This window comes from Salvelinus sp. IW2-2015, linkage group LG20, assembly GCF_002910315.2.
Source record: "Salvelinus sp. IW2-2015 linkage group LG20, ASM291031v2, whole genome shotgun sequence".
NCBI lineage: Eukaryota > Metazoa > Chordata > Actinopteri > Salmoniformes > Salmonidae > Salvelinus > Salvelinus sp. IW2-2015.
In genome coordinates, this window is record NC_036860.1 from 22,141,753 (window position 1) to 22,285,931 (window position 144,179).

Sequence of the window (144,179 nt, forward strand, 5' to 3'; positions counted from 1 at the left end):
ACTAGATAGAGTTAAATATTGTAATGGGTGGTGTGTTTTTTAAGAGAGAGGGCAATTTTCCTTTTTTTATTAGTTATTATTGTATCAAAGAATATAATGTAGGTAGGCTTTGAATGGTCTCACACACCAGTACAGTAGGTGGCACTGTACGCACCTAAAAAAATTGGATGCGATCCGCCAATCAAATCTCAAAGACGAAGATATCAAGTATTTTTTTTCTTCCTAGGCCACAACACATCTGACCCACATAGTTTGTGCCTGCCCTCTACTGGACAAAAAAAGTAATAACACCGGTAGTTGCGTTTGATGAGCGGATGCTGCGACGTCACGGTTTTGGTCAGCGCGGCAAGTCTAGTAAGAACTTTCGCTGCTAAAAAAATAAGGTAATTTTTTCGACATGCTTTATTGTCTCAAGATGCCTTCGTACACTCTTCTCATTGCAAGTGTTGGTCTTTCTTTAAATAGTGAAAAGTAATTCGCTGTTGGTCTCTAAGCTAACGTTATCTTTCGAAGTTTGCTTGCTAGCTAGCTACCAGTAACGTTAGCTCGTCAGACATTATCTGGTCATTGCTGTTGATAAATCACACATGTCCAAATCGATACTGTGCGTTTGCAATGTTTCCAAATGAATAGCTAGCTTCTAGGTTGCAATATACAGTGTACAAAACATTAAGAACACCTCCCTAGTATTGAGTTTGCCCTCACAGAAAAGCCTCAATTTGTTGGGGCGTGGACTCTACAAGGTGTCGAAAGCGTTCCACAGGGATGTTGGCCTATGTTGACTCCAATGCTTCCCACGGTTGTGTCAAGTTGGCTGCATGTCCTTTGGGTGTTGGACCATTCTTAATACACACTGAAAACTGTTGAGCGTGAGAAACCCAGCAGCGTTGCATTTCTTGACACAAGCCGGAGTGCATGGCAGCTACTACCATAAGCCATTCAAAGGTACTTAGATATTTTGTCTTGCCCGTTCAACAAATGAAACACATGCGCAATCCATGTCTCAATTGTATCAAGGTTTAAKTTTTTGGCCAACCCGACCAAATTCATATAGAAATGTGAGTTCTAGATGTGTTGTTTTTTATTCAAGGTAAGTCTAAGAAACGGTAGGTGTGTTCTGTTAGCTATTTCCGTTCTTCCCGTTAAGTTTCGTTTCAGTTTTGTACACCAACCTTTAACAGCAGAAAATACAATAATTTAGGTTATGGAAAATATATTTCACAGCTGTTTGGATTGTACAATGATAATCTACACCTATACAAAACAAGTTGTATTTGTRACATACAACCATACAGTGAAATGCTTACTTACAAGACATTAACCAACAATGCAGTTAACATTTATTTTTCTTAAGTGAAAAATAGTGCCTTTGGAAAGTATTCAGACCCCTTGACTTTTTCCACATTGTTAGGTTACAGCCTTATTTTAAAATTGATTCAATTGTTTTTTTCATCAATCTACACACAATKCCCTGTAATGGGTAATGGATATACATTTTTACAAATGTATAAAAATTATTCAGGCCCTTTACTCAGTAATTTGTTGAAGCACCTTTGGCAGTGATTACAGCCTTGAGTGTTCTTGGGTAGGACACTACAAGCTTGGCACACTTGTATTTGGGGAGTTTCTTGCATTCTCTGCAGATCCTCTCAAGCTCTGTCAGGTTGGATGGGGAACGTGGCTGCACAGCAATTTTCAGTTCTCTCCAAAGAGATGCTCGATCGGGTTCAAGTCCGGGCTCTGGCTGGGCCACTCAAGGACATTCAGAGACTTGTTCTGAAGCCACTCCTGTGTTGTCTTGGCTGTATGCTTAGGGTCGTTGTCCTGTTGGAAGGTGAACCTTCACCCCAGTCTGAGGTCCTAAGCGCTCTGGAGCAAGTTTTCATRAAGGATCTCTCTGTACTTTGCTCCGTTCATCTTTGCCTCGATCCTGACTAGTCTCCCAGTCACTGCCGTGAAAAACATCCCCACAGCATGATGCTGCCACCACCATGTGTCACCATAGGGATTGTGCTAGGTTTCCTCCAGACATGACGGTTGGCATTCAGGCCAAAGATGATCACGTTTCTCATGGTCTGAGCGTCTTTAGGTGCCTTTTGGCAAACTCCAAGTGGGCTGTCATGTCCCTTTTACTGAGGAGTGTCTTCCGTTGGGCCACTCTACTATAAAGGCTTGATTGGTGGAGCGCTGTAGAGATGGTTGTCCTTCTGGAAGGTTCTCTCATCTCCACAGAGGAGCTCTGTCAGTGACCATCGGGTTCTTGGTCACCTCCCTGACCAAGGCCCTTCTCCCCCGATTGCTCAGTTTGGCTGGGCGGCCAGCTCTAGAAAGTGTCTTGGGGGTTCCAAACTTCAACCATTTAAGAATGGAGGCCACTGTGTTCTTGGGGACCTTCAATGCTGCAGACATTTTTTTTGGTACCCTTCCCCAGATCTGTGCCTCGACACAATCCTGTCTCGGAGCGCTACGGACAAGTCCTTCAACCTCATGGCATTGTTTTTGCTCTGACATGCACTGTAAACTGTGGGCCCTTATACAGACAGGTGTGTGCCTTTCCAAATCAGGTCCAATCTTTTGACTTTACCATAATTGGACTCCAATGAAGGATGATCAATGGAAACACCATGCACCTGAGCTCAATTTTGTCTCATAGCAAAGGGTCTGAATACTTCTGTAAATAAGGTATTTATGTTTTTTTTWATACATTTTCAACAATGTCTGAACCTGTTTTTACTCTGTCATTATGGGGTATTGTGTGTAGATTGCTGAGTATTTTTTAATTTCATCACTTTTTTATAAGTTATTTTTTCATCCAAGCACTGTACATGCTTGTTTTGTCACATTGAAATTAGACACTAGAATTTTAGGAAATGGCGGAGCGATTTCTGCATAGCGCAGCTTTCACCTGTCTCCTCTCCTTCATCTACACCGATTTGAAGTGGACATCAATAAGGGGTCATAGCTTTCTCCTGGTCAGTCTGTCATGGAAAGAGCAAGTGTTCTTAYTGTTTTGTACACTGTGTAGAGCTAAACGCATTACATCACAGGATAGGTTAGATAGCGAACGTTAAACAAAGATCTGACCCAAACTGTCAGTGGGGTCACACGAGACTAGGGGGTGTTTTCACGAGCCAGTTACATGCATGTTTGCCCATTCAGTAATTACATTACTTTTGCTATTAGAAGTTGGCATCTGCTGAGAATGCTAATTTAAGCTTTTGTTCCCCAGCTGAACCCAATAAAGGTGCAAAGATGTCTAGAATTGAGAAGATGAGCATCCTCGGTGTGAGGAGCTTTGGAGTGGAAGACAAAGACAAACAAGTCATATCATTCTTTAATCCCTTGACTGTGTTAGTGGGACCCAATGGTGCTGGTAAAACGGTAGGTTGCATGATATTTATACCACTTGTATGCTGCCCTGCAAAAAAATGTTTTTGTATCACATCACATTCATTGACATTACCATAGAAAGGGATCATGAGGCGATAAATGCAAACCGTTATCACACTTCTTGATGGGACAGTGGGTGCGAGATGCACAGTATTGCATGATTTTGACCTAGCCTGCTTCCATTGGTCGGTGTGCATTGCAGACAGTTAGCTATGCTGGTACATTCAAGGACTTATTTTAATCCACTTTTTTCCCTCCTCTGGCCGCAGACTATCATTGAGTGTCTGAAGTATGTAACAGCTGGTGAATTTCCCCCAGGAAGCAAAGGGAATACATTTGTTCATGATCCTAAGGTGAGAACCTCTGTCTGTCTTGGTTGGCTTTGCAAGTGAGTTTGTTCATACATCAATGCAAAGCAGAGAAATATGAATGTTTGTCAACATTATTCATAACAAAAAGGCCTGGAGTTTTTTTCTCGTCAGCGAAAACCCAGGACTCGTTTTCATAGCATCCTCCTTGACATACACAGTTCCTAGGCCCTGGTTGTCATGCATAAGAGGTACCTAATATTGTCTTTGGTGTGTTAGGATGCTCATGAGACTGACGTGCGAGCTCAGATCCGACTGCAGTTCACCGATCTAAATGGAGAGAAGGTGGCAGTTCAAAGGTCCATGCAGTCAACACAGAAGGGCAAGAAGACTGAGTTCAGAAGTCTGGAGGGGGTCATCACCAGGATCAAGTGAGTTTAAGTGTCACTCTACCTTAACCACAGAATATGTTCAAGGGAAGTGGCAGGCACTATATTGTACACAGGACCGGCCCACCCATTAGGTAGGTGCCTAGGGTGGAAAGTTGACGAGGGGGACGTTTTCCGAGCTAAGCTGATCGACACACCTCCAACAACACAACGCGTCACATAATTCTCTACGAAAACATATACACATTATATGGACTAGGGATATACATTTCGGTCAATTTTGCCGCCGACTAAACAAACGGTAAAAAAAAACAGAACATACTATCAGAGATCTGTATATAATGACGAGATGCTTATATTTCCGCCCTAGCAATGTAAGTCGTCCCAAGGCGTTAAGGCAGGCGACAAGCTTAGGCCCAAAATAAACCCATAGAAACGCATTGGGCTTATTTCGGACTCTTGCTTCGCCGCCGCCTCTGATACTATGCATGCATACAAGGACCGGACATTTTTTGTTAAGAGCTTAATGGAAACATGCAACAATAGCAAGCCTTTCGTCTTACAGTCAAAAGGCTATAGCATATTATTGAACATGCAACTACAGTAATGAAGCAGCTACTAAAATGCAATTAGTGGAGAACACAGTTCTAAACAGCGTACCTAATGTGAGCAGTTCCATATGTGACAGAGATGAACATCTCTGTTAGAAACTTAGTGGGGTAATCCAATAGCAACAACTATGATGGATTTCTAATATGACTAGGATTGTGCTTTTGGCTTCTAGACAACGGAATAAAGTTGATTTGAAAACCAATAGAACAGGAGAGAATTGCTGGTTAATGGGATGCGGAAGTCTTTCTAAAATAATTTCCTCGTTTCTATGGATGGATTTGGCAAGGCTACCTTAAGACAAGGTAAGACACTCGTCATTATTTGAAGTAAAGTAAAACGTTCAGGTTTCAAACAATTCTAGTGCCTCAAGCTCCCGTTGCAAAGTGGTGGGGGACGTGCTGATTGTCAGCGGTAGACAGGCTTGCCTATGCACCCGAATGGGTGGCATGCTTTAATTACGAGTTAAGATATAGAAATAGCTCCTTTTTAATCGTAGCCAGCAAAGTTAACACGCGATTGCATTTAGAATTGTTATGTGTTGCGCAATAACTGGGCTTACAAAAGCAGGTTTCATTCCAGTACATGCTTTTTGAGGAGCTACTGTCGCACTGTCTGACAGGTGATAGGATATTCCGCTCCTCAAACTAGGCTCTGTGTGCTGTGCGCGTGTGATAAATAAGATGCATGACAACAAATACACACGCCTCAAATAAATGCAGCACAATTATGCCAATTAACCTATAGACCGATAAGCATGACCGGTCAAATGTATTTTCGGTATTAACATCCCTATTATGGGCTATTTAGGTGAGCTTCTTTGCCGCCCCATGATAAGCTGTGCCCGCTGAAGTCAGGGTCTCATATTTTATAGTGTCCATGCCCAGAGCGCCTCTCCAGTGTGCTGTTGGAGAGTCCTCTAACGTAAATCTTTATTTAAAAATTTTTTTTTTTTTTTTTTTTGGCATTTAGTAGATGCTCTTATCCAGAGCGACTTAGAGGAGCAATTAGGGTTAAGTGCCTTTCTCAAGGGCACATCAACATATATTTCACCTAGTCGGTCGGCTCAGGTATTCGAATCGGCAACCCTTAGGTTATTGGCCCAACACTCTTAACCGCTAGGGTACCTTCCGCACCTAAACTATGCTTGTTCTCTATTTTTACATTTACATTTGTGTCATTTAGCAGACGCTCTTATCCAGAGTGACTTACACTAGTGAGTTCATACATTTTCTTACTTTTTTCGTACTGGTCCCCCATAGGAATCGAGCCCACAACCCTGGCATTGCAAGAGCCATGCTTTACCAACTGAGACACACAGGACTCTATGTCTAAAATCATGTAGCCTACAGGCTACTACTCTTTACTATGTGGTTTTTCTGTAGCCTACAGACTGGAGACCGTATTTATGACAATGTTATGAGACAGACATTTATTTTTGTATTTTCTTTACATCACGCATATTAGGGATGTAATGATTCACCGCTACGCATCAGTCCCGGTTCAGATGTGTAAGCTAGGAGTGCATTGGTCCGCGGGACCCCAAACCGATCCAAATGATGCAATCCAAATGCAACATGCATTGGTCAAATGTTACGAATCGCCCATTCACCAATTTTTATTGGGGCTCAAATTAATTWATTTCTTCCTTCCGAAAATACAGCTGTCCTCTCCATCAGTGTTGAACTTATCACATTATTATGTTGACAGTCATTGATCTACAAGTCATTTTTCATGCTGAAAATCCCAGGCAATATTAGTAGCCTAGTCAAACAGCTGCGAACAGCGCGCTTCGATTGGTGACCATCGAGAGCGTCACCTTCGGCATTGAAATGTTTGTAAAATGGCTTGCGCAAATTTAGGTTTTATTAGTTGAGCGTGACAACCAATATATAGTTGAAGTCGGAAGTTTAGATACACACTTAGGTTGGAGTCATTAAAACTCGTTTTTCAACCACTCCACAAATTTCTTGTGAACAAACTATAGTTTTGGCAAGTCAGTTAGGACATCTACTTTGTGCATGACACAAGTAATTTTTCCAACAATTGTTTACAGACACATTATTTCACTTATAATTCACTGTATCACAATTCCAGTGGGTCAGAAGTTTACATACACTAAGTTGATTGTGCCTTTTAAACAGCTTGGATAATTCCAGAAAATGATGTCATGGCTTTAGAAGCTTCTGATAGGCTTGTTGACATCATTGGAGTCATTTGGAGGTGTACCTGTGGATGTATTTCAAGGCCTACCTTCAAAATCAGTGCCTCTTTGCTTGACATCATGGGAAAATCAAAAGAAATCAGCCAAGACCTCAGAATAAAAGATTGTAGACCTCCACAAGTCTGGTTCATCCTTTGGAGCAATTTCCAAACGCCTGAAGGTACCACGTTCATCTGTACAAACAATAGTATGCAAGTATAAACACCATTGGACCAGGCAGCTGTCATACTGCTCAGGAAGGAGACTCGTTCTGTCTCCTACACCATCCCAACTGTGAAGCACAGTGGTGGCACCATCATGTTGTGGGGGTACTTTGCTGCAGGAGGGACTGGTGCACTTCACAAAATAGATGGCATCATGAGGAAAGAAAATGATGTGGATATATTGAAGCAACATCTCAAGACATCAGTCGGGAAGTTAAAGCTTGGTCGCAAATGTGTCTTCCAAATGGACAATGAGCATACCCAAGCATACTTCCAAATGGCTAAAGGACAACAAAGTCAAGGTATTGGAGTGGCCATCACAAAGCCCTGACCTCAATCCTATAGAAAATGTGTGGGCAGAACTGAAAAAGTGTGTGCGAGCAAGGAGGCCTAAAAACCTGACTCAGTTACACTAGCTCTGTCAGGAGGAATGGGCCAAAATTCACCCAACTTATTGTGGGAAGCTTGTGGAAGGCTACCCAAAACATTTGAACCAATTAAACAATTAAAGCAATGCTACCAAATACTAGTTGAGTATATGTTAACTTCTGACCCACTGGGAATGTGATGAAAGAAATAAAAGCTGAAATAAATGATTCTCTCTACTATTATTCTGACATTTCACATTCTTAAAATAAAGTGGTGATCCTAACAGACCTAAAACAGGGAATTTTTACTGGGATTAAATATAAGGAATTGTGAAAAACTGAGTTTAAATGTGTTTGGCTAAGGTGTATGTAAACTTCCGACTTCAACTGTATGTCTGCTGCATGAAGCAAAGTAGAATATTTAATGTAGCCAAAGATTATAAGGTCCTGACCAACACTTTGGTTTCTACCCTTGTCACAATAACGCCTCTGTAGTGATCCTATTAGTATTCTAATTCTATGAACACCTCTTGGCTTTATAATTCGTTGTCATGTCAAACAAAACTGTATTCAAAGTGCCCACGATTTACATTCTAGCTATATAGTTAGAATAATCATTATTTCCATTATTCCAACAATTTCCCCCAAGTGTTTTGATCAATATCACAAGTCAAATCACAATTGCAATATATATATWTTTTMMMMGGGGCTCGTATCATGCAGCCCTACATGTTGATGTCAGGGCTCTGTCAAGTTCTTCCACACCGATCTCAAACCATTTCTGTATGAACCTTGCTTTGTGCACGGGGGCATCGTCATGCTGAAACAGGAAAGGGCATTTCCCAAACTGTTGCCACAGAGTAGGAAGCACAGAATTATCTAGAATGTCATTGTATGCTGTAGTGTTAAGATTTCCGTTCACTGGAACTAAGGGGCCTAGCTCGAACCATGAAAAACAGCCTCAGACCATTATACTTCCTCCACCCAAATTTACAGTTGGCACTATGCATTCGGGCAGGTCGTGTTCCCCTGGCATCCGCCAAATCCAGATTTGTCCGTCGGACTGCCAGATGGTGAATTGTTCATCACTCCAGAGAGCGTGTTTCCACTGCTCCTATGGTGGCGAGCTTTACACCACTCCAGCCGACACTTAGCATTGTGCATGGGGATTTTCATGCTTGTTTGCAGCTGCTCGGCCATGGAAACCCATTAAAAAAATATCTAAAGATACTGAAGCAGCAAACTTTGTGGAAATTAATATTTGTCGTTCTCAACTTTTTTACAGGCCACGACTGTACATGATTTCATAGTTTTGATGTCTTCACTATTATTCTACAATATAAAGATAAACCCTTGAATGAGTAGGTGTGTCCAAACTTTTGACTGGTGCTGTATAGTGATGCACCGATATGACATTTTTGGTCGATGCCGTTATCCGATATTTTCCTTGCAAAATAAAACCAATACCGATATTTACAATGTTGCCTTTTTAAGCATTCTAGAACAGTTAAATAGTTAAAACACACATGGACGCAGCGGTCTAAGGCACTGCGTCTGTGCAAAAGGTGTCACTACAGTCCCTAGTTTGAATCCAGGCTGTATCACATCCGGCTGTGATTGGGAGTCCCATAGTGCGGCGCACAATTGACCCAGCYTTGTCCAGGCCGTCATTGTAAATATGAATTTGATCTTAACTGACTTGCCTAGTTAAATAAAGGTTACACAAACACCACACTGACCAAAACGTTATTTTGTTGGCATTGACGTATGTCCCCATTACCAGAAACATAATCAAAACCTATTTATTTCACTTACTTGCTGTGCTGTTCATTTGTTCAGTCGTTTCTATCTCAACCAGGATTTCTATGGAATGCCGTTTGGGTCGTTGTGTGTCAAAAAAGCAACACTTGTTTCAGTAGCTATAGTTAGCTAGCTAACTATATCGCTAGTTGTCATCTAAAATAACCCTAATTTATAAGACAGTTATTTGAWTAATGGTAGTCGGACCATCTATGTAAAGCTAGCCACAATAAGGACTAGCCACAATAGTGGACTTTGTGGTTAGCCTTCAAAATAGAGGTATGGCATAATTCTACTTTTTGTATTCATTTGCATTACTGTCAATGACACACTTTTATTTTGAAGGCAAACTGCAAATTCCACTATTGTGCCTAATCCTTATTGTGGCTAGCTGCACAACTCAACCTGGTGCGGTCAAGCCTCACTAGCCAGATGAAGCTAGCTGGCTGCTTATAACGTTAGCTCAATTTCAATAGGCGAACAACAAGTGGCAAACTAGCTAATACTTAATCACAAGGATTCCTAAATCATTGCTAAGAATAATGAAAATGACTGCAGTTTCTACTGGTCATTGTTTTCAGGCTGTTTGTATTGGTGCTAGCTAGGTACCAAGCTAAAGCAAGCTACCCCAGAAGTTGCGGTCGAACAAATTATGCTTTACTACCAACGCTGTATTGTAAACGCATCGTTCGTGGCCGGTGTTTGCTTGTTTGCAGACTTTTCTGTAGAGCTTTGACAGTGCTACTGTATCTTTTTTGACACGCAAAGACCCAAATGGCGTTCCATAGCATGTATGTCAGTATGCACGTCAGCGTTGAAATCGGTTTTGCACATCGGGGCGTTATACTAGACTAGATTCTGATATGTTCACTGATATATCGTGCATCCCTGGTACTGTATATACACTACTGTTCAAAAGTTTGGGGTCACTTAGAAATGTCCTTGTTTTTGAAAGAAAAGCACACTGATGTACTTGTCTTTTGCTCAGTTGTGCACTGGGGCCTCCCACTCCTCTTTCTATTCTGGTTAGAGCCAGTTTGCGCTGTTCTGTGAAGGGAGTAGTACACAGCGTTGTACGAGATCWTCCGTTTCTTGGCAATTTCTCACATGGAAGAGCCTTAACTTCACAGAACAAGAATAGACTGACGAAGTTTCAGAAGAAAGTACTTTGTTTCTGGACATTTTGAGCCAGTAATCGAACCCACAAATGCTGATGCACCAGATACTCAACTAGTCTAAAGAAGGCCAGTTTTATTACTTCTTTAAATCAGCACAACAGTTTTCAGCTAAGCTAACCAAATTGCGAAAGGGTTTTCTAATGATCAATTAGCCTTTTTAAAATGATAAACTTGGATTAGCTAAAACAATGTGCCATTGGAACACAGGAGTGATGGTTGCTGATAATGGGCCTCTGTACGCGTATGTAGATATCCCGTTAAAATCAGCCGTTTCCAGCTACAATCGTCATTTACAACATTAACAATCTCTACACTGTATTTCTGATCAATATGATGTTATTTTAATGGACKAAAAAAATTGCTTTTCTTTTAAAAACAAGGACATTTCTAAGTGACCCCAAACTTTTGAACGTGTGTGTGTTTTTGACTGCACTGGATATTTTTTCAACTTTGATGCTTTCCCAGGCATGGAGAGAAGGTGAGCCTGAGCTCCAAATGTGCAGAGCTGGACAGAGAGATGATCTCAGCGCTGGGTGTGTCCAAAGCTGTCCTCGACCATGTCATCTTTTGTCACCAAGAGGAGTCCAACTGGCCCCTGGGAGAAGGGAAGCCCCTCAAGAACAAATTTGATGCTATCTTCTCAGCCACAAGGTACTCTTAGAGTAGTGTTGTTCAGAGTTACACTTCTGCCCCTTTTATTGGAACTTAGCTGTCTTTTCTGTGGTTAGTAATGCTTTACTCACAACAGCATGTTGTGTTAGCTACTGCTACTCTCTGTTCATCATATATGCATAGCCACTTTAACCATATGTACATACTATCTCAATCAGCCTGACTAACCGGTGTCTGTATGTAGCCTCGCTACATTTTATAGCCTCGCTACTGTATATAGCCTGTCTTTTTACTGTTTTATTTCTTTACTTACCTATTGTTCATCTAATACCTTTTTTGCARTATTGGTTAAGTAAGCATTTCACTGTAAGGTCTACCTACACCTGTTGTTATTCGGTGCACGTGACAAACTTTGTTTTTATTTCACAAGGGAATTTAATTTGAAATTCTTATTCAATTCTTGAATTGGAATTAGACAGTTGAATTMATTTGTAAAAATATGAATATTTGTAAATGAATTGAATTCGAATTCAATATTATAAAAAATTTACTCCACGGTTTGTTTCCACTTGTACGTCTATATTTCCAGTATAGCAAAGCTGTTTGAAGCGTGACATGATCAGCCTGAAAGCCTAAGGGAATTATATTGGAACTAGTGGAATTATTGGGGATCATATTGAATTGGGAATGTCATTTATGGAATTGAGAGGAATTTGAATTAATTGGAATTTATAGCGAGAGGTAATTTAATTAGATTAGAATTTGTGGAATTGATCCCAACCCTGATGGATATAAAGGGTTTAGCTATGAACCAACAATTTTCCCTCCCTCCCCTTGTCAGGTACATCAAGGTGCTGGAGACGCTGAGGCAGCTGAGGCTCAAGCAGTCTAACGAGGTGAGAGAGTGCCAGGTGGAGCTGAAGTTCCTGAAGCTGAACAAGGAGAAAGCCCTCGAGATCAGGGAGCTGCTTGCCAGCAAGGAGACCCAGATGGCCTCCTCCAAAGATGCCGTACAGAAGATAGAGGGCCAGATCGAACCCCTGGAGGTGTGACCTCATTCCATAGAGAATTAGTTCTAGACAAGATGATTGGTTTACATCTGCTTATGTTAGTGTTTTATAGTGTTATTTAGAAGCCAATTTAGATGCTAAACAAATTGTTTTTGTCCTGTCTAAAAAATAGCCTACTTAGAGTAACTCAATTTAAATGTAGGCATGCAATGGAAAAAGTCTAGATTTATACCGCTTATTATGCATTTCTACCTGGTTTATTTCAGAACCGACTGGTTGACATTGATGAGAATCTGGGAAAAGTGATGAAGCTCGACAARGACATCAAGGCTTTAGACAGCCGGAAGAAGCAGATGGAGGAAGACAACCAGGAACTGGAGGAGAAAATGGAGCAGGTGTGAGACGCATTTCACCAGAACATAGTGTAGAGCACTATTCCATTCTCATCAATGGAGAACACCGTTATAAGTGTGTTTGTGAGCCCAACACCTGCTAACAAAGAACCAATAGTCCATTCTGAGAAGAGCTTAATTAGCATATAGGAAATGCACTATAATCTCAGCGCTATTAGATAACGAATTGGACTCTGCAGCTTTACATTTACAGATGACAAGTCAGTACAGTACAGATCTTTATTCAGACAATATCTTGGAACATTTTGGAATTATCTCACTTTCATGCATCCATCTTTCCTTCATCCTTAATGGTTGTGTCCCTGTCATGTCCAAGACCTGTTCCAATCCATCTGTGTGGCCTGTGTAACTAAAGCCCTGTTGTGTGGCTGCGTGGCCGAACTCAGGTGTTCCAGGGCTCAGATGAGCAGCTGCAGGAGATGTACCAAAATCACCAGAGGACAGTGAAGGAGAAGGAGAGGAGGTTCACAGAGTGCCAGAGGGAGATGGAACGAGCCGGGAGAGAGTGCCAGAGACTCAACCGCCTCCAGTCCGACCTTCTAGTTGAACAAGGTGTGACATTGGAGTGACTACACTATATAACCATGAAGAGTTCTATGTTGGGTGCATATAAGTCATGTTATATTTCAGTTTCAGTGTTTATTTGCTTTATCGATGCGCTAGACCAGGGGTCTCCAACCTTTTCTAGTATGTGAGCTATTTAAAAAAAGAAAAAAATACTTATTGRGAGCTTTCAAATCGGCACATTCTTCTTTTCTTTKCCCTGCAACTCTTTCCCGGGTCCTTGGTGTATAAGACATGTATTTGTTTCTGTTGTATTCTCAATATTACAATTATTCATAGAGAAACAACAAAAATGGAAGGTGGAAGAGTCCATTTCAATGCTTAAAGAGAAATTCCACCCTAAAATGCATCATACCAGCTGTATTTTGAAAGGTATACATCTTGAACTTGATTTCTGACATGCAAAACATTTTTGATATGACACGATTTTTGGGGGAAGTCTGCCACCCACAAGATGGAAAGGAAGACCCAGAGTTACCTATGCTGCAGAGGATACGTTTGTTAGAGTTAACTTCACCTCAGATTGCAGCCCAAATAAATGCTTCACAGAGTTCAAGAAACAGATACATCTCAACATCAACTGTTCAGAGGAGACTGCGTGAATCGAATGCATGGTTGAATTGCTGCAAAGAAACCACTACTAAAGGACACCAATAAGAAGAGACTTGCTTGGGCCAAGAAACAGGAGCAATGGACATTAGATCAGTGGAAATCTATCCTTTGGTCTGGGGTCCAAATTGGAGATTTTTGGTTCCAACCGCRGTGTCTTTGTGAGATGCAGAGTAGGTGAACGGATCTCCGCWWGTGTAGTTCCCACTGTGAACCATGGAGGATGAAGTGTTATGGTGTGTGGATGGTGACACTAGCAATGATTTATTTAGAATTCAAAGCACACTTAATCAGCATGGCTACCGCAGCATTCTGCAGCGATACGGCATCCCATCTGGTTTGTGCTTAGTGGGACTATCATTTGTTATTCAACAGGACAATGACCCAAAACACACCTCCAGGCTGTGTAAGGGCTATTTGACCAAGGAGAGTGATGGAGTGCTGCATCAGATGATCTGGCCTCCATGATCATCCGACCTCAACCCAATTGAGATGGTTTAGGATGAGTTGGACCGCAGAGTGAAGGAAAAAGCAGCCAACAAGTTCTCAGCATATGTGGGAACTGTTGAAAAGCATTCCTCATGAAAAACGCCAAGTGTGTAAAGCTGTTAAGGCAAAGGGTGGCTGCTTTGAAGCGCAAATATATTTGGATTTGTTTAACACATTTGGTTACTACATGATTTCATATGTGTTATTTCATTGTTTTAGTGTGTGTGTGAGAGAGGCGCGAGCACCAAACAGGCAGACAGATGGGCAATATTGCTGGAAATTAATTGGCAGATATTGATACATGGTGGCTAACCAGGGGTAGAATAATGTCCATGTGGCTTTGATTGGATAGTACATTTTACATTACATTTAGTAATTTAGCAGACGCTCTTATCCAGAGCACCTTACWGTTGTGAGAGCGTACATTTCATACTGGTCCCCCTTGGGAATCGAACCCACAACCCTGGTGTTGCAAGCGCCATGCTCTACCAAGTGAGCCACACGGGACGGCAYTTGCCAGAAGCTTTGTTTATCACAGTTTGCATGCAACACGTGAAAAAATGCATGTACTTTCAGAATGMATTGGCAAGCAACTCATAGGTGGGCTGCGATCTACCTGTTGGAGACCCCTGCACTAAACCTGGTTTTCCCAAACTCTGACCTGGGGCCTCTCCTGGGTGCATGTTTTTGCCCTCGCACTACACAGCTTTTTCGAATAACCGACTCATCAAGCTTTGGTTATTTGAATCAGCTGTGCAGTGCTAGTGCAAAAACCAAAATGTGRAGCCAYGGGGGCCCCCCAAGACCCGAGTTTGGGAAACCCTGCACGAGACGGATGTGTATTGGTTGGTCTACACACACAACCAATAAACCTAACAGATCATGTTGAATATCATTAGTGGTGCTACTCTGATATTGATCATGTTGTGTTTCTCTCCTCCGTTAAGGTCGTCTCCAGCTGGAGGCTGATCGCCATGCCAAGAACATGAATGCTCGTGACTCCCAGGTGAGAGTCCTGGCAGCCTATCTGGAGATGGAAGGCTACGACCGGTCCCCCTTCAATGACAGACAGCTGCAGAGCTTCAACCGCCAGGTCAAAGAGAGACTCGACCAGGAGACTGAGGCCGCCAACCAGGTCATGGTAAGAGAAAGTCCCGTCCCCACAAAGTTTGGAAAGATGCAGCTTTGTTCCATTGATCATGTTTTAACGGTCAGGAAACGGGACCCTAAACTGACTCCTGGCCCTATTCATGTTGTGTAACTTTGTTCTTCCAAACCATTCATCTGTATTCCAAACTGTGTTCCAGAGGGATATACAAGAGAAGGAGGCCATGAAGCAGCAGAGCATCGATGAGATACGAGACAAAAAGACTGGTCTGGAGAGGACCATGGAGCTGAAGAAAGACCTGCAGGTTAAGAAGCAGCAGGAGCTGAGGAACGTCAAGTCTGACCTGCATAGACTGGAGGGCTCCTCCTCCCGGCTGCAGGAACTGGAGACCGAGCTCACCAAAGCGGTAGGCGCACAACACATTGTRTGCGATTTTATCTGTGAATGTGTTGTTTATCCCGGAGTGTTCACTAGATGTGGTTTACGCCTGGGTTTAAATTAGTGTCCCCGTAGATTGTTTTCTTAGACAACCGAAGGAACATCCAGAGCTGCAAACAACTACATGTTGAATAGTAGTCCTGCCTCTAAGTAGTAGTTGGGGAAACTGAAGTGCATGATATTCCTGTGTGTATATCTGTGGTGTCTCTCTGCAGGAGCGTGAGCTGGAGAGCGCGGTGCAGAGCTCCAATGTGGATGGGCTGAAGGCCGAGGTGCTGGAGCTCCAGAAGGACAAAACTGAGCTGGACAGCACACAGCGCCGGCTGGACCGTGAAATGGAGACCCTTAACACACACACCACCACACGCACACAGATGGACATGCTCAAGAAGGATAAGGTAGTGTCAGCTCAGAACAAGAATTAAAGATACCGGCATATGCTAAATGACATTGACAATCTTTTAAGCTGTATAATCTACACAATTGAGATGTGAGAAATGTGGTGAGCCCTGTGCAGGTCTGCATTGTTGATTTTAACTGCAGGTTAAAATATATATATATATATATATATATATTCAGTATAAACACAACTACCTGAGTATACAAGATGTACGCTTCGTTGTTTAATTTGTGGCCCAAATTTGACCCATGACAAGGAACAAGAGGTCACTCTCAACCTGGCCAATGGTAACATGAGCCTGTGGGACTCTCTTCTTCCCTCAGACAGATAAAGAAGATCAGGTGAGGAAGATCAAGTCAAGGCACAATGAGGATCTGGTGTCCCTGCTGGGTCACTTCCCTAAGAAGAGGGAGCTGGAGGACTGGATCCACGCCAAGTCCAAAGAGATCAACTCCACCAGGGAGAAACTGGCCAAGCTCAAGTGAGTGCTTCTGTCAAACACGGCCAAATGAATACAGCATCTGCTCTGTGTTCGTGTTGTTACAGTAAGAAGTTGCTGAGGTCTATGTGATTCTGTGCTGGCAGTAAGGAGCTGGCGTCGGGGGAGCAGAATAAGAGCCACATCACAGTAGAGATCAGGAGGAAGGAGCAGCAGCTGGCCAGCTATGAGGAGAAGATGTTCAACGTGTGTGGCAGTCAGGACTTCCAGCAGGACTTGGGCAAGCTGCAGGACGAGCTGGAGAAGACCTCCAAGCAGAGAGGTAACTAACAGGCCCACGAGTTGGATATGAGGTTTCATTTATACCAGGGGTATTGTAGCTTTTTGTGATTAAATGTATCKCCGTACTGTGAGGTGTTTGTTGCCGGCCATGGATATATATACACAGTACCAGTCAAAAGTTTGTGTACACCTACTCATTCAAAGATTTTTCTTTGTTTTCTATTTTCTACATTGTAGAATAATAGTGAAGACATCAAAACMATGAAATAAAACATGGAATCATGTAGTAACCAAGAAAGTTAAACAAATCAAAATATATTTTATTTTAGTAGCCACCTTTTGCCTTGATGACAGATTTGCACACTCTTGGCATTCTCTCAACCAGCTTCATGAGGAATGCTTTTACAACAGTTTTGAAGGAGTTCCCACATATGCTGTGCACTTATTGGCTGCTTTTCCTTTACTCCGCGATCCAACTCATCCCAAACCATCACAATTGGGTTGAGGTCGGGGGATTGTGGAGGCCAGGTCATCTGATGCAGCACTCCATCACTCTCCTTGGTCAAATAGTGCTTACACAGCCTGGAGGTGTATTTTGGGTCATTGTCCTGTTGAATAACAATTGATAGTTCCACTAAGCGCAAACCAGATGGGATGGCATATCGCTGCAGAATGCTGTGGTAGCCATGCTGGTTAAGTGTGCCTTGAATTCTAAATAAATCACTGACAGCGTCACAAGCAAAGCACCCCCACGCCACCACACCACCTCCTCCATGCTTCACGGTGGGAACCACACAAGGAGATCATCTGTTCACCTACTCTGCGTCTGAAAAACACAGCGTTTGGAACCAAAAATCTCCAATTTGTACTCATCAGACGAAAAGACAGATTTGCATCGGTCTGATGTCCATTGCTCATGTTTCTTGGCCAAAGCAAGTCTCTTCTTATTATTGGTGTCCTTTAGTAGTGGTTTCTTTGCAGCAATTTGACCATGAAGAATTGATTCACGCAGTCTCCTCTGAACAGTTGATATTGAGATGTCTGTTACTTGAACTCTGTGACGCATTTATTTGGYCTGCAATGTGAGGTGTAGTGAACTCTAACTTATCCTCTGCAGCAGAGGTAACTCGATCTTCTTTTCCTGTGGTGGTCCTCATGAGTCAGTTTCATCATAGTGCTTGATGGTTTTTGAGACTACACTTGAAGAGACTCTCAGAGTTCCTCAAATTTTCCACATTGACTGACCTTCATGTCTTAAAGTAATGGACTGTCATTTCTCTTTGCTTTTTGAGCTGTTCTTGCCATAATAGGGACTTGATKTTTTACCAAAGAAGGCTATCTTCTGTATACCACCCCTACCTTGTCACAACACAACTGATTGGCTCAAATGAAGGAAAGAAATTCCACAATTTAACTTTTAACAAGGCACACCTGTTAATTGAAATGCATTACAGGTGCACCTCATGAAGCTGGTTGAGAGAATGCCAAGAGTGCAAAGCTGTAATCAAGGCAAAGAGTGGCTACTTTGAAGAATCTCAAATGTTAAATCAAAATATATTTTATAATTTTTTGGGGTTACTACATGGTTCCATTTGTTATTTCCTAGTTTTGAGGTCTTCACTATTATTCTACAATGTAGAAAATAGTTTATTTTTAAATAAGAAAAACCCTGGAATGAGTAGGTGTGTTCAAACTTTTGCCTGGTACTGTATATTTTCTGATCTGTTTTAAATAATGTCATATATTATGAACCATGTGTGTGTGTGCGCTCAGCCATGCTGGCGGGAGCCACAGCCGTGTACACTCAGTTCATCAGTCAGCTGACAGAGGAGGGCGAGCCCTGTTGCCCCGTGTGCCAGCGCATCTTCCCCTCGGAGGCTGAGCTCCAGGACGTCATCAACGACATGCAGTCCAAGCTGCGCCTGGTCCCTGACAAGCTGAAGAACACCGAGCAGGACCTGAAGAGGAAGGAGAGGAGGAAGGACGACATGATGGCTCTCAAACCTGTCAGGTTAGAATGAATCGGGGAGTACTAGCTGCTTGTGCATTTTCATTGTAGACGATAGGCTTTTGGATTAGGTTGCAATTCTTCCACTAGATGGTAGTGGATGCCCGTACAATGCAGAGGCACACATCTTGATCAGGCAGCTGCTGCACATAACCTGTGAGAGAGGATCATGTTCTGGTACTTCATAATAGATGGATGTGAAGGTAAAAAACATATGTCATTTTGTATGGCTTGCTGCTGTTTGACTGGGCCAGAAAAAATATCACTCAAAACTGTTGTAAATGTCCCATTATCTTAACCCTTTCTCCACCTAAGCCATATGCTACTCTTGTCTCAGTTGATCCACATGTGTAGCTGACCCAGGCCCTGTTCTGTGCTGTGGTAACCACCAGGCAGTCTATTGCTGAGCTGCAGGAGAAGGAGCTTCCTGAGCTGAGGAACCGGCTGCAGAACGTGAACCGGGACATTGAGAGGCTGAAGGGGGATGTGGAGGAGCAGGAGACCCTGCTGTCCACTCTGATGTCAGAGGAGGACACAGCCAAGGCCTGCCTGCAGGACATCTCCCTCATGGACAGATACCAGGTCAGACCACATAACGATTAACATAACACGGCCTGTGTGGTCTTCATTCTTAATGTGAAAGTCACCATATAGAGATGTCAATGTTTTTCTCTGTTTCTTTTAGGGATGGGCTAGGTTATTCGAATATCCAAACGGTCGTAGTATTCGATTTCTTGCGAGTATTCTTTAAAAAAAAAAAAAAAAAAAATGATATGCAGTGCATTCGGAAAGTATTCAGAAGCCTTTACTTTTTCCACATTTTGTTACGTTACATCCTTATTCTATAATGGAATAAATACAAAAATGTTTTGTCAAAGCGAAAAGTTTTTTTTTTGTATAAAAAAAAATAGAGATACCTTGTTTTTGTTTTTCCAGACCCTTTGCTATGAGACTCGAAATTGAACTCAGGCGCATCCTGTTTCTATTGATCATACTTGAGATGTTTCTACAACTTGATTGGAGTCCACTGGTGGTAAATTCAATTGATTTGGACATGATTTGTAAAGGCACACACCTGCCTATATAAGGTCACACAGTTGTCAGAGCAAAAAACCAAGCCATGAGGTTGAAGGAATTGTCCGTAGAGCTCCGAGACAGGATTGTGTTGAGGCACTGATCTGGGGAAGGGTACCAAAACATTTCTGCAGCATTGAAGGTCCRRAAGAACACAGTGGCCTRCYTCWTMCTTAAATGGAAYAWGTTTGGAACCACCAAGACTCTTCCTAGAGCTGGCCGCCCGGCCAAACTGAGCAATCAGGGGAGAAGGGCCTTGGTCAGGGAGGTGACCAAGAACCTGATGGTCACTCTGACAGAGCTCCAGAGTTCCTCTGTGGAGATGGGAAAACCTTCCAGAAGGACAACCATCTCTGCCGCACTCCACTGATCAGGCCTTTATGGTAGAATGGCCAGACAGAAGCCACTCCTCAGTAAAAGACACATGACAGGCCGCTTGGAGTTTGCACCTAAAGGACTCTCAGACCATGAGAAACAAGATTCTCTCGTCAGATGAAACCAAGATTGAACTCTTTGGCCTGAAAGCCAAGTGTCATGTCTGGAGGAAACCTGGCACCATCCCTACAGTGAAGCATGGTGGCAGCATCATGCTGTGTGGATGGATCGAGGGAAAGATGAACGGAGCAAAGTACAGAGAGCTATTGATGAAAACCTGGTCAGGACCTCAGACTGGGGTGAAGGTTCACCTTCCAACAGGACAACGACCCTAAGCACACAGCCAAGACAACACAGGAGTGGCTTCAGGACAATTCTCTGAATGTCCTTGAGTGGCCCAGCCAGAGTCCGTACTTGAACCCGATCGAACATCTCTGGAGAGACCTGAAAATAGCTGTGCAGCGAGGCTCCCCATCCATCCTGACTGAGCTTGAGAGGTCTGCAGAGAAGAATGGGAAAAACTCCCCAAATACAGGTGTGCCAAGATTGTAGCGTCATACCAAAGAAGACTCGAGGATGTAATTGCTGTCAAAGGTGCTTCAACAACAGTACTGAGTAAAGGGTCTGAATGCTTATGTAAATGGAATATGGTAATAGGTGGTCAGTTTGAGTGTGTCAAGAACTGCAACGCTGCTGGGTTTTTCCACACAATTGTCCCGTGTGTATCAGTAATGGTCCACCACCCAGTCATCTTGACACAACTGTGGGCCGCCAACCCTGTGGAAGGCTTTCGACACATAGTCCATGCCCCGACAAATTGAGGCTGTTCAGAGGTTCATAGGGGGTGCAACTCAATATTAGGATATATTATTTTTGTACACTTAGTGTATACATTGCCTAATTTTCAGTTTGACAACAAAGCAAATTATATAAGAATTTTAGTTTTAAAAAATTGTGCTTATAAAATCCACTAACTGACCAACGTTGGTTAAATTATTTGGAATTCCATTTATGATTTTTTTATTTTTTTTTGTGAGCCCAACGTGCTGTTTCTTTACAGAGAAATCAAATAATTCACGAGATTAATCAACTCAAGAACTATGTGAGACTCTGGGCTGAAAGGAGTTGTAGTTTTTATTAAGCAAATATTCAACCTAGTTCAGAGCAGAAATGTGGTAATTGACTGCAATGCCGGAATCTGTTACGCCTGTTTTTTCCGGCTCAGTTGGAGATAGTTCATGAAAGTATGCCTTATCATCTTTGATGAACTAGGAAAAGGATTTCGTTAGACAGCTCTGCAGCTAGCCTAGTGAAATAGAATGACTAAAGACAGAACAGTGTGGGAAGTAGAGGGACGTTATCTGGCTGCTACTGCTTGAGCATAGATGAGATGATGACTTAATAAGTAATATACAAAATTTAAGAGAAAAAAAATTCATAGTAATTTCCTATTTTTCTATTGATGTCTACCCATGTGGGCCTGACAGAGACGAAGGAATATTTTCAATGTTTTGGCAACTGAATGTAGGGCTGGGTGATATGGCCAAAATATGATATCACAGTATTTCAAGGGGTCTCTCTCTATTCTGATTGGTTGACATTTATTTGAAAGGTATAAAACAAAATTCTGCCTTCATCAATTTCTGCATTTCCTGCACTCATTTGAGATCATTTCCACACTGCCTCGTAGGGCTGAACTATATGGGGAAAGAATCTAGGCCTTATTTTTAACCGAATGTTGCAATTGCCATTTAGATCTAAACACTTGGGTGAACTGTTGGAATTATGGAAAAATAATGATTATTCTAATTCTATAGTTAGAAGATAACAGTGGTTCGGCCTCTCAAGTGGCGCAGGGGACTAAGGCACTGTATCGCAGTGCTAGAGGCGTCACTACAGACCCGGATTTGATCCCAGGCGGTGTCGCAGCCTGCCACGACSGGGAGAACCATTAGGATGCGCACAATTGGACCAGCGTCGTCCGGGTTAGGGTAGGGTTTGCCCGGCCAGGATGTCCTTGTCCCATCGCACTCTAGCAACTCCTTGTGGCGGGCCAGGCGCATGCACGCTGACTTCGGTCAGGAGGTGTACGGTGTTTCCTCCGACATATTGGTGCGGCCGGCTTCCGGGTTAAGCGAGCAGTGTGTCAAGAAGCAGTGCGGCTTGGCAGGGTTGTGTTTTGGAGGACGCATGGCTCTCGACCTTCGCCTCTCCCAAATCCGTACAGGAGTTGCAGTGATGGAACAAGACTTTAACTACCAATTGGATACCACGAAATTGGGGAGAAAAGGGCCCAAAAAAAAATGTATATCACAGTGGGCACTTTGAATACAATGTTTGACATTACAACGAATGAAAATGCCAGGGAGAATTTGTTGTGACAGGGTAGGAACCAAAGTGTTGGTCAGAGTTTCCTAGGGGATCCTATAATCTTTGGCTATGTAAAAAAAATTGAAAATAATCTTAGCTACTTCATGTAGCTAACATATTCAGGCTTCGACTGGCTTCCAGGGCTCCCGAGTGGCGCAGCGGTCTAAGGCACTGGATCTCAGTGCAAGAGGCATCACCACAGTCCCTGGTTCGAATCCAGGCTGAATCACATCCGGCCATGATTGGGAGTCCCACACAATTGACCAAGTGTCGTCGTGGTTTGGCCGGGGGAGGCCATCATTGTAAATAAGAATTTGTTCTTAACTGGCTTGCCTAGTTATATTTTTTATTTTTACAATTCCTTTTTGATATTGATATTGTTGCACAAACATGCTGATTTAGGCCTACACAATCATTGTATCAGGCTGCATAGCTAGCTATGTTTAGTCTGACTCAGTACATTTATTAGCTTGCTAGCTAGTTAGCCAGCTTGCTAGCTACACTTGTGGATTTATATTAAGAAGCAAAGTGGAAACCGCATTGTAGTCATCAACATTGTTGCATGTGGTGCATTGACCACGCAGACTGAAAGCAAGCGTCTCGTGGTCGAGCAACAACAAATGCGCTCCTTGAGTGCCAGGGGGCGGGGCTTAGTTTGTTTGGAAATCGGCGTGGAGAGAGATGACTCAAGTAGTGGAGTAAGCTATAAAAATAGARGTTACACAGCGTATCACATTAAACAAACCAAACATTCGAATATCGTTATAGAAGGTAAAGCAAAAACCCAAACCTGTCKGCGCATCAATACCGTTATATAGTAAAATACAGTATACTACCTAGTCCTTATTGGATGTTCACTATTTTTGGCTTTGGAATTATCATTTAAAAAGCTCTAAGATAATTGTCATTATTTCATAATACATTTCATGTAAAACAAAAAATGTAACTTCAATCGAAAACCATGTATTGTTTTTATAACTGAAACCGAACCGCCCTAGAAAAGCACTAATTGCTCAGCACTACTGCATATTGCACCTTTAACAATGAAAAGGCTTTGTATAAAATAAAAAAATTGGTGACATTGCTATATAGCCTACAAGGATAGACCCATTTACATTTGACATTTTAATCAAATAACAGTTTTATGACCATTTTTATGAGTGCGTCCCATTTAAAAAAAAAAAAAAAAATGAAAGACGTACTGCTAACTTAGCTGGCTACTGTAGCTAGCTAGCTTCTTTACATCAATCTGATGTGGTCAAGACAAGGCACTACCAGATGGTATGATACATAACCTATGGCAGCAACAACTTGTTCTAACTAGCGCTAGTCGGTTTGGCTACTTCATCTTCTTCTGTCTGCATCCATTCAACACACATACCTGCTCCTCTCCCGCCGCTCCCCCACCCTTCTGCTGAAACAAGCAGCGCACCGGATCTCTCCCGAGTCGCGCAAGCAAGTCCCCATTTTAAGTTTCCAAAAAAAGTTATAATACATCTTTGAAACGCATGTATTTCGACTATCTGGATATCTGGGGGGGGGGCGGCGTGGATTCAAATAGTGAAATAATTTCAAATTGCCATCCCTAGTTTCTTTCTATGCATCTCTCTTTACCCTCCTTCATTCCATCCTTGACTGTTGTGGTAACCTCCTCTGTCTGTGTGTGTCCTTGGTCTCCAGCTGGACCTGAAGGATGTGGAGAGGAAGATAGCCCAGCAAGCTGCCAAGCTGCAGGGAGTGGACCTGAGCCGCACCATTCAGCAGGTCAACCAGGAGAAACAGGAGACCCAGCACCGCCTGGACACAAGTACGACCTGCCTGGGGCTAATGTTACACTGGGGCCTCCTCAGCAAGACCTGTTGAGCAACTGTAAAATGCCAGACTGAAAGTTGGATTTGCTTATAGTTAATCAACTTTAGCTGTTAGTGAAGGGAATTGTTGTTCCTTCATGTACATATTACATCTATGATGACATTCCATAGCCTATAGATCAATTCAGTGTAGGTGAAGCGGACATCAGTCGGTCATGGTCACGTGATGAAGTAGCCCCTCGTGCAATCTTCAAAACCAGTGTTTGCCCTCGGCCCAAGAGGGAATTTCTTCTTGGTCTAAGACTTCGGCAATGGTGGAACAAGTACGAAATTGTCATACTTGGGTAAACGTAAAGATACCTTTTAATAGAAAATGACTCAAGTGAAAGGCGCCCAGTAAAATACTATTTGAGTTATAAAAGTATTTGGTTTTAAATATATGTCAAAAGTAAATATAATTGCTAAAATATACTTAAGTTTAAAAAGTAAAAGTATAAATCATTTCAAATTTCTTATATTAAGCAAACCAGACTCCACCATTTTCTTAATTTTTTTAATTTACCGATAGCCAAGGGCACACTCCAACACTCAGACACAATTTTCAAATTAAGCATGTGTGTTTAGTGAGTCCACCAGATTAGAGGCAGTAGGGATGACCAGGGATGTTCTCTTGAAGTGTTTGAAATGAACCATTTTCCTGTCCTGCTAAGCATAAAAAATGTAAGGAGTGCTTTTGGGTGTCAGGGAAATGTATGGATTAAAAAGTACATGATTTTCTTTAGGAATGTAGTGAAGTAAAAGTATAAGTTGTAAAAATATATATATAAATAGTAAAGTACAGATACCCCCAAAAAACTACTTAAGCAGTACTTTCAAGTATTTTTACTTAAGTATTTTACACCACTGAACTTTGGTTGTTCCCGCAGGAGACCAGGGTTCATATCCCGCGTGTTACATTGGCGCCCAATGTGGGGTGGTCTGTCGTGGGGAAGAAGTTCAAATGGGGGTGAATGTAGCTGTCGTGAGTCGCCTGTTAACTTCAAAGCCTCTTGGTCTAAGACGTTGGCTGCTCACGTGGGAGACCCGGGTTCATATCCTGTGTGTTACATATTATGATATACCTATCTATTCCACCCTTATACTGTATTACTATGAATTCCAATGTTATTTGATTCCTTGCAGCGTCCAGCAAGATGGAGCTGAAGCGTAAACTGATCCAGGACCAGCAGGAGCAGATCCAGAGCCTGAAGAGCAGCATGAACGAGACCCGGGCGGAGAAACTGCAGATCTCCAGTAACATGCAGAAGCAGCAGCAGCTGGAGGAGCAGTGTGTGGAGTTCACCACTGAGATTCAGGCTCTGCACAGAGAGATCAAGGTAAAACTCCACTCAGTTTCCTCAGACAGGTCACTGCTCTATCTGGAATCCTACTAAAACCTCAGTGTTGGTAGAACTGTTTAGCAGCAGGTGGTTTGACGGTTATAACATGTTTTCTTCTGTATTGGCTGTGATGTTTTGTAGTCTTGGTAATAAGAGAAGGTCATGGTGTATAGCTTTATCAGTGTATCAAGGTTGTCTCCTCCCTGTGTTGTGTTCAGGAAGCTAAGGAGCAGGTCTCCCCTCTGGCCACCACCTTGGAGAAGCTGCAGCAGGAGAGGCTGGATTTGATGGAGCGCAGGAAGCAGAGGCAGGAGGAGGGACAGGAGAAGGTACCACCACCTCTTCCTCTTTTGTATTATTTAACAGTCCAACATTTCTTGCTAATACTTTCAAAGTGCTAATGGAGGACTGCATATTAAGTCTGAAAACAGTGTTCCTCCAGTCACTAGAGGACTTCATGTCTATCGCCTACTAACCTCGTACCCAGGCTATTGCGCATATAAGCCTGGTACATCAACGATTCAAAGTTGGCCATAGTGAGTGTGACCATAGTGAACAAAGTATGTCATTTAATTTGAGTGAAATCGCACAGCTGCGAGGCATGCCGCTGTACTTGTGGTGTGTTCGCGTATGGGGAGGGTTAGGGGGGAGGTGTTGTGGGAGACGATTGGTTGGTAGATTAAACCAATGCCTATGTGGCAGGAATTTTTCCCGGTATTTCTCTATTGGCTAACAAAGGCCAAGTTTGACGTGTTGGTCCACCAGACTCTTCGCACACTTGTGCGGAAGTGTCTGGGAACAGGTTTAATTGCATACCATGTCTCAATCATGCCAAGATTGTTATTATTTATTTCAAAATAGCACTTCTAACCACCTGTTAATTCCCTCCATCCCAGATAAATAGCATCAAAGACAAAGTTAAAAGCATGGCTGCCTTTGAAAGAGAGATTACCAGATACACAGAAGAGGGCAAGGATGATTACAAAGAGGTAAACATTGGTTCTGCTCTGTTCCTCATCCTGTCATAAGCATTGTCGCAATCTCTTTTGACACATTTGTCATGTGTTGTTTCTATTGAAGCAAAAGGAGGGGGAGCTCCAAGAGACCAACACTCAGGTCCATGAGGCAGAGAAGCAACGGGAGAAGATTAACAAAGACAGTGGAAACATCAGGCAGGACATAGACACTCAGAAGGTGAGCTCAGGTGGCATATCTATTTTCCCTAATTATGTCTCTCTCCTTTTGCTCCCTCATTCAGTAAGTTACCAGTGTGCTTTTATGAAGGAACAAAGAAAAGTGGTAATGTTGYGTGAAATCTGTGAACATGAGATCTGGGTGACCGTGTGATATCATTGAAGGTCCAAGAGCGTTGGCTGCAGGACAACCTGACGTTGAGGAAGCGCATCGAGGAGCTGAAGGACGTTACCAAGAAACGAGAGGCTGTGGCGAAGGATATGGGGAACATGCAGGTCCTGCAGCTACGCAAGTAAGAACGCCTCCTTGACCATGCTCATCTGGGAGTGGTCCCAAAACGCATGTTTAAACCCACCTATGCTTCTGATGCTAATCAGTGCCTCCCAGGTTCCATAAGATCATATGGAATTTATTGTATTATACCTGCCTGAATTTTGAACTAATAATCAGATGCTGGAATTTGGAATATTTCTTAAAGATTACATGTTGGTGGTGTCGGTTCATATGACCTTCTCCTTCTGGGTGGAGATGCAACCCTTGTAGGACTCCTGTTACAAAGTGACCCATCTGAAATACCTCCAGAATATACCCTAGGCCAACAAAAGGCTGTAAGTGTGCCTTCTTCCCTGGTTACTAGTGAGCATAGGGAGTCAGAGAGGTGGTGGTGTCAGCTCATACAACCTTTTAACACAGTATCTCTTTGGGGACACCAGTCCCTTTTTAGAGGTTGACCGATGAATCGGAATGGCCGGTTAATTAAGGCCGATTGCAAGTTTTCATAACAATCGGTGATCAGCATTTTTGGACACCAATTATGGCCGTTTACATTGCACTCCACGAGGAGACTGCGTGTCAGGCTTGACTATCTGTTACACGAGTGCAGCAAGGAGCCACGGTAAGTTGCTAGCTAGCATTAAACTTATCTTATAAAAAAACTATGAATCTTAACATAATCACTAGTTAACTACACATGGTTGATGATATTACTAGTTTATCTAGCTTGTCCTGCGTTGCATATAATCAATGCGGTTCCTGTTAATTTATCATCGAATCACAGCCTACTTCGCCGAACGAGTGATGATTTAACAAGCGCATTCACGAAAAAAGCACTGTCGTTGCACCAATGTGTACCTAACCATAAACATCAATGTCTTTCGTAAAATCAATACAAAAGTGTATATTTTTAAACCTGCATATTTAGTTAATGTTGCCTACTAACATGAATTTCTTTTAACTAYGGAAATTGTGTCACTTCTCTTGCGTTCTGTGCAAGCAGAGTCAGGGTATATGCAGCAGTTTGGGCTGGGTGGCTCGTTTCGAACTGTGTGAAGACCATTTATTCCTAACAAAGACCATAATTTATTTGCCAGAATTGTACATAATTATGACATAACATTGAATGTTGTGCAATGTAACAGCACTATTTAGACTTATGAATGCCACCCGTTAGGTAAAATATGGAACGGTTCCGTATTTCACTGAAAGAATAAACGTTTTGTTTTCAAAATGATTGTTTCCAGATTTGACCATATTAATGACCTAAGGCTCGTATTTCTGTGTGTTATTATAATTAAGTCTATGATTTGGTATTTGATAGAGCGGTCTGACTGAGCGGTGGTAGGCAGCAGCATGCTCGTAAGCATTCATTCAAACAGCACTTTCATGCATTTGCCAGCAGCTCTTCACTGTGTTTCAAGCATTGCGCTGTTTATGACTTCAAGCCATTCAACTCCCGAGATTAGGCTGGCAATACTATAGTGGCTATAAGAACATCCAATAGTCAAAGGTATATGAAATACAAATGGTATAGAGAGAAATAGTCCTATAATTCCTAGAATAACTACAACCTAAAACTTCTTACCTGGGAATATTGAAGACTCATGTTAAAAGGAACCACCAGCTTTCATATGTTCTCATGTTCTGAGCATGGAACTTAAACGTTTGCTTTTTTACATGGCAAATATTGCACTTTTACTTTCTTGTCCAACACTTTGTTTTTGCATTATTTAATCCAAATTGAACATTTCATTATTTATTTGACACTAATTTGATTTTATTGATGTATTACATTAAGTTAAAATTTGTCGTTATCGCAAATATATAAAAKATTGGCCTATTAATCGGTATCGGCTTTTTTGGTCCTCCAATAATCGGTATCGTATCGGCGTTGAAAAATCATCATCGGTCGACCTCCAGTCCCTTTTATCACTGTAACATGAAATGTGTGAGTAGTATCTCTCTCTGAGTCCTCTGTCCCTCTCCCCTGGTTCTCAGTGAGCGCAGGGAGTCTGAGCAGCGCGTGGACGACCTGAAGAAGAACCGCAGCGTAGCACTGGGTCGACAGAAGGGCTTCGAGGAGGAGATCATCCGCTTCCGCAAGGAGCTCCGCGAGGACCAGTACGGCAAGGCTGACGAACGCTTCCGGGACAGGATGATCGTCATGAGGACTACAGAGCTGGCCAACAAGGACCTTGACATCTACTACAAGGCCCTGGACCAGTGAGTTGTTGACGGGGAGGAGGGTGGTTCGGTGGTGGTGATAGGTCCATTTCCATTAAGACTCATGGTTGTAGACGCAGTCATGTGTGTTTGACTTACAGGGTGTGTAACCATACCAGTTCCTCAACAAGACAAAGGATTAGCCATTTAGTCTGATCATATACAGTACCAGTTAAAAGTTTGGACACACCTACTACATTGTAGAATAATAGTGAAGACCTCAAAACTATGAAATAACATATATGGAATCACGTTGTAACCAAAAAAGTGTTAAACAAATGAAAATATAGTTTAGATTCTTCAAAGTAGCCACCCTTTGTCTTGATAACAGCTTTGCACACTCTTGGCATTCTCTCAACCAACTTCACCTGGAATGCTTTTCCAACAATCTTGAAGTTTCCACATATACTGAGCACTTGTTGGCTGCTTTTCCTTCACTCTGCGGTCCAACTCATCCCAAACCTTCGCAATTGGGTTGAGGTAGGGTACTTGTGGATGCCAGGTCATCTGATTCAGCACTCCATCACTCTCCTTAGTCAAATAGCCCTTACACAGCCTGGAGATGTGTTGGGTTATTGTCCTGTTGAAAAACAAATTATAGTCCCACTAAGCGCAAACCAGATGGGATGGCGTATCGCTGCAGAATGCTGTGGTAGCCATGCAGGTTAAGTGTGTCTTGAATTCTAAATAAATCACAGACCGTGTCACAATCAAGCACACCCACACATCACACCACCTCCTCCATGCTTCACAGTGGGAACTACACATGCGGAGATCCGTTCACCTACTCTGCATCTCACAAAGGACAGATTTCCATCGGTCTAATGTCCATTGCTTGTGTTTCTTGGCCCAAGGAAGTCTCTTCTTATTATTGGTGTCCTTTAGTAGTGGTTTCTTTGCAACAATTCGACCATTCACTTTCCTCTGAACAGTTGATGTTGAGATGTCTGTTACTTGAACTTTGACTATTTATTTGGGCTGCAATCTGATGTGCAGTTAACTCTACATATTGGCTGCAGCAGAGGTAACTCAGGGTCTTTCTTTCCTGTGGCGGTCCTCATAAGAGCCAGTTTTATCATAGCGCTTGATAGTTTGAGACTTTCAAAGTTCTTGAAATTTTTCAGATTGACTGAGCTTAATGTCTTGAAGTAATGATGGACTATCGTTTCTCTTTGCTTATTTGAGCTGTTCTTGCAATAATATGGACTTGGTCAGTTTACAAATAGGGCTATCTTCTGTATACCACCCCTACCTTGTCACAACACAACTGATTGGCTCAAACGCATTAACTTCTTATGGCTGCAATCCCGTTAACGGGATGATATGACAACAGCCAATGAAAGTGCAGGGCGCCAAATTCAAAAACCAGAAATCTCATAAATAAAATTCCTCAGACATACATGTGTCTTATACCATTTTAAAGGTAATCTTGTTGTTAATCCCACCAAAGTGTCCGGTTTTAAATATGCTTTTCAGCGAAAGCACTACAAACGATTGTTTGGTCACACCAAACCACAATAAGCACAGCCATTTTTCCAGCGAAAGATAGCAGTCACAAAAAGCACAAATGGAGATACAATGAATCACTAACCTTTGATCTTCATCAGATGACACTCATAGGACTTCATGTTACACAATACATGTATGTATTGTTTGATAAAGTTCATATTTATATTAAAAAAATCTGAGTTTACATTGGCGCGTTACATTCACTAGTTCCAAAAACATCCAGTGATTTTGCATAGCCACATCGTTTCAACAGAAATACTCATCATAAATGTAGATGATAATACAAGTTATACTCATGGAATTATAGATATACCTCTACTTAATGCAACCGCTGTGTCAGATTTCAAAAAAACTTTACGGAAAAAGCAAACCATGCAATAATCTGAGACGGAACCCAGAACAATAGTCAAATTAGCCGCCATGTTGGAGTCAACAGAAACCAGAAATTACATGATAAATATTACCTTTGATGATCTTCATCAGAATGCACTCCTAGGAATCCTAGGTCCACAATAAATGCTTGATTTGTTCGATAATGTCCGTTATTTATGTCCAATTAGCTACTTTGGTTAGCGCATTTGGTAAACAATTCCAAAGTCACGAAGCTCGTTCACTAAAACCTGACGAAATGTCCAAAAGTTCCGTAACAGTCAGTAGAAACATGTCAAACGATGTATTGAATCAATCTTTAGAATGTTGTTAACATACATCTTGAATAACGTTCCAACCGGAGAATTACATTGACTTCAGATGAGCGATGGAACGGAGCTCCCTCTCATGTGAACGCGTGTGGTCAAAGAATGGTCACCTCATGGCAGTGGTGACAAATTCTCCTCTCATTCGGCTCCCCTTCAGAGTAGAGTCATCAAAGTTCTACAGACTGTTGACATCTAGTGGAAGCCGTAGGAAGTGAATACTCATTCATATCTCGCTGTGATTTCAATGGGATCTTGGTTGAAACTCGACCAGCCTCAGAATTTCCACTTCCTGTTTGGATTTTTTCTCAMGTTTTTGCCTGCCATATGAGTTCTGTTATACTCACAGACATAATTCAAACAGTTTTAGAAACTTCAGAGTGTTTTCTATCCAATAATAATATGCATATATTAGTAACTGGGACTGAGGAGCAGGCCGTTTACTCTGGGCACCTTTCATCCAAGCTACTCAATACTGCCCCTGCAGCCATAAGAAGTTAAGAAGGAAAGAAATTCCACAAATTAACAAGGCACACCTGTTAATTGAAATSCATTCCAGGTGACTACCTCATGAAGCTGGTTTAGAGAATGCCAAGAGTGTGCAAAACTGTAGAAAAGGCAAAGGGTTGCTACTTTGAAGAATCACAAATATAATTTCATTTGTTTAACACTTCTTTTTTGGTTACTACATGATTCGATATGTGTACAATGTAGAAAATAGTTTTTAAAAATATATATATATATATATATAGAAAAATCCTGGAATGAGTAGGGTGTGTCCAACACTTGGTGACCACTCTTAAAATCCGATAAAGGAAAAGAAAGGGGAACTGCTGTGCATAATGCTCCTGTTATCAATAGTTTAGGTGTCGATACCAGGATGTGTGACACTAATCAGGACTCACTAGTCATGCTTATGTGGGCGAATTATCCTACCACAAAATGTACAGAATATTTTTTGATGTGAAGTGAGTCATTACATGAAACTGTTTCTCTGCCCTTCGCTTCAAGATAATACTTGAGTTTACAAGTTTTCACTCTTGGATTGTGCAACTGCAACAATACATAGCAACGGGTAATTAGCCTAGAGGAAAMTCTTTGTCCTCAGGCCTGGAGAAGCCAAAGTAATTCCGCTACCCAATGGTGGTAAAGCAGCCTTTACTGGTTCTAACAGCAGACCTATAAGCTTGCTGCCAGCTCTTAGCAAGKTGTTTGAAAAACTTGTTTCACCAAATACAATGATATTTCTCTGTAAACAAATTAACAACATATTTTCAGCATGCTTATAGAGGGCACTCAACACTGACACAAGTGACTGATGATTGGTTGAAAGAAATTGATAATAAGATTGTGGGAGCTGTARTGTTAGATTTCAGTGCGGCCTTTGATGTTATTGACCATAACCTGTTGTTGAAAAAACTATGTGCTATGGCTGTTCAACCTCTGCCATATTGTGGATTCAGAGCTATCTATCTAATAGAACTCAAAGGGTTTTCTTTAATGGAAGCGTCTCTACATGTTTGACATTAAAGTGTGGTGTACTYCAGGGCAGCGCTCTAGGCCCTATACTCTTTTCTATTTTTACAAATGACCTGCCACTGGCATTAAACAAAGCATGTGTGTCCATGTATGCTGATGATTCAACCAAATACGCATCAGCTGCCACAGCTAATGAAGTCACTGAAACCCTTAAAGAGTTCCTGTCTGTTTTGGAATGGGTGGCCAGTAATAAACTGGTCCTGAACATCTCTAAAACTAAGAGCATTGTATTTGGTATAAATCATTCCTTAAGTGCTAGACCTCAGATTAATCTGGTAATGAATGGTGTGGCTGTTGAACAAGTTGAGACTAAATTAATTGGCGTTACCTTAGATTGACAGTTTACAATGTCAAATCATATAGATTCAATGGTTGCAAAGATGGGGAGAGGTCTAGCCGTAATAAAGAGATTCTCTGCTTTTTTTTACGCCACGCTCCAAAAAGCAAGTTCTGCAGGCTCRAGTTTTGTATAATCTTGATTATTGTCCAGTGCTGCAAGGAAAGACCTAGTTAAGCTGCAGCTGGCCCAGAACAGAGCGGCACGTTTTGCTCTTAATTGTAATCAAAGGGCTGATATAAATACTATGCATGCCGGTCTCTCTTGGCGAGACCGGCATGCGAGAGACCAACTGCATCACTTATTTTTATAAGAAACGTGAATGTGTTTAGAATCCAATTGTTTGCATAGTCAACTTACACACAGCTCTGACACACACTTATCCCACCAGACTTGTCACCAGGGGTCTTTTCATAGTCCCCAAATCCAGAACAAATTCAAGGAAACGTACAGTATTATTTAGAGCCCTTATTGCATGGAACTTCCATCTCATTGCTCAAATAAACAGCTAACCTGGTTTCAGAAAACAGATGAAGCAACGCCTCTCCCCTGTTTGACCTAGATAGTTCGTATATGCATTGATATGTAGGCTGTGTGCCTTTAAAAAAAATGTATGTAGTTTTGTACTTGAGCTGTTCTTGTCTAATGATGTTCTGTATTATGTCATTCTGTGTTGTGTTTTGTGTGGACCCCAGGAAGAGTAGCTGCTGCTTTTGCAACAGCTAATTGGGATCTTAATAAAATACCAAATACATATCTGCACAATGACAGTAATACGGTGCATTTGGAAAGTATTCAGACCCCTTGACTTTATCCACATTTTGTTACGTTACAGCCGTCTTCTAAAATGGATTAAATTGTTTTTTCCTCCCTAATCAATCTACACACAATACCTCAGACTGACATAGCAAAAATCGTTTTTTAGGAATTGTTGCACATTTATATAAAAAGAAAAAAGGATGTCACATTTACACAAGTGTTCAGACCCTTTACTCAGTACTTTGTTGACGCACCATTTGGAAGCGATTACAGCCTCAAGTTTTTTGTGGGTATGACGCTACAAGCTTGGCAAATCTGTATTTGGGGAGTTTCTCCCATTCTTCTCTGCGGATCCGCTCAAGCTCTGTCAGGTTGGATGGGGAGTCACTGCACAGCTATTTTCAGGTCTCTGGAGATGTTCGATCGGGTTCAAGTCCAAGCTCTGGCTGGGCCACTCAAGAACATTCAGAGACTCGAAGCCACTACTGTGTTGTCTTGGCTGTGTGCTTATTGGTGGTGAATCTTCGCCCCAGTCTGAGGTGCTGAGTGCTCTGGAGCAGGTTTTCATCAAGGATCTCTCTGTACTTTGCTTCGTTCATCTTTCCCTCGATCCTGACTAGTCTCCCAGTCCCTGCCGCTGAAAAACATCCCCACAGCATGATGCTGCCACCACCATGCTTCACCATATGGATGGTGCCAGGTTTCCTCTAGACATGACTCTTTGCATTCAGGCCAAAGAGTTCAATCTTGGTTTTATCAGACCAGAGAATCTTGTATTTCATTGTCTGAGAGTCTTTTAGGTGCCTTTTGGCGAACTCCAAGCGGGCTGTCATGTGCTTTTTACTGAGTGGCTTCTTCCTGGCCACTCTACCATAAAGGCCTGATTGGTAGAGTGCTGCAGAGATGGTTGTCCTTTTGGAAGGTTTTCCCATCTCTGCAGAGGAACTTTGGAGCTCTGTCACAGTGACCATCGGGTTCTTGGTTACCTTGTTCAATCATTTCAAGGATGGTCAGTGGAAACAGGATGCACCTGAGCTCAATTTCGAGTCTCATAACAAAGGGTCTGAATACTTCTGTAAATAAGGTATTTCTGTTCTTTTTTTTGTAAATGTGCAAAAAAAATGAAAACTGTTTTTGCTTTGTCATTATGGGGTATTGTGTGTGTGGATGGGGGGGGGTGTATTTAATACATTTTCGAATAAAGGTTGTAACGTAACAAAATTTGGAAAAGGGGATGGCAACTGAAAACTTTCCCGAATACACAGTACAAGTACCTTGCATATATTAACATTCTATTGCCGTATCGATGGTAGACAGAATGAGTCTTGAGAGGAAGTGACAGCTCAACTCTCTCACTGAGATATCATCTTTGTTGGCTTAGTGCCATCAACAGGCAGGCCAGCAGCGCAGCGGTGGTAGGGATGATCAGCTCTCTGGTTCTTATCATGTATCCCATGCAGAGCATACAGTAGAACCCATGCAATCAGTGTGAGTCAACCCTGTGAGTTTGCATTTAGTTGGAAGTGAATGAATGCCATTGTCTTTTGTCCATGATACCATTTAAAAATATATACACACTACCGTTCAAAGGTTTGGGGTCACTTAGACATTTCATTGTTTTTGAAAGAAATCCAATTTTTGTCCATAAAAATAACATCAAATTGAGCAGAAATACAGTGTAGACATTGTTAATGTTGTAAATGACTATTGTAGCTTGAAACGGCTGATTGTTAATTTTATGGAATATCTACAGAGGCCCATTATCAGCAACTATCACTCCTGTGTTCCAATGGCACGTTGTGTTAGCTAATCCAAGTTTATCATTTTAAAATGCTACTTGATCATTAGAAAACCCTTTTGCAATTATGTTAGCACAGCTGAAAACTGTTGTCCTGATTTAAAGAAGCAATAAAACTGGCCTTTAGACTAGTTGAGTATCTGGAGCATCAGCAGTTAAGGATTTTCCATGCGAGAAATTTCCAAGAAACTGAAGATCTCGTACAACGTTGTGCACTACTCCCTTCACAGAACAGCGCAAACTGGCTCTAACCAGAATGGAAAGAGGAGTGGGAGACCCCGGTGCACAACTGAGCAAGAGTACAAGTCTAGTTTGAGAAACCGATGCCTCAACTGGCAGCTTCATTAAATAGTACCCGCAAAACACCAGTCTCAACGTCAACAGTGAAGAGGCGACTCCGGGAAGCTGGCCTAGGCAGAGTTCCTCTGTCCAGTGTCTGTGTTCTTTTGCCCATCTTTTCTTTTTATTGGCCAGTCTGAGATATGGCTTTTTATTTGTAACTCTYCCTAGAAGGCCAGTATCCCAGAGGCGCCTCTTCACTGTTGACGTTGAGACTGGAGAAGTCATTGACTAACCTTAGTGGGCCATTTTCTTGTTTGGCCAATTGAACATGAAAAGTAATAGATTGATATGAAGGAGCTCTTGTCCCATTATGTTACCTAAACCAAACCCAATGATCTCATGGTGATGGTAATCACAGCTTTCTAAGAAACTCATAACTTACAGATATGGTCACATCCTGTAGATTTAATTTAGTAAGCAGAATAATAGTGTCTTTCTGGCCATACCAAATGTCGAAGGGAATTCAAGAGAAACAATAAAGCCTGGTAATCTTTTTTTTATTTGCACCCACCTAGAACTGGGTGATACGGACAATAATCCATATCTTTATAAATTGACTGAATTGTCACAAACTATAAATAGAACGATACGTTTAAAATMTATATTCACAACAGTTACTATTTTATAATGGCTTTAAATCTACTACCACTTTGACATTTGTAGCTTTAAATGTCCTGTTGGCAGTCACCCATATTGGCAGACTTATTTCATTTCAAACTTCAAATTGTTCTAGTATAGGCTACTCATCGTAAATAACTGTCAGTGAAATGTCCTCTAAGTGGTCGGTGTCTATGATTTACGGTTCATTTGCCCAGCTCTACACCCACCCAGTCTTAAAATCTTTATCCCTCTCTTAATCTTTATTTGAAGTTTTTCTATCACTTACTGGTAGGCCTATGTCTAATCCTGTTGAAAGGCATCAATGCCAATGGCATTTTATCCAGAGTTTTGCCCATTTTCAGTTGTACCCACTGTCTTCTTCTACAGAACCATAATGAAGTTTCACAGTATGAAGATGGAGGAGATCAACAAAATCATCCGGGACCTCTGGCGCAGCACATACCGAGGACAAGGTCTCTGAGCGAGTGTGATTTTAGTTTAAGTGCTCAACTGAAATCATGTGCCTGCGTGGAATATATATTTCATAATGTTATAACTTCAATAAAAGTATCAAATTTATCTCCAACCCCCATCCATCTTGTTTCACTTTAGCAGGATGTAGCAGTATGCTGTTTAACAGGACTGCCCAATAGCAATTGTAACTAACCTGATTGAGTTTGTTAACCAACTAGTTTTTATAATCAGGTGTGCTAGATTAGGAGTGAAAACCTAAAGAGCGGTAGCTCTCCGGGAACGGTTGGGCAGCCCTGCTGCATAATGACCACGCTTTGCGGCTGTGTTGTCACCCCATACTGTATCAATTAGTCATGTGATTTATCGATTTAAGTCTAAATGTTCTTCCTCCCTTGCTCTTCTCCAGACATTGAGTATGTGGAGATCCGCTCTGATGTGGATGAGAATTCTTCAGGGGCGGGAGTGAAGAGGAGGACCTATAACTACCGTGTGGTGATGGTGAAGGGAGACACGGCGCTGGACATGAGGGGTCGCTGCAGTGCCGGCCAGAAGGTGCAGTGCTGGATGCTTTACCTGCTTCCTGTAGCTCATCAGATAAGAAAGGGCATTATTTCCTTATGGATATAGGAGTGGCAGTGTGTTGGTAAATTTGATGACGTGTCAGTGTGCATGTATGTTTAGGTCCTGGCCTCCCTCATCATCCGTCTGGCTCTGGCTGAGACCTTCTGTCTGAACTGTGGCATCCTGGCCCTGGACGAGCCCACAACCAACCTAGACAGGGAGAACATCGAGTCCCTCGCACACGCCCTCGTGGAGTGAGTCCATTTGTCCAATAGCCTGCTACATCTGAATGGCAACATTTCCCTTGCTTGGAGCAAAGTTATGCACTCCAAGGAAAGGTCCACTACAGTGAGCTCAAAGTATTGGGACAGTGACACGTTGATTTGATTTGGCTCTATACTCCAGCACTTTGGATTTAAATTATATAATGACTGCGGTTACAGTACGGACTGTCAGGCTTCATTTGAGGATATTTTCATTCATATCGGGTGAACGGTTTAGAAATTACAGCAACTTTTTGTACATAGTCCCCCCCCCCCCCATTTTAGGGAATGAAGGTATTAGGACAATTCACTTCCATATTCCTAGCACACAATGTGACTCTACAAACTTGTTGGATGCATTTGCTGTTTATGTTTCAGGTTATTTTGTACCCAATAGAAATGAATGGTAAAATAAAACATTGTCGTTTTGGGGTCACTTTTTAAAATTTTTAATTAAACTTTATTTAACTAGGCAAGTCAGTTAACTGGGTTAACTGCCTTGTTCAGGGGCAGAARGACCGATTTTCACCTTGTCAGCTCGGGGATTCGATCTTGCAACCTTTCGGTTACTAGTCCAACGCTCTAACCACTAGGCTACCTGCTGCCCCAGGTAGCCTTATTGTGAATAAGAATAGAATATGTTCTAAACACTTCTACTTTMAATGTGGATGCTACCATGATTATGGATAGTCCAGAATGAGTCATGAATAATGATGAGTGAGAAAGTTAGCTTCACAAATATCATATGCCTAGGACATGCTGACCTCTCACCATTACAATAAGGGGGAGGTTAGCATTTTTTTTGGGGGGGGGGGTATGATATTTATGCCTCCAACTTTCTCACTCCTCATTATTCACTGTTCATTCAGGATTGTCTGTAATCATGGTAGCATCCACATGAATGTAGAAGCATTTAGAAACATATTCTCTTATTTACAATTAAAGTGACTCCAAAATGACACATTATTTACCATTAATTTCTATTGGGCACAAAATAGTCTCAAACACAACCAAAACAAGCAGAAAATGCATCCAAGCTTGATGTAGTCATTGCGCGCTATGATTATGGGACTTAACTTTTGACTACTTTAATACACATGTAAGTGAATGTGGCCCAATACTTTTGGTCCCCTTTCTAATTTCCCATTTCTAAATGGTTTACCCGATAAGGATGAAAATACCCTCAAATTAAATCTGACAGTCTGCACTTTAACTTACGTCATTATATAATTTCAAAACAAAATATTTGTCACTGTCCCAATACTTTTAGAGCTCACTGTATCTTCATGTTGAAACATTATGGGATTCTTTCAAAATGCCAGATTTCAGCTGTATAGTTCAGCATAGGACATGCACATGAATTCTAGTTGTCATCTAATTTTGCTGGGCCAAGTCCTTTGCAATCTGGAAACGTATCACCCCAGCAATTTTTTTTATCATCTCATCTACCGCTCTCCCAAACCTAACCCAGGGTTTCTAACTGAACTGTCTGATCCAAACCTAACCCAGGGTTTCTAACTGAACTGTCTGATCCAAACCTAACCCGGGGTTTCTAACTGAACTGTCTGTCCCAAACCTAACCCAGGGTTTCTAACTGAACTGTCTGTCCCAAACCTAACCCAGAGTTTCTAACTGAACTCATCACCACTGTGCTCCTCCTTGGTGCTGTTGGGGGAATTCAATGACAGTTTTGCCACTGAATTCCTTGTTATGCTTGACTCCCATGGCTTTACCCAGCTTATTGACTTTGCACACATAATCGTGGTCACACACTAGACCTGGTATAGCCCATCGGTATTACCATAGACAACCTGACTGGTTCAGACATTGGGCTCTCTGACCACAAAAGTAATATCTATTGATGTATCTAATATCTATTCCCTCCCCCTCTCTGCAGTTAGCGTACTGTCTTTTCATCATCTCAAATCCAGTCTAGTCTTTGGGGCTCTACCAGCCCTTATATCCAGCCCGCTGGAAGATGCAGTGTGTCTGTATAATGACTCTTGCTACACCTCTCAATGACTTGGCCCTCCTAAAGACCAGAGTAGTTTCATTCTAGCGCTCGGCCCCCTCGTACACTGAACTGCGCTCCATGAAAATGGCTGGGCTGCACCTTGAGCGGCAATCCAGGGTGTCTCTGCTAACTATCCATGCCCAAAATGTATGACCACAGCGGAGTACAAAAAAAAACAGATTCCAGTTGCATACTTCAATATAGGACACGCACATGAGTTCTAATATTTTTGGTTAGAAACCATCCAGTGTTCAGCTCATTTACCTGAACACAGGCGATCATAAAAATGTTCATCCACCCCAGTATAAATACATTTGAAGGCAAGTACATGTTAGTTAAGCAGATTCCTTTTTAGGGTGGTTACGGCTGAGAGGATGAAGGATTTCTTTAGGCTGTTTTTGCTTGCCAGTGGCACCTTTTAGTCTTCTACCTGACGGCAGAATTTGGAAGGATTCGTGCAGTGGGTGTTGTCATTGAAGAAAAGTAAGTTAATAATATAGGAATACTATTGTACAAATATTTTGACACGACTTTTCTCTGCTCAGAATCATCAAGAGCCGCTCGCGCCAGCGCAACTTCCAGCTGCTCATCATCACCCACGACGAGGACTTTGTGGAGCTCCTGGGCCGCTCCAACTACGTGGAACACTTCTACCGTATCAGGAAGAACATGGACCAGTGCTCTGAGATCACCAAGTGCAGCGTCTCCTCCCTCACCTCCTACCTGCACTGAGTGTCACAGACACCATCCAAAGACTTGATTGATACTAGTCTGTCAAGGCCATAATTGTTATAATAGGCACATGGCACTACAAATGTTATTTTTAAAAAATTATAAAATGCCTTAGTTGACTCGAGGGAAAAAAACTGCACTACAGTACTGTATTCCAGTTGGCGTTGGGATCTGTGCCTAAAGAAGACCCTAGTAGTTTCTGTTCACTTCCTTTGATTTAGGAGGGGTTTCTGTTGTTTGACAGGATGAAGTTAATTGGTAGATAAGACCTTGAGGCCCCGTCGTTGATTACCACTTTTATCCGGTATTCGGCGAAACGCCTCTGGTCTTGGTGACGCTTGCTAATCAACCACATCTCAATCAAGATATTCATAATGTGTCTCAAACTGTATATTTGAGTCTGCGTCAGCTGACACTGCAATAAAATGTGTGGGGGGGAAATATCCTGGGTCCTGTGTATAAATAATCTGTTCACTGAGTAGTCCTCACATTTGGCTTTAAATTGTTACCTGCTGGCACTTCAACTTCTCTGAAGTACAAGGACTTCTTTAGTACTACTTAGCTTTGGCAAATCAACCCAACCAAAGATGAAGACGGCGATCCTTCTCCTCTCTGTTGCGATGGTGCTATTTGACTCTGGAACTCTGCCTGCCAACGCTGCAGCGCACCGGCAGCATAGAAGTCACGATTCCAATTTAGAGACAATTATTAGCATGGCGGGACAATACACACACACTCTGTCAGAGGTAAGAACTGATCAAAAAGCTACAACTGAAACTTTGGGTTAGCTTGTTGACAATGGCAAAGAGTGCTTATATTCTATAGGATTCCTCTGCCTTACTGTTTTGTCATTTTAAAAGTGTGCAACAAACATCTCACAATTGTCTTACTTTTACTCTAGGAACTTCTGGAAACATTACTCCTAGATGTTACACATTTGACTGAGACCACCACAAAATGCAAGGTGATGTGATTAAATGTTCTGCCCCCTTAGACATGTTGGTGATAAGATCATATGTATAATTGAATAATATTTACAGTTGATGTAAAATAAAATGTTTTTAATTACGATATGTTGATATGAATGGCGCTTGAATATGTGGAAACTTTAGTTAACGAAACACATTGTTATTTTACAGGAGTTCTTCTGCGAAGCTGAGACAATCTTGGCCTCCGTGAAAAATGACACGTTTGGTGATGAGGGAAAGATTGTCCGACGTCTGAGGGTTTACAATAAACGTGTAAGTTACTAAAGTGTTCTATTAATAAAGCAGCTCATTGGCCTGCAGTGGTTTCTCCCTCTTAAGAAGACGTGACCAAATGAAGGCACATGCGCTGAGTGAGAGTGTCTTTGGTGTTGACGTCTGATGATGCTCTCTTATTACAGCAAAACTGCGCCGCTGTGAAGAGCCAATACAACCAGGCGGAGGGCAACCAGGTGGAGCTGAGGAGACTTCTCCACGACCTAAAAGAATGTGGCCAAAAAATCAACTCCAAACCATGAGATCTACACCAACTCAACACAATGCTAATCTGCTTATTTATTATTTGTTGACAGTTTTATTTAAGTAAGTTAAAGTGGCGTTAAATGACTTTACCAAGGGCAGTATTTTAATTCTATAATGTTAATCTTTCTCCTTTTTTTTTTTACCCGAGTTGCATATTGATGATCTAATGCACACCTGMTAACAATGCATAATTTTATATGACAATATTTGTACCGAAATAAAGGTTTTTCATAATTAAAGTTTAAAGTCTTGTTTTTAACTTACACATTTTCCAGGATTTCCATGAATTGTCAATGGACAGGTTAGACTGGTCATTAATTTCCACTGAAATGGCAGAGCTGGTGTGAAACAGTAGCTGAAATCTATATGGGAGACCATTAACTGCTAAACTTACTAACATCTTACTCAACTGTATTCTCATGGCCCTTGAAATCGCTATTTGTGTTTGCTAGCCATGATTTGATGTGAGATGCTCTACATCTATCTGGTGGGACATACTGTAAATGCTGCGACTGAAGAGCTTTTGAAGTGAATGCACTTTGCCACTCCCTTCCTTCCCTGGACAATGATCACTGTGAATTAATGCAAAGTGAGCTCTGAAGGGAGGCCATACAGTAGAGGCAGCAGGAGCTCTACTACTGGCATGCAACCATTCATGTGTTATCTCATTACTACACTGAACAAAAATATAAATGCCACATGTAAAGTGTTGGTCCCATGTTTCATGAGCTGAAATAAAAGATCCCTGAAATGTTCCATACGCTCAAAAGTTTTTCTCGCAAATGTGAACAAATTWGTTTACTTCCCTATTAGTGAGCATTTCTCCTTTGCCAAGATAGTCCATCCACCTGACAGGTGTGGCATATCAAGAAGCTGATTAAACCTAATCATTACACAGGTGCACCTTGTGCTGTGGACAATAATATGCCACTCAAATGTGCTGTTTTGTCACACAACAAAATGCCACAGATGTCTCAAGTTTTGAGGGAGCATGCAATTGGCAGAAATGTCCACCAGAGTTGTTGCCAGGGAATTGAGTGTTAATTTCTCTACCGTAAGCTGCCTCCAATGTCGTTTTAGAGAATTTGGCAGTGCATCCAACCGGCCTCACAACCGCGGACCACGTGTGCGAGCGGTTTGCTGATGTCAACGTTGTGAACAGTGTGCCCCATGGTGGCGGTGGGGTTATGGTATGGGCAGGCATAAGCTACAGACAACGAACACAATTGCACTTTATCAATGGCACTTTGAATGCACAGAGATACCGTGACAGATCCTGAGGCCCATTGTCGTGCCATTCATCCGCCGCCATCACCTCATGTTTCAGCATGATCTGTACACAATTCCTGGAAGCTGAAAATGTCCCAGTTCGTCCATGGCCTGCATACTCACCAGACATGTCACCCGTTGAGCGTGTGTGGGATGCTCTGGATCGTCATGTACGACAGCGTGTTCCAGTTTCCGCCAATATCCAGCAACTTCGCACGGCCATTGAAGAGGAGTGGGACAACATTCCACAGACCACAATCAACAGCCTGATCAACTATGCAAAGGATATGTGTCGTGCTGCATGAGGCAAATGGTGGTCACACTAGATACTAACTGGTTTTCTGCTCCGCAACTACATTTTTTAAAAGGTATTTGTGACCAACAGATGCATATCTGTATTCCCAGTCATGTAAAATCCATAGATTGGGGCCTAATGAATTTAAATTGACTGATTTCCTCATATGAGCTGTAACTCAGTGAAATCTTTGAAATTGTTATATGTTGCGTTTAATATTTTTGTTCAGTATAAATAAAACCAACAGCTCCCTCCTTCTGTTGTCACCGCCACTTTTTACAGTCCAACACTGCGGCCTGCTGGTGGTGCTTCTTCTCACAGATCTATGAACTCATTGAGGCAGAGAGAATATGACTATTCACGGAGATACTGAATTATTCAGCGTTGCTTAATTTTTCATGATTTATTAAAGGTAAACATGGGTGAGCTACATTTATTTGTATATCTCAAGGAATCCTCTTTGGCTTAGCTGTGGAGGTCACACTTTATTTGGATAGTCTGGATAGTACATCTGTAAATGCTCTACAGATGGTCACACTATCAACAAACTGTCTGTTGACAAGCAACTGCTTGCTAGGGTTAGGTTTAGAATAAGGGTAAGCGTTAAGGTTATGGTTAGTAGATAGTTGAAATGTTACTGATAGTCTGTAGAGCAGTGTTCCCTAACTGCCGGCCCATGGGCCGAATTAACCCGCAGGTGATTTTATTTGGCCCCCAAAATATTCTGAGCAAGAAAACAAAGCTTATTTTAAAATATATTTATTGTTGGACATAATTGGAAATCTGTTAAAGTATTCCCACATATAATAGAGAGAGATGTGATCTAATACAAATGTAAGCAAGGTTTAAAATTATGTTTTAGTCCAATGTTATCTGATTGGGCTTCTTGCGGTCAATTTGCAGTCTAGAAATTATTTGTAATTATGTTCCGGCCRCCTGACCATCCGCTCAAGAAAAAATTGGCCCGCAGCTGAATGTAGTTGATCTATGCTTTAGAACATCTACACATGGACTATCCAAATAAGGTGTTAACCGAATATGAAGGAACGTTTCCCTCTCCCTATCTATCTTTCTATAGTACAGTTAGGATCACAATCCCACAGGGAATCCCTAATAAAACAGTAATGAGCTGGTGCCCAGAGGCTATGGAATCTGCCCTTCAGTTCAATTTGATCACACAGGCTTCCCAGATCGAATCTGATCTGTGCAGGTAGAACCACATATAAAAGCCCCTCATAATTGAGCTCAGGAATACTAGCTATTTGTACGCCTCACCCTGATTCATTGGCAGGGTTTTTCATCTTGTGATTTGGGGAGTTTAGCCCCAGGGCAGCCTTCAGGCCTGGGGAGCAGGGGACCAATGACTGCATCTGCTGTAGGATAACCCGGGGCCCCTCTATGGACTTGCACTGTTTTCATGTCTCTTCAAAAGTCAGTCCATGGAGAGTGACAGCATGAACTCCTGACAATAATGTGCCTGCAGCCCACTCTAGTGCTTTGGTTTGGATGCTTTCGAAGGGCGCCTGTTGTCACAAGACCTTAATGTCAAACTCCACAGGTCACAAAGTGAACCCATCTGATGTGATCGACTTGGAAAAGTAGAGACGTAACAAGATGGCCGTGCTATTTTGAAAGCTTCTTTCCTTTCTCCCTCTCTCGGTTCACTTTTTTGGATAAGATTTCTACAGACTGTGAAGAGATGTGTTCATCTTGCTTCTGCTTTCGTGAGCTCTTTCAAGTGCTTTTCTGAGGAAATCACGCCAGTGTGAGTTATTTCTGAGTGGGTTAATCTCATTTCTCAGGGCACTTTTATAATGGAGCGCTGTTAAATTATGCATGCGGTGTATAATACTGTTATTGGGGGCGGTGAATTAAGCAGGTGGCATCCCAGGCTGTATGTCCTACCAGAAGCCCCCTCTCCTCTGACTGTTTAAATTGGGTGGCACAGTGAAAGAGGACATTCGAGCATTGTTTCATACGCTTGACTGTAAAACAAAAATACAAAATAGAGAAAGAAAATATACTTATGCTCTTGGCTTTGCACATATTTATGTTTCATGTGAGCTATAAAAACAGATTTAAATGTATATCTTCAGTACTGTGTTTTCTCTAGTAACAAATTGTATCCAAACGGTGACGGTAACTACAGATAGCGAACTGCACACATGCAGCAGCATACATTTGCATACAGTCAAATTGTACAATTTAGGTGTTCGGTCCAAGGGTAACCATAGATTTCAGTCTGGACTGTTGTGAGTCTCTGTTGTGCTGGTGCTGAAATGAAGAGCAGAGTATCCGTGGAGTATCCATCCGTGTGGGAGGTCAGGGGACAAATTGCCTGATATAACCACTGCACCATGCATAATGTAGAGGCCGTTCAAGAGCCTATGGAGAGAGACGATTCTAGGCAGCTAGCTGTATTGTTTAGTATTAAGAGATAGGAAGAGGTTCCATGTAGCCCAGTTAATATTTCAGTGTGCTTAAAAAAAAGACATATCATATGATGCAAAATGCATCATACTGTGACACTTTCTGTATTTTGAAAGTTCTATATCTTGAAAACTTGATTGCTGACATGCAAAACAGTGGACTAATGAAACAAACCCAAATATAGATTGAACGGAATTTTATTTTTTTATTTTTTTCCCAGTAGAACAAAGTTTGAAATATTTATGTAACAAGATTCCTCACATGTAGAGAGTCTAAAAGTGACAAAAACAATCCCCACCTGGGTGTCGTATGTACTCTATGCAACTGGTTAGTACTGTACAATATGTAGGAATGTACACGGATATGATGGTAGCCAAGGTTGGAAAGATTGTTTTTGATAATGTTGGTAACTTATACAGTGGCCATGYCAAGCATCCACGGTCATACATACACACCTTTGTCACCTTTGTTGAAACATCTCAATTAAATGCATTCACCAGAGAGAAAGGTTCATGAAAAACCCAGGCTCAGAGAAAAGGCAAGTAAAAGAAAATTGGGGGGTAGAGAGAGGGAGGACATGGAAGGAACAGAGGACGCACGAAGTTCACATTTGAAGGGCAGCCTCATGTTTCCTAGTAACAGAATCCCTCTGGATGACTCGATGACATGCTTGGGAAGAGCTGTGGGCTGAGGCCTGGAATGGCTTGGTATGTGATAATAATAGGAGAAGACTAATAAAATGCACAGAGGTAGCTGTCTGCCTCCACATTAGTCACATTCTCATTTGTTGCTTCTGGCACTTTATGAATAATTGAGATGGCGGTGTCTTGGTTCTGCCATCGCCCCTACCTACCCCACTCGCTCTCCTCACAGGGACCGCCGAAGATTTAACCAACTAGGCTAAGAGGGAGAGGAGGGGTGTGCAGTGCAAAACACCGTCCGGGAGTCAGTCTGCCGCAATTAAACAGTGCTCTCATCCCCATTCTGTCGAGCACTGTCTCTCTCCAGTCCATGAAAACATTCCAAGCAAACTTAACTCTCTCTCTCCCAGTCTCTCTTTCTCTCAAACACTCACTCACACCCACAAATGCAGACATAACAAGCCCACCACCCACCACATAAAAATGTAATATTTGATGATTAAATCGATGTGGTCCAAATATATATTTATAGGTCAACTTATGAAGTTCTAAAGTTATCTAAGTTAATTATGCAATAGGAATGTTTAATAAATAAATGTACAGGGGTAATGCAGCTCAATTATTGCATGAGAAATTGCAATACCTTCCAACTGGGAATTAATAATAGAACGGGCCTCACTCGCCACATGCTCCCTGTCTTTGCTAACCTTCAGCTCAACTTACCTCATAGCAAGAGGTTTATGATATCAATAGGGGTATTACAGCGATCAATAATTTACACACGCTTCCTGGCCAAAAAAGATTTAACCTTCCTCTCCAAGTCATTTCTTTAACATTAATATGGTAAAACTCCCGACAGTGGAAGAACAAATATATTCTGAAATTCTCTAAAGTTTGTAAAAATAAAACAGAAACACATGAAAACAATTAGAACAAAAACAATTAGATTGAACAATATAAGCACTTCACTTTTTGGTGAAGCTTATTTATCCTGATTTAAAACAGTCTACAGCCACATATCACATGTTCCCAAGACACAGAACAAGGGAGAAAATGTCCATTAGGTTATCGTCATGAGCAAGTAGACGATCTATTATGTTGCTTTGCCCCTCTTTCAAATGATTCTTTATTAAAATAAATTACGCATATTGCCTAAGCAATTAATCAAATCTTAAGATCAAAGAGAATATTACAAATCCACTGATTTTATTTTCAAATGCAAAATATTGATCCTCTGGCTAAAATATCCAGAGAGCCTATTACACTTGGGAGAATAGCGCGTGGCCTGTAACTTCAGTTTATAGTGAATAACATACAGTATATTTAACAATACGTTATTTRTGTTTTTACTTCAAATTAATATATACATTGAATTTACACGAATTGAATCAAATAATGATTTTATTTAAAGTCTTAGACCTGCTGTTCCACTTTCACAGAAAAAGTATCCAATACTAAATGACTCATACAACTGCACTTATTCATCAGGAAGAGAATAAGACAAATATAATGAAGTGAGTTGGTATTATTACAAGTTCAAACAATAATAGTAGTTTCACATACTATTTCAAACTCCTATTGTATTGTTATTAGTATAATAATATATTTAACTTGAGTACAACAACTCAGAATATAAAGGGGCAAGGGGAACTACACACAGATAAAAACGGTGGAAAATGATCTTGATTTTCGTACTGGTTTAAAAGATAAATTGAAATCTTCAAATCCTTACCTGACATTGTGAGAGTCCCCTCTATCCCTCGAGTCACGAGCTCCCATACACTCTCAACCCTCCGCACAGCTCCAAGCTTCGTTTTATACCAATATATAATTAATATTGCATCATCATTACTTAATAATTTCAAACCCCACGATATAACCCAGTGACACAAGGGCATTAATTATTAACCAATCTAATTAGGACCAAGGTCCTGGTAACAGTGCGTCAATGAAAGGAAAACATAAATTATATGTGCATATAATTGTTGCATTGTGTTTGACTTTGGTTTATCATTCAGCAATGAAATGTGTACTTTTTTCAATCATATTTATGTGCTATATGATTCGTTTTTAATTGCAGCAGAGAATTGGGAAGTCATACATGAAACAAGTCATGTTCTCTGTGAAACTCATGGTTTTACAATGATTTTATCACCTGTATCTTGAGGCAGGATTTATTCAGACCAGGAACAAACCCTGAGTTAATACTCCCTTACTCCAACCCGAGAAACAAAATAGATAGTTAAATACAATACTATCATAACCTCACACAAATGGCAAAATTACTTTAAGCTCAACCTAAATGTTTTTAAATTGGTAATAGCCTGTTGTAATAGTGGTAATAGCCTGTTGTAATAGTGGTAATAGCCTGTTGTAATAGTGGTAATAGCCTGTTGTAATAGTGGTAATAGCCTGCATATGTCTAATTCTCTACAATTGACTAAAACACAAAATAATCATACAAAATTGTATCGAAATAATAAATTGCTGATTCAATGGAATTTGAGAAAATATTCAATGATTTTTTAATGAAGTTTGAACTTCACACATTTTGTCGAGTGAAGAAAAATACTCATAGTATTTCAGTGATACTCCAAACTGTTTTACATTTTTTCACATCAAAATAGTCCATGACAAAATATAACAGCCTTCAAATGCCGGTTTGACATGCCTTATTTAAAATTAGCCTATTAAAGAAAATCAACTCGTGTTGTGTCATAAATATTGTGAATAGTATTTGCCTCGTTTACACACAACGGTGAATAAAGTTCAGCTAGTTCACAAAGAGGGCACATTTATTAGCATTTGTTGAGTGGTTGTGTTACCCCTATGCAGTGAACACGCATTCATTCCATCTTAAATATGAATCCTAAACGTGAAAATGGTTAGTGTAATTGATTAAATTGTCCAAACAACTAACAGGTTTTATGAGCATTCAACAGGACATATCAAACGAGAGAGAAGTCATTTTCTCCCTCTATTTGTTAGGCCCTATAGTTTAGTTCTGTGATTGAAGAGTTGTCATAGGCAGTCATAAAATCAACAACGAAAATGTCCTCCAAGAGACCTTTAGCACGATACGTTTAATTCCAAACTAAACAACAGGACAAAAAAAGTGAACGAAATCATTTAAATAATTTAAATTTAAATACATCCTATAGAGTCTCAGTAGTAAATTCCAGTCGGGCATGAGATGTTGATAGATCCCCGTTATCTCTTCAAAATGGCGTATTTGAGGCATTATGTGACCTAATGCACAGCAGAATATTTCATCCTTTTCTGTTTTTGCCGTTGGTTGCAAAACCACACACGAACCACGTTCTTTTTAAGGTCCAGTTTTTCAGCAATTGCAGCAATTTTTTCCGAAGAGGGACGGGGCTGGATAGCAAAATATGCCTCCAAAGATCGTTTCTCAGGTGCGGCTATCGACGTGCGTTTTCGTTTGCGTTCGTTGCCATTGAAAAGGTCTGGCTTGCTGTTTTTCTCCCGGTAAGCAGCCTCAGCCTCCTCGAGCCAGGCTTGGAGGACAGGTTTTAGCGCAATCATATTATTGTGAGAGAGGGTGAGGGACTCGAACCTGCAGATAGTACTCTGGCTGAGAGAGCCCACCCCAGGTATCTTTAGGTTGGCGAGAGCTGAGCCAACGTCCGCCTGGGTCACCCCGAGCTTTATCCTCCTTTGTTTGAACCGCTCAGCGAAGGCTTCCAGCTCCCTAGGATCCGACTCCACGTCGTTGACACACGACATTCCGTTGTGCACAGACAAGGAGTGCGGATGACCCATGGCCATAGCTTGGTGAAGGTGACCCATGGTCTGGAGGTGGTGCTGGTGGGCTTGAGTGGCCATCATAGAGGAATCCGGAGCCCCCATCCCGCTCACAGAGAGACTGGACGAGATGTGATCCAGGAGATCCCCCTCCAAGCTCTGGTTGAGGTGGTGGTGGTGGTGGTGGTGGTGAGGGGTCAGGGTGGAGGAGTGGGTGATGGGCACCGTAGAGGAGTTGGAGGTGCAGGGGACACTACTCATGGTATGGTAAGTCACGTCAGGCTTGAAAGGGTGACTCTTGCCGTGAGAGACAATGTCAGCAGCCGCCAGAGCTTCCGCGCGTGCCAGTGGACTCTCATCAAAGCAACCGAATATATTGCCCTGAAGCTGCAAGCAAGAGTGCGCATATTGAAGTCAGTGGGGAATTCTGTCAACTCAGGATTAAAAAACATTTCAAGAACAGGGAGAACCCTCTTCAAAGCACAGGTCATAAAAATTAATATGAAAGTAGCAGCTTTGCTTAAATAGACATGTGGATGAGAGAGAGGGGGGGGGGGTTGTGAGGGAGAGAGAAAGAACAAGGACGGGAGTGGATAATAAAGTCCTTTCTGATCCACTTATTAAAACGTTTTAAATGTCTATTTTTTTTATTATTATACATTTGTGCCTCAAATAAATGACTAACATACCTGCGGGGCAGGCAGACACACCCTGCGCATGCCTTCCGAACTTGCGTGCAGGCCAGAGTATTTGGGCTCCTGCAGCACCGGGTGCATAGAGAAATGCTGCTTGCTGTTCATGGTCATCATCTTCGTTGCGCACCTTGCAGGTAAGTGGCCCTGACATAAAGGCAGGCTCGGTTCTCTGGCTCGCTGCTGTTAGTGAGCTATTTCAATTGGCAGAACCTCCCGGTCTGTCTCTCTCTCCCCCACCCCCACCCCCACCTGCCCCTTTARTCAACTTACAAGTTACAAATCATGGGAATGGCCTAGGTCCTGTGCGCAAGCGTGATGCACGCTTGAAAGTGAACGCAATTAAATGGCCCATGAAACAAAACGTTTGGGCCTATTAGGCCTATCCCACTGGGCGCAGACGTCAATTCAATAATCTTAATACCTTACTTCATCTAGGCCTCTGTATGTCTACATTAACTTGTGGTTCCAGGCTTAATGTAATAAACACAGAGAATATGGGCAGTCTATTTTTCTTAATTTTGTCATGTTTCTTCTCTCTTTGCGTCAAGGATAAAACAGGAGAGTGGTTAGCTTCAGCACCAGTCTTGGCGTCTCGTGATCCCCACATTTATACGAGGGAACATATAATAACCTGGGCGTTCACATATTCCACACGCGTACATAGTAAATTATTTTTTGTTGTTGTTGCATATCCCCCTCCCCTTGAGAGTGAGGTCACGGACAGGGCTCAACAATTGTTGACCGCGACCATGGAGCAATTAGAGTTAGAGTTAAGTTCCTTGCTCATGGGCACATCGACATATGTTTCATCTAGTGGGTTCGGGGATTCGAACCAGTGACCTTTCAGTTACTAGCCCAACGCTCTTCAACGCTAGGCTACCTGCCCCAACCACTCTTCAACAATCAGACGGTGAGGCAAATTAATACCACACAAATTGTGTAACATAAATGCCATTTTGAAATGTGTAGATGAAATAGCCAACACAAATAGACTAACAATTCCCTTACCCAATCAATTTATGCTGAGAATCTGAAACTGTGCAAAATGCAATTTATGTACTAAACCTTTTTCAAAACATTAAAAGAAATAGAAATACATCAAAACATTGTCAAACTTTTCTTCATTGATCAAACTTTCTAATTATAGATGAAGAACAATTGTACTTCACACTACATACTTTTTCAAAAACGAAAGAGCAATCTATTTCGCTTGGAAATATGATTTGGTTTAAGTATAAATCCCATGGCTATCTCTCAAGCAACAGCTGGGAAATTGAAGTCAAGGACATTAATTGGATATGAGTTAACAGAATATAAAGTTTGATTTTCACCGGCCAGTTACTTTAACAATGATTTTGAAACTACAGCCCTCTCCTATTTGCTCATACAGGTAACTGCCAAAAGTAAAAGAAACACCAACATAAAGTGTGGTAATAGGGCGTTGGGCCACCACGACCCACCAGAACAGGTTCAGTGCGCCTTGGCATAGCTTTTACAAGTGTCTGGAACTCTATTAGAGGGATGTAACATCATTCTTCCATGAGAAATACCATCATTTGGTGTTTGTTGGTGGAAAATAATCTCCCATAAGTCTTCAATTAGGTTGAGATCTGGTGAGACACACACACACTTTGAACCCCTTATGCTCCTTTGGCTGAGTTTCCAAAGGCGGCCCAATTCGAATATTTTTTCCCACTAATTGATCTTTTGACCAGTCACGTTAGATCTTTTTACCTCAGTGCTTTTTCAGAGCTGATCTGATTGGTCAAAAGACCAACGAGTGAAAAAAAATATCAGAATTATGCTGTTAAATGTTCATGTTAATTGCTTAAAGGGATACTTTGGTATTTAGGCAAAGAGGCTCTTTATGTACTTCCCTGCAGTCAGATGAACTCGTGGATTCCATTTTTATGTCTCTGTGTGGGGTTTGAAGGAAGTTGCTAACTAGTGCTAGTGCAATGATAACTAGCGTTAGCGCAATGACTGGAAGTCTATGGTTATCTGCATGCTAGCATGATTATCTACATTGGCTAAATCTGATTACTGGATCTTGTAGATACATAAGGCACCTACACACAACAGCAATGTTGGCTGGGCAGTACCTTGCTCTGCTCTCTATCCCCCATCCAGGTGAACACCTGTTCTCAGTGCATTATATCTCATGTGGCAGGCTGACTGTCTCTCCCAGCAGTAGAAAGAAGAGCCAGGCAGGCCAGTGACACAGTGCTTCCATCTGATCCGAGCCACCTTTCCTCCGGTTCCCCAGACAGTGAATAATTCAGCGGCACAGTGGCAGGCATCCATTACCACATTGGCATGTTCTTATTCATTATAGAGATTAAAACAGGCGAGGTCTTTTCTCACAAGGACCTGTTGCGAGAGAGAGAGCACCTTGGCAGGGTACATAGTCTTTTTGTATACAGTAGGCCTACTTTAAGGGAAGTCAGACTCCTCGAACTCCCCTTTATACTTGTATCATTGTCAAGCTGAGGTGCAAAGATGTTCAGAGATGAGTTCTGAATACACAGGACATTGTGTTATAAATCCATTGTGTCAATAGAGCGCTATCCTAAAACTTGCTTGATGTTGTTGAGACGGGGATGTGGATAGGGAGGATATTTCATTGGGGTTCAACAGTGAATTCTGGCGTCCCAGAACCACCCCCCTTCTATACCTACCCAGTCTCCTTCCCGCTCACTTTGGGGCCCAGCTGGGGTATTTTCTCTTCAGCCAGAGCCACTGGCTATCCCTTTCAGCGTCAGATAGCCACTGGCTATCCCTTTCACGTCAACGTCCCCCTCTGACGTTGACGTGATGGTTTGGCGTAAGGCTTGGCCGTGGAAACCAAGGTCCTTCAGCAACCTGGTGGTAGATGTTGCCACAAATCTACAACACACAACCTCCACTGGGCAAAGCCTCACTTTCCAGTCTAGTCTGCCTGTTCTGCATCTGCTGCAAGCTTAGCATACTGCAGCCTCTTCCTCTCATATACCTCGTCCACATTATCCTCCCAAGGCACTGTTAACTCCACTAAGTAGACAGTGTGCAGAGAGTTGGACCATAGTACCAGGTCTGGTCTTAGGTTGGTAGCAGTTACAGTGGCAGGAAAAAGTATGTGAACCCTTTGGAATTACCTGGATTTATGCATAAATGTGTCATAAAATTTGATCGATCTGATCTTCATCAAAGTCACTACAATAGACAAACACAATGTGCTTAAACTGATAACACACAAACAATTATACATTTTCATGTCTTTATTTAACACACCGTGTAAACAATCACATTGCTGGGTGGAAAAAGTAAGTGAACCCTTGGATTTAATAACTGGTTGACCCTCCTTTGGCAGCAATAACCTCAACCAAACGTTTTCTGTAGTTGTGGAACAGACCTGCACAACGGTCAGGAGGAATTTTAGACCATTCCTCTTTACAACACTGTTTCAATATTTTTGGGATGTCTGGTGTGAACCGCTCTCTTGAGATCATGTCACAGTATCTCAATCAGGTTGAGGTCAGGACTCTGACTGGGCCACTCCAGAAGGCATATTTTCCTCTGTTGAAACCATTCTGTTGTTGATTTACTTCTGTGTTTTGGGTCGTTGTCCTGTTGCATCACCCAACTTCTGTTGAGCTTCAATAGGTGGAATAGGTAGCCTAACATTCTCCTGCAAAATGTCTTGATAAACTTGAGAATTCATTTTTCTGTCGATGATACTAAGCTGTCCAGGCCCTGAGGCAGCAAAGCAGCCCCAAACCATGATGCTCCCTCCATCACACTTTACAGTTGGGATGAGGTTTTGATGTTGGTGTGCAGTGCCTTTTTTTCTCCACACATAGTGTTGTGTGTTCCTTCCAAACAACTTAACTTTAGTTTCATCTGTCCATAGAATATTTTACCAGTAGTGCTGTGGAACATCCGGGTGCTCTTTTGCGAACTTCAGACGTTCAGCAATATATTTTTTGGACAGCAGTGGCTTCTTCCGTGGTGTCCTCCCATGAACGCAATTCTTGTTTAGTGTTTTACATATCGTAGACTTGTCAACAGAGATGTTAGCATGTTCCAGAGATTTCTGTAAGTCTTTAGCTGACACTCCAGGATTCTTCTTAACCTCATTGAGCCTTCTGCACTGTGTTCTTGCACTCATCTTTGCAGGACAGCCACTCCTAGGGAGAATAGCAACAGTGCTGAACTTTCTCCATTTATAGACAATTTGTCTTAATGTGGACTGATGAACATCAAGGCCTTTAGAGATACCTTTTTAACCCTTTCCAGCTTTATACAAGTCTACAATTCTTCATATTAGGTCTTCTGAGGTCTCTTTTGTTCGAGGCACGGTTCACAACAGGACATGCTTCTTGTGAATAGCAAACTCAAATTTTGTGTTTTTTTTATACGCAGGGCAGCTCTAACCAACATCTCCAATCTCGTCTCATTGATCGGACTCCAGGTTAGCTGACCCCTGACTCCAATAAGCTTTTGGAGAAGTCATTCGCCTAGTGGTTCACATACTTTTTCCAACCTACACTGTGAATGTTTAAATGATGCATTCAATATAGACAAGAAAAATACAATCACTTGAGTGTTATTAGTTTAAGCACACAGTGTTTGTCTATTGTTGTGACTTGGATGAAGATACAATTTCTAACCAATTTATGCAGAAATCCAGGTAATTCCGAAGGTTTCACATACTTTTTCTTGCCACTGTATGTCTGATGGAACTGAGGCATTGGCCCACATCTGACAGGTTTTCCAGTCTCGGGCTGCATTCAGCTGTCAGCCTTCGTCCTTGGAGAGAGCTTCCTTTGTTTTTGCCCTCTATGGACAAATGCTTTTCGTTGCACAGGGTCATATGGGGAGCACAATTGGCCCAGCGTCGTCCAGGTTAGGGGAGGGTTTGGCTGGGGTAGGCCGCCATTGTAAAATAAGAATTTGTTCTTCACTGACTTGCCTAGTTAAATAAAGGTAAAAAATATGTTCTGGGAGCCAAGGCATTGATGGTTGAGGGTGGCAGGTAGCCTAGTGGTTAGATTGTTGGGCCAGTAACCGAAAGGTTGCTAGATRGAATCCCCGAGCTGACAAAGTAAAAATCGGTCATTATGCCCCTGAACAAGGCAGTTAACCCACTGTTTCTAGGCGGTCATTGTAAAATAAGAATTTGTTCTTAACTGACTTGCCTAGTTAAATAAAGGTAAAAAATATGTTCTGGGAGCCAAGGCATTGATGGTTGAGGGTGGCAGGTAGCCTAGTGGTTAGATTGTTGGGCCAGTAACCGAAAGGTTGCTAGATCGAATCCCCGAGCTGACAAAGTAAAAATCGGTCATTATGCCCCTGAACAAGGCAGTTAACCCACTGTTTCTAGGCGGTCATTGTAAAATAAGAATTTGTTCTTAACTGACTTGCCTAGTTAAATAAAGGTAAAATAAAACATTCTGCCAGGCACTTCAGTGCTTTACGGTGCCTCCAGGTGTACCTTTCTTGGGAGAGGCTCACTTTGCATCCAGTCAGGATGTGTCTGAGTGTTGCTGGTGTTGAACACAGGGGGCATGATGGATCTTCACCCAACCACTGGTTGAGAGAAGCAACCAGAGAGAAGCAACTCAAGGACTCCTTTTCCATAGAGGCCAATGTTGCTGAGGCATTGTGGAGCTCCTAACTATTTCCTCGTGTAGGAGCAATTCATCCTCTCCATCTTCTCAACCTTTGTGAGGGCAATGTCGTACACAGTTAGCACCCACATCAGAAGGGGTAACAGTCCAAACTGCAGGCATCAAAGCTTCAGCTTACCAGGAAGCATGGACCCGTCAATGCTCTCGAGGCCTCTGATGGTCTCCTGTCCTAGCACCTGGGCTTGGTCTGTGTCCTTGAGGCTTGCATCATACCATCTTCCAAAGCTTTTGATGGGCTGCTCAGACATTGTTGGTATTGGTTCATCATCAATGAATAATCTTTTGTCAGATAGTTTACCTTTGGTGATGGAGATGCTTGTTATTCACTTTGTTATTTTTGTTTAGTGTTCAGTTTAAATAAAAAGTCATGAACACTTACCACGCTGCGCTATGGTCTGATTCCTCTTCATCCGACGACGACACCCGTTACAATGCTTCTTGACTTGCATGGTTTTATCTTCATTCTGGCCCACTTGATGTTATCTTGAAGCTTTCCCAGCCGACGTCTTGTGCATGCCGTATTATTCAAGATGTTACCCTGAATTAAGTATAATGTCCTTCTCTCACATCACATTAACTCTTATTCTTTGACTTCTTAATAACAGTATGCATAATTCAGTAGTCATTGTGGTGTATTGTTGGCTTGTCATCCGTGTGCATTCCCATTCTGAAAATTGTATCTGACATGTTTTATGGATTTGTTTGTGGTGAGATGTGAAAGCAGCATTCCTCTCCCTGTAAAGCTCTAAAGATTTCCTCCTCCAAATGACCCTCCAATTGTTGTCTGCCTCTCCGCTCTCCCAGTCTGTCTCCACTTTGGACTCTTTCGCGCGTGCATGTTGAGTGCTCATCGCCCGGGCGACAGGGGATGTGAGGATGACGAGTGGCTGAGGTTGGTGGTTGACGTTCCGTCCCACGGGGAACCCAACAGTGCTTGCATTAAATCAAATAGACTCTGAGTGTTTTCACTTGACTTCCTGAAGTAAGGAATGTTCATGCATTATTCATTAACATTTGAATATGTCAAAGTCACTGAAGCAAAATTAAGTTCTCCCTGTGTTGGAATTCTGTTTGGGTGGGTGTCATGGAATAACCTGTTTTCCCATTGTCATACAAATACAACTATAATTAAGCAATAATGCCCGAGGGGTTGTGGTATATTGCCAATATACCATGGCTATGGGCTGTTCTACTCATGACGCAACGCGGAGTGCCTGGATACAACCCTTATCCGTGGAAATTTGGCCATAAACCACATACCCGAGGTGCCTTATTGCTATTATAAACTGGTTACCAATGTAATTAGAGCAGTAAAAAGTAATGTTTTGTCATACCAGTGGGATATGGCCTGATATATCATGGCTGTCAGCCAATCAGCATTCAGGGCTCGAACCACCCAGTTTATAATGTGGTTATATACACCGTGTACAAGGTGTCGAAAGTGTTCCACAGGGATCCATGTTGACTCCAATGCTTCCCACAGGAGTGTCAAGTTGGTTGGATGTCCTTTTGGTGGTGGACCATTCWTGATACACACGGGAAACTGTTGAGCGTGAGAAACCCAGCAGCGTTGCAGTTCTTGACACACTCAAACCAGTGCGCCTGGCACCTACTACCATACCCCGTTCAAAGGCACTTAAATATTTGTCTTGCCCATTCACCCTCGGATTGTGTATGTGTGCCATTCAATCTCAATTGACTCAAGGCTTAGAAATCCTTCTTTAACGTCTCTCCCCCTTCATCTACACTGATTGAAAAGGGATTTAACAGGTGAAATCAATAGCTTTCACCTGGATTCACCTGGTCAGTCTGTCATGGAAAGTGTTTGTTTTGTATACTTAGTGTAGATATGGTGCCCAGTAATCTCAAACCTGCTTATTCAGTACCACAACATGACTATAACAGAGCTATAACAATCAGGAGTCAGTAGGCTGTCAGGTACAGAAAGATGTGCAACATTGCGCAACAGAAAATAGCATGAAATCCATGTGATAACACAAATGTGTCAAATCTAGCTGTCACTAGGTGCCAGTAGGAGGTATTCTGACAAAGAAGTTCCTCCTTGTTGCTTAGAGGTGTTAGAGTAAGTAAATAAGTAATATTGTGCCAGTGTAAGACAAGTAGGACTAGGGCATTAGGGACCTGACAGTGTWAGATACCGGTCTAAACAGACATCATTGCTGTATGGAAATTATTCTAGTAGTTTAGTGACATGTAGAACCACTGATTATCAGTGACACGGTTTAAGTCGGAYGTTTACATACACCTTAGCCAAATACATTTAAACTCCGTTTTTCACAATTCCTGAAATTTAATCCTAGTAGAAATTCCCTGTCTTAGGTCAGTTAGGATCAGCACTTTTATTTTAAGAATGTGAAATGTCAGAATAATAGTAGATAGAGTGATTTATTTCAGATTTTATTTATTTCATCACATTCCCAGTGGGTCAGAAGTTTACAGACACTCAATTAGTATTTGGTAGCATTGCCTTTAAATTGTTTAACTTGGGTCAAACGTTTCGTGTAGCCTTCCACAAGCTTCACACAATAAGTTGGATGAATTTTGGCCCATTCCTCCTGACAGAGCTGGTGTAACTGGGTCAGGTTTTTAGGCCTCCTTGCTCGCACACACTTTTTCAGTTCTGCCCACAAATTTTCTATAGGATTGAGGTCAGGGCTTTGTGATGGCCACTCCAATACCTTGACTTTGTTGTCCTTAAGCCATTTTGCCACAACTTTGGAAGTATGCTCATTATCCATTTAGAAGACCAATTTGCGACCAAGCTTTAACTTCCTGACTGATGTGTTGAGATGTTGCTTAAATCTATCCACATAATTTCCCTCCTCATGATGCTATCTATTTTGTGAAGTGCACCAGTCCCTCCTGCAGAAAAGCACCCCCACAACATGATGCTGGCACCCCTGTTCTTCACGGTTGGGATGGTGTTCTTCACCTTCAAGCCTCCCCCATTTCCCTCCAAACATCACGATGGTCATTATGGCCAAACAGTTCTATTTTTGTTTCATCAGACCAGAGGACATTTCTCCAAAAAGTATGATCTTTGTCCCAATGTGCAGTTGCAAACTGTAGTCTGGCTTTTTTATGGCGGTTTTGGAGAAGTGGCTTCTTCCTTGCTGAGCAGCCTTTCAGGTTATGTCGATATAGGTCTCCTTTTACTGTGGATAAAGATACTTTTGTACCTGTTTCCTCCAGCATCTTCACAAGATCCTTTGCTGTTGTTCTTGGATTGATTTGCACTTTTCACACCAAGTACGTTCATCTCTAAGAGACAGAACGCGTCTCCTTCCTGTGCGGTATGACGGRTGCATGGTCCCATGGTGTTTATACTTGCAAACTATTGTTTGTACAGATGAATGTGGTGCCTTCAGGCGTTTGGAAATTGCTCCCAAGGATAAACCAGACTGAGGTCTTGGCTGATATCTTTTGATTTTCCCATGACGTCAAGCAAAGAAGCAGAGTTTGAAGGTAGGCCTTGAAATACATCCACGAGTACAACTCCAATTGACTCAAATGATGTCAATAAGCCTATCAGAAGCTTCTAAAGCCATGACATAATTTTCTGGAATTTTCCGAGCTGTTTAAAGGCAGTCAACTTTGTGTATGTAAACTTATTGTGATACAGTGAATTATAAGTGAAATAATCTGTCTGTAAACAATTGTTGGAAAATTACCTGTGTCATGCACAAAGTAGKTGTCCTAACCAACTTGCCAAAACTATAGTTTGTTAACAAGAAATTTGTGTATGTAAACTTCTGACTTCAACTATATATCATTCAGTATCTATACTAAAGAAAGGACACAACACAGGTTTTGAAGGTAATATTTTTTGGGAATGGTTTCTCTCGCATCTTCGCAATGTTGAAATTTGAATGGTATATATATATATTTTTTTTTACTTGTCTAATTGAAGTTGTTTATTTAAATGTTGTATTTTGTTCCTTTCCAGATAACACCATTCCTCCATGTTTATTGGTAAAAGCAAACATGCTCGTGAGTTAGAAATCCATTTTACAAACAGAATAAATCAAAAATACATACACTTCCTGAAAATATAAACAGTAACAAATCCAAAAGAATATTCTTCCTATAAGTGTTTTACATTTTACACTACCATGTCATAGTAGCATCCACAAGGTAGAAAATCCTCAAAGCAATTTCTGAAATCTCACTGAAGTAATAGTCCTGCCATTAGATTTGTCCTACTGAAGTTATCAAGCAAAGGGCTGTTCATATGTTGCTGTTCATATACAATCCAAACAGGAAACGCACATAGCAAACAAGAAGGGTACTGTGCAGTGGAAAAACAAAAATGTCTTATTCTCTGCATTGTCCTTCTAGAGCAGGGTTCTCCAACCCTTTTCCTGGAGAGCTACCGTCCTGTAGGTTCTCACTCCAACCTTAATCAAACCCAAATCTAATAATCAGCTGGTTGATAAACTGAATCAGGTGTTACAACTGGGGTTGGAGTGAAATCCTACAGGAGGGTAGCTCTTCACAAACAGGGTTGGAGAGCCCTGTTCTAGAGTCTGACTCATCCCTTTCTCACATTCCAATGGGCTTTTTATTGATCTCCAGAAATAAACATGTTGTGACCTAACTGATTTAAATTGTCATGCTGATAATGTTATCGCCAAGCCTCACACTGATAGGACAAGTCAAAGTCTAGAGAGGAGTCTTACTTTCCCGTTACTCTAATCTCCTAACTTTCTCAATAAGACTGCAAAATGAACAGGGGTCAAAATCTTATAGGGGCTACATAACCGTTTTCAGCGCTTACATTGAATTCAATGGTTTAGTCTTGAGTTACAACAGGGTGGTTGGTCCTGGCCAAATATGAAAGCAGAACATGCTATAGGGTTCAATATCTATACTTCAGGGGCATCTCTAAAGAATTTCAGCTCTCCCTCTCTTGAATAAATGTAAATACAGTATGGAAATATAGCTTTTTTTCATCAATTATACACAATCATACAAGAGTTGATGTTAGTTAGCACATTCAGAGCCACCAACGTTTCTCCACTTGCAGGGCGGTATGGGGAGATCCTCACTCATTAACATTAGGTGCCTCGCTTACATGGAAATGGATTAACTGCTGATGTATGTAAATTAAGATCAGAAACTGTGCATGGAAACATCACCAATCTGTAACAAATGACTGGTTATTTGACAACTCTGTCAAAACCATACATTTTCCTGGCAGAGATGAGTTGGTATGAATGCGTCTTTGATGTTACGTGAAGTGACGCCACAAGGGTTGGTTTAAACACAAACCTACGTTAAATAAGCAGAGTAAGTGGGACCTCTTTTCCTGACAATTTCCACATTCATTCAAGTGACTAAAAATGGAAAAAAGTATCAAAGTAAATCCTATTGCAAACATTTACAAAATTTACAGAAGAAAATCACACATCTCATAAAAAGTCAGCCTTCTGCTGATTACGTAAGGCAAACTTAGAGATCAAATCAAATGTTCAGTATACATTCAAACACCATTGTCTACAGATATCCGACACATTTGACAATAAATGACTAGCTCCTCATCCAAATAGGTCTTTGGCTTTCAGATGACTACGGGGAGATGACTTGGGTTAAGAGAAAACACTTGTTACACACCATCTCAAAAGTGCGTAACAGTCTTGGTGTTCATATGTACATAAAGTGGCACCACACATTTAGTCGACAATAAAATACTCAGGGGAATATCAATTTTATCTCCAAATTCAAGACGGAGGTTGTATCTAATTTGCAAGGGCATTTCAACAGGGGAGTGTAAACTTRGTGACCTCTGCTGTAGACCGAGACGGTGAGATCTGTGAGGGTGTGGCCATCCCTGGACCGAGGACCTTTAAGCCTCGAAATTATAGACAACATTAGCCAAATGAGGGAGAGAAGGAAACCATAGCTTAAATATATATAAAAATAACTAGCTATTCACAGTAGTCACAAATGTTGTGTGTTACCGATTATCTAGTAACCACATCGAAACATACATCTATTTATAACGATTTAGATTTTTTATCTCAGAAAAAGTGAGATTTGAATAATTATTCAGATGTTTGAAGAGACAAAACAGTCTGCCTTTTCAAGCTTCAAACATATCATTAAAGGAACTGCTTTCTCTCATAAGTGTTTCATTCTTCAGTCTCAAAATACTGGAAATTGCAACAACAAAAAACAAGTGATTTCGTCAAATCGGCTTGAATTAGTTTTTAAAAAATAAAGTAATTCCCACTAAAAAGTGTGACGTTTGTATTGCATTCATCGCCTCCATGAACGACTCTCGTACTCGTCATCCTCATCGTCATCTTCCTCCATAAGCAGGTAGGGGCCGACTTCCTCCTGGAGGAATGAAATCAAAGAACATGCATTTTGATGTCATTAAAACATTGACTAAAAACGATCTATAATTCTGCAAAATAAATACAAAACTCACTAAATCAACCATTTTGCAATCGATAATTCGTATTAGGACACAGCTATGCTGCACTCTTATTTATATAATTGAATTCTGATTTATTAACATGACATGCTTTTCCAAAATGCCTAAATGGTACAAAAACGGGAAATGTATGGGGAGAGATGTATAGTAACGTACCTTATTGGCCTCATCCTTCAACGACTCCTCTTCAGGCTCTGTGGACACGGATGGAGTCTTCGGCTTGTGCCATGAAATCTGTAGAACGCGACCTTTGAACTTTGCTCCTTGGTTTGCAGCCTATAAAATGTGAAAATGATCATGAAGGGTGAAATTCAATTCAAACTTGTGTTAACTGTCTGTTATAAAGGCATCCAAATGTTACTAGCTACTGTGCGTCATATCTGCAGGACATACATTCTCTGCTTCACTCCGGGTCTTGAATGTCATGATAACGCTGGTAGCATCCTGATCATGAAGCTCCTGTATCTCACCAAATTTCTGTGACAAAGACAAGAATACCAAACAGCCGTAAGTGCCAGTGGAAACTCCTTTACACATCTTCTCAGGCATTGTTTTTACTACTATAACGATTCATGCTTTGTACCACAGGATGAGTTCTAGCTCTGACTATTCAATGTTAAAATAAGCCATTTTGGGGAAACCATGCAACTAGCTGGATAGGATAAGATGTGATGGTTGTATTTCCTTACCACAAAGTGAGGCATCAGCTCCTCCTTCTCTTCCTGTGTGACTCCCATGATGGCGATGGCCCGGGGCCTGTGGTCCACCACCATGTGATTGCCCCCTCCTCTGCGTCCCCGTCCCCGTCCCCTGCCCCTTCCTCGGCCTCGGCCCCTGCCCCTGACGCCTATTGGATCGTCCACCTTCCCCCGCCCGGTCGGTATCAAGCCCAACCGCGTGGCCTAGGAGAACACAGCCAACAAAGTCATCAGATCCACAGCTACAGCTACTCCTCAACAACACACAAAACGAGGTGCCACCTGGCACTATTAGGAGAGTAACACAGAGGCAGATGTGGAAGCAAGAAAGCCGGTTGTGCCACCTGGCATGTCCTCAGCAAACAGTGCCATGCAGCGTCAGTATCTAGGAAGAAAATGTAATGCCACTCAGAACAAGTGTCCCCACAGGTCTGGTATCCATCTTTAATGAGTCCAAGGGAGTATGGACCAGCAGGCTGATTGTGGTGGGCCTGAAAGCTTGGAGCGGCAGGTAGCCTACTGGTTAAGGGCYTTGGGCCAGTAAACAAAAGATGGCTGGTTCGAATCCCCGAGCTGACTAGGTGAAAAATCTGTCTGTAAGTCGCTCTGGATAAGAGAGTCTGCTAAATAACTCAAATGTAAAAATGGAGCAGAACGCCAACACTCGTCCTTCCCCACCCCTCCTACTAAATGTCATCCCTCTATTTTCTTACAAGGAACACCAGCTCAAACTTTAATGAAATCAGATGCATCAATGTAGGATATGTGTTTCGTTAGGATTCGTTAGTGGGTGTCCTCTGGGCTTGGTAAGTGCCTGCAGTTTAATGTGCAGAAGAGGGATAAAGCCATGCATATTTCATGGAAGCTAATTTAAGCACACCAGGCTGGGAAAGCCATGCAGAGAGGTGTTGCCATGAGAGAGAAAAAACGAGTTTGTTGTTTAGAACCTGATCCTCTGACACCGAGGACGTGTTTTTCCTCTGGAATTGATTGTAGAATTTTTTCATGTTCTATATTTTTGGGGCGTGCCGGCAATGATTTTGCCCTGGCGCAGCACCCCAGCTAAATGACTACAGAGGAAACACTGGGCAACATATGTGACCAGCAGCAGACGAGAGAAGCTGTGTGGCAAGGCATACGTTCACATCCAAGGTGATGCCCTGCTGCTCGCTTCAGACCATTCTTCTAAAAGGTTGCACATTTGTTGGAGTTGTCTTGTCTGCCACTACTCTTTCACTATGCCAGAACACTGCCACATTCCAGACATGGTCATTAGTTCTAGAGAGAGGACTTCCGAAAGTATGGATGCCCTGTCTACCCACCTCAACCTGCAGCTGGCCCAGTTTCTGCTTCAGGTCTGTTGTGTCCTCTCCAGAACTCATCTTCTTGTGGAAATCAAGCTCTGCATCCAGAAGCTCCTTTTGTTTCTGAGGGAAAGCACAAATCAAACAGAGCTATTGATATTACGTTTGGATTTCCACAATGCACGAACTACATTGTATAAGCAAATACTGTAAATGGCGGTGATGGCGCAATTAAGAAATTACAGCCCTATATGATATGGTAGGTAGACTCACATCTATCTTGGTCTTGGACTGGGCCGTGGAGTGGGAGGCTGGGCTCATCTCGTTCTGGAGCTGGGAGATCTTGTCAGTCAGATCCTTGAGAGTCTTCATAAGGTTGGCCCTCTCCTCTGGCTTCAATGTGGCCCGGTTCTTTTCAAGTCTGTTTATTAGAGCCTATAGGAGGAAGCACATGAGATTGACTAGTCAGTGCTAAACAAGCAGGGTTTTCCAGGACAACAAACAGGCTCTTTTGGTCTTACTGGTGTCTTTGGTTTTGATAGTGAATGGACAATGTGATGACGATCACTGCATGTGGCTTATGTGCAACTGTAAAAAGGAAGGTGGTGATGGTGGTATCCTTTAAATTATGAACTACACTGAACAGAAAGATCAACGCAACATGCACCAATTTCAAAGATTTTAACAGTTTATAAGGGAATCAGTCAATTGAAATAAATAAATTAGGCCCTAATCTATGGATTTTACATGACTGGGAATACAGATACAGTGCATTTGGAAAGTATTCAGACCCCTTCCCCTTTTCCACATTTTGTTACGTGACAGCCTTATTCTAAAATGATTTAAATAATTTTTTCCTACTCATTGATCTACACACAATACCCCACAATGTCAAAGTGAAAACAGGTGTTATCCAAAATTGTAGCAAATGTAATTAAAAATAAACAGAAATACCTTATTTACATACATATTCAGACCCTTTGCTATGAGACTCAAAATCAAGCTCAGGTGCATCCTGTTTCCATTGATCATCCTTGAGATGCTTCTACAACTTGGAGACCACSTGTGGTCAATTCAATTGATTGGACATGATTTGGAAAGGCACACACCTGCCTATATAAGGTTCCACAGTTGACAGTGCATGTCAGAGCAAACACCAAGGTCAGAGACAGGATTGTGTCGAGGCACAGATCTGGAGAAGGGTACCAAAACATTTCTGCAGCATTGAAGGTCCCCAAGAACAGTGGCCTCCATCATTCTTAAATGGAAGAAGTTTAAATGGAAGAACCACCAAGACTCTTCCTACAGCTGGCCGCACAGCCAAACTGAGCAATCGGGTGAGAAGGGCCTTGGTCAGGGAGGTGACCAAGAACCCGATGGTCACTCTGACAGAGCACCAGAGTTCCTCTGTGGAGATGGGAGAACCTTCCAGAATCTCTGCAGCACTCCACCGATCAGGCCTTTATGGTAGTGGCCAGACTAAAGCCACTCCTCAGTAAAAGGCACATGACAGCCCGCTTGGAGTTTGCCAAAAGGCACCTAAAGGACTCTCAGACCATGAAAAACACGATTCTCTGGTCTGATGAAACCAAGATTGAACTCTTTGGCATGAATGTCAAGCATGGAGGAAACCTGGCACCATCCCTACGGTGAAGCATGGTGGTGGCAGCATGTTGTGGGGGATGGTTTTCAGCGGTAGGGACTGGGAGACTAGTCAGGATCGAGGGAGAGATGAACGGAGCAAAGTACAGAGAGATCCTTGATGAAAATATGCTCCAGAGCGCTCAGGATCTCAGACTGGGGCAACAGTTCACCTTCCAACAGGACAACGACCCTAAGCACACAGCCAAGACAATGCAGGACAATGCAGGAGTGACTGTGAATGTCCTTGAGTGGAGCCCAGCCAGAGCCCGGACTTGAACCCAATCGAACATCTCTGGATAGGCTTGAAAATAGCTGTGCAGTGACYCTCCCTATCCAACCTGACAGAGCTTGAGAGGACCTGCAGAGAAGGGGAGAAAGTCCCCAAATACAGGTGTGCCAAGCTTGTAGCGTCACATCGAAGAAGACTCGAGGCTGTAATTGCTGCCAAAGGTACTGAGTAAAGGGTCTGAATACTTGTGTAAAAGTTATATTTCCCCCAAAATGTTATACATTAGCAACAAATTCTAAAAACCTGTTTTTGCTTTGTCATTATGGGGTATTGTGTGTAGATTGGGGGGAGGGGGGACTATTTAATCCATTTTAGAATACGTCTGTAACGTAACAAAATGTGGAAAAATGCACTGTATGCATCTCTGTTGGTCAGATACCTTGAAAAAAAAAAGTAGGGGTGTGGACCAGAAAACCAGTCAGTATTTGGTGCGACCACCATTTGCCTCATGCAGCACGATACATCTCATTTGCATAGAGTTGAATCAGAATGTTGATTGTGGCCTGTGGAATGTTGTCCCACTCCTCTTCAATGGCTGTGCGAAGTTGCTGGATATTGGCAGGAACTGGAACACGCTGTCGTACATGTCGATCCAGAGCRTCCCAAACATGCTCAATGGGTGTACAGGTCCTTGCGACATGGGGCTGTGCAATATCATGCTGAAACATGAGGTGATGGCGTCGGATGAATGGCACAATGGGCCTCAGGATCTGATTACTGTCTCTGTGCATTGAAATTGCCATCGATAAAATGCAATTGTGTTCGTTGTCCGTAGCTTATGCCTGCCTATACCATAACTCAACCATGGGGCACTCTGTTCACACTCTGCTGGCATTAGCAAATAGCACGCCTACACAACGCCATACACGTTGTCTGCCATCTGCCCGGTACAGTTGAAATCGGAATTCATCTGTGTGAGAGCACACTTCTGCCAGTGGCCATTGAAGGTGAGCATTTGCCCATTGAAGTCGGCTACGACGCCGAACTTCAGTCAGGTCAAGACCCTGGTGAGGAATACAGGCAACAGATGAGCTTCCCTGAGACGGTTTCTGACAGTTTTTCAGAAATTCTTTGGTTGTGGAAACCCCAGTTTCATCAGCTGTCCGGGTGGCTAGTCTCAGACGATCCCGCAGGTGAATTCAGATGTGGAGGTCCTAGGCTGGCGTGGTTACACGTGGTCTGCGGTTGTGAGGCGTGTTGGACGTACTGCCAAATTCTCTAAAACGACATTGGAGGCGGCTTATGGTAGAGAAATTAAATTCTCTGGCAACAGCTCTGGTGGACATTCCTGCAGTCAGCATGCGAATTGCACACTCCCTCAACTTGAGACACATGTGGCATTGTGTTGTGTGACCAAACTACACATTTTAGAGTGGCCTTTTGTCCCCAGCACAAGGTGCACCTGTGTAATGATCATGCTGTTTAATCCGATTCTTGATATGCCACACCTGTCAGGTGGATGGATTATCTTGGAAAATGAGAAAGGCTCACTAACAGGGATGTAAACACATTTGTGCACACAATTTGAGAGAAGAATATGCTTTTTGTACATATGGAACATTTCTGGAATATTTTATTTCAGCTCATGAAACACGTTTATATTTTTGTTCAGTATATATGTAATATAAGCAACTATACCTTCTGGCATTCAATCTGTTTCTCAAGCATCTCCTGCTTTTTTTTCCTCATGTCCTGTTGCAACTTCAATGTCTCCTGATACGAACAAACCAAACAATTGATTAGAGTGGAATTTAGATTTTTGTATGAAAGGTGATGATACACTGAAGCTTATTCAAAATGCTAACAGCAAAACTGACTTGCCTGCTTCTTTTTCAAGACCTCGAGTTCTTCAAGTGCTTTGGCAGTTTTACCAAGTGACTTGGATGTTGCCTTGAGGACTGTGGACATGTAGGGTCCCTTCTGAAGGGCCCCAGAGGAGGCCAGGAGTGCCTAGGATAGAAAGAGACAAACAGACCCTTTGATTACTACCTTACCCCCTGTGTCAATCCACTCCCTTTACCATAATACAACACCATGCTGCAGACATGTATAGGGGCACACTCAGACCCACAGAGCATAGGAAATTACTGCTTACAGCTGCAGTGTCTGCGCTGGGGTGCAGGGAGTCCAGTTTGTCCCCGGCCACAGCCCCAACACCGTGGCAATGTTTGGGCACCGTCTTATTATTCAGCACATAGGCCCCGGGACTGTGCTGCTTTATCACCTGCTGGTTTTTACAGAAAGATATAAAGTAATGCATGGATGATGATCACTGCTGACCTGGAGCTTAGAACTTCTCTGTTCAAAACCAAAACTGCTGGTTGAATGAATTAATGGTTTGACCAGCTAAAAAAGAGTTTTGCAGTAGTCACAAGTGCGCTGTTCACCTTGTGGACGTTGGGTTGCTGTTGCCCCATGGCAGAGCTCTGGCTCGGTCCGTCCCCCTGACCCTGACCCATGCTCTGTCCCTGCTGCTGGGTGTTGGCCTCTCGGTGCCAGTACACACGGATGAAGCGGTTGTTGAGRACCGCCTCAATGCTGGAGATGGCCCGCCGTGCCTCTTCGTTGGCTGTGTACTGGATCAGAGCTGCCTCTGGGTCACCACCAAACACCACCTATTGGAGACGGGACAGGAGGGGCCAGGTCAAAGGAGATACAGGAAGTAGTGATATAGGCAAGCGGGTGTGTCCCTGATTACCCTCGAAAGTATGTAGACGCCCCAATAATGARCTAAAAAGTTCCTGTGTTTAGTGGTGCAAATGATATCAAGAAATTGTGAGTGAAGTGCTGTCGAGATAAAAAGCGAATGAAATAGTCAACTACAGTCATGTTACTCTTACCTGAATATTCACGATGGTACCAAACTTGCTAAAGTGTTCATTCAATTTGGTGATGTTGTTGAGATCTCGGGGGATTTTGCGAACTTCCAGCTTAGTGTTGACATAGTGATTCTTCTTGGGGAAGCCCCCGTGTTGGGGCTTGTTGTTGGGGAAGTTYAGTTGGTTGTTGGCCTGGTAGTTTGACCTGGAAGAGAATGACAGAAGTGAGTGACAGGGCAGAGGAGCCAATGACAGGGATCTGTGAAGCAGAGTTCGGGTCAAGTAACGAGTCATCTAAATCCAGGCACCTACAGAGCGCAATTAAAACTGCCATTGAACTGGAATCGCTCACAACGCTGCAGTGGTGGAGGGTGGGTACTGTGCGTGTTCAGGGTGTGTGTGTGTGTGTGTGTGTGTGTGTGTGTGTGTTCTTACTTGTCCATCCAGGGTTTTTTGGGCAGCTGGCCCTCTGTGGGCCCCAGGGGCCTCTTCCTGCTCTCCTGCTCGGTGCTGCTGTAGCGGGACACACTGCTGGGAACACTGGCCACTGCCGGCTCTGTCTGGATCACTATGTTAGCTGCTGGGAAAAGGAGAAAAACAGTCGGTCGTAATGACACAGCTAGAATCTGGACTGCTGTCTGGATGACAATAAGGATATGTAGTGAGTGATTCTAGCTGTGCATGGCTTTTTCTCTAAGATCCTAGTCTGGTTCGAGTTGTTTGATCATGTTCTCCAAATGAACTAACATATGGAACTTGTCTCATGTTTCATATTGGTTAGGAGCAGAGGAAAGGCCCAATCTAAATAACTAAAGTGACTTGTGTTGAGTAAAAGGGATCGATTAATTAAAGCGGGACAGGATAGACCCACATGTGATACCTCTGGATCCCTGGCCATCTCCGGAAGTGAGGCCAATCAGGTTGGGTCTCTGGGTCTGGATGCGGGGGATGAACTGCCTGTACTGGGGCCGGCTGGCTGCAGTGATGCCTGGAGACTCTGGGTTGTAYGCCTCTGGGTCGTAATTATCTGGCAACACAAGGGATGGGACACATCATTAGAAGAACTAAAACAGCATTTTACACTGTGGGGAGTGACAATTCCCAATTAGGCATATCTGTAATAACACCTACTTTAACTGTATGCATGCTTACAAGGAAAACCTAAGTATGGTTATACTATTGAGCTCAATATTATAAAGTCTGATTTTGCTATATAATAGGCTATGGCTTGGGACTGTCAAGAATGCATGCACTAAACTAAAACATGGAGACACCCAGAGCAAGTAAAATAAAATACACACACACGCAGAGTTCCTCTGTCCYGTGTCTGTTCTTTTGCCCATCTTAATCTTTTATTTTTATTGGCCAGTCTGAGATATGGCTTTTTCTTTGCCTAGAAGGCCAGCATCCCGGAGTCGCCTCATCCAGGATGGCACATCAATGCGAGCTGTGGCAAGAAGGTTTGCTGTGTCTGTCAGCGTCGCCGTAGTCCAGAGCATGGAGGCGCTACCAGGAGACAGGCCAGTACATCAGGAGACGTGGAGGAGGCCGTAGGAGGGCAACAAACCCAGCAGCAGGACCGCTACCTCCGCCTTTGTGCAAGGAGAGCAGGAGCGACACGCCAGAGTCCTGCAAAATGACCTCCAGCAGGCCACAAATGTGCATGTGTCTGCTCAAACGGTCAGAAAACAGACTCCATGAGGGTGGTATGAGGGCCGACGTCCACAGGTGGGGGTTGTGCTTACAGCCCAACACCGTGCAGGACGTTTGGCATTTGCCAGAGAACACCAAGATTGGCAAATTCGCCATTGGCGCCCTGTGCTCTTCATAAATGAAAGCAGGTTCACACGCACATGTGACAGACGTGACAGAGTCTGGAGACGCCATGGAGAACGTTCTGCTGCCTGCAACATCCTCCAGCATGACCGGTTTGGCAGTGGGTCAGTCATGGTGTGGGGTGGCATTTCTTTGGGGGGCCGCCACAGCCCTCCATGTGCTCACCAGAGGTAACCTGACTGCCATTAGGTACCGAGATGAGATCTTCAGACCCCTTGTGAACCATATGCTGGTGCGGTTGGCCCTGGGTTCCTCCTAATGCAAGGCAATGCTAGACCTCATGTGGCTGGAGTGTGCAGCAGTTCCTGCAAGAGGAAGGCATTGATGCTAAGGACTGGCCCGCCCGTTCCCCAGACCTGAATCCAATTGAGCACATCTGGACATCATGTCTCGCTCCATCCACCAACGCCACGTTGCACCACAGACTGTCCAGGAGTGGAGGAATCCGCTTTAGTCCAGGTCTGGGAGGAAATCCCTCAGGAGACCATCCGCCACCTCATCAGGAGCATGCCGAGGCGTTGTAGGGAGGTCATACAGGCACGTGGAGGCCACACACACTACTGAGCCTCATTTTGACTTGTTTTAAGGACATTACATCAAAGTTGGATCAGCCTGTAGTGTGGTTTTCCACTTTAATTTTGAGTGCGACTCCAAATCCAGACCTCCATGGGTTGATAAATTTGATTTCCATTGATAATTTTTGTGTGATTTTGTTGTCAGCACATTKAACTATGTAAAGAAAAAATAATTTAATAAGAATATTTCATTCATTCAGATCTAGGATGTTATTTTAGTGTTCCCTTTATTTTTTTGAGCAGTGTATATATATTATTGTTTTGTATTAAGAGTAGAGAAATGGACTGCATTTAAATTAATTCATTTTCTCACGTATGTGGGCAGGATTAGTCAAATAAAGTTTGCACTCATCTAATGTGCACCTTACAGCACCAACAGTAGATTTCCAGTTCAGAAACAGTGTGACCCTCTGGTCAACATATGTTATTGCACCCTAAAGAAATGACTTGATCATGCAGGCAAGGCAGTAGGACACAAAAACAAAACTAACACCACCACCCAAAAAGGAAATAATTTGCAAAACGTGAATGAACCATGTGACCATAAACATTTTAAACCAATATAATTTCTCTGTCTTTCCTCACTTACTACAGTCAAACTGAACAATGCCATTTGGTTCACATTGATTTGAAAGATGATGTTTTTCAAAGAAAACAAACTGATAAAAAGTAAAATAATATGGGATCTATGCTTAAAAGTACCACTTTTCCATGCCAATTGAGAAAATCATAGCTGCTTACATTCTGACTGAGAATATTGGGGGTGTAGAGAGACTGAAGAAGATGGAGGTGGTGGAGGAAGAGGAGGTGGAGGTCCCACTCCAGGCGGTCCCAGAGAGGAGGCAGAACTCGCTCCTGAGTTGTTGGGAGTATCTATCCCACTTGCTGGTATTAATGGGGGCCCTATGGGAGATACAAATCCAAGCTGAACCCAGCTAATACTAGACAAAAGCCATTTACTTAAACTCCTAAACAGAAAAGGCTAGGTAAAGTACAGACATGCCGTATAGGGTGAGCACTAGTGAGGGTAAGACAACAACAAAGACAGCTGTTTCTCTGAGGTGCGTATCTGCACTGAACAATTTAAAAGATTTTACTGAGTTACAGTTCATATAAGAAATCAGACAATTTAATTAAATTCATTAGGCCCTAATCTATGGATTTCACTTGGCTGGGCAGTGGTGTAGCCATGGGTGGGCCTTGGAGGGCATAGCCTCACCCACTTGGCAGCCAGGCCCAGCCAATCAGAATAAGTTTTTCTCCACTAAAGTGCTTTATTACAAACATAAATACTCCTCAGCAATGACATTGTAGGCAGCTTATGGTAGAGAAATAAATATTATATTCTCTGGCAACAGCTCCGGTGGACATTCCTGCAATCAGCATGCCAATTGCATGCTCCCTTAAAACTTGAGACATCTGTGGCATTGTGTTGTGTGACAACTGTACATTTTAAAGTGGCCTTATATTGTCCCCAGCAAAAGGTGCACTTGTGTAATGATCATGCAGCTAAATCAGCTTCTTGATATGCCACACCTGTCAGGTGGATGGATTATCTTGGCAAATGAGAAATGCTCACAAACAGGGATGGAAACAAATTTGTGCACAAAACGTTTGAGAAATAATATTTTTGTGTATATGGAAAATTTCTGGACTCTATTACTACAGCTCGTGAAACCAACACCTTACATGTTGAGGAGATATTTTTCTTCAGTGTATGTAACACAAAAAAACGTCCTTATGACATGGTATTTCTCAATTTAACAGGCAAGCCTTGAACTCGATATCTGCGCGAGACTCATTTCTTCATCCAGCAACCGCAGCGTTTCATACCGCACCGCGCCCCACCCGCTGGCTTTCTGTCCGACTCCCACCRGCTACCACAAGAACTGGTCCCAAACCCAACGCAGTCCCGCAATGTTCTTTTAGGCTCACGTGCCAGCCACGGTCCTAGCCATTTTGCGCCCTATAGGCAATATCAAATGTGCAAAAATAACTTAAGAAATAGGTTAAATTACCAGAGATTCTCACATGGCCCATTATATTAGACTATCTGTATTACTGGGCTGTATCAATCAATATGCTAGATGTCGTTGAAGAGAGCAGCGTTGGAGAGACTTGCCCTTTCGCTAGAGCTATTTTTTATAGCCTACCTTTTAGGAGTGGAAAGATTTTCAGACTGATAAATATGCGTGATCAATATTTATTACTAGGCAATGCGGTAAACTATAGCCTAATCATATTTAGGAAGTACATTTCCTTGGAAATATAACTGCCCAGTGCTCCTCCGCCCATGCATTGGCCTACTCCATTTAATTGAGACCACACACGCACCTGATCTCGCACGCGTGGCTACTGAACTTGAAGCAGCAAGAATAACGACAGCGACACTTACTACTTTTGCATATAGGATATAACCTACCTTCTAGGAGGCCGATATGCAGGCAGAGACAAATAAATGGGAAATCAATACTTATTAAAAATTTAAAGGCGCAACGGTCGCTCACCATAGTAGCCTTCTTCTCAAACCATTTTGAAATGATATTTTAGGTATATGATCACACTGGCAATAGATCATTTGCTGAGCATAATACTTGTTTATTTTACTGGACTGATGGCCTGCATCTGACGGTCAACCTGAGGGGAGGGAGAGCGCATCAGTGAGGCTGCCTCTCACCCGACTCACCGTCCCTCCTCTCTCCCTCCCTCCGCTGAGAAAAGGGGACAGTCTTACATTTACATTTACATTTAAGTCATTTAGCAGACGCTCTTATCCAGAGCGACTTACAAATTGTCTTCCAGCTGATGGCGAAACTCAAGTCGAAGTAGGGAGAATGTTCAACACTTTTATAAGCCATAAAATGCACAAAGTGTTGACAGTGCTGAATAACAAGTTAAACATGAAGTTACTAATAAAAACAGCAGTGCTTTGCTGTATTCGTTGAGTCTCTATCTAGTCATGGATTTAAAAGTTTTAAAATCTCACAGTATCAACTTTGCTGTGCGCTCAAGACTTATTTTTACAGTCTAAGAAACCGTGCAGACACGGTGATCTGAGCTATCTGATTGGCCAGTGGTAGGCCTGTAGATGCACCTGATTTGCACTCTGGGTCTGCCGGGTAGGCGGAGTTCTACCTTCAGACAACATGAAACGGTTCAAAATGGTCACACTTTGCCTTCCCGGCACTAGGGCTGCTGAATCAAGTGCACCTACCGCCAACAGCGTGAAGCGAATAAAAAAAAAYAAAGAAATTGAATTGCCAGGCTTTATCGTTGCGTTTTCTACAGAAATGTTTGGTGATCGACTAGGAACGCGATCYACCGGTTGTTGACCACTGATGTAAACAAACATCCATGCATCCTAAAACAACTCTCACCACATTAGGATCTAAAGTTAGGGCCCTGGGTTTTTCCTAATCATGTGACCTGACCAGGAAAAACACTTGGCCTTAACCTATGTCAAACACAGACTGGTAAGCATTCGGGGATCAGGAGTGATGGTCGAATTGGAGACGGCATCATAGCAGAGACATGGTAACATTACTCACCAGGAGGAGGCATAGGGAAGATGCCCGGTGGGGGCGGCTGGCCGTGGGGGGGCATGGGCATCCTGATGGCAGGGGGCGGCTCGGTCATGGGTGGCATGGCCATCCGGGCCGGCGGTGGCATGCCAGGTGGGGGAAACGGGATCATGGCGGGCAGCGTGACGTCGTCCACAATCAGAGGATCATTGCCGTGGTCAAAGGGACAGAGGTCACCACGCACACAGAAACCTTTCTCTGTGGAAGACAGAAAGGAAGATCGATGAAAATTGCATAGAAATGATCAATTACATTCTTACCATAATTGCGCTCAGAATTGCTTTCCCCCCAGTCATATAAAAAATGACATTAGTCCAAAATTAGATGCATCTACTTCGCAACCGTTTTGTTTAGAGCTCCTGATAACACCCAGGCAATTCTCTGAACCCTCAATGGTGGGGCAGAGTGAGAAAAGCCCTGTTGAGACTGTTGGATAAATATAAACAGTGTCCCATTGGAGAAGCAGCTCTATGCCTGATCTGCACTCTCAGGGGAAGGATGTTGAACCTGGGTCATTAGTGGTGCTTTAAACCAGGCACACACTTACTGAGGGTTAGAATGCAACCAACCTACTGCATTTAATTCATAAACAAACAATTGGCTGATATTTGACTGTAAATATTTGCACAATTTGACTACTGTAGACACGTGAACTTAACACTCTACAGAGAAGGCTCCTAGCATATACAATGACTAGAAGGCCATCCAAGGCCACCTGCTTCAATATTGAACATCCTTTCACAAGTTTTTGCATGTACATGCATTACATTAGAAACTATTTTGGATATGGATGATTTAGTCTTGTCGTTCAGTCACTAAAACCGATAAGAGATGTTCAGCTACATAAACAACAGGTCATTATTGTAAAAGAGAATGGGTTCTCAATGACTTACCTGGTTAAATCAAGACACAAGTAAAAGCCAGATATTGTTGATAGATTAACTGTAGGGCTAAGAGACATAGGTAACATCTAATTTCATAATATAGACCTAAGATCAGAGTGAAATTAGACTATTTCAGTTGATAAGTCTTTCTCCAGAATAACCCAGAGGTGAGCCCTTACCGTCGTAGTCGCGACAGCGGTGCTTGACTGAAGTGCTCTTGTTGAACAGCTTGCCCTCCCTGTGATTGGAGTAGTAATTAGACCAGCTCTCCGTGGTGCTGTCGGGCAGGTGAGCGGGCGCTACCACGGTAACAGAGCTGGGGACAGCTTGGCCAGCAGAGGAGGGGAACGGGTGCTGCTGGGGGGTTGGCAGGAGAGGTGGCGGATGCTGGTGTTGCTGCTGGTGTTGCTGCTGTTGTTGGGTACCCAGGGACCCAGAGGTGGAGTTGAAACTCTCAGGCTCCTTCCTCTCCACTTCAAACTTTGACCTGTAATCTGTTGAACATACAGAGACACAAAGCTTTAACCCAAAAGTCACAATGTAAACTTAACATTACACCACTGGTTCTAGGTTAAGTTTAAAAAACGTTGAAGTACTACATAAGTCATTTTTTGGGGTTGCCATACTTAACTTCTCCAATTATATTTTTTTACAACTTTTAACTCCCCCACATTCCTAAAGAAAATATTTACTTTTTACTCCCATACATTTCCCCTGACACCCAAAAATACTCGTTACATTTCGAACGCTCATGCAGAACAGCAATATGGTCCAATTCACGCACCTATCAATATAACTTGTTGTAATCCCTACTGGAGTGTGCCTGTCTGTACAAAAAAGGAAAAAAAGAAAATTGGTCGTCTGGTTTGCTTAATATAAAGAATTTGATGTATAGCATTTACTTTTACTCAAGTATGASCATTTAGTACTCTTTCCACCACTGTACATAAGTACATTTAAAACCAGATACTTTTAGATTTACTCAAGTAGTATTTTACTGGGTGACTTTCACTGGAGTACATTTTTATTAAGGCATCTTCACTTTTACTCAAGTATGACAATTGAGTCCTTTTCCCACCACTGCCCAGAATTTATCATAATCTTTATTATGAGACATCCACACCACAGAGGGCATTTAAGGATCTCCCCAGTACAAGTCCAATCAATAGGCTAATTTCTTGAATCTTGCCTCTTCTTAGCAAAGATTTGTTTTCAACCTTTTAGGTTAACATTTGAAGTGAAGCAGATTTGTTCATGTCCGCGCCCCTGTGAGTCTCACCTCTCCCTCTGCTGTGCTCCTTGTCCCTGCTCATGCCTCGGCTCCCACTTCGGCTGCGGCTCCTGCTGCGGCTGTGGCTGCGCCCACGAGAGTTGCCTCCGCGCCGGTCATGCCTATCGCGGTGGGAATCTGTGCTTTTACCGTGACGGTCCATGTCACGCCGCTTGCGGTCGTCTCGTCTGCGGTCATCACGGCCCCTGTGTGGTCAGGCGATCAAGGCATGTTGGTTAGTTATTTAGCAGCACCTTTTATACAGTACCAAACATTTCATGGTAATCTGTACTACTGATGTGACTAGCATTTCAACAACAAGACCTACATTGTGTGTCAAAGATCATTAGACATAAGAGCCTAATCAAGCCAACATCTTGACCTCCAGAGAGCATCATCACTGTCAAGAGGTGAACTCACTGGAGAGAACCAGGAAAATAACAAGAACATAGATATCAGCCTTACCTTGTCTCGTTGAAGTCAGAGCGGTTTCTCAGTGGACTTCTTCTCCTCCTGTTATCCCCCCTATCCTCTTCTACATTTTCAACCTTAAGATGAAGAAAATAACAATAATGAGCTATATCCCAACCATCAAAGACTGCAACATAATACAACGGAAAGGATTCTGCATGAAGCCAGTTCAACAAATGCCCTTACCTCCACAGCCTCCTGTTTTAGTACAGGGAGTTTGGTGTCCTCTTTGGGAACTTCCTTAGCAAGTGGATTTCCCAAGTAGTTTTTGGTGGTCAAACATTCAAAGAGCTTATCAACAAATCCGGTGGTTTCTGTAATAGGTGAAGTATCAAGACTTTTATAGACATTTATTTTTAATTATTTCAGACTATCATTCAGTCACCTAAATGTTTCCACAATGGAAATACTAGTTTATGTGACTCAAAACAACACTGACATTAATGAGTTGTGTGTCCTACCTTTTTGTAAGAAGACATCCAGTTGATCTGCACAAAGTGCTTTCAGCTCTTTCTCAGGTTTGTCCTTCTTTACCAAAGCCACAACATAGTTGGCTAAAGCAGAGGGGTCAGCATCACATCTGCAAAGCAACATTATCCATATTGCTCAGAACAGGGTTTGTATCAGACAATATCTGTCAATAATCATGTGTAACAGGTTTGAGATTTTGAATTGAGGCAGCAGGTTAGACACTAATCTAGTTCTACCTAACATATATGTTAGCAATGACAACACACACTTATATAAACTGGGATGTCAGGCTTTCTAACTGACTAGCTAGTTGGTTGGCTATAAATGCTAGACGTCACTACTAGCAGTGTCTAGGGGTAGCTAAGCTACCTTAGCCACTACATTTATAACAACGCCAGTCTAGTTTTTAATATCCTAAGTTACCCATACATCACAAGCCACACTTGCTYTGCAATAGTAATATCAATGATTCTCGTTGATTGGGACGATGTTGATTGAGTTTAACTTTAGTTAGCTAGTAGTCAGACAAAGTTACCTAGTTACCTAGCTTTCCAGCTGGCTAGTTAGTTAAATGTATTGCGGCAGCGACACCAAAACACATAACGTTATCTAGAATGCCTTCATGTGATTAGTGTCTACAATTTGCCCAACATACCAGATATGCAGAATGTATAACGACGTATAATTTACACCACAAACGTTCAATTGGTATTTGTACTGCCACATAGCAAGTTAGCGGTGGCGTATCTAGTTAGCGTGCTAACTCGTGCAAGCTAGCTAGCTAAGTGTCATTTCAATTCATCACTCACATTGGCTCCAGGAGTTTTGCGAGCCACGACTTCAAAGCTTCCACATTTTCTATGATCATCGTGAAAACGGCTTAATAATACAGACTATAAGTTCAAGGTGTGTTGTGATATTCCTACTTTCATCGTCTATAAATGTATATTAAGCTTAGGCCTTTACTAATCACTTCACTTGCAGGTCGGACGAATTGCTTTACGTTCAAACACAGGCATGGCAACATAAGGTTCATTGCTAATTTGGATCCTTGGGACGTCCCAACTCTGACGTTACCTCTTTGAAATTGAAAATGTTACGGTTAGGGTTTGATAAGGGTTAAGGTAAGATTTAGGGTAGTGGTTAAGGTTCAGGTTAGGGTTAGGGTTAAGGGTATGGACGTCCCAAGGATACTATATAGCACTAACCGCGACATAACGGGCATGTTGTAAACCAATCAGCTGGCCAAACCAAAGGGTTGTCACTAGTTATCACAGCCACAAGGTCTACAGTATATCGTAAACATTAATGAAAACTAAAATGTGCTTTTTGGTCTTAATTTAAGGTTATCGTTAAGCATACATTTAATAGTTTTGTCAAGGTTAGGCTCAAGATTTGGTTTAAAATCAGATTTTAAGAAGACAAGTTGTATAAATAGGCGGGGTTTAGCTATTTGTGGATGTGGTAACTAGTGACGACTAAACCAAGGGGAAACCATCATTCAACTTTTGTGGTAGGAAAGATTTGTTTCTCTTTTGGTCAATTCAACAACAGAGCGATACGAACCTTGTTTCAGCAGGATGTTGTATCTATCTACACCTTATGCCATGCCTTATTGGAATGGATTTATTGATAATATCTGTTGGAAAAAAGTTTGGATGTTGCCACACACATACCTACTTGTTAAGAAAATTAAGGAAGTTTCCTTTAAAATGATTCATAAATATTATCCTGTCAACCACTATATGAAGAAGTTTAAGGAAAATATCAACTCAAATTGCTCCTTTTGTAATGACCACCCAGAAACAGTGTTGCATCTTTTTTTGGCATTGTATTCATATAAGAAAACTGTGGCAAGACATCAGTAGATTTATAATTTAACACTTTTATGTAGGTCTTACACTATTGTGGAGAGATGTACTGCTTGGATTCTTTACCTAACGAATAAGCTGAAACATTTTTTATGTAATTAATTTCATTATTCTTTTGGCCCAATTTTCATATTCACAAATGTAAATTTACAAACAAAAAAACACATTTTCTTACACTACAAAAATAAATTGAGCTGTATTTTAAGACAATTAAATACTCTACTAACAAAAAAAGCTGTTAGAATTATAAGTGTATGTATGTCCCTTAAGGTCTTTGTGTAATGTGATATTGTACCTCCTAGCTCAATTGTCCATTGTATATAATCTATATATACGACCCTGCCTCACGCAGAGTACGACCCTGCCTCACGCAGGAAGCGGCGCAGGTCCTAATCCAGGCACTTGTCATCTCCCGTCTGGATTACTGCAACTCGCTGTTGGCTGGGCTCCCTGCCTGTGCCATTAAACCCCTACAACTCATCCAGAACGCCTCAGCCCGTCTGGTGTTTTCAATTTCCCAAGTCCTCACGTCACCCCGTCCTCCGCTCTCTCCACTGGCTTCCAGTTGAAGCTCGCATCCGCTACAAGACCAGGTGCTTGCCTCCGGAGCTGTGAGGGGACGGCACTCCGTACCTTCAGGCTCTGATCAGGCCCTACACCCAAACAAGGGCACTGCGTTCATCCACCTCTGGCCTGCTCGCCTCCCTACCTCTGAGGAAGTACAGTTCCCGCTCAGCCCAGTCAAAACTGTTCGCTGCTCTGGCACCCCAATGGTGGAACAAACTCCCTCACGACGCCAGGTCAGCGGAGTCAATCACCACCTTCCGGAGACACCTGAAACCCCACCTCTTTAAGGAATACCTAGGATAGGATAAAGTAATCCTTCTAACCCCCCCCCCCTTAAAAGAGTTAGATGCACTATTGTAAAGTGGTTGTTCCACTGGATATCATAAGGTGAATGCACCAATTTGTAAGTCGCTCTGGATAAGAGCGTCTGCTAAATGACTTAAATGTAAATGTAAATATACTTGTGTTCTCTCATGTACTCTCTGTATTGATTTGTTGTCAATTAAAAAAATWAAAAAATAAAACTTTTGTAGGATTTCTCTCTTGTTTTGCAAATCTATTTAAAAATTCAATTTCAAAGTTTCAATAATACTGGAGCCAGGCCAGGGTTGACTCTTCACTCAGTTGGTAGGAAAATAAGACCTTGTCTACATTTACATTTAAGTCATTTAGCAGACGCTCTTATCCAGAGCGACTTACAAATTGGAAAGTTCATACATATTCATCCTGGTCCCCCGTGGGGAATGAACCCACAACCCTGGCGTTGCAAGCGCCATGCTCTACCAACTGAGCCACACGGGTCTAAAATCGTATTAAAATCATTTCACCCTGTTTAAATATATATATATTGTTTTATATCTTTTATATGCGTGAAATATTCTTATTGTGTTTTTGTACTCCAGAGAATGTAGTCTGTGTCCATATGCTATAAAAGAGCCACTCGCTTATACTACATTTCCCAGAAGTCTGCAMAGGGTGAATGAGCTGTCCCTTTCTGTAGTGTAGATGTCATCAGCCAAGTGCCGAAGCTGGTGGCGTGGGTTTTCTTGACAGATTATCAGTTTTTACCGTTTCCTGTATATTTCTATATCAAGATGACGGTACGTCGTGGCTACTTACTCCACTTGTGCATGTATGATGTTTTTCAGGTTTAATGCTAGTCATATTATGCATAACTAGCCAACTACTTTGTTAGCTAGCACTTAGCTGCATTAGCATTAGCTAACTTGAACTAGCTTGCTAGCTAGCAGCTAACACGTTACTTTGAAAAGACGAAACTAGTCACCGGGAAGAGACCTACGTCTGGCTATCTAGTTAAGACGCCTATTTGATGTTTAATAATTATAAAAAAATCTACATTTTTAAATTATGCATTACATTAATTTTAGGAGCGGAAGGGAACAGCTAAGTTGGACTTCCTCAGAAAGATAGAAGAGGACATCCAGCAGAAATGGGAGAAGGAAAGAACGTTTGATTGTGATGCACCCACCACTATTGGGGAAAGCACCAAGTAAGTCTACTGGGACTGATATTTTATGATCATCAACGCTCTATTTTAATTTTCATGTCCACTTTTCCCAACCAATTTCTAATGGACCACCCTCTCCTTTGTAGCAAAAACAAATACTTTGTCACCTTCCCCTACCCTTACATGAATGGAAGGCTGCATCTTGGTCATACTTTCTGCCTTTCGAAGTGCGAGGTAAGATTTATATAGATTTGACTTACATTTAGCACTATTAGTCTTATGTTCAATATCCTCTGTGAAAGATTCATTTTACAATTTGCTGACATATCTGTCTTTTTCTTTGTAGTTTGCTGTTGGTTTCCAACGCTTGAAAGGGAAACAATGCCTATTTCCATTTGGGTTGCATTGTACAGGAATGCCAATCAAAGTGAGTTAATTTTAATAACTTGTTTGCTGTGTACATTATACATGGTCGTGGTTGGATGTTAGACATTAAAATGTATTTTAATCCACAGGCCTGTGCAGACAAGCTGAAGAGAGAGATGGAGGTTTACGGCAACCCACCACAGTTTCCGGAGGAGGAGGAGGAAGAAGAGGAGAAGCCCAAGTTTGCAGATGAGTTCATCATCAAGGACAAAGCGAAGGGAAAAAAGGTGAACTTTTGATGAAAATTTCAATTGATCCTCTGCGCTACTCATATTCTTGGGGGAAATTGTTCCCATTCATACACCATGTAATCTCATTGTAATCTCTTGTTTTGTGATCATCAGAGCAAAGCAGTGGCAAAGGCTGGAGGGTCAAAATTCCAGTGGGACATAATGAAGTCTCTGGGGTTGAGTGACATAGAGATAGTGCCGTTTGCAAACGCAGCGCACTGGCTGGAGTACTTCCCACCCATGGCCGTGAAAGACATGAAGATGATGGGTGTGAAGGTGAGTGATAATGTCTCGAGGCTGCCTGCTGGTTCGACTTAGGAGGCGCGCACACCACCAACCGCTTGGGAGTATATTACTCGCTAGTGTTCAGTCTTTGGATAACAAAGTTGATGAGCTTAGAGCAAGGATTTCTTGCCAGAGAGACATCGGGCCTGTAACATACTTTGTTAAACGGAAATATGGCTCTCTCGGGATACTCTGTCGGGGTCGGTGAAGCCAGCAGGATTCTCAATACATCGCGCAGACAGGAATAAATATCTCCAGGATACGGAGGGGTGTATTTCATGATTAACGACTCATGGTGTAATTCTAGGAACATTCAGGAACTCGAGTCCTTTTGTTCACTCGACCTAGAATACCTCACAATTAAATGCCGACCATATTATCTCCCAAGATCTGTCATTGCCGCGGCCGTTTACATCCCACCTCAGGCCGATACCTCGACGGCCCTCAAGGACCTTCACTGGACTGACTTTATGTAAACTGGAAACTACATATCCTGAGGCTGCATTTATTGTAGCTGGGGATTTTAACAAAGCAAATCTGAGGACTAGGCTGCCGAAGTTCTATCAACATATCGACTGTACTACTCGCGCTGCTAAGACTCCCGACCATTGCTTTTCAAACTTCCGGAATGCTTACAAGGCCCTCCCCCGTCCTCCTTTCGGCAAATCTGACCACGACTCCATCTTGCTCCTCCAGTCCTATAGGCAGAAACTCAAACAGTACTTTGAACTATTCAATGCTTGTCTGACCAATCGGAATCCACGCTTCAGGATTGTTTTGATCACGTGAACTGGGATATGTTTCGGGTAGCTTGCGATTATAATCTAGACGCATACACGGCTACGCTGACTGAGTTTATAAGGAAGRATATAGGATATGTAGTACCCACTGTGGCTTAAAACCTACCCTAACCATAAACCGTGGATAGATGGTAGCATTCGCGAACCACCGCATTTAACCATGGCAAGGTGACTGGTAATATGGCACAATATAAAGTGTAGTTTTTCACACCGCAAGGCAATCAAACAAGCTAAACGTCAGTATAGAGACAAAGTGGAGTCGCAATTCAACGGCTCAGACACGAGACGTATGTGGCAGGGACTACAGACAATCACAGATTACAAAAGGAAAACCAGCCATGTCGCGGAGACCGATGTCTTGCTTCCGGACAGGCTAAACACATTCTTTGCACGCTTTGAGGATAACACAGTGCCACCCGCTACCAAGGACTGTGGGCTCTCCTTCTCCATGGTTGACGTGAGTAAAACATTTAAATGTGTTAACCCTCGAAAGGCTGCCGGCCCAGACGGCTTCCCTAGCTGTGTCCTCAGAGCATGTGCAGACTAGCTGGTTGGTGTGTTTAAGGACATATTCAATCTCCCTATCCCAGTCTGTTGTGCCCACATGCTTCAAGGTGGCCACCATTGTTCCTGTACCCAGGAAGGCAAAGGTAACTGAACTTAATGACTAACTCACTTCTGTCATCATGAAGTGCTTTGAGACTAGTCAAGGATCATGTCACCTCTACCCTACCTGCTACCCTAGACCCACTTCAATTTGCTTACCGCCCCAATAGATCCACAGACGATGCAATCGCCATCACTCTGCACACTGCCCTATCCCATCTGGACAAGAGGAATACCTATGTAAGAATGCTTTTTGACTATAGCTCAGTATTCAACAACATAGTACCCTCCAAGCTCCTCATGGCCCTGGGCCAGAACCCCCGCCCTGTGCAACTGGGTCCAGGACTTCCTGACGGGCAGCCCTCAGGTGGTGAAGGTAGGAAACATCACCTCCACTCAGCTGATCTTCAAAACTGGGGCCCCACAAGGGTGTGTGCTCCTCCCCCTCTCTTGTACTCCCTGTTCACCCATGACTACGTGGCCACGCACGCCTCCAACTCAATCATCAAGTTTGCAGACGACACAACAGTAGTAGGCTTGATTACCATCGATGACGAGACAGCCTACAGGGAGGAGGTGAGGGCTCTGGGCGTGTGTTGCCTAAAAAACAACCTCTCAGCCATCGTCAACAAAACAAAGGAGATGATCAGGGACTTCAGGAAACAGCAGAGGTAGCACCCCCTATCTACATCGACGGGACCGCAATGGAGAAGGTGGAAAGCTTCAAGTTCCTTGGCGTACACATTACCGACAAACTGAAATGGACCACCCACACAGATTGTGTGGTGAAGAAGACGCAACAGAGCCTCTTCAACCTCAGGAGGCTAAAGAAATTTGACTTGTCACCTAAAACCCTCAAACTTTTACAGATGCACAATTGAAAGCATCATGTCGGGCTGTATCACTGCCTGGTATGGCAACTGCACCGCTTGCAACCGCAAGGCTCTCCAGAGGGTGGTGCGGTCTGCACAACGTATTACCGGGAGCAAACTACCCGCCCTCCAGGACACCTTCAGCACCCAATGTCACAGGAAGGCCAAAAAGATCATCTAGGACATCAACCACCCGAGCCACTGCCTGTTCATCCTGCTGTCATCCAGAAGGCCAGGTCAGTACAGGTGCATCAAAGTTGGGACCGAGAGACACAAGCTGTTTTTCAGTCTCAAGACCGTCAGACTGTTCAACAGCCATCATTAGCACGTTAGAGGATGTTGCCTATAGGCATAGACTTAATCTCTGGCCACTTTAAGGAATGGAACACTTTTTAATGTTTACATATCTGGCATTACTCATCTCCTATGTGTTTACTGTATTCTATACTATGTTAGTCAGATTTGGGCATATGGTGCAGTAATATCTAACAAATTACACAACGTCAGAGCTAGAAGCACAAGCATTTCGCTACACTTTTTATATTTCGAGTAATTACATAAAACCGATCAGAATGCCYATGTCATGCCGGAAAATGTTTTTCCGTGGAGTCGGTAATATGGACGGCCTTGCAAGCCAGCCTGTTCCCTATACTGTGAACTCTAACAGAAATAACTTAATGTATAACTTCAAGTTAAACAATCGTTGGCACTGATTTACTACTGGTTTCAATAAAATGTTCAGCCAATTTACAAGCAAATACTTTATGAATTTGTTACAAATCAGGTTGCTAGCCAACTTGCCTGCTAACGTTAGCCCTACCAGCCAGTTGAGTCAGCCAGTTGCTATCAGCACCTAGCTTACAGATGCATTAAAGTAAACCAAAGTTTGGGAAATGCATAACGCAATCTAACCAGTTATCAAGTAATGTTACCGGTATATGCAGTTACCTTAGCCAGCCAGTTAAAGTTAGATATTTTTGCCTGTTCACTAGCCTAGCTAGCCAACCACCATGGTGAATATAGCTACGTTATAAGCCAGAAATCAACACCAACTAGTCTAGCAGAGGCAGGATCCCACAGAACACAAAAAAAGCCAGCCGATATAAAGTAGAGACTTACCGATTGAGGCTGAGTTAGGAGCGAGGCGCTTCAGAGCAAGAGACCGCTTCACTGGTCGAGGGAGAGTCAGCTAATCCAATAGCGATATAGTGTGGTAAATCCAAGTAGATTGATTCCAGAGGCAATAATCCATAGGAAGAACGGGTCGAAAAATTGCCCAAACAAATTGGGGGATGAAAAAGAAGTCCAGACAAGGTACTAAACAGTTAAATCAGGCAGAAATGATTTGCCAGAGGCAAGCCTGTCGCTGGTATAGGAGAAGTCAGAGCAACCTAGACTGGAAAAGCCGAGCAGGATCATGCATCCCCCACGTGTGGGGAATCTGGTTGTTTAAGCCACATTGAGATTGGTGAATTGTAGCTCACCACTACCAACATTCGGTCTGCATGGGTAATGGTTAACGTTAGCCAGCTCAAGTTAGCTAACGCAGAGTAGATTCTCCATATGATGAGAGTACATTGTGTGCAGTTTAGAAGATATCCTGAAATAAGTAATTAATATGTGAAATCATAACTGTTTGTAGTTATAGATAACCAGATCGTGACCAATGTTCCCTTAATTTTATTTTGTAACTAAGCAAATTTCACGTCTCCTGGGCCCAAACTTGAACATTGTGGAAATTCTATGCAGCTTCCAGCTCACACGTTTACTGTGAACACTGAGACTGTACCTGTTTTTACGTGGTCAAGTAGGCTACTGTGGCTATTTGATCATAATGTCGGCCTACCAGAGTGGCCTTCCGTCAAGAACAATGGAGAAAATACATCCCATAACAGCTTTAACATGGAAAWAGCTGTTTTCATTCAGCCTACTGTAGCACCCAATGTATGGTGTTCAATGTGGGCCTACATTCCATGAGACTTTTGAAAAAAACACGCATAGCTTGATATTACCCTGTTTATCAACTTGTCCTTCAGACAAGGTGACTGAAAATGTTGTTTGATGCAAGAAAACACTTTCAAAATAAAATACATAATTATTCCCATACCATTATCAGAATCAGAAATTATGCTACTCTCTGCCTATTGGCTACTTAGCTTATTGAAGCCTGTCTCAAAATACAACACTGCCCCTTTAAGACAAAAGAAACCGCTCTTTACCTGACTCGCTTTTCAAAGATGTTTAGAAATGTACACATTTTGGCCTCCCGAGTGGCGCAGCAGTCTAAGGCACTGCATCGCAGTGCTAGCTGCGTCACTACAGATCCCGGTTTGATACCGGGCAGTGTTGCAGCCGGCTGCGAACGGGAGATCCATGAGGCGACGTAAAATTGGCGCAGGGTCGTCCGTGTTAGTGGAGGGTTTGGCCGGCCGGGATGTCCTTGTCCCATCGCGCTCTAGCGTCTCCTGTGGCGGGCCAAGCGCATGCACGCTGACACGGTCACCAGGTGTACAGTGTTTCCTCCGACACATTGGTGTGGCTGGCTTCCAGGTTAAGTGAGCATTGTGTCAAGAAGCAGTACGGCTTGGCGGGGTCGTGTTTCGGAGGACGCATGGCACTTGACCATCACCTCTCCCGAGTCCGTGCGGGAGCTGCAGCGATGGGACAATTGGATACCACGAAATTGGGGAGCGGGTACAAGAATAAAATAAATGCACACATTTTATGCTCTTGTAGGAAGCAATCACTCCCCTATTGCTGACTACAAATGATCTATAACTGGGCTAATAACTCAACTAGACAGAATATGAACAAAATGTGCACACGTGAATTCATGCAGCTCTCGCTTTGATATCAAAACAAGCGCATCTACTCACGACCGCTCATGCTGTAAACACAGTCCAGTTCAAAGTAAACGGCACAGATCCACATCTGACAATGGTCTATTTGCATCTAGGCCTACTGCAGCCCTTTTTATGCCGCGCCGGTCTGTGTAGAGTCCGGGCTGAGTCGTGCGTGTCAATGCAATAGAATCCTGCTCTGATGCTTTCTGCCTACAACAAAATCTCTTGCATTGTTCATTTTGGTATGTTGCATTGAAAATGGGTAATACTGCGTTGATTGGATCACAATTGCCGCAGTTAAGGGAAACGTTCATAGTGCTAACAGGTAAAACTAGAACAGTGGTCACCAACCTTTTCTGAGGCAGTGTAAGCCTGAGATCTACCGCTCAGATTTTTTAAAAACATGACTTAAATGTATGCCTATGCAACGTTAACCAATTAAAAACAGTACTATAGCAATGACATCCATGTATGACTATTTGAAAGTTAAATGTGTGGTTCTCAAGTTAAGATTCAGACCTAAATGTACAGATCAACAACCATTACTACACTTTGAAAGTATTTCAGGTGCTGTCCAGGTTCTTAAGCATAATTATATCACAGGTGGACTGGCGACGCTCCTTCATCACAACCGATGTCAACCCTTTCTACGACTCCTTCGTGAGGTGGCAGTTCATCACCCTGAAAGAGAGGAAGAAAATCAAGTTTGGTAAAAGGTATGTTTAGAACCTGGAAAGGTTTATTATAACCTTGCAATGCGTAAACCTTGTAGCATTATTACATTGATTTACATTCGATAACTTTTTGCAGGTATACCATCTACTCTCCAAAAGATGGACAGCCATGTATGGACCATGACAGGCAGACTGGAGAGGTGAGATTTTCTTTCTACTACATTACATTTTATTCAACACATGCTTCGTTAACAACAGATATCAATGAAATGCTTACCTACGGGCTCTTTCCAACAATGCAGAGAGAAAGAAAATGGAGAAATAATAATAAATGCACAATGAGTAGTGATAACTTGGCTATATACACGGGGTACCAGTACAGAGTCGATATGCAGGAGTATGAAGTAATTGAGGTAGATATGTACCGGTATATATAACTTGGAATAAAGTGACAGATAATAAACAGTAGCAGCAGTATGTGATGAGTCGAAGTTAGTGCAAAAAGTGTCAGTGCAGATAGTCCTGGTAGCTATTTGGTTAATTATTTCATCAACTATTTAGTAGACCTATGGCTAGGGGGTAGAAGCTGTTCATGGTCATGTTGGTTCTAGATTTGCTGTAGCAGAGGGAACAGGTTATGACTTGGGTCGCTGGAGTTTGACAATTTTTAGGGGCTTCATCTGACACTGCATGGTATAGATGTCCTGGATGGCAGGAACATAATCTCAATGAGGTTTTGTCCCTCTGTTGTGTAGCTGCAGCTCTATAATAACGTTTTTACATTCTAGGGAGTTGGACCACAGGAGTATACCCTCATCAAGATGAAGGTTGTAGAGCCCTACCCTGCAAAACTAAGGTACTGTATGTAGCAGACTAGACAGTGTATTTTTTTGCATGACCTACATTGTCATTGATATGATATACAATCAACTTTGTCACATTTTAGACCTAGCAGTTTGGCCTGATAGCAGGTAACATTTGTTGCTAGTTGGGGAAAGACTACCATCCACCTTGTACAAATACTCTTCTGAAAACTGTTACCCTCAGTGGCCTTAAAGGCAAGAACATCTTCTTGGTGGCAGCTACTCTCAGACCAGAGACCATGTTTGGCCAGACTAACTGCTGGGTCCATCCTGACATCAAGTACATAGCCTTTGAGATGGCCTGTGGAGACGTGTTCATTAGCACGAGGAGGTCAGCTAGGAACATGTCTTACCAAGGCTTCACCAAGGAGAACGGCAAGGTTACAGTGATCATGGATGTTCTGGGAAAGGTGTGCACATTTAAATTACATCCTTATGGTTAAGTGTCTGCACACACACTTACGCAATAATGTACGTTAAATAGCTTGAGTTCCCTCTGGCACGCACGCACAGTGTGACACTGTGACCACGCACTCACATAGTGGTAAATGTCTTTTTACCTTCTCTGTAGGATATTCTTGGATGTGCTCTTAGTGCCCCGCTGACGTCTTACCGGACCATCTATGCCCTGCCCATGCTTACCATCAAGGAGGACAAAGGTATTGGAATAAAGTCTTGAGAATGCTCCAAATACCGCTTTTTAACTGCATCCATCCTGTCTCTGCTAGAGCACATTGAGACGGCTTGAGGCAGTCCTCCTTTTGAAGAGCTAAAGTAGAGCACAGTGAACATTGCTGAAATGGACAACAAAGATTACTTTTTATTAGGGGGTAGATCAGCTTTAATATTGCAGATAGATTGTGGCTTCCATCAATGTAATTGCCTGCATCATTTCCAATCCCCCATATTTTATTGATAAATATTTTTTATGTGTCTTTATTATATTCCCCCAACACTACCACCCCCTCCCCTAGTATTCAGACCCTTTACTCAGAACTCAAATCAAATAATATTTTATTGGTCAAATACACGTGTTTAGCAGATGTTATTGCGGGAGTAGCGAAATGCTTGTTTCTAGCTCTGACAGTGCAGTAATATCTAACAATTTCACAACATCTATACACACATCTAAGTAAAGCAATGGAATTTAGAATAATGGAATTAAGAATGTATATGAACGAGCAATGTCAGAGKGGCATAGACTAAGATACAGTAGATAGTATAGAATACAGTATATACATATAAGATGAGTAATGCAAGATATGTAAACATGATTAAAATGACTAGTGTTCCATTTTATTAAAGTGGCCAGTGATTTCAAGTCGTATGTAGGCAGCAGCGTCTATGTGCTAGTGATGGCTATTTAAGTCTGATGGTCTTGAGATAGCTGTTTTTCAGTCTCTCGGTCCCAGCTTTGATGCACCTGTACTGACCTCACCTTCTGGATGATAGTGGTGTGAACAGGCAGTGGCTCAGGTGATTATGGTCCTTGATCTTTTTGGCCTTCCTGTGACATCGGGTGCTGAAGGTGTCCTGGAGGGCAGGTAGTTTGCACATTTGGCAGCGAMTCTTCTTGGGTATGACGCTACAAGCTTGGCACACCTGTATTTGGGGAGTTTCTCCCATTCTCTGCAGGTCCTCTCAAGCTCTGTCAAGTTGGATGGGGAGCGTCGCTGCACAGCTATTTTAAGATCTCCGGAGATCAGGTTCAAGTCCAGACTCTGGCTGGGCCACTCAAGGACATTGAGAGACTTGTCCTGAAGCCAATCTGGTGTTGTCTTGGCTGTGTGCTTAGGGTTGTTGTCCATTTGGAAGGTGAACCTTTGCTCAAGTCTGAGGTCCTGAGCGCTCTCGAGCAGGTTTTCATCAAGGATTTCTCTGTACTTTGCTCCGTTCATCTTTCCTTCGATCCTGACTAGTTTCCTAGTCCCTGCTGCTGAAATACATCCCCATAGCATGATGCTGCCACCACCATGCTTCACCGTAGGGATGGTGCCAGGTTTCCTCCAGATGTGGTGCTTGACTTTCAGGCCAAAGAGTTCAATCTTGGTTTCATCAGACCAGAGAATCTTGTTTCTCATGGCCTGAGAGCACTTTAGGCGCCTTTTGGCAAACTCCAAGCGGGCTGTCATGTGCATTTTACTGAGGAGTGGCTTCCTTCTGGTCACTCTACCATAAATGCCTGATTGGTTGAGTGCTGCAGCGATGGTTGTCATGTTGCAATTTTTCAGCCATTCCTGAACCTGTGACCAAAATAAATCTACATATGAACAGTACCAAAACGTTGCTATTATTTTGGTAATTGAAAAATGCTACATTTTGAATCCGTGTCGTTTTTGTGTATCAGTTATCGCTATATGGCACAGCGGTGCCATTTTTTGTCCTTTTTAAACTGGTCTGCTTTTTTGTTTATCAAACATTTCTTTAACTAATTTTGGTCTTGAACGCAGGGCCGACAGACAAGTTGTGACTTACTGATGTACACCTGAGGGGATGCTGCAATATGAGTCATTACAATTAATAATTTTGGTCCGCTTTGCTCCAGGCGTTTACATCTGCATCAAAATGGTGTGGCTAAATTGAAATATCAGAATGCAGATATCTATGGCTTTGTTCTCTCCAATGTGCATCATCCTGTGTTTGATAGAAAAGGCAGTGACTTTCTCAGAGGACACAGCAGGGGCATTTCTTGTGGTTTGTAGATGTTGGTTTTGTTAGTCATGTGACTTTGGTCCACTTGTTTTGTGACCCCCCCCCCCTCCCCCAGGCACTGGAATTGTCACCAGCGTACCGTCTGACGCACCTGATGACATCGCTGCCCTCAGGGATATCAAAAAGAAACAGGTGACACTAACTGTACAAAACTGTGCTCGTTTGTGGCTACTGGTCTGTTTTAGTTAACCTATGCATTGCAAAATGTGTTTTTGTTGGTGACGTAATTGGAGATCACTTGGATTCCTCTTATAGGCCCTGAGAGAGAAATATGGTATCGAAGACAAGATGGTCCTACCTTTTGAGCCGGTAAGCTTAAGTCATACTTGACACCTTTGCATTGCCTCTCACATCCTTTATCTGGTCCTAAATGATCAGACAGTGCAGTATGTGCCTAATATTCACTGCTGCCCTACTCCTCCAGGTGCCCATCATTGAGATCCCTGGCTATGGGAACCTGTCTGCTCCTCTGGTGTGTGACGAGTTGAAGATCCAGAGCCAGAATGACCGCGAGAAGCTGGCAGAGGCCAAGGAGAAGGTTTACCTCAAGGGCTTCTATGAAGGGGTGAGTCCTAATGGCTACACAGAACATCTCGACTATGCATGCGTGTAATACAATGCAGCTTTATTTATCCCCGTAGAACATTTCAGGATATTGGGGGCTATAGATGTGCATCAGAGGTATACAACAACATACAACAGTATATGAAAAATCAACATACACATATTCTCTGATTTTCTAATGAATGGTCTTTTTTTTCTCAGATCATGCTGGTTGAAGGCTACAAGGGCCAAAGGGTGCAGGATGTCAAGAAACCCATCCAGAAGATGATGGTGGAGAAGGTACCCTGGTTGATATCAATTATTTGATACCAATCTATTTATTGCGTTTGTTTATTTTCTGCAACTATGTTTACAATGTGGTGCTGTATGCTACTTACTGTTGGTTCTTTCTCTGACCTGTATGATGTGTTTGATACGGTTCTTTATGTCTCTGTTTTCTAACTGGGATCTCTACCAATGTTCCCAGGGCCAGGCTTTGATCTACATGGAGCCAGAGAAGCAGGTGATGTCACGCTCTTCAGACGAGTGTGTGGTGGCACTATGCGACCAGTGGTGAGTATGGGAGTCTGAAAATATTCCCAGATTTATGGTCGTTTTTCTGTTTTGTGTCTATTCACTGATAGCAATGGTGAAACGGCGCGATATTCAGTGTGGATCCAAGGCTCCCTGACAGCATAGACAAGTATCTAAGGATAATTATTAGGGAAACTCTAAACTGAACATTTCTGAGCTAAATTCCTAAAGTATGTGGTGTCTGTCTGACAGGTATCTGGATTATGGAGACAAAGAGTGGAAACAGCAGGCCATGGAATGCCTGAAGCCACTGGAGACGTGAGTCATTCCGCTGTTCTGTCGCTCAACTACCCCAGCTCCCTTCATTGACTATACCACTGCTAACAAGCGCCTTGTCAAAGGAATGTGTCAGCGTGTTGACGATTTTGTTGGCTGTGTGTCTGGTCAATACGGATATGTTAAAACTGTGCTTCCTGTATATGTTTGACTCTTTAGGTTCTGTGACGAGACGAGGAAGAACTTTGAGGCCACTCTGGACTGGCTCCAGGAGCACGCCTGCTCTCGTACCTACGGACTGGGTGAGGAGGGTGACAGGCGGTGGAGGAGGGTGACAGGCGGTGGAGGAGGGTGACAGGCGGTGGAGGAGGGTGACAGGCGGTGGAGGAGGGTGACAGGTGGTGGAGTTAGTTTGTCACAATACAGCGGGTTCTGTGCAGAACCGGGAGGTTTTACTGACCATGTGACCTTACAACTCTGGGCCTTGTTATAGCTATAAAATACAGTCTGTAACTAGACCCCGTAGAGAGTCACATTGTCAGAACTTTCTGGGACCTCTCACGTCCAGAGCATCTTTTGAGACCATCAGTAACCGTTCAGAGCCTTTTTGGAATTTGCATGGACTTAAGATGGAGACAAAATACCCACAATAAGGAAGCATTTTTTAGTAAGTCATGTGCCAAACTGGAGGAAGGACACGTTTCACATGCTTAATGATCAGTTATCCATTTCATTGGTGGATTTATTATGCTAAGCCATAGTAATGATATGATAAGCATATCCCTTACCGTTCACATTAAGTGTTTGATTGTTGTGTTTTTTTGTACTGTGTGCTTGTTGCCATAGGTACAAGGTTGCCGTGGGACCAGCAGTGGCTGATCGAGTCCCTATCTGACTCTACCATTTACATGGCCTACTACACCGTGGCTCACTTCCTCCAGGGGGGAGTGCTCAACGGACAGGGACCCTCGCCTCTAGGGATCAAGTATGCGCCACTCGACTCTCACACGGTTGTCTTATTTAGCGGCGATAGGCATCTGTGGATGCAGATGGAAGATATTGCAGCATGTTCAGATGTCCTTTTAAACATATTGCAATGGAGAAAGTTTGTATTGTAGTAGTTGGCGATGTATATGATAATCATGTACTGTTTTGCACATGTATACCTTTTCGAGGAAGAGGATAAATGCGCTGTGCCAGAATTCTGAATCCCTATTTGGTTATGGATACAGTACTATTGGAGCCACTACATAATCTGATTCTGTGCCTGCACTCTCTCTCTGTAAGGCCAGAGCAGATGACCAGGGAGGTGTGGGACTTCATCTTCTTCAAGAGCTCTCCCTTCCCCAAGACGGACATCCCCAAGGAGCACCTGCAGAGGCTGAGGAGGGAGTTTGAGTACTGGTACCCCGTGGATGCCCGTGTGTCTGGGAAGGACCTGGTGCCCAACCACCTATCCTACTACCTGTACAACCACGTGGCCATGTGGCCCAATGACAGGTGAGACGTACCACCTTCCTGTCTCTGCCCGCCTGCCTGCTTGCCTCTCTGGTGCTAGGGCTGCTGCATGGGTACAAGTCCGGTATTCCTCCTAATTAATATAATAGTTTAGATTTAAATGTTTACATGCTTTGCAAGAAGAACGTAGGCTTACATAGAGGAATTTGAAGTTTGAAACGAGACAATGGTAGCCACAACCATTCAAAAAAGTAACTGGTGCACATTGTTATAAATTTATCGTTATCGTGATAATTCAGTACATTTATCGTTATATGGATTCTTGTCCATATCGCCCAGCTTTAAGCCTAATGGCAATTCACTGCAGGGTCTAATCAGTTATGGGTTTGACGCCTTGCAGATTGTATGGAATGTAAGACAATTTCTCCAGAGTCCCATGATTTTCAAGGAGATTATCTTTGTGTACACAGCGGAAAATGGCCGCAGGCAGTCCGAGCCAATGGTCACCTGTTATTGAACTCTGAAAAGGTGTGTTTTTTCCCTTCTCAAATAGATGTTAACTGCAATGAACTCTCCTTTTTCTGTCTCCTGCTCTGGCATGATGGGAGCAGTGTGTTTGTCTGAAGACGTCAGTGTCTTGCACAAAAAGCGTGTGTGTGATCCTCCTAACGATCTGTGTTTGTATTCATCAGATGTCTAAATCCACGGGCAATTTCCTCACTCTGAGGGACGCCATCGCCAAGTTCTCTGCTGACGGTAAGCATTCCAGCCTCTTAACACAATGCTTCCTAATTGCTATGAAGCTTTATGAGGAACAGTCATTTATTCCCGGAAGTCGTTAGCATAATCAATTAGTTATTCTTTACTTCTCAATGTTTCTCCTCTGATGGGAGGGTGGCTTGCTTTATTTGGGGAACAGAAGGGGGAGCAGAGCAGTGGGATCGCTTCTCCTGCCTTCCTTTTGATCTCCTCTTCCTACTTGGAGAATAGAAATCAATGCCATCTGTCCCAGAGTGGTGATGGGAGATGAATCATTTTGAGATGATGCCATGCCTGAGGCTGAGTGCTTCGTTCTGGTTATTTATGTAGACGTTGGACTGCCTAAATACACTGCGCTCTTCACATACTTTTATAGAAGACAGGAGAGGATGGAGGGGAATTTTTCTGACGCTCTGATTGTTATTATGCATAATTTTACAAATTTATGAAACTCAGCTTTTTTAGTGTCAAAGTGCTTGTTTCTAGCAGTGCCGCTGTAATAGTGTGTTTGTGTTTAACACTCAGGGAACGCACACAGTCTTACCATGTTGTGTGTGCCTTTGCCCAGGGATGCGCATGGCCCTGGCGGACGCGGGAGACACAGTGGAAGACGCTAACTTTGTGGAGGCCATGGCCGACGCTGGCATCCTGCGCCTCTACACCTGGGTGGAGTGGGTCAAGGAGATGATAGCCAATCAGAACAACCTGAGGACCGGGCCAGCCGACACCTTCAACGACCGTGTGTTCGGCAGGTACAGTCCAATGAGACAAAAATTAGTGTGGATTCGTCATCCAAACTCCAACTAATTGATCTCTAGCGAGGATAAATGTCTGACCTTAGCATAGTTCTAAGACTGACTTATTTCCCCCTGTTCAGTGACATGAATGCAGGCATCGTGAAGACCGAGCAGCACTATCAGAGGATGATGTACAAGGAGGCGTTGAAGAGCGGCTTTTTTGAGTTCCAGGTAACAAGCTGACATCTGCCAGTGTTTGTGCAGCGTGCCCAATCACCAGTGATGAGACCCTAAACTGTGTGTGTGTGTCCTGGCAGGCGGCCAAGGATAAGTACAGGGAGCTGGCCATCGAGGGGATGCACCGGGACCTGGTGTTCCAGTTCATTGAGAAGCAGACCCTGCTGCTGGCCCCCATCTGCCCACACCTCTGTGAACACACCTGGGGTCTCATGGGCAAGGTAAGGGTGACAGGGCTCACAATATGACAACCTCTAAAGGCCATACATCCATATCAGAACCTTGTCGGGATGAAAGGCTATACTTGGTTTTCCGAATAACAACACGTTTTTAATAGGTTACGCATGTACGTACTGGAACTAGTTTCTATACAATTTCCCCTTTCGCAGGCCAGTTGCTTTTGGCTTAAACAAAAGGATGTAGGATCAGCTTTCCCTACTGAAGTTAAAACCGCAACCCCCTCCCCCCAAAAAAGGTTGTGGTCATAAATATTTCCATAATATCCCCTCTCTCCCCAGACTGGCTCTCTGATGAAAGCATTGTGGCCAGTGGCAGGTCCAGTAGACGAGGTGCTGATGCGCTCTTCTCAGTACGTCATGGAGACAGCCCATGACCTAAGAATACGCCTCAAGGCCTACCTGGCACCCCCCAAGAGCAAGGTAAGACCGATAGCTACCTGGCACCCCACTAAGAGCAAGGTAAGACCTATAAGCTACCTGGCACCCCACTAAGAGCAAGGTAAGACCTATAAGCTACCTGGCACCCCACTAAGAGCAAGGTCACATTAACGCTCTGCCAAGGTGCAGAGAGATCTGGGCACACAGCCAACAGGGAACTAGCCATTTGTACCAGTACCACAGTAATAGCGTGAGTGAATATTAATGTGTGCTTTATGGAGCTGAACTAAGTTTTGAAATGCACCTTTGTGGTTAATGTTTGATGAAAAGCCTAATTGTTAAATGAGACACAATGGTCCTGCAGAATCTTCTCCCTTTCACAGAGCACATTGAGCCAGAAAACAAGTCGCTTCATTAAACCATGACAATACCAGGCCTTGGCTACAGGCAAAACTCACTAAGTTGAGCAGCCATTCCCCGATAGTGACATGTTAGATCTCATTGTTTTAGTAATGTTCTCACAGCACTGCAGAGACCAATGAGCTCTCACTCTCAAATGGATACAGTCCTAGACAGATGTTAACCTGATGATGGAGCCTGACATTTTATCTTGTGTAGTAGCCCGTTTTAGTGACAAGCATGTATGGCGGAGCGCTATATAGTCATAGCTTCTAGCATGTATGTTTTTTTTTTTCAACCTTGTCTACATTTTGACATTCCATTAGTAAGTGCCTGGAGGCAGCAGGGAGCACAGATCCTATAATTCATATATGGTTCTAGCTATATGTAATTATATGGCAAAGGAGAATATTACAACTTGAAGCTCTCTTTCATACGTTTTATTCGAGTTGTCCTTTTTATTTTATTATTTTACAACATTTGTATACTCAATCGGAAATTACCCATACGTTTCAATCGCACTATATAGCTGAACTTCCGCGATACGGATTGAATCGTGACCATCAGTGAGAACAGCTCTACTTCAGAGACATTCAGAGACCATTAGACTAGCTGTAGCATCCTGCCATGGGGACTAGACATATTTAATGTGTGGCTCACACACACCCTCCACTACTCATCTCAGAAGAGAGGGGTGGGAAAAGCGAACGTGAAGGTAAAGTGTCTAGCATGGTGACTGGAAGAGACGACAGCTGTCATGTAAAATGAGTTCACGGATGCCCGGCTCCACTTGGCACAGAGACTGGTTCACACAGTAGCTTTTAGAGCGGGATAATGACTACTGCCGATAGGTTTCAGCAGAGGGTGGTCTTGTATAACGGGAGTGGAGTAGGCTTGGCAGCATTAACTAGAGTGACTTTTCTCAGTCATGTCATATTAATCCAGGCGGTGTGATAATGGATGTCAGGCTGGATCAGGACTGCCTGCTCTGATGCGCATCGCAGCCAGGGTAATGCTACTGCTGTTGTTTAATAAGACTGGAACAGTACTAGCAGACTGACTGAGCTCTCCGTTTTCCGTCTCTGTCTGTGTCCCTCCCCTCAATAGAAGGGTGACGTGAAGCCCATGGCCAAGCCCTCCCACTGCACCATCTACGTGGCCAAGACGTACCCCTCCTGGCAGCACAGCGCCCTCTCGCTGCTGGGAAAACACTACAAGGCAAGTACCAACCCCCAGGAATCTGCCTGATGGGGAATCATACAAGGCAGACTGGGAATCTGGGGGAAAGAATCCACTATGAACCTGACTCAACTAGGTTTTTAATCTGAGCCCCAAAGGACACCCTATTCCCTATGTAGTGCACTACTTTTTACCAGGGCTCATAGGCTGAGTCCTATAGGTTTCTGGTGAAAAGTAGTGCACTATATAGGGAATAGGGTGCCATTTGAGACACACCCTAAGTCTGTTTAGAAATAGATAGTTATAAAATGTGAGTTCAAGCTGTTCCCTCCTGTTGTTTTGGGGTGGAGTTGCTACAGAATGGAGAGACCCTACTGTGATCTGTGATCTGCCCAGAGGCAGAAAATGTCATTCTGCTGACAACCTGGAATCCCCTTGATGATAGACTCTGACACTCTTCCCCCCCCCCCCGTTCGTGTGTGTGTTCTTCCCTGTGTGTGTGTGCAGAGCAACAAGGGCGTTCTGCCTGATAACAAGGTCATTGTCATGGAGCTTGGCGCCCTGCCGGAGCTCAAAAAGTACATGAAGAGAGTGATGCCATTCGTGGCCATGATCAAGGTGAGGCCGAGGACAGGAGGGTTGGCCCTTTTCCGCTCCCCCAGGGCCCTGATCTATGGTGGGGTGGGGGTGGGGGGGTCTCACTATAACACAGTTCTCGGCTGACCTCTGCCAGGCTTTGCATTCTCACAAGGAGACTAATAAAAATAAACATCTCTCTGTACAGTTAAGCACATCGAGGACAATATTTCCTTCATTAAATCAATTGTATTCATACAGGGGCAGCACAACAGTGATTTGCTAGCCTTACTCAGTGGTTGAGCTCAGCATGGTGTATTGCTAGAGGTATGGCTGTGCCAAAGTGATCAAACAAACCAGCCAGATGATTGCCTGTGTTCCAAGCCAGATGATTGCCTGTGTTGACTAAAACCGTGCTGTATGTCAAATAAATGGATGTGAACATGAGCGCTTTACGGCTAACTGCTGTGTGTTGTGTTCCTCAGGAAAACCTGGAGAAGAATGGCGCCAGGGTTCTGGACCTGGAACTGGAGTTTGACGAGCGAGCCGTGCTGCTGGAGAACCTAGTTTACCTGACTAACTCTTTGGAGGTACACCAAACACTATGTTGTGGAGGACAGGCTCTACAACCTGATGTTCGTTCTCTAACTCTTAGCCCCCTGGTAACCACTGAAACAGGTGTATACATCCATCAAGCCGTTGTTGTTAAATAGCCCTCGTTCCTGTTGACTTCTCTTTTAGTTTGCCTGTTCATTTATCCCTCACCTCGAGGGTGGAATGCAGCTATTTTGTATCTGCTTAAGAGCACGACTGTCCATACAGCCCTATGTGTTTTATCAATCTAACCTATTTCCCACCTCATTCATTATCCAAGCTAATTCCCCACTAGGGAAGTGTACTTTATTAGTACTGTATTGACCAGAGTGATTCAGCCAGCCCCCTTTATTTAGAGGCATCTATTGGCACACAAAGATCTAGTTTGTAATCCCCTCTGTAGCCTGTAGTCTCAATTATACTGAAACGACAACAGTTGCCTTGAATGTGCAATCAGGGTAACTTTGCTGCAGCGCCAATCGCTTCAGGATTTCAGGCTAATGRCAATGCTCTTTTATTTGCCCTCCCCCTGTTCACCACAGTATGAATTCGGAACATTTTGAACACACTCTGCATGTCACACTGGCCCTGTCAAATATTAAACTACTGTGCTAATCGTTTCTCCCTCAATCTTTCTCGTTCTCTCGCATTCTCATTCTCTCTCTCGCTCTCCTCTTTTCATCCCCAGCTTGATCAGATAGATGTGGTATTCACATCAGAGGCAGATGACAAAATAAAGGAGGACTGTTGCCCAGGGAAACCGTTCAGTGTCTTCAGATCCGAAGTAAATCCTACCACTATTTCTGCTTAATCAGCCCTCCACACAGATTTTTGCATCATTATAGTTGCATCAACAGAGTTAAGAGACATCTTTTTATTTTTAGACCATTCATCATTTTTTTCTTAAACCACAATGTGCACTTAAACATTTTTTGAAAGCCATGGTAAATAGTTCACGACAACATGCATATGCATGTCCGTATAATGATTTGAACACTTGGTGAATGATGCATTTAGTTCAGACCAGTGAGCTGTGTGTTTTGTGTCCCCTAGCCCGGTGTGGCAGTGTCCCTGCTCAACCCCCAGCCATCCAACGGTCTCTTCACCACCACTATTGACATCCGACAGGGCGACAGCAGAGACTGCATCATCCGCAGACTATCCAAAGTCAACAGATTCATTAAAGGTATGTTATTAAACCCCCGAGGACCTTGCGACTTCACTGCTTTCTTATTGATACCGTGTAATTGAACCATATTTTATCATGGTTTGTTAATAGCCTGCCCTGGGCTATTGCTGTTTCCTTGTTCACTTTTCAAGTTAGTTTTACTGAGGGAGTATACATTGTTCTTTTAGATGTACTAATTGTTTAAGTCTAGTAGTAATTAGAGGAGTACCCTGCTCTTAGTTTCCGTACAGTAACCTCTGATCATACAATTAGCAGAATGTTGTTATTTTATGGTTGCTGTTCAACACGTCCCTTATGTCCTGTAGACCTGACTGACGTGAAGCATTTACATTGTCTTCCTGTCCCCTTGCAGACCTGTCCAAAGTGAAGCTGATGCGCTTTGAGGACCCTGTCCTGGGGCCTCGCCGGGTGCCCGTCCTGGGGAGGGAGGAGCAGGGCAAGCTGCCCATCTCTGACAAGTCGTCCTTCAGCATCAGCCTGGCTGACAGGAAGGTCCTCATGACAGACAATGGCCTCAGCATAGACATAGGAGACACCCTGGTGTACCTGGTACAATAGAGCACAGGTCTTGGGTCTGTTTCAATACTTTTACAATGCTTCCATCCTTGAGGAAATCACTGGTCTTTCAAGGGCTAATCTAGTCTCATAGATATCAGTAATTACCTCAAGGAAGGTAGGAAGGATGCATGTTAAAACCATTTGAACAGGGCCCTGCTCTCTGTGTAGGGGTGAACAGCAGGAGGCTATAACAGAATGACAAGACAGCATTTTTCTGCTGTAGATGTTACTATGTGCTCTTTGACATACACAGCTCTGTGGAGTATAGCCAGGAAGTAGTCTTGCCTTTACCTTTTCTATTCAAGTGGTTAAAAAATAGAATGTGTACTCATGTGTTGTCTTCTCATCATATACAAAATGCAATTATGTTGTTTCAGCGATTCAGTGTCTCAGGATGTTTTAAGGAATGGACGAAAGAGTAATTGTACAAGGTGACGTGAATTTTCCTAAATTAAATAAATCTTTAACGTATTTGGCTGGTGCATTTCTTTATTTTCATCCATGTTGGGATATATGTCCCATATTATGGTCACATTGAGCTCCCTCTGCAGTGGTCCTCTAGGTCAGGGTTTCCTGAAATCAGTCATGCAGTTGAAACACGGTCTACCTCTGTCTCTACTTTGTAGTGTGTGTGTTTATAGAAACAATACATTTTGCTTTCAATAGGAAATGTTCTCAGCTGTTCAGAGAATCATGGTGAGATGTTTTGTATTTGACCACGAGCCTCCCCAGCCCATTACTGTCATAAAGACCGCACCAAAAAAAGCAGATCTGATCAGGTCGATGTGCGTTCATTGAGCGGAAATGTTTAAGACGGCAACCACGAGTACGTGCAGACGCTCGCTTATTTGTGTCTTTGGTTGTGAGCGACTCATTTGCCGTTACTACAGATCTCTGGAAGCACGTTGCTGGTGTCTATGATTAAGGTAAGTGTCGTGTTTTCTTATACAATTATTTTCTTTTTGGCACTGCTGTCAATGCCTGGGTGAGTATTCTTTGTCTTAGGGAGAGCTCTGTTGGGGGTATGAACCTTTCATCCGCAGGCTCTAGTTGGCTGGCTAGCTCTGGCCCCGCTGGTGGTGTGCCATTTGCACTGTAGAGGGTGTTACGAGCCCCTAGAAAAGGAGGACCAAAATGTGTTATCTTCCCAGAGCAGCCACTGGCAGGGCTGCTGCGCTCTAGCCCTATCTGGAGAAGCACACCCCGTCTTAGTGGGAAGCTCACGCAGTCTCCCCCCTCCTTCCCTGGCAGGGAGCAGTCAGCATGGAGGATACCACAGCCATAGTCACAGCCACCACAGACCAGTAAGTTTTTGGCCCTTATCAGTAGAGATGACCGTTGTTGGGTGTAATACATCATTCCAACATGTTCTTAAGCCCTTTTGGAGGTGTTATGTTTATTTATTTAACCCCTATTCGGGCCACATTGCAGTACTGCTAATCCTACATTAATTTCTATACTTTAAATGCCGTTTCTGTTTGTCTTGTTTATCTCAGTTGTGCACCAGTCACCAAAGCAGCATTGCAGCAGGCCCCAGGTTATGAAGAGGAAGCCGGGGGCTGGGACATAGGAACAGGAAGTGCAGGTTGGAACCCACAGAGTGCTGCTGCTGCGATGGAACTTCCCGTTCTCACGCAGCCTGGCTTGGGGGTAACCAAGACGACAGTGACCACGATCACTCAGACTGGAGGGGACTGGAACAGCAGCCTGTTCAACGTGTGTGGAGACGGGACAACATGTGAGGCAGACATAGCCCTGGGCTTATCTCACTGCATTGCACACACACTCAGGCTAAGTGTCAAAGTTACTGGTTTGGGTAACTGAACTGGTCAAATGGTGGATGGCTGTACTGCTATCTTACATGGGCCTACTGCCTGTTATGCTCTACCTTTGTTAATTAAGGAAATTCAGTGTTTTCATAGAGGATTTATCATGGAGATGACGATTCTCTTGCATGATACCACATCAAATCTATCAACACTCTGTAGGGTTGCTAAACATGTATTTAAATTTAAAGTTGTCTAAACAACTACTACTATCTTGTTGAGAGTTGCAGAGAACTAAACTTAGCCCTATATTTCTCTTTCCGCCCATGCAGGTCTCTTAGGGGCCTTTGTGCCCTGCTGCCTAGACCTGAGTCTGGCCCACCACTATGGGGAGTGTCTGTGTTTGCCCCTGCTCCCTGGCTCCACGTTTGCCATGCGGGTGGGCATCAGGGAGAGATACAAGATACGGGTGAGGATTGTTACGCAATAGTGAAGAGGAGGTTTATTGGGTGTTATTGAGGTCGATGTCCGTGTGGAAATTGGTGACGTCATCACGTTTTATTAAATATAACACTGTGGGTCCATACTTGCAAGCGTTTCGATAAAGTTTACGTTTTAAAATGTTTCTCCATATGCATACCAGCCAAAAATCAGACGTAGTTGCGCTTGATAAAATGCTACATGTTAGCTGTTCCCAAAAGATTAACTGACACATTTAGCTCGATACTAACTTCACCGGCAGTCATTATTTCCTGTAAAAAAAATGATGCATCAGCCAYTTACAAATGTTGACGTCGTTGGACGTGACAGATATCAAACGACACCATATGCTAATCGAAGGTACTAAAACACGTACTAAATTTCAACTGGAGGAATGACTCAGTGTAGTGATCCTGGCTCCAGGTAATTTTTGCAGTTTGCTGCAAGTTTGAATCCCAGGTGAGGTATTGTTTTTTTCCTTTGAAATGTAGAATTACATTTAATGTGTAGTGAAGGGAAGTGCAGCCAACACATTGAAAATGAAGATTAAGAATACATTTAACGAGGAACTGCATCTTTCTATAGCCTTGTAGACAAGCACTGCTGATAATCAAGTTTATTAGCCTACAAACACTGAGTGCACACCCTTTTGCCCTCAGAACAGCCTCAATTCGTCGTGGCATGGACTCTACAATGTGTTGAAAGCGTTCCACAGGGATGCTGGCCCATGTTGACTCCAATGCTTCCCACAGTTGTGTCAAGTTGGCTGGATGTCCTTTGGGTGCTGGATCATTCTTGATGCACACATGGGAAACTGAGTGTGAAAAACCCAGCAGCCTTGCAGTTCTTGACACACTCAAACCGGTGAGCCTGGCACCTACTGTACTGCCATACCCCGTTCAAAGGCACTTAAGTCTTTTGTCTTGCCTATTCACCCTCTGAATGGCACACATCACACAATCCATGTCTCAAGGTTTAAAATCCTTCTTAAACATGTCTCCACCCCTTCATCTACACTGATTGATTGAAGTGGATTTAGCAAGTGATTTCAATAAGGGTTCAGCTGGCCAGCCTGTCATGGAAAGAGGTGTACCTAATATTTTGTACACTGTATATTACATAGATGTGTAAGCTACACTTACATGTACAATGTTTTATATACATTATTAGAATCATCCACTTCGTCACATATGCGTAATTTGAATCGAGCGTTGAGGACCTCAAACCCACAGTTACTGTATCCAATTGATTAACAGTTGACKTGTTTAGTGGTGTACTGTATGCCACCTGGCAGTGATTGTAATGGAGCTACATGACCGCTATTTGCCAAGACCATAAGGCTCTTCCACTTTTTTTACAATGTAGTATACACTTAAATGTTGTATAGATCTCCTTTATCTTTTTCCCAAAAAAGCACATGGATGTGTTTGAAACAGATAAGTAAAAATGTGGGATTTTGTCATATGTGCAAAAACCTGCCTCTTGAACATTAGTAGCTCGTAGCCTAGTCAAGGATGCACCATGAGATATTGTCACACTACAATTGTGATGGGCCAAGTGGAACAAAAGAATACCTTAAAATATCCCTCATGGCCAAGTTGACCTATTTTCAGAAATGGATAGCTTGGGGCTATAAGGTTGTATCTTTGTCAAAGGGTTTGACAGCCTTGTTCTGTCCAATGTTCTCTACCTATATAGTACTCTAAATACCCAAATTCATGTTAAGTTCAAAATAATACAAGATAAAAATTGCAGCATTTAAACCAGTAAAGGTTCGGAACTTTAAAGCCAATTATCTCAGAATCATCTTTTTGCAGAACCTTATTGTTCCAAACTCTCAAAATACCATTGGTTGGTGGATTTAAAGTCTGTCTTTGATAGGCTGATGCAGAATTTGACAATCACTGCCAGGAGGTCAGGTTAGCATAGGGCTAAATGTGCCAGGTTATCTAATGGGAACAGATAACATGCAGCGTTTTATCACGTTCTATTTTAATTGGCAGAATTTTTATTTAAACGTTCACTTTTGTAATGTTCCTAAATATGGACCCCGGGTGTAAGCAAAAGTTTGAGTTTGACCTTGAGTGTGTTGACGCTAGAGACTTCCTGTTTTTTTGCATGGGCTCCGTCTCAATCCACTGAATCCGCCGGTGTTGGCCATTCACCTATGCGGTAGACAGGCGTTTCCCAAAATCAGTGTTTGTCAGACATGAGAGGATGCAGAAAGGTTACTTTTCACAAAAACATCTGAAGTCCGAACGGTTTGAGACAAACGATTTGGACCCCACCATCAAAATAAGACTCACGAACACAGATATGGTGGCTGTTTCGGAAGACTCGTCTGACTGTAAACCAGTACCGGACAGTAAAAACGAATAGGAGATACTGTAGAATGTGCCAAAACTAAAGGGGTAAAATTTGAGAAATAAATATACAGTGGCAAGAAAAAGTATGTGAACCCTTTGGAATTATCTGGATTTCTGCATAAATTGGTCATAAAATTAGATCTGATCATCTAAGTCACAACAACAGACAACACAGTCTGCGTAAACTAATAACACACAAATTGTTGTATTTTTCTTGTCTATGTTGAATACATAATTTAAACATTCACAGTGTAGGTTTGAAAAAGTATGTGACCCCCTACACTAATGACTTCTCGAAAAGCTAATTGGAGTCAGGAGTCGGCAAACCTGGAGTACAATCATTGAGACGAGATTGGAGATGTTTTTCTAGAGGTGCCCTGCCCCATAAAAAAACCTTCACAAAATTTGAGTTTGCTATTCAAGAGAAGCATTGCCTGATGTGAACCATGCCTCGAACAAAAGAGATCTCAGAAGACCCAAGATTAAGAATTGTTGACTTGCATAAAGCTGGAAAGGGTTACAAAAGTATCACTAAAAGCCTTGATGTTCATCAATGGTAAGACAAATTGTCTATAAATTGAGGAAAGTTCAGCACTGTTGCGAATCTCCCTAGGAGTGGCCATCCTGCAAAGATGACTGCAAGAGCACAGCGCAGAATGCTTAATGAGGTTAAGAAGAATCCTAGAGTGTCAGCTAAAGACTTAAAGAAATCTCTGGAACATGCTAACATCTCTGTTGATGAGTCTACGATACGTAAAACACTAAACAAGCATGGTGTTCATGGGAGGACACCACGGAAGAAGCCACTGCTGTCCCCAAAAAACATTGCTGCACGTCTGAAGTTCGCAAAAGAGCATCTGGATGTTCCACAGCGCTACTGGCAAAATATTCWATGTACAGATGAAAATACAGTTGAGTTGTTTGGAAGGAACACACAAAACTGTGTGGAGAAAAAAAGGCACTGCACACCAACATCAACCTCATCCCAGCTGTAAAGTATGGTGAAGGGAGCATTATGGTTTTTGGTTGCTTTGTTGCCGAAGGGCCTGGACAGCTTGCTATAACTGCCGGAAAAATGAATTCTCAAGTTCATGAAGACATTTTGCAGGAGAATGTTAGGCTAATCTGTCCTCCAATTGAAGCTCAACAGAAGTTGGGTGATGCAACAGAACGACGACCCATAACACAGAAGTAAATCAACAACAGAATGGCTTCAATTGAAGAAAATACGCCTTCTGTAGTGGACCAGTCAGAGTCCTGACCTCAACCCGATTGAGATGCTGTGGCATGACCTCGAGAGCTGTTCACACCAGACATCCCAAGAATATTGTTGAACTGAAACAGTTTTGTAAAGAGGAATGGTCCAGAATTCCTCTTGACCATTGTGCAGGTCTGATCCACGACTACAGAAAACGRTTGGTTGAGGTTATTGCTGCCAAAGGAGGGTCAACCAGTTATTAAAACCAAGGGTTCACTTACTTTTCCCACCCTGCACTGTGAATGTTTACACGGTGTGTTTAATAAAGACATGAAAATGTATAATTGTTTTTGTTATCCGTTTAAGCAGACTGTGTTTGTCTATTGTTGTGACTTAGATGATCAAATTGTATTACCAATTTATGCATAAGTCCAGATAATTCCAAAGGGTTAAAATACTTTTTCTTACCACTGTATATAGATGTTCCTGAGCTTTCTTGTCTCTCAGATATAGGACAGACACTTGAAAAAACAGTTCCTTCTGATGTGTTTTTTTACTATCAGTTTTGCCATGTATGAATGTGTTATTCAATGCGTTTCTATGGCTATAACAGTAAGGCCAAATTCAATGTTTCATCAAATAATTTCGTAATATTTGTTTTCATACCTACAGGGGTCCTAAAATGTAAGATCAAATAGCTAAATGATCCACGGTATGACGGTCTTAAAACAATTGCAAATGTTAGCTTAGTAGATATTGCCCCTAAAGGCTTAGAGACCCAAGAGATGACCTGCTGCTTACTATTCCACATTATTTCAACGCACAGTACGAGTCAAAAGTTTGGACACGCCTACTCATTCAAGGGTTTTTCTGTATTTTTACTATTTTCTACATTTCTCAAAGTGTTAAACAAATCAAAATGTATTTTATATTTGAGATTCTTCTAAGTAGCCACCCTTTGCCTTTTGCATACTCTTTCTCTCAACCAGCTTCACCTGGTATGCTTATCCAACAGTATTGAAGGAGTTCCCACATATGCTGAGCACTTGTTGGTTGCTTTTCCTTCACTCTGTGGTCCAACTCATTCCATAACATCTCACTTGGCCTGTTGGGTGATTGTGGAGGCCAGGTCATCTGATGCAGCACTCCTTCTTTGTCAAATAGCACTTACACAGCCTGTAGGTGTGTTGGGTCATTGATCTGTTGAAAAACAAATGATAGTCCCACTAAGCGCAAACCAGATGTGATGATGTATTGTTGCAGAATGCTGTGGTAGGCATGCTGGTTAAGTGTGCCTTAATCTAAATAAATCACAGACAGTGTCACCAGCAAAGCACACCCACGCCATCACACCTCCATGCTTCACGGTGGGAATCACACATGGGGAGATCATCCGTTCACCTACTCTGCGTCTCACAAAGACACAGCGGTTGGAATCAAAATCTCCAATTTGGACTCATCAGACCAAAGGACAGATTTCCACCGGTGTAATGTCCATTGCTCACTTTTCTTGGCCCAAGCAAGTCTCTTCTTCTTATTGGTGTCCTTTAGTAGTGGTTTCTTTGCAGTAATTCGACCATGAAGGCCTGATTTACAGTCTCCTCTGATCAGTTGATGTTGAGATGTGCAATCTGATGTGCAGTTAACTCTAATGAACGTATCTTCTGCAGCAGAGGTAACTCTAGGTCGTCCTTTCCTGTGGCGGTCCTCATGAGTGCCAGTCATCATAACGCTGGATGGTTTTTGTGACTGCATTTGAAGAAACTTTCAAAGCTCTTGAAATGTTTCGGATTGCCTGACCATGTTTTAAGTAATAATGGACTATCGTTTCTCCTTGCTTATTTGAGCTGTTCTTGCCATAATATGGACTTGGTCTTTCACCAAATAGGGCTATCTTCTCTATACCACCCCTATCTTGTCGCAACACAACTGATTGGCTCAAACGCATTAAGAAGGAAATTAATTCCACAAATGTACTTTTGACACACCTGTTAATTGAAATGCATTCCAGGGGACTACCTCATGAAGATGGTTGAAAGAATGCCAAGAGTGTGCAAAGTTGTCAACAAGGCAAAGGGTGGCTACTTTGAAGAATCTCAAATATATAAAATATTTTTTGATGTTTAACACTTTTTTGGTTACTACATGATTCCATCGTTTTGATGTCTTGCTATTATTCTACAATGTTGAAAATAATAAAAATAAAGAAAAACCCTTGAAWGAGTAGGTGTGTCCAAACATATGACTGGTACATCATTGAAATTATGTGGAAACGACATTGATTCAATCAGTGTGTGCCCAGTGAGTGGGCACAAAAGCAGTGTTCACTCACAGAAAGAACAATTCAGTATCACTGTCTTTATTTCAAGATATTTAGGTTGGACTCTTTGCTAGTGTTAGAACAGCAGTCTTTGACAGCCTGTGAAGAGGATGGCTAGCTGGGAACATGGTGATAGTACAATGAAATGTTTCACTCACATTTACTTTCGCTCTCTCTACTAACAGTGGATCACTTCATTTATTTTGTATGGCATGCGGTTGGCAATTTGTTTGATTTGTTTAGAAGGGACTCAGTAAAAGACCATGCCACCATATTTGTTCTGCAGCCAGGTTTAAGATYGCTAAGCACCCTTTCACCTGAGACCAAATGTGACCCGGCCCTGTGTGTGTGTAGGGCAGTGTCTGTGAGGACTGGACCACGGTGTACTGCTGCTACCCCCTGGCCGTCTGTCAGATGATCCGAGAGATGAAGAGGAGGATGAAGAGCCAGACCTACCAGGTGTCCACTGCACTGGAGTGCTCCTGACAACATGGCTGTGCACTAGGTTCATTAATCCAGGTTAGGACAACATCGCATTCATGTATGTTATGGGATATTAGAATATTCATGACCTAACCTTGGTATCTATAACAACCTTGGCTGTGTATAGAACCTTCAGAGGCTCATGTCATTTCATTTGTACATCACAGGTGTCTGCATATTACTATGTCACAGATGTTTATGTTGATTATTGTAGGTGTCATCATACTACAGGTGCCCATTTGGTTTCTTATGAGCTCTCATTATCATCCAAGGTTTCTGAGGACTTTCTGTTAAAGATGAGTCTGTATATGTTAAATGAATGATGAGTTGGTTGAGTTAAGATCCATTTGGTTAGGGATAATTTTCTTTATTTGGGAGTGGGGACTTGCAGGAGGTTTAGTGTTTTAGCCCATTTACTATCTGTAACATGAGCTACTTCACCAGACAAGGGTTATAAATGTTTGTAAATTAAGTTCATAGCCAAGTTTATGAAACAATCCATGTACGCCATGAAATAATAAAACCCTATTTGCATATTTGTTTTATTTTCAAATTTTATCTACGACAATACCCTGCGGCTYACAATCACGTTAATCTAATTTTGTACGTCCCTCTCTAAACCTCTTGCTAGTCAGCACCAGGATTTGAAAATGTCATTAATTTACAACGCTGGGATGTATCTAAAGGCTGAGTATGCAATTTGTCAAATGTTATTTATGTATTTTTTTTTATATTTAACTAGGTAAATCAGTTAAGAACAAATTCTTATTTACAATGATGGCCTACCCCGGCCAAACCAAGTTCCTTTGGTCTGATGTACATCAACTGTTTATTGCTTCATACAGCGTTATATGTCGAATACAGAACTCGTTTTAAAAGTCTACTACAATGATTTCATAAAAGGAAGTGTAAGTATCCAAATAATCCCTGCCATTTAATCTCCCTGGATTAGAACAGCAGTCTTTATGACAGCCTGTGAAGAGGATGGCTAGCTGGGAACATGGTGATAGTAGCATGGGAATGCTAGGGTTGCATAGCTACTGGTAATTTACCTAAGTTACCATCTTTGTTAATCTATGGTAATTTTGGTAATATACAATACCAGTCAAAAGTTTGGACACCTACTCATTCAAGTTTAAAAAAAAAAAAAAAACAACAACCCTATTTTCTACATTGTAGAATAATAGTGAAGACATCAACACTATGAAATAACACATGGAATCATGTATTAACCAAAAAAGTGAATTATATTTTAGATTTGAGATTCTTCCAAGGAGCCACCCTTTGCCTTGATGACAGCATTGCACACTCTTGGCATTCTCTCAACCAGCTTCTTGAGGTAGTCACCTGGAATGCATTGCAATTAACAGGTGTGCCTTGTTAAACGTTTATTTGTGGAATTTCTTTCCTTGATGCATTTCAGCCAATCAGTTGTGTTGTGACAAGGTAGGGGTGGTATACAGAATATTTGGTAAAATAGCACATTTTGATGTCTTCACTATTATTCTACAATGTAGAAAATAGTAAAAATAAAGAACCTTGGAATGAGTAGGTGTGTCCAAACTTTTGACTGGTACTGTATACTTGAACAACTATGTGCTCATATATAGTATTACTTTTTATGTGTCCATGAGTTTCTTGTGGAGAGATCATATGCTTCAATAGAAAATAGCCTAATTAATGAAAAAAGCATCTCATCAAAAATGGTATTGCCAATTAACTCCAACTATTGCATTTTTTTCACAACTGCCACCAGTTTGGTGTCAATATTTAAAAGACATATTGATGTGATAAAATAAACAATTATAAAAAGGAAAAATACAATCTATAAATACACCAATGGTATTCACTAAGTTAATGGTTTATATTTAGGATAATGTGTTACAGATTTCTCAATTTTTTTTCTCTTTTATTATTTTATATATTTGACATATAATGCCACACAGAGGGCCAGAGATAATAAGACACCTGGGTTCATCTGATGTATCCAAAAGCGTTGGGGCAGTAACCGAAAGGTCGCTGGTTCGAATACCCCCAGCTGACACGGTGAAAAATTTGTCTGTGCCCTTGAATGAGGCACTTGACCCTAATATGCTCCAGGGCTGACCCTGTAAAACAACATATTTCACTGCACCTATCCAGTGAATATGACAACCCTTTTTTTTAATGGTAAAATTCTCCAAAAAACATTAAAGTTACAAAACTTCTGGTAGTTACTGGTAAACAAAGTTTCCAGTAATATACTCTTCATTTGCGAACCTAGGTATTACAGTATCATGATTTCATAGACTCCAATGGTGATCAGCATCATGCCCTCATTATGGAAAAGGTTTCTCAGTCAAATGACAATCTGGTTTGAGCCAGATGGACAGGATAACCTGCTGTATCGCCCAAAGCCTGACGCATGCTTCCCAGTCGAAACAGTTCACGCATATGTTATGACAAAATGTGACGTTTTTGTTCATTTTGGTGTWKGTGCACAAAAAAATTGTTCCGAAGGCAAGTCTATATTCGGTAGCCGAAGTCTACGCCTCTTCGTCTTTAGGGAGTATGCGAGCACAGATGTTTGACTCGCCTAACCGAGTTAAACTATCCGCAAACCAAACCTATGCATACGGACACCTGTAAAGACAATGCTTGATTGTCTTTATGCGTGATTCGAGGCTCCATAGGCATGCAGAGGACAAAATGAGCTCCGTACTGCATCGCCATGTAACTCCCAAATTTTGTAACAATGCGGAGAGCTCCGTATTGCTCCGCGTTGACATGTTTGGTGGGCGGGAGGTCCTGTTTAAACACAAACTCACTCACTTGACAACTTCCTTCACAACAGCTCTGCGCTTCTCGTCGAAGCGCAAGAGGAATGAATGCCCTGACTGCAGAGGCCTTTAGACCAGAAAAGGCTACACTACCAATGTAGACGTCGGATTGACCATGCAAGCGAGCGCATTTTAGTGACCCGTGTCAACAGCAGTTGCATCCAACCCCCTTTACATATACCGACCAGCAGATGGCAGTGTTGCCTCAGAGCTGCAGTACTGCTGCTGCTCTGCTGCCCCCTTGGCTTCTGCATGGAAACGGAAGGCTGTGTGTGTATGTGTGTGTGTGTCCCGCCTGGTGCACCAGGTGTGCAGGTGATGCTGCTGGTCTGTGGTGAGACCCCTGGGGTGCAGGACTGCTGGATCCAAACTACTGCAGAGCCCATGAGATGATGAGAGGGAGGGGAGGGGAAAAACAACAACAGCAGTGATACTGTAGATGCATACACAGCCTCCCTTTGTAGTCTTCTCATACATTTCACAGCGTGGTAGGTTAAATGTTTTATATTTTACACACACTGTCTCAACGCTTATGTTCCATGCAGTGATGTTATAACTGCTCCTGCTTGTTGGTATTCAAATTCCGTTTAAAGGATTGCTTTAAGTGGAATACGCCACTGGGTTTATTGACATTTCTGCAATCCACGTTTTTTTTAACCTTCCTCTTATCTGCCATACCATCCCTCCTACAGAGCATGTCTGTCAATCAGCTTCTAGTAGCACAAGTTTATGGTATGAGTAAGACAAAGGAAGGAAAGGAGGTGTGGTGCAGGGGGATCTGGGAAGTTGGCACAGTGAGTCCCCTTGGTGACTCTATCCAGGGTAACAACAGTCACCTGGGGCTTACATAAGAATCCACTTCCCGGGCAGCAGCACACACGCAGGAGGAGGGCTGTTCTGATATTCGGAGCCTGGCAGTCAGCAAGTTCTGCAGCTAAATAGACAGTTCTACACGGTATAGATTGCCTTTGCCAAAGGAGGGGGATTTCAAACTGAAATATTTCAGTTTTTTCCCGTCTGGGGAAAAAAAGTTGAAACGGGAGGTGTATTTTGTGTTACGCATGCTTTATGCATTGTCAGTCAGACTGTTCCCCAAGGCGGTTAGAGGTTGACAGTCATTATTCAGCCTATTTACCACTGTCCTGATTTTGGAGGGCGAGTCTGCTCTGTGTTTCTCTGATAGTGCCATGGTCCACTGCATCTGTCTTGGCTAGGGGCATGTCTTTGCTGCTTCCCTCTGGAATCCATTTCATCTTGTTTTACCCCCTCCGGCCTTATGAAGGGATGGAAGACCAGGCATGCCTAGTTGGTTAGAAGGACCCCATCTGTCTCTCTTCCTCGTCTTGGTTCACACCTCTAAGCTGAAGTGACATCATCACATGTTGTGGATGGTTGGATTGTTTTTCTGGGACCTGGTGTTGAATAATGTTTCTTATCTTGCTCTACATACAGGCTTCATCAGGTTGTGGCTCCATTGATGTTGTTGCTCTTTCATCTGCCATGGCTGGTGTCTCATGTTGTTGGGTGTTGTTATTAAAGGCTTTCACGGAGGCGACTTGTGGCGAGTGGAATTGATGCTGTGTGTGTGTGTGTGGCACTGATGCAGAGGATAGATCATAGCACCTCTCATTGCTCCTCGCTTTCTTAATGGTTGCTCCTCCTCTCCCTGACGTTGGTTCTGGCTTTGGATGTGGTCCAAAGAGGTTCGTTACCTTGACTATAAACAGATGAGGACAACTACAGAAAAGTGATCAGACTACCAAACAGGTAGAATTTATTTTGCGATTCTAGATCCCTGACTGGAATTATTCATTGTGTTCTTAGGGAATATTGTGACCGGATCTTGTCCAACCCATCCCTCTCTAAACTACTCACACAATCAGCATATCACCCAGCTCTCATTTAATCATAACGACCACACCGCATGACCCCTCACACTCAGTGTACTGCTCTGTTGGTGACAGATTGATAAGATAATGACTGGCATAGCATGAGGGTAAAGAACCTGAAGACAGCACAGCATAAGGTATGCTTGCATTGATGCGCAGATGCACCAGATTTATGCAGAACATCAAAACAAACAGCTATGTGGAGCTCATTAAAACACAATCAGATCCCTAAAATAAACCATATTTATCAAACGATGAAACACACACACCCTCACCCTCATTGTGATAGTGTAACTGTCCTACTGAATGTCACAGTAGGATCCCTAAATCAACATTTTATAACAGATGGACTACCACACCTCGGCATCATTGACATCCTTTCAACAAAGAAATTAAAGTAGAACTGCTCCCTCGACAGGGAAGGCATCCAGATTTCAACTCCAGCAGGGAATTAACTCAATGGCCACAGAGCACTGAACAGCCATTTCATGCAGAAGCCTAGCTGGCTGTGTACATATGTTGTCAAATCAAATACAACAGGTGTAGACTTTACCATGAAATGCTTACTTACAAGCCCTTAACCAACAATGCAGTCAAATAAATAGTTAAGAACATTTTGACAAAATAAATAAAAGTTTTTTTTTTTTTTTTTAACAATTACATTACAATAATGAGGCTATATACAGGGAGTACTGATACCGAATCAATGTGTGGGGGTACAGGTTAGTGGAGGTACTTTGTAAAGTAACTATGCATAGATAATAAACAGCGAGTAGCAACTGTGTAAAAAGAAAGGGGGGGGGGTCAATGTAAATAGGCCGGGTGGCCATTTGATTAATTGTTCAGCAGTCTTATGGCTTGGGGGTAGAAGCTGTTAAGGAGTCTTTTGGTCATAGACTTGGCAGTGTCTGCTGTGCGGTAGCAGAGAGAACAGTCTATGACTTGGATGACTGGAGTCTTTGACATTTTCTTGGGCCATCCTTCCTAGTATATACAGTACCAGTCAAGTTTGGACACACCTACTCATTCAAGAGTTTTTCTTTATTCGGACTATTTTCTGCGTTGTAGAATAATAGTAAAGACATCAAAACTATGAAATAATGTAGTAACCAAAAAAGTGTTAAACAAATCAAAATATATTTTAGATTTTATATTCTTCAAAGTAGCCACCCTTTGCCTTGATGACAGCTTCGCACACTCTTGGCATTCTCTCAACCAGCTTCATGAGGAATGCTTTTCCAACAGTCTTGAAGGAGTTCCCACATGCTGAGCATTTGTTGGCTGCTTTTGGCTCTGATGTCAGCCAACTCATCCCAAACCATCTCAATTGGTTTGAGGTCGGGTGATTGTGGAGGCCAGGTAATCTGACGCAGCACTCCATCACTCACTTGATCAAATAGTCCTTACACAGCCTGGAGGTGTGTTTTGGGTCATTGTCCTGTTGAAAAAAAAATGATAGTCCCATTAAGCGCAAATCAGCCTATCGCTGCAGAATTATGTGGTAGCCATGCTGGTTTAGTGCGCCTTGAATTCTAAATAAATCACTAACAGTGTCACCAGCAAAGCATCCACACACCTACTCGCGTCACGTTGGGAACCCCACAATGGGAGATCATCCTTTCACCTACTCTGCGTCTCACAAAGACACAGCGGTTGGAACCAATGGACAGATTTCCACTGGTCTAATGTCCATTGCTCGTGTTTCTTGGCCCAAACAAGTCTCTTCTTATTGGTGTCCTTTAGTAGTGGTTTCTTTACAGATATTTGATCATGAAGCATCACTAGTCTGGACGGTTCTGACTTAGAATATGTGGACAACTATAAATACGGAGGCGTCATGAAGGCCCGATTTCACACAGTCTCCAATGAAGAGTTTATTATTATTATTTTTACCTTTATTTAACTAGGCAAGTCAGTTAAGAACAAATTCTTATTTTCAATGATTTATTTATTTGGGCTAGGATCTGAGGCTGGTAACTCTAACAGACTTATCCTCTGCAGCAGAGGTAACTCTGGGTGAACTCTGCACAAGTTTTGGGACACTGTAAAGTCCATGGAGAATAAGAGCCGATAAATCCATGATAATCAAGAATTTCAATAAGCATTTCTCTATGGCTGGCCACGGTGCTGGTCACGGGTGCACCTCAGTCACGCTCAAGGTCCTAAACGATATCAAAACCGACAGTACTATGCAGCCTTCTTCACCGACCTGGCCAAAGCTTTCGACTCTGTCAATCACCACATTCTTATTGACAGACTCAACAGCTTTGGTTTCTCTAATGACTGCCTCGCCTGGTTCACTAACTTCTTCTCAGATAGAGTTCAGTGTTTCAAATCGGAGGGCCTGTTGTCCGGATCTCTTGCAGTCTCTATGGGGGTGCCACAGGGTTTAATTCTCGGGCCAACTCTTCTCTGTATACATCAATGATGTCGTTCTTGCTGCGGGTGATTCTTTGATCCACCTCCACGCATACGACACCATTCTGTATACATCTGTCCCTTCTTTGTACACTGTGTTAACAGTGTACAAAGACGAGCTTCAATGTGAGCTTCAATGCCTTACAGCACTCCTTCAGTGGCCTCCAACTGCTCTTAAATGCTAGTTAAACCGATCGCTGCCCGCACCCGCCCGCCCGACTAGCATCACTACTCTGGACGGTTCTGACTTAGAATATGTGGACAACTATAAATACGTAGGCGTCTGGCTAGACTGTAAACTCTCCTTCCAGACTCACATTAAGCATCTCCAATCCAAAAATAAATCTAGAATCGGCTTCCTATTTGGCAACAAAGCCTCCATGCTGCCAAACATACCCTCGTAAAACTGACTATCCTACCGATCCTTGACCTCGACGATGTCATTTACAAAATAGCCTCCAACACTCTACTCAGCAAATTGGATGCAGTCTATCACAATGCCATCCGTTTTGTCACCAAAGCCCCATATGCTACCCACCACTGCGACCTGTATGGTCTCGTCGGCTGGTCCTCGCTACATATTCGTCACCAAAACCACTGGCTCCAGGTCATCTATAAGTCTTTGCTTGGTAAAGCTGTGCCTTATCTCAGCTCACTGGTCAGCATAGCAACACCCACCCGTAGCACACGCTCCAGCAGGTATATTTCACTGGTCATCCCCAAAGCCAACACTTCCTCTGGCTGCCTTTCCTTCCAGTTCTCTGCCGCCAATGACTGGAATGAATTGTAAAAATCACTGAAGTTGGAGACTTATATCTCCCTCACTAACTTTAAGCATCAGCTGTCAGAGCAGCTTACCGATCGCTGCAGCTGTATACAGCCCATCTATAAATAGCCCATCCAACCAACTACCTACCTCATCCCACATTTGTTATTGTTATTCTGCTCTTTTGCACACCAGTATTTCTACTTGCACATCCTCATCTGCACATATATCATTCCAGTGTTAATTTGCTAAATTGCAATTACCTCGCCACTATGGCCTATTTTTTGCCTTACTTCCTTACTTCCTTTGCACACACTATACAGATTTTTCTGTTGTGTTATTGACTGTACGTTTGTTTATCCCATGTGTAACTCTGTGTTTTTGTCGCACTGCTTTTTCTTTATCTTGGCCAGGTCGCAGTTGTAAACGAGAACTTGTTCTCTACTGGCCTACCTGGTTAAATAAAGGTMAAATAWTTTTTTTACAGCATTCTCACGTGTTCCTTTTGTCCAGGTGGAAAAGGGCAGTGTGGAGTGCGATTTAGATTGTGTCGTCTGTGCATCTGTTGGGGTGGTATGCGAATTGGAGTGGGTCTAGGGTTTCCGGCATGATGGTGTTGATGTGAGGGATAGCCAGCATTTCAAGTGCTACGGGGCAGTAATAATTTTGTCAGGTTTACCTTCGCTTTCTTGGGCACAAGGACTATGGTGGTATGTTGGAGCATGTAGGTATTACAGACTCGGTCAGGGAGAGGTTGAAAATGTCAYTGAAGCCAGTTTGTCTGCGCATGCCTATAAATTTGGCCTGTTTAAAGGTCTTGCTCACTTTGGKTACGGAGAGCGTGATCACACAGTTGTCAAGAACAGCTGGTGCTTTCATGCATGCCTCAGTGTTGCTTTCCTCGAAGCAAGCATAAAAGGCATTTAGCTCATCTGGTAGGCTGGCGTCACTGYGCAGCTCACGGCTGGGTTTCCCTTTGTAGTCCGTAATACTTTTCAAGCCATGCCACATCCGACGGGCATCAGAGCCGGAGTAGTAGGATTCAATCAAATCAAATTTGATTTGTCACATGCGCCGAATACACCAGTTGTAGACCTTACAGTGAAATGCTTACTTACAAGCCCTTAACCAACAATGCGGTTTTAATAAAAATTWWAAAAAAGGTAAGAGATAAGAATAACAAATAATTAAAGAGCAGCAGTAAATAACAATAGTGGGGCTATATACAGGGAGTACCGGTYTTGTCAAGGTAACTGAGGTAATAAGTACATGTAAGTAGAGTTATTAAAGTGCTATGCATAGATAATAACAGAGAGTAGCGGCAGCGTAGAGGGGGGCAATGCAAATAGTCTGGGTAGCCATTTGAATAGATGTTCAGGAGTCTTATGGCTTGGGTGTAGAAGCTGTTTATAGAAGCCTCTTAGACCTAGACTTGGCGCTCTTATACCGCTTGCCGTGCGGTAGCAGAGAGAACATTATATGACTAGGATGGCTAAAGTCTTTCACAACTTTTAGGGCCTTTCTCTGACACCGCCTGGTATAGAGGTCCTGGATGGCAGGAAGCTTGGCCCTGGTGATGTACTGGGCCATACGCACTACCCCCTGTAGTGCCTTGCAGTCGGAGGACGAGCAGTTGCCATACCAGGCAGCGATGCAACCCGTCAGGATGCTCTCGATGGTGCAGCTGTAAAACTTTTTGAACATCTGAGGACCCATGACAAATCTTTTCAGTCTCCTGAGGGGGAATAGGTTTTGTCGTGCCCTCTTCACGAATGTCTTGGTGTGCTTGGACCATGTTAGTTCGTTGGTGATGTGGACGCTAAGGAACTTGAAGCGTTCAACCTGCTCCGCTGCAGCCCTGTCGATGAGAATGGTGGCGTGCTCGGTCCTCCTTTTCCTGTAGTCCACAATCATCTCCTTTGTCTTGATCATGTTGAAGGAGAGGTTGTTGCCCTTGCACCACACGGTAAAGTCTCTGACCTCCTCCCTATAGGCTGTCTCATCATTGTCGGTGATCAGACCTACCACTGTTGTGTCATCGGCAAACTTAATGATGGTGTTGGAGTCGTGCCTGGCCGTGCAGTCATGAGTGAACAGGGAGTACAGGAGGGGACTGAGCACACACCCCTGGGGGCGGCCCGTCAGGAAGTCCAGGATCCAGGTGCAGAGGGAGGTGTTTAGTCCCAGGGTCCTTAGCTMAGTGATTAACTTTGAGGGCACTATCGTGTTGAACGCTGAGCTGTAGTCAATGAATAGTATTATCACATAGGTGTTCCTTTTGTCCAGGTGGGAAAGGGCAGTGTGGAGTGCAATAGAAATTGCATCTTCTGTGGATCTGTTAGGTGGTGTGCAAATTGGAGTGGGTCTAGGGTTTCTGGGATAGTGAGCCCTGACTAGCCTTTCAAAGCATTTCATGGCTACAGACGTGAGTGCTACGGGTCGGTAGTCATTTAGGCAGGTTACCTTAGTGTTCTTTGGTACAGGGACTATGGGGGTCTGCTTGAAACATGTTGTTATTACAGACTTAGACAGGGAGAGGTTAAAAATGTCAGTGCTCGGAGTACACGTCCTGGTAATCCGTCTGGCCCTGCGGCCTTGTGAATGTTGACCTGTTTAACCTTTTCATACGTGACTTCCAAATATCTCGAATGGTCGTCCCAGCATGAGTTTTTTTATGCACGTGATGTCAGAATGTTCTCTCCTTCCCAGAATGTGATTGTTACGCAACAATACATTTGAGCCGCGCTTCCCTCAAACCAAGGTTCACAGCCTGTTTTCAACTTGTCAATTTCAAAGTTTTTATTTTCTAAGAACAGTTTGAATTGAGGTGTGTTCCGCCTCCTCATTCATTCACATAAAAGTAGTCCTTTTTACTTTTGTGAACAACATTTTTCTCAGACATTTCTGACCCGGACAAAATTCCTCAAGCACTTCCCAATTGTTTGTGCAGTTCAASTCTGCAGACATTTGCGCTGTACACACGTGTACACACGTGTTCACATTTTCTGTTTGTTGCCCGCGTCGCAGTCATTGTTGTTTTCATTACTAATTATAACTTTGGAAATATGTGCTTTTCTATCAAAGTAAGTGCCTTATTATGTTATAGTAGTTTCTGTATGTCGTTTTATGCCGTTTCTACTGTAGCTCACTGTATGTATGGAGCATAATATATTTGTGTATATTCCTTATACCCGCAGACACGCCAGGTAACGTTACTCATTTCATAACCTTTATGGTGTTATATTCAATCGTGCTTATGTAGCTAGCTAAATTATTCTATTAGCTCTGTAAAACAATCCGGATTAGTATTCCGCTCCTTGAAAGCAGCAGCTCTAGCCTTTAGCTCGGTACAGATGTTGTCTGTAATCCATGGCTTCTGGTTGGGAAATCTACGTACAGTCACTGTGGGGACGATGTCGTCGATGCACTTATTGAGGAAGTCAGTGACTGAGGTGGTATACCCCTCAATGTCATTGGATGAATCCCGGAACATATTCCAGTCTGTGCTAGCAAAACAGTCCTGTATTTTAGCATTCACATCATCTGACCACTTCCGTATTGAGCGAGATACTGGTACTTCCTGCTTTAGTTTTTGCTTGTAAGTAGGAATCAGGAGGATATAATTATGGTCAGATTTGCAAATGGAGGGTGAGGGAGAGCTTTGTATGAGTCACTGTGTGTAAAGGTTGTCAAGAGTTTTTTTCCCTCTGGTTTCACATGTGACATGCTGGTAGAAATGAGGTAAAATGGATTTAAGTTTTTCTGAATTAAAGTCCCCGGCCACTAGGAGCGCCGCTTCTGGATGAGCATTTTCTTGTTTTCTTAAGGCCTTGTTCAGCTCGTTGAGTGCGGTCTTAGTGCCAGCATCGGGTTGTGGTGGTAAATAGATGGCTACGAATAATACAGATGAGAACTATCTTGGTAGATAGTGTGGTCTACAGCCTATCATGAGGTATTCTACCTCGAGACTTCTTTAATATTAGACATTGCGCACCAGCAGTTATTGACAAATAGACACACACCCTAACGCTCGTCGTCCCAGAAGTAATTGCTCTGTCCTGCCGATGCACTGAGAAGCTAGCCAGCTCTATATTATCCGTGTTGTCGTTCAGCCAAGTCTCGGTGAAACATAAGATATTACCGTTTTTATGTCCCGTCGGTAGGATAGTRTTAGTCGTAGATCGTCCTGTTTGTTTTCCCATGAAAACATGGCCAATAATACGGAGGGAAGTGGTGATTTACCTAATTGTCCGCAAATTCTTAAAAGGCACCCCACCCTCCTCCGTCTTTTCTTCACACTGATGACGGGATTTGGGCCTTGTCTTGACAAAGCAGTATATCCTTCGCGTCGGACTCATTAAAGAAAAAATCTTCGCCCAGTTCGAGGTGAATAATCGCTGTTCTGATGACCAGAAGATATTTTCGGTCATAAGAGACGGTAGCAGCAACACTATGTACAAAATATCACAGTTGGTTAGGAGCCTGTAAAACGGCAACCATTCCCTCCAGCGCCATTCCTGTTGTCGTTCTACTCTCAGCGTTTCTCACCAAACTCCATTACCCATACCACGTCATTATTTTCTCTTTATTAATAAGACAGATTGTATCTCAGGCAAGTATTTTCATCACTGTCTTTGTCTGTAGCGGAATAGGGATTGAGGGGAGTGGGGAGGTAAGTCAGACCACCTTTTATCCAAGAATCTCTGTAGTTTTCTAACACAGAACTAGAGGGTTCATCAAGTCAACTTATWTCACACGGACACTTTCATCAGCAGCTGATTAAAGCCATGTGAAAAAAAGAGGCGAGGGAAATCTGTTTTCAAACAATGAAGACTTGAAGTAAAGTAATATACTGGGTTGCAAGTCGGGGGGGGGCACCCCATTGATAACTCCTCTAAGATGTAGGAGAAGAACGGCTGGATTCCATACTCAGTGCATTTTTATACCTAATGCATTTCCAAACAGCTTACCACTGAGCTGCATGTATGGTCCCGTGACTGTGGGATTCTCCTCGCAGGCTGGGGGTCCGCTTCAAGCTTCCACTCTGGATACACCTTCTCATATTCCCTTCAATGGAATGCCAGCCACTGCCACTATGTCAAAATACACCAGTGGAATAGAGAGCCTGGTGTCGGCAAAAACAGAAATATCACGTTTACATAAGTATTCAGACCCTTTACTCAGTGCTTTGTTGATGCACCTTGGGAGCGATTACAGTCTAGAGTTTTCTTGGGTATCACGCTACAGGCTTGGCACACCTGTATCTGGGGAGTTTCTCCCATTCTTGTCTGCAGATCCTCTAAAGCTTTGAGGTTGGATGGGGAGCGTTGCTGCACAGCTATTTTAAGGTCTTTCAAGCGCTGTTTGATCGGGTTTAAGTCTGGGTTCTGGCTGGGCCACTCAAGAACATTCCGATACTTATCCCGAAGCCATTCCTGCGTTGTCTTGGCTGTTTGCTTAAGGTCGTTGTCATGTTGGAAGGTGAACATTTGCCCCAGTCTGAGGTCCAGAGCACTCTGAAGCAGGTTTTCATCAAGGATCTTTCTGTACTTTGCTCCGTTCATCTTTCCCTCAATCCTGACTAGTCTCCCAGTCCCTGCCGCTGAAAAACATCCCCACAGCTTGATGCTGCAGCCATCATGCTTCACCGTAGGGATGGTGCCAGGTTTCCCCCTGACGTGATGCTTGGCATTCAGGCCATCTTGGTTTTATCAGACAAGAGAATCTTGTTTCTCGTGGTCTGAGTCCTTTAGGTGCTTTTTCACAAACTCCAAGAGGGCTTTCATGTGCCTTTTACTGAGTAGTGGCTTCCGTCTGGCCACTCTACCAAAAATGTCTGATTAGTGGAGTGCTGCAGAGATGGTTGTCCTTCTGGAAGGTTCTTCCATCTCCACAGAGGAACTCTGGAGCTCTGTCAGAGTGACCAACGGGTTCTTGGTCACCTCCCTGACCAAGGCCCTTCTCTCCCAATTGCTCAGTTGGGCTGGGCGGCCAGCTCTAGGAAGAATCTTGGTGGTTCCAAACTACTTCCATTTAAGAATGATTGAGGTCACTGTGTTCTTGGGGACCTTCAATGCTGCAGATTTTTTTTTTTTTGTACCCTTCCCCAGATATGTGCTTTGACACAATCCTGCCTCGGAGCTCTACGGACAATTCATTTGACCTCACGGCTTGGTTTTTGCTGTGACATGCACTGCCAACTGTGGGACCTTATATAGACAGGTGTTTGCATTTCCAAGTCATGTCCTATCAATTMAATTTACCACAGGTGGACTCCAATCAAGTTGTATAAACATTTCAAGGATGATCAATGGAAACAAGATGCACCTGAGCTAAATTTCGATTTTCATAGCAAAGGGTCTGAATACTTATGTAAATAAGGTATTTCTGTTTTTTAGCTTTAATAAATGTGCACAAATTTATAAAAAAKCTGTTTTCGTTTTGTCATTATGGGGTATTGTGTGTAGATTGATATGGATGTTTTATTTAATCAATTTAAAAATAAGGCTGTAACGTAACAGAATGTGTAAAAGGTCAAGGGGTCTGAAAACTTTCCGAATGCACTGCATAGGCAAATCAGAGAGATTAAATGTTACGGGCAGGCCTTGTCTGGATAGAAATGGGAATTTTTGGATTTTTATTTGTCCAGAAATGAGTGACAACAAGAGTACAAGCCTTATCGTTCCACTTGAGTAGCTTATTTAAAGAACCATAGCTCTTGTCAACTGATCATACCATTCTCCCATCAGAGAGTAATACTTTCACAGAACTCCAAACGTATGAAGCGCTAAAAATACACGAGCACTGTCTATATTCGAATAGACAACAAGATCCTAGAAGCATGTCCAATTTAGGCTTGTGAGCGATCTAAACATCTTTTGTGGATGACATGTCACTCAAGTGAACAGAGTACAATGGAGGGTGATGAAGCATCATGACTGTTTGAGTAGCAATAGCTCAGGCTTCACTCAGCACACAAACCCCTGTCTGGCTGCTTATTCTCACACACAGACAGAGAGAGCGCAGGCAGGCGAGCTGACATGAATACTTCTAGAAAAGGAGACTGTAGAGAGTGATGAGAAAGAGTGGCATCTGGGAATCAATTATGCCATGTTTGTGCTGGCGTCCACTCTGGCGTACGTTAGCAGACAACAGCCTGTTGGCGGCGAGAGCAGAGGGGTACATGAGGACCTCTCACACAGTGGTGGAAAAAGTACCCATTTGTCATACTTGAATAAAAGTAAAGATACCTTAATAGAAAATGACCCAAGTAAAAGTGAAAGTCACCCAGTAAATTACTACCTGAGTAAAAGTCTAAAAGCATTTGGTTTTAAATATACTTAAGTATCAAAAGTAAAAGTATAAATCACTTCACATTCCTATACTAATAAGCAAACCAGATGGGATAATTGCATTATGTTTTTAAGGATAGCCAGGGGCACACTCCAACACCCAAACATAATTTACAAGCGAAGCATTTGTGTTTAGTGAGTCCGTCAGATCAGAGGCAGTAGGGATGACCAGGGATGTTCTCTTGAGAAGTGCGTGGATTGAACCATTTTCCTGTCCTGCTAAGCATTCGAAATGTAGCGATTACTTTTGGGTGTCAGGGAAATGTATGGAGTAGAAAGTACATTATTTTCTTTAGGAATGTAGTGAAGTAAAAGTTGTCAAAAATGTCAATAGTAAAGTACAGATACCCAAAAAACGACCTAAGTAGTACTTGAAAGTAGTTTTACTTAAGTACTTTACACCACTTCTCTCACATTGCACTTGATGACACTTCAACATAGACATGTTTGCGTGCAAGTCGGTGCAAGGGGGACAGAACCTTGACTTGGACCAAAGTAATATGGGCCTCATCTATACTTCAGGTAGAGCTAGATGCATTCATGCTTGCCGGATAATAAAAGAGGACAGACATATTTTTTGTGTGTGAGCCAACGTCTGCATCATTCATTCATTCAGCGACCCAAAGAGGGAGGGGAGGAATTGGGGCAGAGTTGTATTGGTGGGTAGAGGACTTTGAGATCTTAGGAAATAAATAAATACAAAAAGTTGGAAAAAACATCAAGTTAAATTGGGGGACAATAATGACCTGGGTGGACTAGACTGGAGAAATGCCTAACTCAAATGACCCGCAATCAAATCTGCCACCAAAAACAGAACATTCATATAATTAAAATGTTTATAAAAGTTAGTAGCTATTGATCGCCATTTTCTTTGACGTCGCCATTATAAAGAAAAGAAGTGAAGAAACCCCAAGGATGTCTCACAGCCTCTTTAGAACATCCTTTATCTTCAGACACTGGTTGTGTCCGAATACCCATACTAGCGTATTACATACAGTACCAGTCAAAAGTTTGGACATCAAAACTATAAAATAACACGTATGGAATCATGTAGTAACCAAAAGTGTCAAAATATCAATCAAAATATGTAGTAGCCACCCTATAAAGTAGCCACCCTTTGCCTTGATGACAGCTTTGCACACTCTTGGTATTCTCTCAACCAGCTTCACCTGGAATGCTTTTCCAACAGTCTTGAAGGAGTTCCCACATATTGTGGCATGTAAACATCTTATCCCGTTTACTTTTGTTTTTTGTGGTCTGRGCAGGCGCAGTTTCACATAATATGGGTGTTGTGTGATGTTTTCATCTGATTGTCAAACAAATCGCTTAATTTAAAATACGTATAAAATACATATTTTCTAGACGTTGAGGTTAGGTTTAATTTAGGTGCTGAATGAAAGGTGAAAATATGTATTTTCCGTATGTTTAAAATTTGTTACAAACGTCAAATTTCGAAGTGTTTATGTTTAAGACTGGGCATTAACTACGAATGGTTAAGGTAAGGTTCAAGGTCTGGGCTGGCTTAAAACATAAATCTCAAAAACAACTTTCTTTCGCTGGATTCAAACATGCAACCTTTGACACCAGAGGAAGATACTTACACCCATCCCCAAACACAATGCCTTAGAAAAACGGAATCTTACTACTTGAAGGTAACAGCGCTCACTGTAGCCCCTAGTGGCTGGTTTCCATGTCATCTTCTGACGTCCTCAGACATGGATGGACGTCGAATACTGGCGTTACTATGGTGTTGTAGGCTGAGCTGTAGTCGATGACCTGGCTGGGCTGAGCACACACCTCTGTGGGGCCCCCAGCATGGCAGAGGTGTTGTTGCCTACCTTCACCACCCCGTCAGGAAATCTAGGACCTAGTGGRACAACGCAGGTTTCAGACCCAGGGCCCCGAGCTTAGTGATGAGCTTGGAGGGCACTACGGTGTTAAAGGCTCAACTGTAGTCGATATACAGCATTGTTAAATTCCTTGTCCAGGTAAGATTGTGCAGTGCAATGGCGATTGCGTCGCCTGTGGCTCTGTATGCAAATTATGGGTCTAGGCTATCGGMTAAGGTGGAGGTGATAGGATCCTTAACTAGCCTCTCAAAGCACTTCATGATGACAGAAGTGAGTGCTATGTGGCAATAGTCATTTAGTTCAGTTACCTTCGCTTTATTGGGCACCGGAACAAATGTGGACATTTTGAAGCAAGTGGGAACAACAGACTGGGAAAGGGAGAGATTGAGTACGTCCATAAACACTCCAGCCAGCTGGCCTGCACATGCTCTGAGGATGCCGCTTCAATTTAATAGCTATTTTATTTACATTAATATTTATCAAGGTAGATAAGGAACTATAAGAGCATGGATTCTAAAGACCTTACACGTTCTCTCCTGCGCACTCCACTGGGCCTGCTGTGGGTCATTTGCGTGTTAGTGTCATCCATCCGCCTGTGAACCACAAATAGCAACACTTTTAGCCTCTCTCCTGTTGGTGTGCCATGCATTTTCACAGGGCGCTGGTCTGCCTGGAACAGAGCCGGAGCCAGAGCAAGGAGGGGAAAACCTGTGTGGGGATGGGACTGCTGAATTATTCAGAGGTTGAGGCATCAGTTCTAGACAGGGCACAAATGGCTTATCTATATCCCGCCCTGCATCGCTACTGTTTCTCAAAAGCCAACGCCTGCAGGAGGTCTCAGTAACACTGTTAAAACCCAATGAGCTCACAGCGGGACTCTGTCTCTGTTTCCTGTAATAAGGCTGGCACATTGTGACACAGTGCTCTGGGCTGGCGTGAGCCTGGAGAGCAACATCTGAGAGGTCAGCAGCAGTGTGGACTTGACACACACGCGCGCGCACACATACACCTCGTCATCTCCCACCAGGTGTCATGTGAAGGTTCACTTTGAGCCACAGGACGCCATCCCTCAAGACAGGTGGAGCTCCTTAGGAATGCACGAGAAACTCAGTGATTCTATTTAATGCTGTCAACGTTTATCAGTGAACTGTAAGTGTGATTAATGATGGAGCGTCTGTCCCCTGTACTACTTAACCAAACAGCCATGGAAGTCAGTAATTTACAGTAATGCATGGGGAGAGTTGAGACAAACTCATGTGAGTCCTGAAGGCAGTTGTGCGCAGTGGCTTACGAATTGCTGACCCAGCCCAACCTCCACAGACAGATAGTACTTTCCTTTTAGTGACTTTATTGTCCCCATGGGGAAATGTTGTTGCAGTGTCATGTACACATTTAAGGTGGTGTTTAAATAAAAAAATAAAAAAATGAACAGTACAACTTTCATAAGTTACAATAAAAAGAGACTAGCCTGCTGGCCTTACTGGGTCGATAGGAACATTAGCCCGAGCTATTTAGGAGGGATATCACACCTGGCACAAATGATTGTCTCGTTCTGTTTTTCCTGCTGAGGGGTGCCGTTTACCTGCGCCCAGAGGGGAGCAGTTCAAAGTCCGGGTACAGGGGATGGCTTGGGTCTAAAATGATTTTGTGAGCCTTGCGGAAGGCCCTGACCTTAAAGATCTCATCCAGGCCTGCCTGTTTGACTCCAATTACCTTGCTTGCTGTGGTGATAATCCTTCTCAGCATATTTCTCTGGCTGACAGTGGCATTGCCAAACAAATAAACAATACAAAAAGTTGAAATACTCTCACTGAAAGATTTGTAAAACAGAGTCAGTATAGTACAGTCAACATTAAAAGATCACAGCTTTTTGAGAAAGTACAGCCTCTGTTGACTCTTTTTGTAGATCAGGTCTGTACATTTACTCCACTGAAGTATATTGTCCAAGAGGACACCCAGATATTTGTATTCCTCTACAGTCTCTATGTTCTGACCTCTGATAGTTGTTGCAGAGGTAGGTGTTGTACGCTTACTGAAGTCTATACATAGACTTGCACAGGTTCTTTCCTCAACTTCCTCAAACTTGGAATATATTATTACAGTGGTACAGTTCTTGTTTTAGTTTGAACTCTTGGCCGCAGCCAGGTGTATGGCTAAGTGATATGAAAGACAGAAGTCTAGAAGACAATTCTTATGCTCTACTTCCCTTTTTCTTGGTTGCTTTGTGTGGCAGATGTGGGTTCAGTTCCTCACTCTGTTTCTATGTAGATGTCCTGTGTTCTTTCCCTTTATCTGACAGCAAGCAGGAAGCAGGGAGACTGTTGTGGTTAGGTGCAGGAAGCGCAAGAATGGACACAACTTTGCCAAGGCCTACCGTCTGGGATAATGCATCCCAGTAATGTGTTAGACAGCATTTCAGTGCATCAACATTCTGTTAGTCTGCACCAGTCAAGCGTCATAGGCTCAGTGAGGCTCACCACCACCAGAAGCAGCATGTGATTCACTCACACATAGGATGCTTCCTAAATGGCACTTTATTCCCTATATAGTGAACTATTTTAGACCAGGGCACATTGCCATTTGGGAGCCATCCACAGTCATATCTGATATTGGCATTCAATTCATTACCCATTCAAACAACCAGGTATAGCTTCTTTTAAGAGTCTACAGGAGCTTTAGCACCAAGAAAATGAATGTCTGGTTTTACCTCCCACAGGCTAAACCGTGTCATCCCCCCCAAAAATGCCTTGAAGTTATATCCAGCGGAATACGTCAAAGTATAGTTTTAAAGGACAACTCAGACACTTTTAACATTTGGGTTATTTTTATGAAGTATTCAGTGACGTCTTACACAGTTTAAGTGTAATTATATGATTTCATGTTTATTGACTTAGTGAGTTAAATAAAGTTCAAATAAAAAATATAATAAATAAAAAATATGTTTCTGAGACATTTTGAAGTAGGATCCCAGAAATTACTAATACAATACGTTATGGACAGTAATTTTCAGTGATCTTCACTGATCAAAAATATAAACGCAACATGTAAAGTGTTGGTCCCATGTTTCATGAACTGGAAAACAAAAATCCCAGAAATGTTCCATATGCACAAAAAGTGTATTTCTCTCAAATGTTGTGCCACATTTGTTTACATCAATGTTAGTTAGCATTTCTCATTTGCCACGATAACCCATCTATCTGACAGGTGTGGCATGTCAAGAATCTGATTAAACAGCATGATCATTACACAGGTGCACCTTGTGCTACAGATATCTCAAGTTTTGAGGGAGAATACAACTGGCATGCTGACTGCAGGAATGTCCACCAGACATTTCTCTACCATAATTGCTCTACCATAAGCTGCCTCCAACTTAATTTTAGAGAATTTGGCAGCGCGTCCAACCGGCCTCACAACCGCAGACCATGTGTAACCACGCCATCCCAGGACCTCCACATCCGYCTTCTTAAACGCCAGGATCGTCTGAGGGGAGGTGGCGGTGCTGAGTATTTCTGTCTGTAATAAAGCCATTTAGTGGGGAAAAAACAATTCTGATTGGCCATGCCTGGCTCCCTATTGGTTGGAACTGGCTGCCAAGTGGGTGGGCCTATGCCCTCCAAGCAGGGTTGGGTAGGTTACTTTCTAAATGTAATCCGTTACAGTTACTAGTTGCCTGTCCAAACTTGTAATCAGTAACGTAACTTTTGGATTACCCAAGCTCTAACAATGTGATTACATTCCGTTACTTTTAGATTACTTCCCCTTAAGAGCCATTAAAAGAAGACGACAATATGTTACCAATTGAACGACATCTATTGCAGGATAAATCAATGTTAAAGTTTACAAAGCTGGCCATATATGGACGTAACATTTTATTTATTGGTTGGTTATGCAGGCTTCTTCTAACCCATCTCTTTCTACTACATAAAATAATATGATTACATTATATCTTTACATTAAAAACCAAAGTCTATCAGAATTCCAGTCATTCCAAAACAAATGTATATCCCTTGATCTTCAAGAATAGGACTTGGAAATATGGAAGTATAGATTAGACAAATTGTTTTACCTAAGCATGACCCCAAAACTAAGGACGTATTAGCCAGCCGTACTCTGTTGTTAATGATTTTGTTGTCATGGAGGACTGATTGGGCTCATTGGTTCCGAGTTGAAAAATAAATGCTGCGCTCATGGAATGGCATGCTTTGAGCTCTACTGAAAAGTGCTATATGCAAGTGAAAAATGAATGCCATGTGCTGCATTTGCTATAGGCCTATTGTTTCCCTTTTTGTTTGTGACACTTTGATATCTTGATAATATTCAGCTGTTTAAAGGGAAAATCCACAGATGAAACAATAACAAAGCTGCCACCCCGCCTCTGTTTTGGTAAAAAGCAGAGGGATGGGCCTGGAGAAATGTAACCACTCTCAYATTAATAGACATTGCTATGAATGCAAAGACTGACCATCCATGATATACAAATTATTGTTTAACCGTGTCATGAGGCTAAACTGTATACAGTGTTTGTTTACATGTACAATGTTTACAAACATTGGAGTAAAACAAGCTTATATTTTGGGTTCTCATGGAGTGTGACAGTTTAACTAAGCTCATGAGGCATTTATAAGTTATATTCTTCAAGAATAKATGGATATATATATATATATATATATATATATGGATATTTTTTTGTATATATACAGTACCAGTCAAAAGTTTGGACGGGCCTACTCATTCAAGGGTTTTTCTTATTAAAAAAAAAAAACTATTTTCTACATTGTAGAATAATAGTGAATATATCAAAACTATGAAATAACACATATGTAATCATGTAGTAACCAAATAAGTGTTAAACAAATCAAAATATATATTTGTTATTCTTCAAAGCCAACATTTGCCTTGACAGCTTTGCACACTCTTGGCATTCTCTCAACCAGATTCAACTGGAATGATTTTCCAACAGTCTTGAAGGAGTTCCCACATATGCTGAACGCTGTTGGCTGCTTTTCCTTCACTCTGCGGTCCAACTCAAACCAAACAATCTCAATTGGGTTGAGGTCGGGTGATTGCGGAGGCCAGATCATCTGATGCAGCACTCATTCAGCTTTTACACAGCCTGGAGGTGTGTTTTGGGTCCTGTTGAAAAACAAATCATAGTCCGACTAAGCGCAAACCAGATGTGATGGCGTATCGCTGCAGAATGCTGTGGTAGCCATGCTGGTTAAGTGTGGGAATTCTAAATAAACCTCCTCCATGCTTCACGGTGGGAACCACACATGCGGAGATCATCCGTTCACCTACTCTGCGTCTCACAAAGACACTGCAGTTGGAACCKAAAATCTCAGATTTGGACTCATCAGACCAAAGGACATATTTCCACTGGTCTAATGTCCATTGCTCGTGTTTCTTGGCCCAAGCAAGTCTCTTCTTCCTATTGGTGTCCTTTAGGAGTGGTTTCTTTGCAGCTATTCAACCATGAAGGCCTGATTCACTCAGTCTCCTCTGACCAGTTGATGTTGAGATGTGTCTGTTACTCGAACTCTGTGAAGCATTTATTTGGGCTGCAATCTGAGGTCCAATTAACTCTAATGAACTTATCCATGCAGTAGAGGTAACTCTGGGTCTTCCATTCCTGTGGCGGTCCTCGAGAGAGCCAGTTTCATCATAGCGCTTGGTGGTTTTGGCGACTGCACTTGAAGAAACTTTCAAAGTTTTTGAAATATTCCGTATTGACTGACCTTCATGTCTTAAAGTAATGATGGACTATCGTTTCTCTTTGCTTATTTGAGCTGTTKTTGCCATAATATGGACTTGGTKTTTTACCAAATAGGGCTATCTTCTGTATACCACCCCTACCTTGTCACAACACAACTGATTGGCTCAAACGCATTAAGAAGGAAAGACATTCCACAAATTAACTTTTAAGAAGGCACCTTGAAATGGATTCCAGGTGACTACCTTATGAAGCTGTTTGAGAGAATGCCAAGAGTGTGCAAAGCTGTCATCAAGGCAAAGGTTGGCTAGAATCGCAAATATAAAATATATTTTGATTTGTTTCACACTTTTTTGCTTATGACATGATTCCATATGTATTGTTTCATGATGTTGATGTCTTCACTATTATTTATCAAATAATGCGGAAAATTGTCAAAATAAAGAAAAACCCTGGAATGAGTAGGTGTGTCTAAACTTTTGAGTGGTACCATGATCCGGGAGACCCATGAGGCAGGGCACAATTGGCCCAGCATCGTCCTGGTTAGGGGATGGTTTGGCTGGCCGTAATTTCCTTGTCCCATCGCGCTCTAGCAATTCCTTATGGCCGGCCGTGCGCCTGCAAGCTGACTACTTTCGCCAGCTGGACGGTGATTCCTCATACACATTGTTGTGGCTTATTTATGGGTTAAGCGACCTTTGCCTCTCCCGAGTCCGTATGGAAGTTGCAGTAATGGGTCACACCTGTTACTACCAATTTGATATCATGAAATTGGGGATAAAAAAGGGGTAAAAGTAAAAAAATAAAAAATAACAATGTGATATTTCTGTTATTTATTTACTTATTTTTGCTGGGGGAAAAAATAGAAAAAAACTGTTTTTGCTRTGTCATTATGGGGTATTGTCTTTCGATTGATGGAAAAAAAATACAATTTAATCCATTTTAGAATAAGGCTGTAACGTAACAAAATGTGAAAAAAGTCAAGGGGTCTGCATACTTTCCGAATGCACCGTATACAGTTGAAATCAGAAGTTTACATACATACCTATTTCCTCCAGCATCTTCACAAAGGTCATTTGCTGCTGTTCTGGGATTGATTTGCACTTTTCGCACCAAAGTACGTTCATCTCTAGGAGACAGAACGCGTCTCCATCCTGAGCGGTATGACGGCTGCGTGGTCCCATGGTGTTAATACTTGTGTACTATTGTTTGTACAGATGAACGTGGTACCTTCAGGCGTTTGGAAATTGCTCCCAAGGATGAACCAGATTTTTTTTCTGAGGTCTTGGCTGATTTCTTTTGATTTTCCCATGATGTCAAGCAAAGACGCACTGAGTTTGAAGGTAGGCCTTGACATACATCCACAGGTACACCTCCAATTGACTCAAATTATGTCAATTAGCCTATCACAAGCTTCTAAAGCCATGACATAATTTTCTGGAATTTTCCATGCTGTTTAAAGGCACAGTCAACTTAGTGTATGTAAACGTCTGACCCACTGGAATTGTGATACAGTGAATTATAAGTGAAATAATCTGTCTGTAAACAAAAAATATTTGTGTTATGCACAAAGTAGATGTCCTGAGTGACATGCCAAAACTATAGTTTGTTAACAAGAAATTTGTGGAGTGTTTGAAAAACGTGGTTGAACTTCCGACTTCAACTGTATAAACATTTTATAAATTGTATAATTGCGTGATATGATAGCATTTTGCCAACCCGGGTCCTCTTGTTGCCCCAAGATGAGTGGTTTTGACCTTTAAGGTTTTGCTTCACACTATTGGTCTAAAGTTAACTAGAAATCACAAGTGTCTATCAAGATAATGAAAAGGCACCCACAAAAGAAAATTCAAAGAACGTATAGTTTCAAGTCATTTGCAGTGTGCATGATCTTGAGCAAAGTCATTGTGACCTATCATTTTACTTCCCTTGTAAGAATCATGAGCACGGCCTGACACGGCTTTGCTGTATCACAGKCGAAGCTTGCCAGCAGCCWACCAAAGGTTGCACTGWGTCCATTCCAATGTAGAACAACATATTAGCTGTCTTTCAATCGTTGTCCATAGCTTCATCTATTATTTCGAACTATTTCTATGMCAGATTCACGGCCGCCATTTATGGAAGATGACAAAACTTTGGAGACAACAATAGATGGCGAAGCCAAAGATAGGCTATTGGTTTTCGTCTGTGGCGTAGTTTTCCCTTGATCTATGCTTATGACAAATCCAGCTCCAGAACCAGCCATAGAGCCAACTGGCTAATCTTTTGAATCTGGTGTAGTAAAAAAACATCAGCAATAACATTAGCTAGCGAGATAAGGTTAGCAAGATAGCTAGATAAGGTTAGCATGCAAGCTAGCAACACTGACAGCTATCAGTGTCCTATTTGTTGATCTTCATCAACTTCATGTGGAAATTCCCACACCCAATTTGTGAATATGTACAGTCGTGGCCAAAAGTTTTGAGAATGACACAAATATACATTTTCACAAAGTCTGCTGCCTCAGTTTGTAGGATGGCAATTTGCATATACTCCAGAATGTTATGAAGAGTGATCAGATGAATTGCAATTAATAGCAAAGTCCCTCTTTGCCATGCAAATGAACTGAATCCCAAAATAACATMTCCACTGCATTTCAGCCCTGCCAAAAAAGGACAAGCTGACATGTCAGTGATTCTCTCGTTAACACAGGTGTGAGTGTTGACGAGGACAAGGCTGGAGATCAGTTTGAATAACAGGCTGGAAGCTTCAAAAGGAGGGTGGTGCTTGAAATCATTGTTCTTCCTTTGTCATCCATGGTTACCTGCAAGGAAACACATGCCGTCATCATTGCACAAAAAGGGCTTCACAGGCAAGGATATTGCTGCCAGTAAGATTACACCTAAATCAACCATTTATCGGATCATCAAGAACTTCAAGGAGAGCGGTTCAATTGTTGTAAAGAAGGCTTCACGGTGCCCAAGAAAGTCCAGCAAGVGCCAGGACRGTCTCCTAAAGTTGATTCAGCTGCAGGATCGGGGCACCACCAGTACAGAGCTTGCTCAGGAATGGCAGCAGGCAGGTGTGAGTGCATCTGCACGCACAGTGAGGCAAAGACTTTTGGAGGATGGCCTCATGTCAAGAAGGGCAGCAAAGAAGCCACTTCTCTCCAGGAAAAACATCAGGGACAGACTGATATTCTGCAAAAGGTACAAGGATTGGACTGCTGAGGACTGGGGTAAAGTCATTTTCTCTGATGATTGTTTGGGGCATCCAGAAAAAAGCTTMTCCGGAGAAGACAAGGTGAGCGCTACCATCACTCCCGTGTCATGCCAACAGTAAAGCATCCTGAGACCATTCATGTGTGGGGTTGCTTCTCAGCCAAGGGAGTGGGCTCATTCACAATTTTGCCGAAGAACACAGCCATGAATAAAGAATGGTACCAACACATCCTCCGAGAGCAACTTCTCCCAACCATCCAGGAACAGTTTGGTGATGAACAATGCCTTTTCCAGCATGATGGAGCACCTTGCCATAAGGCAAAAGTGATAACTAAGTGGCTCGGGGAACAAAACATCGATATTTTGGGTCCATGGCCAGGAAACTCCCCAGACCTTAATCCCATTGAGAACTTGTGGTCAATCCTCAAGAAGCGGGTGGACAAACAAAAACCCACAAATTCTGACAAACGCCAAGCATTGATTATGCAAGAATTGGCTGCCATCAGTCAGAATGTGGCCCAGAAGTTAATTGACAGCATGCCAGGGCGGATTGCAGAGGTCTTGAAAAAGAAGGGTCAACACTGCAAATATTGACTCTTTGCATCAACTTCATGTAATTTCAATAAAAGCCTTTGACACTTATGAAATGCTTGTAATTATACTTCAGTATTCCATAGTAACATCTGACAAAAATATCTAAAGACACAAAAGCAGCAAACTTTGTGAAAATTCATATTTGTGTCATTCTCAAAACTTTTGGCCACGACTGTGTACATAACCTTAGTCATTCTTCAYATGTGGAACCTAAACGTGCATTTCATCTCCAGGACATGAAATGATGTCTAAATAGTAGTGGCAACGTCCTCTGGGGGGGTCCTTTAACTCTTCCTGCATTCATTAAAAAAACACATTTTGTGTTTCTTTATAAAGAAAATAGAGGTGGCTGAACTTGCACTGGGTCATTTTACCCCATTCTCCCGCCAGAAGTCAATAACTTTTCCTTTAAAGCAGTCTTTTCCKTTTTAGTTACAGAATGTCATTGAATGCCTCTTGTATATTTTTTGTCAATAAAGAAACTTCTGATTATGAACTAAGCTTAGTTTGTCACTTGAGCACTTCAACCATTGCTGTGACATAGGAAATATGTCACTTCTCTTTGTTATGGGAAAGGGATATAATTGCATTTTCCAACCCTGATTCCATGTTATTACATAGAAACTAGTATCTCAGTTTCCAGGTAACAAACCATGGCTAGTTAGGAAAGGATTGGGAGGAAACTTCATTGGGAACTACTACTGGTAACGAATGGTAATTACTAGCTAATTACTTAGTAAATACGTCGTTATTACATTATTATCCAGTTATTACCGAGCTGGACTATAAAACGCTACCAGTTTTTCTTACATTTTTTTTTTCTTGTGTTGAAATGAAAAATGTAAACAGAAAATGTAAAATGTGTCTAACAAACAGCGAGCGAGGTGACTCTGCTCAGTATTTCAAATGAAGCTCTGTTGGGATTGCACTGAGAGCTCCTTGATGAATAATGGAAATGTATGGTAGTTTYAAGCACTTCGATTGTACTGAGTACAATATATGAGTGCTACTAGTGGGCTCCCAGCCACTCATCATTAAAGCAATTAAAATGAGGAAGAAAACAAAGACACATTCCTAACTGACTAACTCACTACTGGGAATATGTGGTAATAATCCATACTGCTAAAGTTATCCTCTTCAGTCCTAGCAGGATACCTTGTGATGACATTCAAGCAAAAGTGTAAAATATTGAGCCAGTGAAAGCTCCATGAGGGTGTCACATAGAATCACATTCAACATTCATAKTTCCCTGTTTCTCCACCTGGCCTGTAAAAAAAAATGTTTGAATAAATATGTACCCATATTTTGCAGATGTTATAATAGGCAATGCGAAATTCTTATGTTTTCAATGGTGCAGTAATACTGAACAATACAAAGCAAAACACACATAAAAAAAATACAAGTTTAAGAAGTTAAGAAATATCAGAACGAGCAATGTCCGACTCCGGAATATAAATATATATGCATATGATGGTGTGTATGGACAGTATATGAATAAAAAAGGTGTGTACAGCAGTAGTTATATTGGATGAGCATTGACTGTAATACAGTATATACATATGAAGTGGGTAGAACAGTAMGTAAACATTATTAAAGTGACCCGTGTTCAATGATTATGTACATAACATAGGGCAGCAGTCGCTAAGGTGCAAGTTAGAGTACCGGGTGGTAYCCGGCTAGTAACAGTGACTAAGTTCAGGGCAGGGTACTGGGCGGGGACTGGCTAGTGGTGACTATTTAACAATCTGATAGCCTGGAGATAGAAGCTTTTTCTCAGTCTCAGGTCCCAGCTTTGATTCACCTATACTGTCTCTGCATTCTAGATGGTAGCGGGGTGAATAGGCCATGGCACGGGRGGCTGAGGTCCTTGATCTTCTGTGACACTGGGTGCTGTAGATGTCCTGGAGGGCAGGCGGTGTGCCCRCAGTGATGCGTATMYCTGACCTCACCACCGTCTGGAGAGCCTTGCTGTTGCGGACAATGCAATTGCGTACCAGGTGGTAATACAGTCCAACAGGATGCTCTTCATTTTGCATCTGTAGACATTCATGAGGGTCTTAGGGGCCAAGATGAATTTATTCAGCCTCCTGAGGTTGAAGAGGCACTGTTGCACCTTCTTCACCACACTGTCTGTGTGGATGGACCATTTCAGGTTGGCAGTGATGTGCACGCCCAGGAACTTGAAGCTTTTCGCCCTCTCRGCTGCGGCCCCATCGATGTGGATGGGGGTGTGCTCTCTCTGCTGTCTCATGAAGTCCACTATCAGCATATTGTTTTGTTGACGTTGAGGGAGAGGTTATTTTCCTGGCATCACTCTGCCAGGGCCCTCACCTCCTTCCTGTAGGCTGTCCCATKCTTGTTGGTAATCAGGCCTACCACTGTTGTGCAGTCTGKAAACTWGATGATTGAGTTGGAAATGTGTGTGGCCACGCAGTCATAGGTGAACAGGGAGTACAGCAGGGGGATGAGCACAGACCCTTGTGGGGCCACCGTGTTGAGGATCATTGTACGGAAGTCCAGGATCCAGTTGCATAGGGTAGTGTTCAGACCCAGGGCCCGAGCTTAGTGATGAGCTTGGAGGGCACTGTTGTGTGTCGATGAGCAATATTCTTACATAGGTATTCCTCTTGTCCAGATGAGATAGGGCAGTGTGCAGTGCGATAGTGATTGCGTTATCCATGGATCTGTTGGGGCATTATACAAATTGTAATGGATCTAGGGTGTCGGATGATCATTTACTAGCCTCTCCGGAACGCTTCGCTGTAGAGTCAGGAACCTGTCGGGTGTTTTTCTCCCAGTTTTCCCTCATCTTCGAGCTGCAGCCCTCGTCCTTTCCCTCTGACCGCTCGAAGATAGCATACCTCATAATGCTGATGTCCGGGAGAGCCCTCACCTGGGCTATGARGGTGTGGGAACAACAATCTGCCGTGTGCTTCAGTRTGGAGGAGTTCGTGGCTGAGATGAAAAAGGTTTTTGATTCTCCATTGTCTGGGAGAGTGGCTGCRCGGAGGTTACTCCAGCTTTGTCAAGACTCCCGCGYTGTGGCAGACTATGCGATTGATTTCCGCACATTGGCTGCCAAGAGTGCCTGGAACCCGGAATCCCTGTTCGACACATTCCTCCACGGATTATCGGAGGAGGTGAAAGATGAGCTCGCAGTCCGGGAGCTGCCTACGGATCTCAACTCGCTCATCGCGTTGACCACAGGAATGTAGGATGGAGAGGTGGTCTGATTCCGGTCCCACTCGCTCGCCCAAGGATCCCACCTCGCCTCCGAGGAATCCCGGAAGTCCACAGAGTCTACGTTTCTGAGTGAATCCGTGGTTACCCGAGTTCCCCTTGAGAGTCTCTGAGGTCTGCCGATACAACTTGGCAGAGCTAGGTTGTCTCCAGCCGAATGTTTACGCAGACTTAACACCAAACGTTGTCTGTATTGCAGGACTACCGGTCATTATGTGTCTACCTGTCCATTAAAAGACCAGGCTCATCAGTAGYTACGAGTACTCTGGTTGGCCATACAGATAATTTTCCTTCTTCCGTTACTCGTAACCCTCTRCATGCCATCCTGCGGTGGGGGCCACCAGTCYAAATCTCTCCGTGTACTCATTGACTCTGGGGCCGATGAGAGTTTCATGGACACTACCCTGGTGTCAGAGCTGGCCATCRTCACRCAGCCCCTCTCCATTCACATGGACGTTAGAGCGCTGGATGGGCGCTCTATAGGCAGAGTCACCCACAATACCACTCCTATCAACCTGCGAGTGTCAGGGAACAACAGTGAGACTATGTAGTTCAGGCTCATCAAGTCTCCTCAGGTACCCGTGGTATTAGGGTTTTCGTGGCTCCAGCGTCACAATCCCCTCATCGACTGGACTGCTGGTGTTATTATGGGCTGGAGCCCGTTCTGCCATGCTCATTGCCTGAAGTCGGCGTAGCCTGCCCAGGGKKGWCMTCRTGTGGGCTCGGAAGAAGCCTCAGACCTCTCCACCGTTCTCGCGGAGTACCAGGACCTCCGGGAGGTTTACAGCAAGGCCTGGGCCACTTCGCTTCATCTGCATCAACCCTATGACTGCGTGATTGACGTTCTCCCGGGCACTACTCCCCCATGGGGATGGCTGTATTCACTGTCAGGTCCGGAGAACAAGTCTCTGGYAATGTACATCAAGGAGATGGCCCAGCTCATGGTGCTGCACAACTTCTGGATCCATGGACTTCCAGTCAACATGGTCTCCAATCGTAGTCCTCAGATCTCGTCCCGGTTCTGGAAGGAGTTCTGCACCCTAATTGGGTCGTCGGACAGCCTGTCTTCTGGTTTTCACCCCCAATCTAATGYCCAGCCGGAGCGAGCCAATCGGGACCTGGAGATGGAACTTCGTTGCCTCGTCTCCGCCAAACCCACCACCTGGAGCTAGCAACTCGGGTGGGTGGAATACCCCKATAACACCCTTCCCTGCTCGGCCACTGGTCTCACACCCTTTGAATGTTCCTTGGGATATCAGCCCAAGGAACACTCTGTTTTGTACCTTTTGACACTGCCCTGGATTACTGACATCTGCCTGCCCTGACCCTGAGTCTGCCTGCCGTTCTGTACCTTACAGACCCTGCTRTGGATTACCAACCTCTGCCTGCCCTTGACCTTCCTTTGCCTGCCCCCTGTTTTATAACCACTTCTGTGATTCGAACGGTCTTTATCTGGGTCTTATCCTGAGTTCTAATAGCATACACATGACCATAGACAACCATAGCTAATTAATAGAGACAAACTTTGTGTGAAGATTAAATATTAATATGAGAAGGACTAACCACATATTGTAATTTGATAGATACTGTAATTAAGATAACGTTTACTCTATTTTTTGTATTTTTTTAAATAAAAGCCTAATAGATCACCTACTCTATAAAAATCMAATATTTGTGATTTTTTCCCCCTGCTCAAAAGACTCCTTTAACACATTGGAAACTTCTGAATCCTCTCTTTGTCTACTTGCAAAATAAACTTGTTCCATTGTGCTGAAATAAACCGGGTGTCAATCCCAGTCCAAAATAATTATGTATTGAATCAGTTCAGCAATAATTTAAGACGGACATGAATATTTCATGCTCATCTGTAGCTTCCCATCTTGTCAGAGGATGGAGTGTGATGACAAAGTCAAAGTACAACTTCAATTCCATGTGCAAGACAGTAATAGACCCGTAATGTCTGCCTAGAACAAATCACTTGCAATGCATTATGGATGAGATTCTGAAAGGGAACAGAGACTATATTGGCTGCTATATTGTCTTTTTTGGGACTAGACCCACATAAGCCAATGAAGTCAGTTTACAAAGAGGAGTTATTCATCAGTAACTCTGCTA

The 144,179-nt window shown here is 42.8% G+C and overlaps 5 protein-coding genes and 1 pseudogene across 13 annotated transcripts; 4 read left to right on the plus strand and 2 right to left on the minus strand.

Moving 5' to 3' along the window:
* Positions 1-294: 294 nt before the first annotated feature.
* On the plus strand, positions 295-41,609 carry rad50 (RAD50 homolog, double strand break repair protein). Of its 2 annotated transcripts, none has more exons than XM_024011598.2 (26): positions 295-383; positions 3,230-3,381; positions 3,660-3,743; positions 3,978-4,129; positions 10,935-11,120; positions 11,923-12,127; positions 12,358-12,486; positions 12,891-13,056; positions 15,114-15,307; positions 15,474-15,680; positions 15,928-16,110; positions 16,436-16,593; positions 16,698-16,873; positions 18,607-18,844; positions 19,234-19,423; positions 24,341-24,467; positions 25,654-25,847; positions 26,069-26,179; positions 26,747-26,839; positions 26,931-27,044; positions 27,209-27,336; positions 29,319-29,543; positions 37,510-37,595; positions 38,003-38,148; positions 38,278-38,411; positions 40,980-41,609. In XM_024011598.2, the coding sequence occupies exons 2-26, from the start codon at positions 3,253-3,255 to the stop codon at positions 41,164-41,166; spliced, it is 3,942 nt and encodes a 1,313-aa protein (XP_023867366.1). In that variant the 5' UTR covers positions 295-383; positions 3,230-3,252; the 3' UTR covers positions 41,167-41,609. The 2 variants fall into 2 exon arrangements, with proteins under 2 accessions (XP_023867366.1, XP_023867367.1); XM_024011599.2 differs by lacking the exon at positions 295-383 and adding an exon at positions 866-945.
* Positions 41,610-47,889: 6,280 nt separating this feature from the next.
* LOC111981574 (POU domain, class 4, transcription factor 3) lies at positions 47,890-52,004 on the minus strand. Its single transcript, XM_024012903.2, has 2 exons — positions 51,764-52,004; positions 47,890-51,461 (listed from the first exon to the last, which is right to left on the minus strand). Exons 1-2 carry the CDS (start codon positions 51,881-51,883, stop codon positions 50,559-50,561), a joined length of 1,023 nt encoding a protein of 340 aa, XP_023868671.1. The 5' UTR covers positions 51,884-52,004; the 3' UTR covers positions 47,890-50,558.
* A 9,263-nt stretch (positions 52,005-61,267) lies between these two features.
* Positions 61,268-80,838, minus strand: LOC111981179 (RNA-binding protein 27). 6 transcript variants are annotated; one of them, XM_070449269.1, is made up of 21 exons: positions 80,550-80,838; positions 79,731-79,849; positions 79,456-79,583; positions 79,264-79,346; positions 78,808-79,004; positions 77,708-78,022; positions 76,612-76,842; positions 73,805-73,966; positions 71,524-71,679; positions 71,088-71,229; positions 70,674-70,857; positions 70,221-70,448; positions 69,929-70,057; positions 69,655-69,783; positions 69,472-69,546; positions 66,174-66,335; positions 65,919-66,023; positions 64,588-64,800; positions 64,292-64,375; positions 64,055-64,174; positions 61,268-63,798 (listed from the first exon to the last, which is right to left on the minus strand). In XM_070449269.1, the coding sequence occupies exons 1-21, from the start codon at positions 80,606-80,608 to the stop codon at positions 63,718-63,720; spliced, it is 3,102 nt and encodes a 1,033-aa protein (XP_070305370.1). In that variant the 5' UTR covers positions 80,609-80,838; the 3' UTR covers positions 61,268-63,717. The 6 variants fall into 6 exon arrangements, with proteins under 6 accessions (XP_070305370.1, XP_023868117.1, XP_023868114.1 ...); XM_024012349.2 differs by having other exon boundaries at positions 69,929-70,060; positions 71,533-71,679; positions 80,550-80,837; XM_024012346.2 differs by having other exon boundaries at positions 69,929-70,060; positions 80,550-80,837.
* A 2,315-nt stretch (positions 80,839-83,153) lies between these two features.
* Positions 83,154-104,085, plus strand: lars1 (leucyl-tRNA synthetase 1). The gene is made up of 32 exons (XM_024011188.2): positions 83,154-83,278; positions 83,567-83,688; positions 83,793-83,880; positions 83,993-84,073; positions 84,162-84,299; positions 84,417-84,578; positions 90,312-90,424; positions 90,519-90,582; positions 91,171-91,238; positions 91,430-91,655; positions 91,817-91,904; positions 94,013-94,089; positions 94,213-94,266; positions 94,382-94,522; positions 94,723-94,800; positions 94,988-95,073; positions 95,287-95,352; positions 95,530-95,612; positions 96,157-96,295; positions 96,598-96,810; positions 97,239-97,296; positions 97,461-97,524; positions 98,096-98,279; positions 98,405-98,495; positions 98,582-98,722; positions 99,020-99,160; positions 100,625-100,735; positions 101,204-101,314; positions 101,758-101,862; positions 102,555-102,650; positions 102,920-103,052; positions 103,408-104,085. Exons 1-32 carry the CDS (start codon positions 83,273-83,275, stop codon positions 103,611-103,613), a joined length of 3,534 nt encoding a protein of 1,177 aa, XP_023866956.1. The 5' UTR covers positions 83,154-83,272; the 3' UTR covers positions 103,614-104,085.
* Positions 104,086-104,425: 340 nt separating this feature from the next.
* LOC111980289 (cornifelin homolog B) lies at positions 104,426-112,762 on the plus strand. Of its 3 annotated transcripts, none has more exons than XM_024011009.1 (5): positions 104,426-104,539; positions 104,765-104,917; positions 105,110-105,351; positions 105,712-105,848; positions 112,098-112,762. In XM_024011009.1, exons 2-5 carry the CDS (start codon positions 104,877-104,879, stop codon positions 112,227-112,229), a joined length of 552 nt encoding a protein of 183 aa, XP_023866777.1. In that variant the 5' UTR covers positions 104,426-104,539; positions 104,765-104,876; the 3' UTR covers positions 112,230-112,762. The 3 variants fall into 3 exon arrangements, with proteins under 3 accessions (XP_023866777.1, XP_023866778.1, XP_023866776.1); XM_024011010.1 differs by having other exon boundaries at positions 104,770-104,917; XM_024011008.1 differs by having other exon boundaries at positions 104,865-104,917.
* A 31,371-nt stretch (positions 112,763-144,133) lies between these two features.
* LOC111979949 (glutaredoxin domain-containing cysteine-rich protein 2-like) overlaps positions 144,134-144,179 on the plus strand; it is a 10,830-nt pseudogene continuing 10,784 nt past the window's right edge.

What these genes read in the sequence shown, in the direction of transcription:
- LOC111980289 (XM_024011008.1), top strand. An exon ending in GTGTGGAGACGGGACAACAT is followed by an intron (nt 105,352 to 105,711) that starts GTGAGGCAGACA and finishes CCGCCCATGCAG; the next exon opens with GTCTCTTAGGGGCCTTTGTG. An exon ending in GGGAGAGATACAAGATACGG is followed by an intron (nt 105,849 to 112,097) that starts GTGAGGATTGTT and finishes GTGTGTGTGTAG; the next exon opens with GGCAGTGTCTGTGAGGACTG.
- lars1 (XM_024011188.2), top strand. An exon ending in ATGACAGGCAGACTGGAGAG is followed by an intron (nt 90,583 to 91,170) that starts GTGAGATTTTCT and finishes TTTACATTCTAG; the next exon opens with GGAGTTGGACCACAGGAGTA. An exon ending in CCCTACCCTGCAAAACTAAG is followed by an intron (nt 91,239 to 91,429) that starts GTACTGTATGTA and finishes TGTTACCCTCAG; the next exon opens with TGGCCTTAAAGGCAAGAACA.
- LOC111981574 (XM_024012903.2), bottom strand. Translation starts at nt 51,883, where the DNA reads ATGATGACCATGAACAGCAAGCAGCATTTCTCTATGCACCCGGTGCTG. An exon ending in TGTGTCTGCCTGCCCCGCAG is followed by an intron (nt 51,462 to 51,763) that starts GTATGTTAGTCA and finishes TCTTGCTTGCAG; the next exon opens with CTTCAGGGCAATATATTCGG.